The sequence below is a fragment of the Scomber japonicus genome, chromosome 23 (genome assembly GCF_027409825.1).
Source record: "Scomber japonicus isolate fScoJap1 chromosome 23, fScoJap1.pri, whole genome shotgun sequence".
Classification (NCBI taxonomy): Eukaryota; Metazoa; Chordata; class Actinopteri; order Scombriformes; family Scombridae; genus Scomber; species Scomber japonicus.
In genome coordinates this window covers 18,844,202-18,988,380 of record NC_070600.1, presented here as the reverse complement: position 1 = coordinate 18,988,380, position 144,179 = coordinate 18,844,202, and the positions used below count along the sequence as shown (strand labels likewise).

At 40.2% G+C, this 144,179-nt stretch overlaps 3 protein-coding genes across 6 annotated transcripts in view; 1 reads left to right on the top strand and 2 right to left on the bottom strand.

The window, feature by feature from the left end:
- Positions 1–54,103, bottom strand: part of pawr (PRKC, apoptosis, WT1, regulator) — a 66,891-nt gene extending 12,788 nt beyond the window's left edge. Inside the window, exons 1-4 of one of the 2 annotated variants that reach the window (XM_053313871.1) lie at positions 54,032–54,103; positions 53,060–53,758; positions 6,868–6,993; positions 286–320 (exon numbers count right to left, since the gene is read on the bottom strand). In XM_053313871.1, coding sequence (XP_053169846.1) covers positions 286–320; positions 6,868–6,993; positions 53,060–53,593 — 695 coding nt within the window. In that variant the 5' untranslated portion in view covers positions 53,594–53,758; positions 54,032–54,103. The remainder of the gene's footprint in view (positions 1–285; positions 321–6,867; positions 6,994–53,059; positions 53,759–54,031) is intronic. The other variant, XM_053313870.1, reaches the window with a different exon arrangement.
- Positions 54,104–67,691: 13,588 nt separating this feature from the next.
- ppp1r12a (protein phosphatase 1, regulatory subunit 12A) lies at positions 67,692–120,601 on the bottom strand. Of its 3 annotated transcripts, none has more exons than XM_053313758.1 (26): positions 120,281–120,601; positions 96,038–96,168; positions 92,438–92,556; positions 88,271–88,430; positions 87,314–87,458; positions 87,157–87,231; positions 86,899–86,990; positions 86,521–86,678; positions 86,063–86,184; positions 83,722–83,946; positions 83,231–83,322; positions 82,813–82,929; positions 81,875–82,027; positions 80,564–80,728; positions 80,060–80,221; positions 78,624–78,714; positions 77,879–78,058; positions 77,428–77,602; positions 76,146–76,267; positions 75,917–75,982; positions 74,381–74,397; positions 74,156–74,276; positions 73,275–73,379; positions 73,107–73,154; positions 71,910–71,960; positions 67,692–67,813 (listed from the first exon to the last, which is right to left on the bottom strand). In XM_053313758.1, exons 1-26 carry the CDS (start codon positions 120,515–120,517, stop codon positions 67,727–67,729), a joined length of 3,216 nt encoding a protein of 1,071 aa, XP_053169733.1. In that variant the 5' UTR covers positions 120,518–120,601; the 3' UTR covers positions 67,692–67,726. The 3 variants fall into 3 exon arrangements, with proteins under 3 accessions (XP_053169733.1, XP_053169734.1, XP_053169735.1); XM_053313760.1 differs by lacking the exon at positions 67,692–67,813 and adding an exon at positions 69,702–70,030; XM_053313759.1 differs by lacking the exon at positions 81,875–82,027.
- Positions 120,602–141,355: 20,754 nt separating this feature from the next.
- On the top strand, positions 141,356–143,978 carry rps16 (ribosomal protein S16). The gene is made up of 6 exons (XM_053344193.1): positions 141,356–141,409; positions 141,501–141,552; positions 142,071–142,172; positions 142,913–143,009; positions 143,127–143,174; positions 143,787–143,978. The coding sequence occupies exons 2-6, from the start codon at positions 141,505–141,507 to the stop codon at positions 143,930–143,932; spliced, it is 441 nt and encodes a 146-aa protein (XP_053200168.1). The 5' UTR covers positions 141,356–141,409; positions 141,501–141,504; the 3' UTR covers positions 143,933–143,978.
- The last annotated feature ends 201 nt before the right edge of the window (positions 143,979–144,179 follow it).

Genomic DNA, 144,179 nt, shown 5'->3' with positions numbered 1-144,179 from the left:
GGTCCAGATGGTGTCACGTCAACAACTGTTCGAAAACAGTCGTTCTTCTTGAACCAGAAAAGCATTTTTTAAAAAGCAAGCACCGAGGAAAAAATAAACGGTGACAAACCAGGAAAAGGCCCTCGGACCATTTCAGCAGCGCTCTGTAACTAATTACTCAAACTGCTGTTTCTCATCCCAGCCGCTGCTCCTTCTCTTGATACATCACTAGTGATGCTGAGGCTGATAAACTCCACTCGCAGTGTCATAAAATAAAATGTAATATAATAAAAAAAAAAGTCTCACCTCTTGTGGCGGCCGCTCCCAGATCTTGGGGTTTCCTGAAATTAAAAGAAAAAGAGAAAAGAATCACACATGAGTAAAGGAATGCCTCTTCTCCACAATCAATAGTTCAAGGGTCCAAAATACATCACATATGCTTTGGGGGACTTTTAATTTTCATTCAAATAGAAGCAGTGTTAATTCTCTAATTTCCAGTCGCCATTTAGATAAAAACGATGTATCAGAAAGCCTTTTTGGATATCATCAGTTGTGTTCATCGGCCTTGGGTCGTGTTGGTTCACTAAAGAGGAACAACACAAAATTCCATCTACAGGATAAGAGAAATTTATCAGGAGCAGCATTTATAGAAAGCCTTTAGGTTGTGTGTCAACGTTGCTGAGCTGATATATAGATGAGCTTTGGTGCATTTAATAGTTCAGCAGGAGCCCGATAGCCCCGAGTTGTGGAAGGCAATCTTGTTTCGTAACATAGAGGTGCATGTTTATCTTCTTTTCCCATTATACTATGATCTAAAGGTTGTTTAGATCTATATAGCAGTGACGCTCCAATAAAATCGCCTTCAGTAAAACGGCTCTTCCCTCGAAAAATGAGGTGTGTGCCGGAGACGCTGTGAGATGAATACGCATCTCCGCTTTCCTAAGGTCTTGTGCAGTGAAGGGTCTCAGGTTTGATTGAGGAGCTTTAGGTCTGCTACAATCTATCAGTCAGAGCTTGGCTTTGGCAGGTGAAGGGAAACGTTGTGCCCAACTCTTAGCATGCACCAGCCTCTCTGTCTCAGTGACATATCATCCATTACCTGTGGATGAAACCCCAAAACGCTTATCTTCTCCCCAGCTCAAGCCTGGATAGATTTACTAAGATGGAGGACAGTAAGAGGGCAGTGTGCAGCAGCAGCAGCAGCAGCAGGTCACACACTTAATAATATCTGATATGTGCATCAGGCTTGGTTCAAACAACACCTGGATTTAAAAGTGATTTGATGAATACTGTTTTGGAAACTGACATTTTCTAGGATTTTGTGTAATCCAACATCTGCCAAGGCCGCACTTGAGAAGCCAGATCTACAGACGCTGTTTGATCGTTGTCCATAACCTGTCTTATCAAGAATGTAATCTACGGCAGGCAGTGGTTGCTACCCTAAAAGTATAAGATATCAAACTGGGATTGAACACATCAAGATGAATATAGACAAAGACTTTAACTGTGGAGCTGGTTCAAAAAGTCTGATAAATCACATGTGAGACTGGAGCTGAAAGTTATTTATATTATGGATTCATATGGATTCCATTTTTCCAAGTAACTGACTGTTTAGTCAATAAAATGTCAGAATAAAGTAAAAAATACGAAGAGCCCGAGGCATGTCGTGTTTAAATTGTCAGATTTGAGAAGCTGGAAAAAGTGAATATTTACCATTTGTGTTTGATAATGACTTAAATAATTATATGCACTAAAAAACATTGATAAATTCTCTGCTGCACACATTTCGGTCTTAAAGTAAACAGTTATTTTGAATAGTAATATCGAAAGAAGCCCAAGAATGTGACATATCATAAAAAAAAGGTTTCAGTTTAGAAATGATGTGTTTAGTTTTCAAAGCTTTCTTCTTCAGCTGTGAACTCAGAGATCTTCCTAACAGCAGCTGCTCACTACACATCACACTATAGACATAACAACACTGTCTAAATGTAAATGTGTGTTTACTGAGCATAACTTGCATAAACCAACAGGTTCATACAACCTGGAACCCCTGTCTGCTGGTTCCCAACATTAAAGTCACTTTGTAGAATACGATTATTTGGCTTTGGAGTTTTCACTAGATATATTTTGTGATATGTGTACGAGCATCATGTCTCATATGCCAAGTGCGTTGGCCTATTGAGAAGGTTCAGTGGACCGGATTGATTATTTCCCGAGGTGAAAAAGGGTTGAAATATGAGCCAAAACAACAATCTGAGGGAGGGTCACGGCGGTCAACAGACAGTGTGAGGTTATGCCAGTCCTCTTATACACACTGTGATATGTGTAGTCAAAACAATATTACAAGAATGATTCTTATATGATACTGAGTATAGACTGAGAAGCTAAAGCTGAAGGGCTGTATTTAGTGGACAGTGTGATGACAAGCTTAATGGACTGATTAGTAGTGGTGAAACTAGTGCAATGCTCTCCTTAAATAGCCACAGACTGACCAAATCAGTTATGCATGAGGAAGACTCCATGTTTGTTTATTGTAGATCAAGAGATGCTTACGATGACTTCAGTTCATCAAGTTCAGTAATCACTCTCAGTCTGTTATGCTAGTTCATTTTCTTTTATATTATATAGTTGAATTTTAGCACAATAGTCTGAGTAGTGCAGATGATGGCAGCATGTCCACCCTTGACAAGTGTTTAGATGCTTTTCTTAAATGTTGCCATCAGCACTGAAGCAATAATACAATAGTAACATAGCCATAGCTCTTCTTCTTCTTCTTCTTCTAATTATTGTGATTATTACATAACAGATAATTGGAGTACATGTTGAAATTAAAGGAATAACTACTGAGGAACAACACTTCACATGAGGTGACAGTACAGTAATTTTTTATTGTGTTAAGTGTCTTTTTAATAAGCTCATTTTAATACTGCAGCACTAATAATACTTCCATCTACATATAGTGCAGTATGAGCCAGGTTTTAATACATACAGTGGCTTGTAGGCTCTTATTCCTTCTATTACTAAGGGACTCTGGGGATGAACTGATCAGCCACGTCCCTCTGTGTCTGATACGCAGCCTAAATTCTGAAAATAAAATCTTATGATGTTTACAGTGTGTAGTGCAGCTCCTGTCTGGGATATGAATCTGTTAGACAAGGTCAGTGTAATTCATGTAGGACTACTTCACTGCACACAATACAAGCCTGTGCAACTTTATTTATCATGCTTGAGCTGTGCTGACAGCTCCCATAAGCTCGGCTGTAGACCTCAGAGCTACTATGAATACACATAGACAAATGTCAACAATAAAACAAGTGTACTTTACCACTGAACTCCAGCACATCGCTTCTTAATGTGTGTTTCTGTGTGTTTGTGGACCTGTCAGGGATTTCTACAACACTGTGTGACATTTAAATACCCGAGAAAACACTTACGGCTCTTTTTAATCTTTAATTTATGCTGACAGGTTAATACGGTTAAAAATCTCTAAAAGAATGCCATCTAAGTCCATCATAAAGTCTCTGGCATCCCATCCACCCACAAGACAGCTCTGCACTCTGACCGTTCCTCCTTACAAAGCTGATAAAGATCACGATTTTTCTGGAGGCTTTCAATAAATTCAACAGAGATGTTCTCTTCAAATAAGCATGCCTGATTGGCATTTTTTTAAAAAGCAGAGAAGCCAAAGATATCAACCAGCGAAACTACGCTATTTGAAAATCCCAGGGTCCAGGGAAAGATCTGTGGCATCAAGTGTTGTATATCTTTACATGAAAGCATCTAAAGCCTTTTCCCAGCAGCGTCTAATACTGTGATTTATTTATGACATACTGTGTGATGTTTATGACATGTTTGTAATGATAATTATAGGCTAACATTATACTTATTGTACCTTACAGCTGTGTTGTTATTGATGTGATGCTTTGGAGTTTTCTCACACAACATTTAATTAATGCTAACCTCACCTCAGCTGTCTGAGGCTTTGATGCCGGCGGAAGAAACAGATCTCAAAATGCTAACCTGGGACATGAATTGAAGGCTAAAGATGAAAATAAGACTAACATGTGACGAAGCTGTAAACAGAAAGTCATGCTAACATCTTTCCTTCTCTGTGCACACATGTTCGTCAAAGGTATTTTCCTCTGTGGTCTTTATAGGAAGACTTTAAGGAACCATTTAATTCCAGTGCCTTGCATGAATGCTTGAAAAAGGAAAATAAAAAATTGCACCATCACTCTCTTTTTCATTGTTGCAAAGCCTCTTTTTAAACAACTAGTTGAAGTATTTTTTCTAGCAGCAGTCCTGTCAAAGATAAATATTGGTGTGGGTTAGCTGGCTTATATAACAGCAATCCTTAAACTCTTGAATCAACAGAGGTGTGAATGTGATCAAATATTGTTTTAGGCAGCAACATGAATTCTCTGAGCTGTTAGCACAGATGCTGCTGCTCCTTGCTGGAAATGCCATGTGATTGGTAGTAAGCGTGTCCCTGCTGTTCAGGCAAGATGCTCTGCATCAGCACCATTTTTGTGAACTGAAAGGTGCTAATTAAAAACGCAAATGAAGCTTGTTAAAAAGTGCTGGTTGGAAAATGTCAGCAGTGTGTATTTTCCATGTGAGAGAGACAGCGAGAGACCTGAACATCTCTGCTGTTGACCTGGCGCCACATTAAAAGCAGATGATCCCGAGGAATGTTCCATATGCTTCTAGCTGCTGGATCACTGAAACAGGTTTCCTTGTAGGACTCGCATACCAGAGGGAGGTAAGGCCTAATAACCAGGACCACATGCCTGTAGAGGGCCTCTCTGACCGGTCCATCAGATACATGCATCCAGCTACACGGAGAGGAGATACTGTATGTGTGTGTATGTATGTGTGTGTGTGTGTGTGTGTGTATCCATGCATGACACCCAGAGAGCACACATCATCATCATTTTTAATGTATCCCAGGTTCCCAGAGAGAGATGGAAAAAGGGCATCGTTACAGAAACATCTGATGCAATATTTTATATTCAAAAATCCTTGATTGAGTTTCCCTCATGTCTTCACCAGCAAAGACTTACAGCTTGTTTTGGTTGGGAGCTGCTCTGAAACCCAGGGAGATGCAGGCTTAAGTGAGTTTCTTCTTAAAAAACTTTCTGTCCAGATTTCTTAATACCAGCTAAGAGGCCCGTCTGGATGTTGTATATCATAGCGGGCCTGACATGGCAATTGCTTGTCTCCCCATGATAAATGGGGCCCGAGAGGAATGGCACATTTTTGGGATGCTCCGTCTTCACAGATGCCTCACTGACAGCTCTGTAGTAAATTCACTGACCAAACTCTCCGCGGCTCTTTATTTCTCTCGCTCTGCCTCCTTATAAGCACGCTGACACAGGACACCCAGCAGAATATGAATGTCAGTTTAACAGGACATCTAATAGTTAGTTTCTGCATACCCACATCTGGTCTGTATTAGTCCTCATGTTGACATGGTAAGAATAGATTCAGAACAAATTAACCAACATATTCTGTTTGAAGTGATGGACTCAGTATCCATCCCTCTAACTGGACAGATATGTGGCCGTGCAGCAGAGAACACATTCTACTGAACTGCTTTTCTGTTAATGCACACACTACTTCACTTAAATAGTCATATCCTTTTCTTTTTATTTCTCAGCTGAGCCACATCTCAGCAGGTGCTGCCACAATCTTCCTGTTAGTGTGGCGTTTGTGTACATATTTCATACACAAGCCCTCGCTTCGCGTAAACAGCCTCCGACGATTCCAGGGCCCAAAACAAAATAAGCCTGCTGATGCATAACAGCCGATCCATCTGGAACGCGACTCTTAGCTACATCCACGAGGGTTGTCACTCAGCGGCGGTGCCATTTATTTTTTTATTTCTCCCAAATGGAATTTTTTCTTGTCAGTCTGATGATTTTTTTTTTCCAGAAATGCAAACAGAGCGCGAGTTTCAGCCATTGTTGCACAGCTGGATTCTTTTCATATCCTCTGCACGCTCCATTTCTTATTAATAATCACGCCGTGTGTATTTTTGAAGCGACTTTGAAATTAAACACACTGCACTGCTGAACATAAACTACTGGCGCTGTCAAAAAAATACGACTCATATTACAAGCGTGTCATCTCCGATTTGGTTTCATTTCCACTAATTCATTTGCGTCTTCACTCTGCAGACACGTCCCAGACTTATTTGAAAGAAGAGCAGGCTGTCTCTTGCATGGGTTCACCTTTATTAAATAAACCCAGGATTACTTACAAAGATTAAAAGACTTACTTTGAAGACATTTATCATGTCTAATTCACACTGTTAAGAACTAGACACCTTATAAACAAAGCAGATCTTAACTGTGGTTTCAAATGAAGTGTGATTATTATGTCTCTTCACAGTGCTATGTTAGACTACGTGGTGGATGACACTGCTTTGTTTTTTCCTAATCTCATATTCTCAACACTATATCACACTGTGCATGTTCGACTGACTTTAAGAATAAGCAAAAATTGTACAACCAGAAACCAAAAGACTTCTGAGGTGCTCTCTCAACTAGTAGCTTTAACAGCATTTTAGGGTGTTTCGTTATGCTTTTAACCGATTTCACAGTGATGATGAAATGCCAAGACACCTTTGGGTTTTGCATCACTGCAGCTTTCCTCACAAAAATCAGCTCTAACCTCACTGGGTGACTCCCTGAGCAACAGTGCCTCTGTTTGGCAGCACCCATGTATCAATCTGTACAATATTCTGCTCAAGAAAGGAGTAGACATGAGATCCTGAGACAGACAATACAGGCAGGAAACAAACTAGATAAAACATCATGTCATTTCTTGGATGTTGTTAGTGCACTTGTTTTCTCTCTCCCTTCCTTCCGTCATGTGGCCTCTTACCATTAAGTGGCCAGTGGCGGGGTCAGATATCATGGCCTCGTTCTGGACAGTGTTGGCCTGGACCAGCTCCTCTTCCTCCCTCCTGTTTTTCTCCCCTGCGTCGTCATCATCCAGCTCATCCAGGCTCTGAGCAGAAGAGAAGGGGAGACAACACAAAATGTCACATCAGTGTTGGGCAGTGTGAAGACAGTCACTCAGATTATTTAAATGCAAGCAAGACATGGATTTCGGAGAGAAATCAGGTGATGGCAAATAATTGTTAAACCTTCATGACCATATTTTTATAAAGATGCACTTTATTTTTCCCCACACTGCTGCCTCAGCCATTCACTCTCACAGTTGTAAAAGCCCTGCTAGAAACCTGTTAGTTACCCTTTCACACAACCAAGAAATCCGATTTCTCAGACAGTAACAGTAACTCGGTCACTCCAGTACATGTAAACACACTGACAGATGTGCGGTGACAGGCGAGGTCGTTCCCACCATAACAGCAATGTTAACCCCTAGCTCAACACAGCCAGGGTCTCTTCTTAATCCTCTTAAGACATGATCACATTCACTTCCAGGAATGTACGAGGAGTCGCAGCTCTAACACTACGCAAAAACTGGATGCGATGTGGTGAGCCAACAGGAAGACGGCCTGTTTGGGGGCCTTTCACCTCCTGGGGACAGTCAGAGGGGGATTTCTGACTGGTGGAATGTCCCTTGAAAACACAATAAATGACACACACAGAGCAAACATCCCTGTAACAGTACAAAGGAATAAGGAGTTAACTTTCATTATTTAAGTAGAGATCTTGCACATTGCTGCAGAAAACCTCCAATTTGACTCCCTTGCAATCTGGATTCGTAGCTTCCTGGTGAAATATGTGCTTCCTATTTGCATTACTTAATCTCGCTCAGTTAACGGGTTCATGTGTCGGGAGCCGTGACGAAGCATTGCATAAAAAGAACTCGACATTAGGATGGATGGTTGGATCATGACGAGAGACAGAGATCGAGGGCCAAACTCCCAGAGGGGGCACAATGCAAACCAGTCTTTCCTGTTTCGCGCTGCGGGGCGAACAAAAGGTGCCCGCTCGACAGGACCTTCAGTGGTAAAAATAGCTTTACAAGGTTTACAAGGAATGCAGTCATTTGCAAAGCCTTTCCTGCCAAACGGTTTATCAGTTGTCCTCGGGGAAAACGTCAGCTCCTTTTCTATTTGACTCTCGCTCTCAGGCTGATGTTTGCACTCTCTTTCCTCCTCTTGCATGCATGTACAAGCAGGGCGGACACAATGACAGGAACGAGCCCTGTAATAAATCCTCCTAATTTGATTTCAATTCTGTAGTCATTGCCATAGTTTGTGGTATTCTTGCACGATTTTAAAACTTTAATTTGCATCCAAGTCTACACATGAAACATTTTCTGAATTAATTCATAGCTGCCAACTTAAAAGGGGCACTATTTCAGGATTTGGAGCAGACAATATGTGGGAAATAAGGGGTGGAAGTTTTTGAGTTAAAAAAAAATGAAATTAAACAGAAGTCTGTCTGTGTCAACAGTAAAATGTGCAGTGACTAACCATTCAGCTATGCACAAATGTGCCTGAAATGTGGAATCGGGAATCTCAAAGTTTATTTTGGATGGGGAAGGAGCCCGTTTTGCCCTCCAGTATTCCAAATTGCTGTGCATTTCTTCTATTCCAAATAAAGGGAAAGAGGGATTCGTGTGTAACCATATAAGGGATGTTTTTGCTTCTGACATCATCAAAATGAGTGTGGATTTTTCTGGCCAATTTCTTACCTTTGGACGATAGAAACGAGAAGAGAAGGTGTGGAAGGATGAATGAGCGGTACTATGACTGATGTTTTGACTTTTGGGAACAATGTGTTCATATTTTACCATTATGAGATGTTCTACATTGGAAGTTCTTAAAAGGTTAGATAAGATTTTATGAAAAACAGTGTCAAAGATACAAATCACAGCTCTTAAATTTCACCTCTTGCTCTTCTGCTAGTGGTTGAAGATGCGGCACATTTCATAGATCACTCTCCAGTTCGCAAATGAAAAAAAAGTGACTGTACAAAGTAGCTAATGCCAGCCAACACATTATTTACACATACTGACAGGATGTTTCATGTTGTTTCATTGAGACTAATGATCTTGTCGAGTGTATATTTAATATTTTGCGGGATGACTTTGCACAAGTTTGACCGAGCTAACAATAGCTCATTTGAATCACGCTTTTAGCTAAAACAAACAACATAGAAGAAGACTGCTGACACATGTGGCTTTTTCCCCACAAAAAAAAAAAAAAGCAAAGTCTTAATCTGAATTTCTGTTTTGGCCAGCTGGTTTCTGCTCAGCTGTGACAAATTACGTCTGATGGAAGCATTTTTTAGGCCAAACCAGGACTTTTAGATTAATTGAAAGTACACCAAACATTTCAATATTGCGGTTTTACATGCATGATTAATCCTGGAAACAAAGTCTTGATATATGTTCACGTATGATTAACTGCTCCCTAATAAGCCATATTACACCAACATCAACACAATTAAAAACATGAGTGTGAGCGAAGAGAAGCAGCCAGATTTCCAGAAACGTCTGTGCTTCCTGTTTATGACGGGACACTGTCAGGGCCTCACAAGAGTGTTTACTTAAGTGAAACAAGTAAAGGACGTATCCTGGTTTGCTCCAGCCTCAATACGCGTGTCTGTCACTCTGCACATGAAGAATTAAAGAAGCTACATCTGGAGAAAAGCGTCACGCTCTATTGGAATGTCTGTTGTGGTTGGAAACTCTGTCTTTGGGGAGAAAAATGATCAGTCGTGTATTCTGAAACTCGGTACTCGGCTGCAAGAATTTGATTGCATATGATCCTTTGTCTGCACAACCGCTGTGGCATTTGTCTTTTAAGTCGCTGTCAGAGTGATGCTGTTTGATGCTTAATTAGAGCGAGTGGGGTGCATTGTGGGGTAGCAGCAGGCATTGACATCAGTCAAAAAAAATACAGAAGAGGTAAGAAAGGCTTAACCGCCAAAGACTGTCACCAATTGTTCAGCAGCAGGTACACACAAGCAGAAGAAGGAAGTTCTTGTTCACATAAATCCTTCTTATGTAAGCAGGAACATTTGAAAAAGTTATATGAAATAATAACTAAAGTCTAAAAGAAGTATGAAAGTATAATGTGCTATAAACTCTAAACAACTCTAACAAGGTAGATAAAGTATAAAGTATTCCAGTGCAGGGATTAATTTTGCAATAATCCTCCAAAACAGCGTCAGTATTCAGTATTATGTGAAGACCTTACATAATCTACATACTGTTTATCTTTCACATATTTTTATTTAGGCAGAGGTTTAGCTAGAGGTCCTTTTTCTTCTCCCTGCATATTGTTTTCCATGTTTTTCCATCTGTTTGTTATTTGAGGTGCAAAAAGAAACTCAACCCTCAATGTGAAACTTGCTGTACATTACCCTCACTGACATAATACTGTAGAGGCACTTACAGCTACAGTGACATGCAGTGATCAAAAGATTCATGATCTGTGAGCTATATCTAAAAAAACAATAATAATGATTTTTGGGCGCGGTCTTTTACCCATTTAATTAGATTTTACATTATTGACCCCAGTCTGATTATATGTGAAAGTGTGTTACTCAAAAGGAAAAGAAAATGTATTGTCATTGATAAAAACAAGTAAAAAACAAAGATGAGGGTAATATCATAATCTTTTTTATCAATATACATCACAATGTCTGCAAAATTACCTAAAATAATCACATTTAATGTTTGATGCATTGCAACTGTCCGTCAGACACAACTCTCAGGAGTTTGTAAAACGATACCACCAACGATCACACTGCTTATTGGACGTATATGTTCAACATTAAATCCTACCTCCCTAAAAATGTGTTTTTTTCCATAGACCTCAATCAGATCCAACATGCTCATGCTGCTATGTCACCCTGCCAGTGCCCAGTCCACTTAAACCTCAGATTTATCTCTAAACAAGCAGAGGTCACCTCCGCCGGAGGCAGCACACTCTTATACAGCGGGCTTAATGACTTGCGTGTATTAATCACCTGCCACTCGCCGCAGCACAGAGACTTCATTAAGATGATCTATTAGAGAAGAGGGACGCTGGCACACTGATGCCCACTGTCTTTTAATCAGGACTGTCGGTCAGCTCAGACAAGAGTAGAGACGTGCACAGCGCTGCGCTCAGGTATGGCAGAGATCAAAGTGAGGACATTCACCCTGGAGCTGCTGACTGACTAATGTGACACTACAGGCTGCCAAGGTCAGTGTTAGGTCCAGGAGAGGTAAGCCAGCTCTGAGCAGGAGTGAGACATCACTTGACAGCCGTAGAAATGTGTAACAGGATTTACACTGATCTCTGGCAAAATGTTACATCTACTCCTGTAAACTAAATTCAAACACATTTTCTCTCACCCGACATATTTTCAAAAATGAAAATCAAAGTATCACAGAGAGTTACTGGAAGGTCTGAGGGAAATGTGTTGAAGGATTACCAAATGTTTGCTCACATTTAATTGAACATGCAAACACCTAATTTCTGCTTTTCTCACCAAACTTTAAATCTTTTTTGGCCTTTTTTTTTGCCTGCAGACTTTTCAGATTGAAATCTCTCCTTTTCAAGTAGTGGCCAAAATGTCAGCACTTAAAAACAGCATGCAGAGAAAGGAAAGGAGTGACGAAAATAAAGAAAAAGTCATTAAAACATCGTTTCACAGCAACAACTAAGGTTGTACATTTTCATGATTTACCACCATACTAATTTATGACTTATCACCGCCATCATCCCTCATCTGGTTCCAATCACTAAAATCTGATGCCTTTTCATTTGAATTAAGTTCCCAGACTTGCACAAGAGAGGGTTGTTTGGGGACAGAGTCAAGTCAAACAGCGTACAAGACATTCTTAAGAATCAAAGCTTGTATTGGCCACAAAACCCCCCCGCGAGTTCCTTTCTTCACAATCGGTCGATTATCAAATGAAAGTCTTTCACTTTTTGAACTTGAAATCTGTTTGACCCCTTGTTTTCACCCTGAGTGAGACTATAATATTTTAATCAGCACCCAGCCAGACCTCAAAATGAGTTTCGCTTTACATAGGGGGATACAAAAAAGAAAAAGCTTTCAGCAAACAAACAGCAGGGGTCCACTGTGATTGTTGACCCAGAGATAGCAGCATCAGCATTCCTCTGGATGTGTCAGATGGAGCTGAGGCGTGAGGGCGGGCCAGTCAGGCTCAGCAGAAATCTTTGACTGTCTATAAGAGCTTTCATCCATCTGTGGGAAACAGCCCTTTGGCACACTGCAAGTTTGCTAAACTTGTTCTTTGGTCTATAACCTCCACAGTAGGTTGGAACAGAGCAGCAGTTTTGACCGGGGCTTGTAAAGAGTCTGGCTGTGGATGTGTTTTGGTTGTTTTTGTGTGTGTGAGTGTGTGCAGAGTTGGGAGGATAGAGGAGTATTTGGAACTTTTTTTTTTCCTCCCTCGATTTATTTTCAATTGACTGATATCAGTTCCAGTTGTAGTATTTTTTTCTTTCAGTTATTTTGATGCAGGACAGATGGACTACGGCACTTTAGATAAGATATACTTTATTAGCCTTGGAGGAATTTGTCTTGGAGACTTGAAGTGTTACACATACTGTAGCTGCATACAGAAAAATACAAGGTACACACAATATTATCTCCATATGTACGAGACACAGGGCAGACACAAACTATACTACTGTACATAAAGTTTATACTATTCCTAAAATAATAGATCACAGTGTTCTGTGGTCAGTAAACTGTCAGATCATATTTAAAAGAATTCAAATAATACTAAAGTTAAAAACCAGATGTGCGAAGGAGGCAGTGTCCATGAATTCGACATGGTATTAGACATGATACGCGCTCGCTAGCTGTCAGGTTTTACACATGAAAACATATTTTAGATCCCGGTACATAAAAATAAAAACTGTGCGATAGATTAAACTCACACAGGTTCTTTGTTCGGCGGGTCTCGTGGAGGTGGGGACAAAGGAGAGCTTGAGACAGTTGTTTTTGCATTTAGTGGCTCTGTATTGTCTACCACAGAGTAACAGCTCATACTCTTAAAATATTGATGGGTTCTTGGGTATTCTGTGTGCTTGTCTGTTTACAGTTTCCTCATGGGTAAAAAGGAGCGATGGGTTTATTTGTTCGCTGTCACTTTCAAATCAATTTTCACCGTGTTGTTGACCATGGTGTCTTGAGGAGGGTATACATCAGTTACAATACCTTAAGACAAGCTTATATTTGACTAAGAGAGCTCTACATAATGCATTTGAAGGACAGGGGCGAACAGCATGTTCTCGCCACTGAAGAGGGCAGTTTAGTGTGTTTTTGCTAACCAGGAGGGCACCTTAGCACGCGTTTTGGCTCCCAAGAGAGCACCTTAGCACGCGTTTTGGCTCCCAAGAGGGCACCTTAGCACGCGTTCTGGCTCTCAAGAGGGCACCTTAGCACGCGTTTTGGCTCCCAAGAGAGCAGTTTAGTGTGTTTTGCCAACCAGGAGGGCACCTTAGCATGCGTTTCGGCTCCCAAAAAGGGCACTTTAGCGCGCGTTTTTCAACAGTTGGGCCACGAGAGGGGCCGTCTGCCCCCCCTGCTCCCCCCTTGTGCACACCACTGCATTACAACACAGGGATGTTTGCAAGAAGACCTTAAATAACCCTCTTCACTGCTTTAAAGAGGCTTACTGCGGCCCCATGCTGTGCGTCTGACCCTCAGCGGACCGTAATAGACTTGTGGCCGTGACCCCTCTGCAAGCACAAACTGACTCTGAAGTATCTGTAGTTTACTAAGCTTTTCATCAACGCCATTGGCACTGTGTGAACCCTGCAGCTGAATATTAATCCAATGAATTAATTTAAACAACAGCAGTATTTTTGGCTGTCAAGCATAGATGTAAAACATTCATTATCAATTCAAAAACAGGATCCAGCTGTGGATGAGTTCCTTAAGTGCTTCTTGGGGGGAAAATTAAAAGCAGGAGGAAGATGAAATTAAGAGTTACAGGTTCCGTAAACTGCACTTAATGAGTCAAAGCAACAGTGCAGCATAACATGTCAGGCAGTGTAAAACTGTAAAACATTGTTAACGGATGACATTAACTGATTATGTTTAATGCCATGAAATTATTCAACATCATGAAAATTGTGTAATTACATGACTTCCTGATAAATATTTAGCTGCTGGTTGAAATTATGCGTAACAGATTGGCTTTACATAACCGGAGAGAAAATACCACATGTGTTGTGCTTTTTCAAAAAATGATTTCAGATGCTATTTTTTGCCTTCTAAGATAAAACCCTTCTTATCCATTCCTGCCAGAAACAGGGATTTCACAACATGTAGTCGAGTGCTGCTACATGTACCTTAATCTTATTACTGCATCCACGGTACCTGAGGTGGGAATAAACACCTAAACAAGGTCAGAAGCCCTGTGTGTGTGAGTGCCTGTGCAATAAAAGTTAAACACATTTCCTTTTGAATCATAAAACTGGACCACTGCTTGTTTTTGTGTTTTGCATTCTGTTTCCTCCAGGTGTAAACATTGTCATCCCAGGAAATGGAGAGCAGGCCGTTTTTATCTTTCTTGTGTGTTTGCTTAAGTTTCCTCCACATAAACGTCACTGACCTGCTTCTGAATGGAGTGGACACAGTCTGTAGTCGCGGACCCATTTTGCAAGTCTGCTGTTTGCTTTCTTTAGTGTTTGACCGTGCAGAGGACTGTACACAAACTGACATTGATTGGTCCGTGTCACTGAACCAACAAGGGAGGGAGAGACTTGGCTTTTTTTAATCTCGCTTTTCTAGCTTTTTATAAACTCTGCTAAACAAATTCTTCCACTTTTCCCTCACAATTCTCATCCTATCAAATTAGATTCTTGGGGTATAAAATGATGCATCCAAAAAAAATGAATCACTGATAATGATATGACGTGTATCATATTACCATACCAAGTTGTGCATGTGCATATTTGAAGCTCATTACCTCACACAAACACTTCACACAGCTGCCTTGCAAACTGTTTTTTTCCAACTATTTCATTCCCTCCATGCAGTATGAAGATCTACGAGCTTACTTGCTTGAGCTTGCATTTCATATTCCATCATAGAGGATCATCAAGTCTGCCTTCATTTTTGACAGAAGTAGTCTACATTAGCATTATGGAGGTAACTCAGTGCAGTCTTGTCTAAAATGATATGCACTTCATCTGCATTAAAACTCAAAGACAAAAAATAATGTTTACTTTTACTGTGTTGGATTTGTCACTGGAGCATGTGTAAAGATTTGAATGATTTCGATACTGATCAGAGGCTGCAGGGAATATCAGTGTGAAGTAAGCGTGTAGTAACTATGATTAAATGAGAAAATTTAAGAGCAAAATCAGAGGCTTGAGAAGTTAAAATAATACAACGCTTAGTGAATTTAAATCAGCACCTACATGAAGTGAAACTTTACGATTTTTGTCTGCTGGGCAACACAAATGTTCAGTTATCCTAACATGCCAGTACTGACACTCATCCTCTTAACACATGACATTGAGTAATAACAGCGTTCTCCCTGAGTTAGGGCAGGAGCTCTGGGCCGTCTTGTGAGAGGTAAGATAGTTTTAACATCTGTGTGTCCCGACCACAGACTGGGATGGTTGCAACTCAAGCCAGAATCGGACGGTGGGGGCAGGCTGGTGGTGACGGCTGCTAGAGCGTTTAGCCCCGGCAGTCTCTCCTGAGTCCTGCTTCCCCCGGCATTGAGTCCTGTTCCTGCATAACCGGCAGTAATAACGGGGTGCCTGCTGTGTGCTGCACGGAGGCCGCGGGGGGAAGTGATCCTGTGTTTTGTCTAACCCCTAATCATGTTTTTGCCCCGGTGCTGGCATGCGCACTTCTTCTTCCTTCCTGCTCTGATGTTTTTTTGCACAGCACGGCATAAGAAAAAAAGAAAAAAAAAAAGAAGCACAAACCCACCCAGTCCTACCGAGCTGCAGCATGACAGTGGCGTTCCAACACATTTTTTTTTAATTGTACATATGTTTCTAGCAGCTCTCGTGGAAGCACAAAACCACTGAGTAACCTAGTTGTTTTCTATCTCTCAGCCCATCATCAGGAAGGGTTTAGAAAACCACACAAGCAGCTAAAAAATCATAAAAAGAAAAGAACAGATGATGAAGAGCCAGGAGACAAAAGGGCACAGAGGCAACAGCCAACATCCTGCTGCCTCTCCATGTCCTGCTTCATCCTCCGTTTCTCTTCCACAGTCTGTTCATTTAGGCTTTTATCTTAACATCTAAAAATTAGAAAACAACTTTTAAAAGGTCTTACTGGCTTTTTTCCAAAACTTTAAAGCACATCTTACCGCCTTTGTCAGCAGATAGGGTCGGTTCAAGTTTGCTTAGAAAATTCCATTCACAGCTGAAGACACATTTTTATTGTCAAACAACTATTCACTGCTGCTATTTTCAGGCTCAAATAAAAGTGAATTAGGGATCTGCATGAACATCAGATCTCACAAATACCATTTGTTTTGTTATATAAAAGGGATTCTGGTGCATAAATCAGCAATTAACTTTGTGTTAAGTTTCCTGAGTTGTGTTCATCATAATTTACTGAGCCCATGTTAATAGTTTAGAGTGGCCACACAGCACCAGTGAGTGGCACAGCATCTAGAGATCTGGCGTCTTGCCTATTTTTTTTCCCCATGTGACACACCATTCTCTGTAAAATAGACATACTGACATTGTACCAGTAATATTACACCCGTCACTATAGTTTCAATGTTCATATTTGTGAAATATGTCAACTTAATGACATATGGAGCTTCTTTTTTCGACTCCTCCTCCGCTTTCTGTCATATTAGTTCAAACTGGGACTCCTGCCTTTTCTTCTACCTGCTACCAGGCAGATATTTGGTATTGTTACTTCCCTTACTTGTTGTCAGTTTTCCTTCTGACATTTAGTTTGAAGGCTTGTTTGTCAGAATGTGTTTGGCTTGTTTGGGGGAACTTGGTGCGGTCACAGTGGGGGTTTCACTAGTGGAATAATCAATAAAAAAGTCATGTCCTATGTGAGGAGTGAAGCTTTGTGGTTGACACAGAAGTAGGCAGAACCAGACCCAGAAAGAACAAGCTCAGAAAGAAATGTATTTACTTTTTATAATTGAGCACATACTTCTTAACCTTTTTCTAAACTAAATATAAATGAAATGTATAAAGAGAGTCCAACGCTATGAAAGATTGGACTGGCAGTAGCAGCATATTAAACTCAACTGAATCTGTTCCTATCAAGAATGTTTGGATAAATGGAAAATCAGTGTTACGGATAGAGGTGAGATATCCTATTAAATGCAAAAAAAACAGCCACTGAGAGATAAACTGAGTGCATGTGCTGTATATCTGAATGTATGCATATTTACACTTGTGACAGAGATGGATAGGAAGGATAACGTGTACCTAACTCAGACTTAATAACATCTTATCTCCTGGCCAGTGTTATCAGCAGACTATAATATGGCCCCTGACCCCAAGCTGTGGCTCTCCACAAATTTCCTCCTTGGAATGTCTGGTATCTCGTCACGTGTATGTCTGATCCTCACTTTGGCCCACAGCATGATGCCAAATGGCTTGTTTAACATCTGGTATCCCAGTCCATTCTTCAATTTTACCATCGAAGCCTCTTGAGAGGGTTGGACTCGGTCTACTTTGCAGCCTGGCATTGACTGAACTCGTCCACTTGGCAGAGGAGAAACAACCCCAGCGTGAAAACAGAGAGGTATTGTGTCAGCAGACCCCTTTCACAATGGATACTGAGCAAGAAGAAGAGACTTCTTGGGCCTTTGTGATGCTGACATTTGAGGAGCAGAAATCTGTCCTGCCTCTCTGTTGATTGGGTTTATCTAATGAGAACGAGGTGGTCAGAGGGCCAAGTGCCATTCAGCCCTCGCTGCCTTTCTGTTAGGCCATCGTGTTTTTTTGGCGGCTGACGCTGGGTTTTCTTGGCTTCGGGTTTGGGCTCATTCAGAGCTCCAACAACTCAGGGACTATTCAGGTTTCATAGACCTATCAAAAGAACCACAGACATGCTGGGTAGGAGTAAAGCCAGGTCCAAAGCATCCAGGAAGCTACAGAAATGGCAGCAGCGACCACAGTGCAAATGGTTTTCTCACATTCTCGGATTGCTTGATGATACTGCTGCCAAAAGTCCTCCAAAATGTAGAATGTGAACTGGTTATAAGGAAAAACAACCTATCCTATGAACGTTTTAGTACAGGTTACTAAGCTGGCATCAAAGCATCAGGCTTTGGTTTTTAATGTGCAACAATAATTGGTCTCTGCAATTACGCTCGATATTTCAGTGCTCAAAACATTTGGGTTTTTTTGCTTCACACAGTCTCTTTTATGCTATTTCAAAAGGTTTGCTTTCTCCCCTTTTCAGGTGTATATAAAATTGATTTAATCATTTAATTACTATGGATTCTAAGCAAGTGAGTCATTTTCACAAACAAAACAAAATTAACGATGTTAGGTAATGTCTTAATATAGAGTGAATTATAACATGCAGGTGTTGTGGTGTAGAGCTCCCTGCCTCTGATTTGTTTAGATGCATGTTCTTGTTTATCAGCCCTGATTCATCAAGTTTTTGGATTTTGATTTTACAGCGTTATTGGCTAGGGCAGTATAGAGGCAGACAGGTTTGGTTTTGTCTTATAAGTATTGGTGGATTATTGGGTTATTCTATGATGTTTAGTTCTTATTCAACACCAAAGTTGTTTCTGACAGAAGAGACAGTCTCATTCACAAAGGAAGATATTATTATTTCAAGCACTGATGATTTCACTTCTAGAAGTCTATCGTGTTATTGTATTATTGAGGTATTGTGATTCATTCTGAATTCGAGCTAGTTCCATATTTATTAGAAAGAAAACCAGAAATAGTTAAGAAATACATCTTTCATTACCAATCCTGGACTTATGCATTTGTCTTCCTTCCCTGTTAGGCATCTACACATTGTTTATAATACTGTAGGTTGCTCTGATCCCATGTGTCCAATTAAAACTGGTGCTGATACTGACCTTATTAGGCAGATTGGGTTATCAGCAATGACGTGACTTTACATTGTTTGAATGTCCAACCCAAGAAAAAATACAAATATGAAAAAGACAAAATATCTCATCATTCATGACATTTGCTGTCAATATATTCTTCTTTCTTTTCTTTTCTTATAATGACAAGAATATGAACCTGGGATCAATGAGAACCAGAATCAATACTGAGAAGTTGAAAATGTATCGTGAAATGCGTTACCTACTGAAATACTCCGCCAAAAGATGCCAAATGAACATGTCTATGCAGAATAATGAGGATCCTTCTGCACAGCGCAAAAGACTATAACTGAGATGGCCCGAACCTGCTGAGTGACTGATTATGAAGATTATGAAGACAGCTCTTGAAAGAACAAGAACTGGTGAGTCAGCCTCGCCCTCTGTGTGTGTGTGTGTGTGTGTGTGTGTGTGTGTGTGTGTGTCTGTCTTTGTGTGTGTGTTTGTTGAAGTAAGTGCCGGGCAGCTGGAGAGCAGTAGCAGCCTGAGGGCACCTGATGGCACTGCTTAACCATCCTGCTACCCGACCAGCACCTGAACAACACACCTGGCAATCAAAGGTTTGAGGTTGTGTCACATCTCCTGGTAAACACAGCAGCTGCCATCATGGAGGCTAAAACAGGACAAGGATCAAAAGCTGTCCTGAAAAACACTGGTGTGACTGAATAGGTAGCAGGCATCATATTTAGTTTTTGTACTGGAATTATCTCAGTAGCTTTTTACTTTTTAAAATGTCTTTCTCTTTTATTTAATAGGACTCTTGGTGAGACTCTAAAGTGCTTCCCTTCTTTAATTAACATGACAAAAAAACTTTAGCTGTAGATTCTTTGAGCTAACATGAGCAAACAGCTTGATTTTCACTGTTTTAGCTAGCTAATAGTCAAATGTACAACAAGATCATGATGGTTGAGCATGATTAGAGGATATTCACAGTTATTATAACACAAAATCAATCACCTTTGCGTAATATAATGGCTTGTTTCTAGTGGAACTCAATTTCTATGTTCCTCCGGTAAGGCTGCCAAAAGGTCTTTTACATTTAATTGTTAGACAGTTTAAGGGACACTAAGATCCATCAAACCAGCAATTTATGTCTGTGAATGTGAACTTTACTATTATTTTGAGTTAATTGTCATATCCATCATGTCCAAGTTTGATATTAAACTAAAACGCTCGATTCAGGAAACGTCTGCTACCAAAATTTGCCAGCTAAAACATTTCTACAGAGGTAAGGATGTAAGTCATTGGGGGGTGGGGGGTTGGATATTGTCTCTTTCAAAACAGCAGCCTGGCAAATTTGGCATTCAATCTCATACAGCACAAAAACAGTGTGGATGCTCAGGATGCCAGGGCACTTGGGCATTGTAGTTTGCTCACAGTCTTGATCCAGTCATTAGTGAAGAATGGCTTAGAAAGCAAAGATTTCCTCCTGAGATTGTTTCCTCTCCTTCTTTTTTAGAAAGGGTCCGGCTTGTTGGAGAGGAATTTCTAAGCCTAAATCACGGCCTAATTAAGGAGATAATGTCTTGTAGACACAAAACAAATACCTCCGCCAACCAGCGTACTCTGTGGTTTCAGAGCAGGTCACAATTCAATTATTTTAGACGGAGTGCCTTGTGAGGCAAAGGGCCATCTCTTAAAATTGAATTTACCAATGGGAGTACGATGCTGTATGGGAAATAAATTGTCTTTTTTGTCTTGTTAGCTCTGGCTCCTTTTATATTTTCCACAACATGTGCTTCCCTGGAAAACAACAAAGAGCTCACATTTTTCCTTGCAGTCAGAGAGCGAACATTAGCATACCACTAATATCTTTGACAGAGAAACGCCACAAACATACGCTGCCTCCTCTAGTTTATAAAGATTACATAAGTCTACACATGAGGGGAATAAATAAATAACCCCATTGCAAAATCTTTATAATTGATACCATCTGCAAACCGCTCCATAGTGAGACCCCCCCCCTCCACCCCCCTTCCCAACTGAATCCATCTGTTCTAATTCTTATCGTACCCCTCGTTGTTTTTTTTATAGACCCTTTTATGGTGGAAAGAAAATCTCAGTTGAGATGAAACCCAATCAATCTTTGGATTATTGGAGGAATTTGCTGTTTGGATGCTGCAACAAGAATGTGCTCGTTTCACTTACTCCTTCCATTTTCTCATTTTTCAAAGATGAAGTTAAACATCAGCAGGTGTAACAGGTGACTGATGCTGGCAGGTTTGATCCTGATACTGAAAAGTGTCATTAGCCTTGGTTTTGGTTTTGATAGCCAGTTCTGCTTCTTACCTGATTTATGAGCAATATACCTGGATTAGCTCAACTTTCTTTTATCTCTTCTCAATCCTTTTTTTATTGTGCGAATCATTAAAGTAGTTGGATTGTTAGTTTCACTTCCTCTTTCACCTGTCAAAATGTTAACAACAACAGATGGCAGGTGTGATCATCTGTAGCTCATTAACATTGATTTCATGAGTGCTTGCCCAAAGTCAATATTCTCTCTACATACAGGTGTCATTTAGATTGCTCGACAATCACCAGTGGACTTTAAATGATTTTGCATCTCATAGCAATATAATAAATTCATACACAAAATCTAACTGAATTGAGACCTCCAGCAATCAGAGCAGGTAGCTGTGAAAAAAGCTGCATCGTGTAAGAGTTTCAGGTTGTGTCATGACATGAACATTATTTAGGCTATACTTCAAAACTACTAACAAATGGTTTTAATTATTAATCACATAATTTGCAAATGTTCAAAGTTAAACAGACTGAATAAATGGATTTGAAACGGTTCAGATCTGACAAGTAAATTCAATGCTGCCTCAGATTTGATAAAATACTTTGGAAGCCCAACCTTAACAAACCATCTAAGCTGCTTTCTGATGTTACTTCCAAGAAGAGCATTAAACCCATACCAAACCCCAAACCTTGCTTGATATTAAAAAGCATGACAAATGTGGAATGATAAATCATGCCAAATTTTAAGTGCCTCTTAATAACATATCCTCAGCCCTTTTACTTTTGCCTGATATTGCATGACAACTTATGTGGTTGAACCCATATGTGGAATTCACAGTTGAGCCCAGTAATAGCCCATGGGAGCAGCTCCTCCAAATAAACAGCAGACTGAGCACTATCTACCTACCGCACAACACAGCAGGAGAGGGGCCTCTGGGACTACTGTAGCTATGAGTGACATGGCTTACAAAAGGAAAAACAATGAGTGAAAAACACAGGGAACACTTCTATTTAAAGCCCACGTCTGCCAGCCTACTCTCTCTTTGCAATACCATTCTCCCCTTTTCATTTCTATTCAAGAGGACTCCTGTTGAGAGAGCAACCATTCCAGATGGGAGAAAGCTGGGTGGCGGATAGACCAAAAATGATTTACAATCTAAATCAAAAAGGCGGCTGACATCCTCTCCCCTATTCATGAATGACAGAAGTGGCAGAATAAGATGTTAGGGAGAGGGGGAGAGAGAGAGAGAGAGAGAGAGAGAGAGAGAGAGAGAGAGAGAGAGAGAGAGAGCGAGAGAGCGAGAGAGCGAGAGAGAGAGAGAGAGAGATGGCTCTTTAAACCACCATGTTTAAAAGCTGTGCACAAGACGAGCACAAACACCACTTCATCAACACATTCCCAAACCATTCGGTACCATTAAAAGAAAAGCCTCCAAAACCAAAAACATGTTCTGTTTACTCTTGTGCGTTTCTGCCTTCCCTTTGTAAACCAAGCAATTACACAAAGTTCACAAACATGTGACTAATTTGTTCTGGTTGCTAGTCAGATATCAACATGGGCGAGTGACAGGTGTGTGCCATGTGGATGAAGTTTAACGTGAGAAAATCCAAGAAATTGGCACCGCGGCTCGACCTGCTGGAACCCATGTGATGCAATGAGATGAAATGTTAATAATCCCTGCACAAGAACTGCTGCAACAACAAAAAAACAACAAACCATGAAGGTAAGGTAACTAATGAAAGTGCTGATAGGGAATGTGTGATGATTGTGTGTTGAGCAAAGTGTAAAGTTTCAAAGTAAATGTGTATCTTTGTGGACATAAGACTACAGTCATATAAAAAAAAGAAGTCATGCAAACAGGTCGCAATGTGCAAACATCCTTAAAATGCAAATACTTCTGGAAGTTATGTACCAACTGGTTCAGCAGCTGAAGTTTCCCTGCACATCACTGTGTGTCTGCATCATTACTGCAGAAATAAGACACTTTTCAAGCTGTGGAAACCATCTTTTAATGACTTTCACTATTTCAGCATCTGTTTCTGTGTGACTTCTGATTAATTTATCTCAATTTAAGTACAGCTACATGTGTAGTAATGGTTTTTCCTCATTTCCTGTTGTACTGCTGCCACGGTGACACTCCCCTCTCAGCTTAACAAACTACACACACCACATTTAATACAGTGCTACTATAATACGTGGAGTATTTTTATTTCATGTTCAAGTTAAGGTCATATTATACTCACAGCTGAAGTTACTAGATTACCAAGATTTACATTCTACGTACTAACCTTTATCATCTTTAAATGTAGTATTATAGTATAATATATGCTTTCTTATATACTGTACCTGATAGTATTAGTATTAGTATTTAAATGAGCATTTCCTACAACATTAAAATACTGCTAACACATTCATAAATCAGTAATAACAGCAATAATATTTGTATAATAACATTTAACAGTTTTATAATGAGCGCTTTTACTTGCGATACCTAAATACACATTGTTGGAGACACTTTTACTACTTTTGACCACCACTGTTTTCCCTGTAATGGGTTTTCAGCATGCTTTTATGTTGTTATAAAAAACCCTGTTATAAACCCACTTCAGCCTCTACAGGGCTAAGAAAAGAGTGAAGCAGTAGAATAAGCTTTCATAGCTCAATCAACAACGCTTAGGGTCACTGGACTGTTTTTTTTTTCTCTGAGAGAGTGATCATGTGCAGGAGGTGGAGGAGCTAAGGAGTAATATACGAATTAACATGAGGCACAATAGCAATGGTGCATATGAACGCTAGTCTCTGGTTGTGGAGGAAAGAGTAATCAGTCTGAAAACAGGCCCAGCAGTGAGCAGCAAGCCAGGTTCCAATATCAGAGGAATTTCAATGAACTGCGAGTGGATCCCCAGAGCCACGGCAGTGGGACACTCATCAAGTTTCTGTGGGTTTGCTTTGGCAGGTAACACCACATTCTCTCCAGAGTCGGCTCTTCTCGTCAGCAGAGATGAGTAGCAGACACTTAGGAAAATAACCATTTTCCCCCCCTGTGCAGCTGCCGAACATGAAAATTACATCTGGAGGAGTGATTAAACCTGTGTGGCCACTGACCACTCCAGCCAAACCACACTTGCTATCCCATTGCAAATGTTCCTGTACGTAGAGCAGAGTAAGATGTAGAGGAGAGTGAACAATATAAAAAGGAGCGCTTCCAGACAAAGACATACAAACCTAGAAGTCAGTGTTGTCGAGAGGATTAAAATGACAGGACAAGCCGCCAGTCCCTGAATGGAACCAGTGTTCAATAAGGAGGAGATATTATCTGAAGCCTCACAATAAACTGACTTAGACATCACTCTCATTTCATTGGCAGGTACAGTCTTATCTTCCTTCAACAGACACATATCAAAACATGAGACAACAAAGATATAGCAGAGAAGATGAGAGTCAGTTACTTTTTATGTGCAGCGGTGTGCTCGTACCCTCAGGCTGAGACAAACACAAGATCTTTGGCCAAGATTGTCATTTAATCAACTCCAGATATAAGAACAAAAACAAACATGTTTGCTCCTCCTCTTCACTTTTTGTCTGCTCACTGTGTGATATGATGCCCTCTTGTTAGTTAGAGTTGATAAAACAGCCCCTATACTACACACTGCTATAGTTTAAGATCTCCTCCAAATACGAGCGGTTGTTATTGCGTGATCAAAGTTTCAAACATAAGCCACATGATGATACCTGAGCTCCATTCACTGAAAACACTTTGACATGCAGTTGAAATGTCCTAACTGTTAGTAAGTGGACCTTTGGGCTTATTTTGTTACACTTCATAGCTGTTTTTGTAGTTAGGAGTAGTACTGCCAGTAGTTGGATTACATAAATTCACGTTGGTGAAATATCTAGATTGATCAAGCTCTACTCACTTTTCTTTGGAAATATTTTAACATAGTCTCTCTTTTTTAAAGATTAATGCACAAATGTATCAAATATATCTGGAAAAAGAGCTTGTTAAATGTCAATCTTTGATTTTCAGGTATGAAATATTAAATTATTTGTAACTTTTTTTACTTGAAATTGTTGAAACTGAATGGAAATGTATTATGAGATAGTTAGGTATAATGTCTTTTGATATTGATTCATTGTTTTCTGGCTATTTAAACACTGTTTTCACTTTTTATCATCATCTATTCTAACTTCAAGACCAAAATAAATAAAATCTGATTTTTAAAAACCCATGTTGTTAGTCAGAAATGAATGTATTCACTAACAGTCAGAAATGAATGTATTCACTAACAGTCAGAAATGAATGTATTCACTAACAGACAATCAAATTACAACTCTGGAAAGTTGCCACCAAAAAGTGTTGTTATATTTTGAGTGTGTTCCTGGAGCTGTCTCACCACTGTCTACAGTTTGTTTTAAATTTGTCCACCTCATTTTTGTCATGCAATGCATGAAAAATCAAGTGAATTGAATTCATTTTGTCGTACACACACTGGCATCTTTGAGTAAATGTAATTTTGTGGAATCCAAACCTGTTTAGAATTCTTATGAAGTCTGAAATTGGGATGCAGCGAAAGCTTCCTGCCTAAAATAAACATGTTGCTGGAAGCTCTTCAACAATGAGTGGGGGGAGATTTGATAAAGGCAGAAGAAGCTGGATGGGGAAGTCTACAGTACTGTGTGTGTGTGTGTGTGTGTGTGTGTGTGTGTGTGTGTGTGTGTGTGTGTGTGTGTGTGTGTGTGTGTGTGTGTGTGGCTGCAGTCTATGATTATGTTATATAATTTCCACTAGAGGTAACAATGGTTAGCCTTCTACTGCTGCATGCTGGCCTCCTCTCTCTCTCTCTCTCTCTCTCTCTCTCTCTCTCTCTCTCTCTTTCTCCCTCCTTCCCTCCACAACGATTACATCCTTCCTGGCATTAATGGGGTCAAAGCGGACTCTTATCTTTTTGGGGCAGGGAACTGTTTTTCAACGCAGGGTGACTTTGCACATGCCCTCCTTCCTCATTCCTTAAGGCCGAGAGCACTCTTAGGAAACTACAAGGTGCCATCTGCTCTCCCCATGGCAAACTCTGCGGTGCAATCAACACTGCAATTTCAACCATAAAACAGTGGTTAAATGGATTTCCCCTGCGGACTGAACGGGATTTGCACTGTAGAGGACTGAAAAAAGTCTTGAGTTTGAGTTGAGTACGTATCAAAGCTTTACAGCATTGCTTTTGGCACAAAAACAACCACATGTGGACATAATAGCTTGCTACAGTGGCACAAATTAAAGTAAAAACAACAACTACTACTACTACTACTCTCTAATGAAGTCACCAACTGATCCAGTTACGCAGGCTCCAAATAAAGCCATCTGATAAAGTGTGTTCACATGCACCAGAGCACGTAATCAGAATAAACATTAACAGGACTTTCTCACAATCACATTGACGTCACTTACTTACTTACTTACTGTATGTGGAGGAGCATGAGCAGAAATAAGCGGTCTGACTTCATGCTCACATTGCTTATTGCGGTTCTCTTAAAGGTTTTGATGTCCGTGTCAAACAATTAGCCACATTTTATTAGAATTATTAGTAATGTTATAAGAATTAGTCACAGATGTAATTTGAGATGATAATGAAACTAAAAGTAGAAGCTATTATTAGAATGACAGTTGGCGGTGTTATATAAAATCATGTTTCTCTTTGTCTTTGCTTTTTATGGTTTTTTATGGTCCTTTGAATGCCAGCACCTACTGTACGGCACTTTAGCCAAACCCATGAGAAGGATCTCCTCTCTGGAATCTGGCTTATTGTGCACTGGTTGTCTCATTGTGTGGTTGCTGGGTAAATTAGCGAGGTTTCCTAGGTTACATGGGATTATGCAATTAATCATCTTGTCCTTTGTTTCCTTTTATTTTATGATGGACAATTCTGTATTGGTCAAGTTTCTTTTTTAAATGTATATAGCCCAAAATCACAAATTTCCACAGCATACTACACTCTCTAACTGGGTTCAGATAAGGTAAAACTCCCAAAACTACCCTTAAAAGGGGAAAAAGGGATAAAAAATGGCTTTGCTAACAACATTTCTTTTCAGAGCTAATTTAAAAGTTGTGAAATCTGGTAAGAAACATGCAGCCACCCCACAGAGAAATGCTTGTTGGACATCTACCTCCTGTTCAGTTGGTAATTCCTCTTAATTTGATACCATGATTATGTCTGTGGTGCACTAGTACCACCAACCACTTAACTCACATTAATCCCAAATTACAATAAATGCTTTGATTTGGCGCTTAAAATGAAGCTGTGGGCTAAACCCAGTCAGTGATAAGCAATTTTAAACAGGGGGGGGGGGATATAAATCCTTTAAACAAAGACGTAAAGTAAATTCATCACAGTATCATCAAAAAGTTATTTGATATTTCTAAATGGTGTTTATCTTGAGTAACCGGAGATCTTTGTTTCAGACACAAGAAAGACAGCATAAGATGGTTTAGATCTCTTGTAAACACACACACGCACATCCTGTCAGGACATGCTGAACCACATAAAGCCAGCACACCATTGGATAAGAGTCATTCACACCAGGTTTAATAAAATATGAGATACATGAGTGTTTTCTTTCTTTTACCCAGTTGGTCACTAAGGGGCATTTCTTGTTTTTTTAAAATGGAGATTCTTGGTTTTAGCTGTCCTTCACATGAATTCCCTCCTCCTATCAACATACTGAAAAGTTGTTGAGCTGCCTGATGCAAGAAATTACTATTTACAATACATGCGGTCAAATTGGGACAAGGTCAGACCAGAAAATGCTTCCACCACAATAGAAAATGAGGAGGTAAAATGAGAGAAATGAGCTGATTACACACCAGAGTAACTGAGGTAAATAGCTAAACTACAGTGTTTATGCTTCCAGTCAAAAAATATGTTTTCACCATGAATTGATTGTGTTAAGGTTCATAACTGCTCCTCATATTTATTGATATTATATTGCATTATAATAATAATAAAAATAACTAGCTGCCTTAGCAGAACAACAGGTTTAAATCCTAACTTTTCATCACCTTCATGTATTCAATCAACACCAAATCGAGAGTGAATTCTCAGAAACCCGACACTGTCCCGGCTGTAATCTGATACATCTTACAATCTGTTGAAAGGAGGACAGGGGAACTGGACCCAGTGCAGCATGTGACACGCGGAGCTTTGATCATCATCCGAGGAGGCGCAGAGGTTGTCAGTTTGCTTTGACATCTGGAACAATCTGCGGCCTTTTGTGTTTTGACTGGTGTTTCTTTTCTTTTTATCCAGTTGACACGCCGACTATATTTTCTTCATGGTCGAGGGTTGTTTGGTTGATATGATCCATGACAGGAGGGACATGAGGATGAACCACTGAAAAAGGGTGATTGATGACAGCAATTATAGGTTTTATGACCCATATGAGTTGTTGGCTCATAAAGAAACACTTCATATATATATATATTTAGGATAGAAAGGGTAAGTCGCCATTCAGATATCCACAGGGGGTTTAGTTTAGTGTTAGTTTTAGTAGTGTTTAGTGAGCAGATCTTCGTCTCCTAGTGAGCAACAAAACAAGAAAAAAACACCAATCATACCCAAATCTCATCAGGTGAGAGAATGAAAGTTGCTGTTGTATGTTTCAATAGAAATAAATGCAGTCATTTTCATGTGTTGCTTTAATTCCATTTCATATTTGACCCAACTAAAAAAAATGTCAATCTGAACCCTTTTAATAGCAGAAATTTAAGGCTGCAACCAACAATTATTTCCATTATCAATGAATCTCTCAATGAATCATTTTTTTGAAATGTCAGAAAAAATGTGAAAATTGCCCCTTAATAATTTTATGGTGACATCTTCAAATGTCTTGTTTTGTCTGAAAAAGACACATAAAAGCTTAAAAATAATTAGTTTGGCATTTTACCTTTAAAAAAAGAGACAAAAACGATTATTTGTTCATCAAAATAGTTCCTGATTAATTTTCTGTCTCTCTGCTGATGGAGTCGTGGACAAATCATTGCATCTCTATATGACACATCCATCTTTATAATGTGGGATCTCTGCCAGTGTTTTTAATAGTGGAGCTGCCGTGCCTCACATTAAGTTAAGCGAGCTGCCGATCACACCTGAAGAAATTACTACAGTTTTCAAAAAACAACAACATAATATCAGGCTTGTTACAGCTCAGAGAAAATGAGCAGTGGCGCTACACCAGTGCTCGTTAGATATGTCGGCATCTGTCTGACAGCTCAGTAGATAATTGATCGATTGGACTGTGCATTTGTTTAACTGTAATTAATCAGATTTGCATGTCATAACGTCTGGAAAAAATAAAAACGGTTACAGTTTTTTCAAGTTGGGACAAGCAGAGACAAACAGCTCAGTCAATTACAATCACATGCTAACGTGTGTATTAGACTCAATGTCATTGTGACCTGTATTTTAGTCTGGGAGTGTCAGCAGTTCTCAATGCTGTGCTGGGATATTTGGCAGTAGGGCTGTCCTCAGTGTCTGTAACCCAATAAACATGCATTATCAAAGCATGTTAGTACAGCCCATTATTTAAGGTTTATCAATGTAGTACACAAGGTTGTTTTTAGATGTAAAGACAGTTTTGTATCCGAGTTAGAAGCACATAAAAATAGGTATGGTGCACATTTGGACACTGTACAGGCACAAACATGAGTAATTTCCTCCTAGCAACCATGCCAGATATTTTATTACATGACTATTTGGGTAAAGACATTGCGGTGGATCGTCTCACCAATCGGAAAATCTAGCCCCATTTGGCTCTTGTCAGCTTTCACATGGAAGATGAATTATGTCCAATTTTAGCGAACCCCCTACAAAACCCCTTCATACTTTCAAAAACAGGAAGGGAAATAATAAAAGGGAGGCAAATACGCACAATTTAGTTAATAATCGTTTTTAAAGGGATAATGAATATGTAGAATTCATCAGTGGTAGAGAAAAATATGCAAAACAGAGTAAATATAATTAACTTGTGGCTAAAAAAAAAAAAAGCAAAAAAAAGTCAATTTGATGTATGCGCCTTGAGCAAGAAATTCAGCAACTTGACACGACTTCAAAATTCCGCTTTCCACTGTCAATCAGTCATTTCCAAATGAAAAATAATCAGAAAAATATAATGGAGGGAAATAACCTAAATCTAATGAAAAATGTACCTCGCTCCGAGCCAAACCGTCAAACTATGCCGAGTTCAAGATTTATTTTTGTAAAAACGCGACTGGTTACAACATTACATCAGACAAACCAGAGCTGCAGTATAGTTTTACAGCAGGAAAGCAGAGCACAGCATGCTCCAGGAAACAATAAGTTTTATGCTTGAGCTCAGAATAAATCTCTCCGCTATGTAAAGCACGCAGCTCCTGTGCAGACCCTTTTTTTTTGGCTACGTTAAACTGTGGAGTTTACTGTCTCATAAAATACTACTTCTTACTTTTACTTGAGTAAACTCCAAGGACTTACTAAACCCTAAGCTTCTGTTAGTATACTCTCAAAAAAGCAAAGCTGCTCTATATGTCATAAGGAAGAAAAGGGTGCTGATATCTTGAAGATGCTTTTCGGGACAGGTGATGAGTTTTGAAGGCTGAGAGAGTAAGAGTGGAAACAAGATAGAGTGAATATGACCTATGGTTCTGGATTACTGATTGTGTCACAACCTTCCCGTCACAGCTAGAGAAGAAGAATTGGGAAGTTAATGGTGGAGGAGGGGAGGGAAGAAGGGGGGGAAGGATTCTGCTCTTCCTGGAAAACCAAACAATAACATTTCCTTCTCTGAGAACAGCTTTCACTCTCTATGTTTCTGCACGTAATCTATACAGAAACATAAAGAGACACAAATGTTTGAAACCTTCATGCTTTTTTTTTTTTTTTTTCTTTTTCTTTTTGGTTGTTGTTGTGGTTTCCAAGTGCAGACAAAAGGCAGGGCGGGTTGGCGAGGGCAGGGTAGCTCAGTTGCGCGATTAGTGCATTCCACCAGCGCTCCACCCAACCCCTGGTGCAACGGCACAGACGCAGTCGGTTGTCAGGCTCAGAGACCAACAATAAAAAAATTTCCCATCTCTATTCCCTTCTAGCAAAATGGCTAAAGGGCTGATTCAACGCATTGCTGCATTCCTATATTTACATACAAATAAGAGAGAGGATGTGGGTAGTTATCAGTGCATGGCGCCCCCCCCCCATCCCCACCCCTCCACCCCCACGCCTCCTCTGTGTGCCTGCCTGTTTGGGCTTATTTGCAAGTTTTATTCTTTTTCCTTCAGAAAAACCTGTGTGAATGTCAAGATTAGAAAAGCCTCTCGTTTTGCTGAGGGCTATTTGAACTCTGGAGCCTTCCTGAACCTGGATAAGGAATACACAAAGAGGATATATATATGTAAGACAAATATGGCTTCTGATAGCAGCCACCAGCAACACCTTGCTACATACAGGTGTGTGATGACAGCAGCAGGGGGATAATAGTCATTTAAATAAAGGTTTGTGCTCATCAGGTTGCCGACTTCCTCCGGCGAGGACCATAAATCACAGCTCATCCACACTACCCCTTAAGGGAAAAATCTCCCATCTCTGTTTGTGATTGTTGCTCTATTGCAGCGTTGCAGCGTGTAGATTGCTGCTACCTCTGCTTAAGTCCAGCCCACAGAGAGGATCACCCCAGAAATTTGCAATAAACTCTGTGGGGCTTTCAGAAGCAGCCTGGAGGTCTAAAGGTGAGAAAGCAGAGAGGGAGAGAGAGGCAGTGTGAACTCCCTCCCCTGAGCGAGGCTCTGTTTGTTATTCATGAGAACGCTGGCTCTCCTCGTGAGAATCTGGGAAAATTATACTGCGGGTCTGGACAAACGAACTGCTTCTCTCCAGCGCTGGACAGAAATGTCTGCCATCAATCCACAGTCTTCCACGACCCTGCGCCCTGCTGCGGCTTATCTTGCCCCGCAGAAAGAAAAAAAACAGACGGAGGGTTGGATTTGGAGAGTATGTGCGAGGAGAAGGAGGAGGAGGAGGAGGAGGGAGACAGAAAAGAGGGGAAAGCAAGAGATTGAGTGGAGGAATTAGTTCAGTATTTTGATAATGGATATCCTTGGAAGAAGCCCAACAGCTCATCGGGGCATGGGGGGGAAAAATATGCAGGGAGGAAGAGAAAGGGATGAAGACAAAGAGTACAAAGCAAAAGAATGTGCATTCAGGCATGTCCTGAGGCCAAACCCAAGCTTGTTGAGCCTACATTTAATTGGAAAAACAGATTTGATAAATACATTTCTCTTTATCCATATTAACCCTTGGCTATGATGTATTACAGGTTCTGCATTATTATGTCAGCACACGAAACAAAGTGTCTTCTTAGTGCAACAACTGAGATATTCAATTACATCTCCTGCCACATGACATACAAGCACAGATAGCTGATTGCACCCTCTTAATTTTTCAAGGCCAAAGCTTTTCATGTGTTCTTTGAAGCGTCACTTGAGAAGAGAAGAGCTTGGTCTAGCAGAGAGATAGATAGATAGAGAGAGAGACAGAGAGAGACAGAGAGAGAAAGAGAGAGCGGTAGAGCTTTGCATGCAAATGAGGAAGCCAGCTGGAAAACATGGCTAGATTAATGGAAAGCACCTCTATCCAGCAGCTCACAGCAGGACCTGAACCAATACTCAGACACCTAGACATGTCCATCATCATCTCTGCTGGACACCTGCTGGAAAAAATAATCCAGACGTTAAATAACACAGATAGTCTCGCCCCTGAAATCCAAAATCATTTCTCTGATGGAGGACTGGCAGAGGTGCATCATGATGGCTCCTGTGCAAAGATGCAGTTGCGTAACAGCACATGCACTGTAACATTATGTAACTGATCTTGAGGGCAACTCGATCTCCCCCATCATAAATCATTCTCTACCGAGGCGGCCGTGATTCACTGAGGAGTTTCATGGCGGCCGATCAGAAATGGTAGCTTCACAGACGCACAACTGGGACTCATGCCGCTGCTTAACCTCCTTCACAATTTCATCCTCCGCCCTCCTGCATGCGAGGACATGCTGAATCCCCAGGGGCATGACTCTCTGGGAGGGAGGAAGGCCATCAAAGTGGTGGAGGGTGGATGCTTTCTCTGCAATGACAGGCCTCCCATTAACCTCGAGTGAGTGGAAGGAGGGCAGACAACTGATAAAGAGGGCCGGAAACCTGACTGCCATGTGACAACCCAACGTCGAGTCAGTACCTCTCTGTGGTATTTCAGAGGAGCTCGTTACCCGTAACACAGAGAAAAGTTTCCTATTTTTCTCTGAGAGAAGAAGGAAAGACAAGAAAGCGGCGAGCAGACGAGATTAAGCCTGACCGTCCGCATGTGATTGGCTGTTTCTTGAGGCTACACCGCCACAACAATCACGCTAATCTCTGTGAATGTGCCACAAGTCCCAGAGGGGCTCGACTTCCAGGCACTGACATCATAAGTCTGCTTCATGTTAACACTTCCTGTTTAAAAAAAGAACTTTTCCTTTCAGCTCAAAAGTAATAAAAAGTGATATGTTAGAAAGAGAGAAGGTTTTGAGTGGCATTCCTGTTCCTGGTGCTAATTGCTTTGACCTTTCTGCACTTGTTTTTTTGTCTTTTTCTTTGTATTCTTTCTAACGGGTGGCAGTCTTTTCTTTCCATGTTCAGCTGTGGACTATAACTACTCACGCTAATCACCAAGCTCTGCTTAATCCCATTTATTTCAGACTTGAACAGGAAGTAAATGTAAAAACGTTAATGAGCTGGCTATAAGGTGAATTAATGTGCAATGACATGGCTTTTTTTTTTTATACGTCACCGTCCATCAATAGTTTGACTTCATTAATGGTTATTATATCATGTATACATTATTATGTCATTTATTTAATATTAAGGCTGAAACTAACTATAGTTTTCATCACTGATTACTTGTAGCAACCTAAAATGTCTCGTTTTGTCCCGACCAACAGTCCACAAACTAAAGATATTCAAGTTTACTGTCAAAGAGGACAAACAAAACCACAAAATAGCAACATTTACAAGTTGGAACAATATAATTTAACATTTTATTCATTAAAAAACTGATTGAAAACAATTCATCGATCATCAAAATGATTGAAGATTCATTTTTTGTAGATCAAGTGATGAACTAATGGTTGCAGCTCAACTTTACTTAAATTTGATTCTGTGCCACCACACTTAGTACCTCTAGTGGGTAACCGTGTATTTTGTAAGTCAGATGTGCGTTTGTTGTGGAGTGCACCTTGCCTACTTGCAAAGTAACACAATACTCAGATATACAGTATCGGAAACCGTTAGAGCATGTTTTGCATTCCAGCAACAGAGAGTCAAGCCTATTGTGTACAGAGGCCATTGTGTTTGTCCGCTGGCAGACACCAAACCAGACCATGAGTCATGCTAAGCACAGTCTGAACTCCCCACCAGCAGCTAATAGCATGGACTGGGAAAGGTTACAGCTTGTTCACTGCACAGTCTTTGAATCAGCTCCGTTGTAAATTCTTTTTTTTCCACCTGACTACCGTGACAGAAGACGAGCACAAGATATGACACAAGTATACGAGCTTGAAAATGAAAAACTGGTTTACAGTACAAAAGCATGCAGTATGTAAACAGTCTTTGCTGCCAAGATCATGCCACGCAGGGAGAAAAAGCACTGCAAACATGAAATTCAATTTCATGTGTCAGACAGCCTACATCAGATGGTTTCTCTCGCTTATACTTGGTGGAAATTGATTCACTGAGTTTTGAGGGTAGTTATTTCTTACAGTATAAACACGTTCTGTCCTAGTGGTGCCATACATAAGGATTTAACATATTAGCTACATTACAGTTACCCTCAGAAAGTCAATTATTTAATGCATCAAATGGTAGAATGAGGCGGTTCAAAGTTCTTACCTTCAGCAGGTAAAAATGCACACAGCACTCTGGGGTTTAACTATGATGCCATGAAAAAAATGAACTAGAAGAAGACAGCACTAAGTGTATTATTTGTTCACTGCTGTTTAGGAGACAGTCTTAAGTCAGTATTAAATCAGAATTTGCGATCTCAAAAATGTCAGTTTATATCCGAAATACAATACTGTTTTCCTAAAATTCCACCCAATTTTTCAGCAAAACATAGTTAATTGCATGTTAATAATCCAATCCTGGAACAAAATTAAATGTTTTTTTATCAAGTCTCAATCTCCACAAGAAAAAAAAAGAAGAGAAACAGAAGTACAATAAAGTTCATGCCTTGCAGCAAATTCCCACAAGCAGAGCATTGACCTGACTGGAATCTAATATATTCTTTATGAGGAAGTGCTTCATACAAATGGGCCACAATAATCACAAGAAACTGCAAGATCCTGAAGTGACTGAATAGGTCCTATTTCAATGCCTCCAGTAGGTCACGTTCCCTTCTTCAGCGCCACTTTGTGACACAGCGTCTGTGAATGAAACACGTCTCATGCAACTTAAAATTCAAATAGTACCAGACTGCCCTGCTTATTTACAATTGTGACAATCATTAAGTTGTTAACAGGCCTGCAGAAGCATCCTGTTTACATCTGGTAACATCTCAAAAGAATCCCAGTGGGGATGTGAAACACTCACTCGCTGTCCTCTAGATAATGGTGGACCAACGACTGTTTTCACTTGATTGTGTGACCTTTCGGGCTGACATGAGGAAGATAAATCCAGCCCAGTGGACAGATAGAGCTGCTCACACAGGCCCATTCATCCTGCCCTGGACAGCTCCACATGTGGCTACTGGACCGACGGTGAAAAAAGGGGAAGAAAGAAGGAAAAAATAGAGGTGAGGAGAAAGAGAGAGAAGAGAGGGCAAAAGGGCCACACACGCAGCTATACCTCATGTTTACTTATGAGCTTGCAGCCTGAAATCTTTGGACACAAACAAATGACTATGGATGCTTGCAGGCTCAAGGACTGATTTACAAATGAGCTGTTTGAGGAGATAGCTGAGGATGGCACTATTTTTTTTTTTTATTAGAAAAGGGATACAGAGAGAGCAAATGGAAAAATGAAAATAAACAATATGCATTCACGAACCAAAAGCAATAAGACAGCTGAAATTCAGAAAGACAAGGAGCTGGTGGAAAAGGGCGATTCATGACATATACAGTAGTAAGAAAACCATAAAATCAACCAGGGTGACTCGTGATGAAAATCCAATCTGTCACACTGAGCTGAGAAGTTTCACTGGCTATGAATCTTTTAGGAGGCTGTCAGCGCCGAAGGCAAAAAGGTTAATACCCTCAGAGGACAGAAGGCAAGACACAGGTACACTAAAAATTACCGCTCGGCTTCTCTTTCCCTAAACATGAATGCATGACTGAAATGCCTCCACATCTGTCTGTTCAACCTTCACATGCTGCTTTGGACTAAGTTTTGTGGCCTGACAGCAACAAGGTAAAAACAAATTAGAGGCAGCATCAATAATTCAACTTTTTTTTTTTTTTTTTCAATTGAGTGATTTAGAAAATGAGAAAAATGGTCCAGACAGAAATATTCAGAGGGACTGGGAGTCTGGAATATTGTACAGCTGTAATCAGCTCATTGGACGGTTCACAGCGCAGGGCGTGGACGATGCAAAATTAAAGGGGTGAGTGGAGAGACCCCTGAGGGAACAAACACTGAAGCAAAGCACATGCTCCATCTGCACTTCAATGAAAGTCTTGTAACAAGTTGTTCTCTTCTGTTACGCTGCAGATCGGAGAGCTGTGTCACCTCTTTTCAATTACTGGGAACGTATCGAAAAGCGAAAGCAGATTTGCTGTTTGGGTTTTTTTTTTTTTTACTGCTGTTAAAAATAGAGCAGGTTAAGCTTGAAAATATTAATGCGAGTCTTTAAACCATCAAGATTACTAATCAATATGATAAGAGTAAAGCTGGGTGCTACATGGGTCAATATGTGAAGGTCAGAGATCAGCCAAAACACAAATCAGAGTGTCTAGTTCCCTGCTCATGACAGGTATCTTTAATTTATTGCAGGCAGAAGCCATCAAGCATGAAGAGAGAGAGATAACGAAGATATAGTGGAAATGAATAGTTAGCTGCAAAAGAAACATGTTTCCATTTGCAACAAAAACAGACAAATACATTATTTATTATCAGTCTGTCTGTCTGTCCTGAGCCCTGTCTGCATTCCTAAATCCCATTGTTCATCTGGAAATAGGTTGCCAGGCGCTACAGCTGACGCACAGCAACTTGTCAAGGTGAACTTAACACCTACATCACGGGAAAGTCATTCAAATAACAACAACATCTGAAGTAATATGAAAAGAAAATAGAGCAAAAGGTTACATTGAGTCAGGCATCTAGCATTCAGAGCCTCCGATGATCCATGCTGGTGCCATTATTTAAAGAAGGTGAAAATGTGAAAAGGCGTGACGCGGATCTTTGCTTGTTTGTCGTCGGACAGGTCTGACGTGAGCTGATCTGTGACTATGAAGCGAGGATGAAGTGTTACAATATCAGAGAGCAAGATTTAGAAACGCTTCCAACAGAAAAGTTAACCCTTATGAAAAGAACTCAGTCATTGAAAGACATTATTCCACAGGTAATAGTTAAATATCTGGTTCCACAGAGATACTGCATGATTCTGATGTAATGAGCATGAGCTAGAACACAACCGCACCTTTTTGTTTTGAGTCCCATTGTACTCCAAGCATGCTGTATTGAAAGTAAAACAATGAGTATGAGGTTATAATACTGACTTCTGCTATATTTAGAAGCTTTATAAAGCCACGTCAGATGAAGAGGGCAGGAACTGGAGCACTTTTTGTACATCTCTCTCTCTCTCTCTCTCTCTCTCTCTCTCTCTCTCTCTCTCTCTCTCTCTCTCTCTCTCTCTCTCTCTCTCTCTCTCTCTCTCTCTCTCTCTCTCTCTCTCTCTCTCTCTCTCTCTCTCTCTCCCTCTCTCTCCCTCTCTCTCCCTCTCCCTCTCTCTCCCTCTCTCTCTCTCTCTCTCCCTCTCTCTCCCTCTCTCTCCCTCTCCCTCTCTCTCCCTCTCTCTCCCTCTCTCTCTCTCTCACAGTATTTGGGGACAGAAAGTATTTGGACTAATATAAGTGTGTGAAAGTCTATAAGTGGCTAACGTTTATGACACACAGGCATCAATAGACACTTGGCATCTTTCCAGGTGGTGTTTTAGCAGGTCTTACTGGTGCTACTTTTGGCCTGGTCAGGTCTTCATCAAAGTGAAAAACATGATCAGTTGGATTGGTTAGGTCTTGGTTGTCTCATCTGTGTTTCAGGTCATTTCTTTGCTGCACTCTCCTGGGCGACTATGTATGAAAACAGTCCTACACACTTCATCCACTAGAGATGTGAACATAAGGGCACGACTGAAACGTCCTCATTGTTTCATACGTAATAAAAAGTGTGCTGCAATCGAAAGCCATGGTAATAAAAAAAACAAACACGTATGACTTTCCTGCTTCTGTTTACACAGTACCATGTAAGTGTCCACTAAAAAGGGTGTTCCTGCCAACAATGTCAAGATTGATAGTTATTGTTACACCGTGTTTACCCTACACATTCATATCATGAGGTTGAGGTCACCAGATGTCAGCTTCATGGCGTCATAATGTAACTGTGGCAATAGTTCACTGATAAGCTATGACTTCAGTCACTCATACAATTAACCCCTTTAATAAACACTCACATTGTACTGTAACAGGAGGTGTGATGAATTTTACCTAATGCACTTCACATTCTAGGAAACTTCTTTTCATTCCAGTGTGAGAAATTATGGAGGTAACTGCTGTATAGTGTGCATATTATTTTATATTTCGCAATTCAGAAACTCAGATGTGATGACCTCGACTTACTTACTCCACAATAGCGCTGCAGTGTATGTAAAAGATTTCACTTTTTTAAACCACTATTGTACAGACTATCCTACATATAGTATTGAAATTGCTATTAAAGCAATTATGTGTGAGCTAGATCTGGAAAAAGAGATTCCCACTTTTACAATTGAATTTTTCAAACTTTTTAATAAACTATGTATTTAATCTAATTACAATGTGAAGAATCATGAACTGCTAAATCAAGCCTGGCTCAGATTAAGGCCCTGTTTACACCTGGCAATAACATACGTCTCAGGTGATCCGACCACCCAGACGCATTGTGATCCAATTACTCAAACCACTTACCCAGATGGTCTGGGATGGATTTGACCATATATCTTTTGTAGTGTGAACACTAAGTCATTCCCAGCAATAAAGTAACAGTAAAATATGTTATCAGTGCAGGATGTGGCGGTTGTTTTGATATTAGTGTGACAACTACTGATGTACATGATTGAGTTATCTGAATAGTTGGAGTAACTTGTTCATGTATATTAGTTCTTGAGACATTTATTTCTTTGCTCTTGGCTCTTAAGTACGCAGTAAAAACTAATCTAGTGCTTGTGAGCGGGGGGGCCCTTTGACCCTCTTGCAGAAGCGATGTAGGCACCAACATCTCGAGACTGCTTGAGACCCATAATAGAGACAGGTGTGAACAGTAATTTGTCTCTTCTATCCACTTATTGGATTGGATCACCCAAGACGTATGACAATGCCAGGTATACACAGGGTCTAAGTATAAACAGGACTTCCACATCCATCCTATGAAACAATTTAATCTATTACAGACTCAACTACATTCATATCGGTTAACTTAACTTCATCCATCAGAACATCTCCAAGCCCAACACTTTTTCCTTTTCACTGCACCGATTTTTCCAAATACATGCAACTGAGGAAGTTTGCAAGTCATGAGCATGATAAGAACTGGAAGGACCAGCTTCTGAAATCAGGTGTTTCATACCACATGCTGCTCCGATGACAGATGATCAGTGGAAATGTGTTGACAGAATACATTACACACCGACTACTCAGTGAATCTAACAGTTGTCAGGTTTCCTCCCTATAAAATGATGTAATACTGTCAAATGCAGATGAAAAGGCAGCCGGTGTTTCCTTATTTCAGTATTTAATGATACAATCTCAAAGTAAATGTTGTTCTATGTCCACTATCCATCCACTATCTGTCCATTCAGTGGTTTCATAGCTGTTATGTTACTCTTTTTAATGCTTAAGTGTTTAGTGAAGGTGGTAAATTAAGTCAAGATAACTTCCCTCCTCTCAACATGATAATGTATTGCTTTAAGTAATTACCACAAACCTTTTTCACACCAGATATTCTGTCATGATAGGAGAAGTACACATGATACTAATAACATTAACGATGATTCACTCGCATTCAAGTGTCCGACGAAGCCATATTTCATACACACTATACTGGGGTCGTGAATTTGGAAAAACTAAATAGAATTCATCTATCATTAATGTTATTAATTGCTATGATCTGTCAAAATGCCCGCTGTAAAAGATTAAGTGTATTATTGTTTCCTAGCCTAAAGTGTATCTTATGTACATTTTTTCACATTTCATGACAGGGATAAATGTAATATATGTAAATGTAAAAATGAATGTACACAGTCTTAATGTTACTCCTGATGATGCCGATGACGCTTCTTAACAGTTGGAAAGAGAGTCCCCCCCCCCCCCCCCGCCATACACTTTATTTATTTATTTATTTTCTTCTCTTCTTCTTTATCCTTCTATATTTTACTTTTTTTTTTGTCTTAACTGTACTTCGATTATTTACTTATGTTGTTATATGTTGTGTAATAATTTAGCTGTTTGCTGTGACTATATCTGATATGGGTTGTCGGAAGGGATAGTGGGATTCATGTTGGGGTTCTCTTTTTGTCAGACGCTCAGAAGTATTTTTCTGTACTGTCTGCAAAAATTCAATAAAGAAATTGGGGAAAAAAATGAAAAAAAAACAAAAAAATGAATGTACTTGCACTGTACACTTGTATTACACAACGGACCCTCCAAAAGGTAATTTCCAGACCAGCAGGATAAAGTTAGAATGAGGGGATTTTGCAGGTGGCACAGTACAAGATCACTCCCTCTACTGTTGTACTCGGTGTCTAAACGGAGCACTGCCTCGGTAAATACAACACAACATTTACAACAGAACATGTACAAACACAAAGACACTCAAGCTTCAAGGCATATGCTTGATAACAGGTAGGGAGGTAGGGCCCCGCTCTCTGCTGAAGCCTGTTTCAGACTCCTTTGTTGGTAAGAAAAGGCTTAAAGATCAAGGCTCTGTGCATTTGGCAGTTTTGAGCCACATATTTATTCGATTTCAAGGGTTCAGCTGCATTCCTGGGCTGTTTCACTAAACTGCGTTTTCAATACCCTGTCGGCGTGACCTTTTGATGTGTGACTTTCTGTGGCCTATGTGCGAGTTTTCAAACAGCCATGGGGGGATAATCCTCTCTATCTATCTAATATTCCGGGCAAGTCTGTCTCAAGTGGAAAAATGAAATCAATCCGCTGGTGTTTCAAATATTTTTTCAACAATCCACTTCTGCCTAAATTACTACATAAATCCTCATATGCCTTGTTCTAATAAATCTTATTTGTTTTCATTTAAGGAATAGCGCATGTGCCAAGAGCACCACTGAAGTTCAGGATTGAAACGGTTTCTCGCACAGCTCGGTTTGTGTTTGTGAAAATGAAGTTTGTCCTCTCCATGGTAAGAAATGAGAAGCAAAAACCGCCAAACAAAACACTGTCGAGACTCAAGAACATCATCCTGTGAGGGCCAACATTCCTGCGTCTGGCTCCTTCACGTTTCCCCTCTTAAAAAAGACATAACATGTTTTTTTCCGTATTAAAATGTGTAAAGAGGACTAGACTTATGTTGTATATTTTGTTGAGTTGTGTGTTTATATTATCCAAAACGTTTCCTGCAATGTTCAAACCGAGAGAAATCCGTAATTTTAATCGATGTAACGGTTCATTTGGTCGTCTGTCAATAGCGTCATATCCTCTTCACCCCTCTACTCGCTATGACTTCTGGGAAAACACGAGAAAGATCAGATGATGCGTCAGAGAGTGAGAAAGGAGCGTTGCTGTCCCACGTTAAGCTAATGTAAGCTAACGTTACTTGTGGTTATTTCCTTAGAATGAAATGACGTAACGGAAATGTAACTATGATACATTACCTCATCCGTGAACATGATTTCACCTCTCCTCTGTTCTTCCTCTGTCTGAGTCACGTCTGATCTAATTTTTCAGCGGCAATCATGGTCGTTCAACAATGAAGACAACTCCCATAATCCCCTGCTACTTCACCACATCATCAAACTTCATGTTTTATGGTTGTTTTGATGGAGAGAGACCTCTAGGGTGATGAAGAAACATGAAGAAAATGTGTTTGATCATCATTCCTAGAGTTCAGGTTGGGTTGTATGTAAAAACCAGCTTGTGTGATAACGGTGATGCTTACCAGGAAACAGTTTGAGTGAGATCCGTGGTGACATAACACACAGAGAGGCAGTGCATGAAACCTATTGCAATGCGGACTGAATCAGCCTATTGGTGTGCATTCACTCATACAAATATAACTGAGGCTTTTTGTCCATCGTGCAATAAAGCGGCAGAGTGAGCAGGGGAATGCAGGGGGGGGGCTGCGTCAAACGTGAAAAATGTCAGGCCGTATCTCACACAGCACAGCACTCATCTACTTTAGAGCAAACATCACAATGGTATAATGTTTTAAACTGGGAAGATTTCACTAAACCTGCTGGGGTGATACAGTCTGGCATTCGAAAACATTAAAATGGGTGAATTGATGGAGATGCTACATGTAAAGGTCAACATATGGAACGTGGTTACCTTTAGAAGACATGTAATGCACATTTCAAGGTCTATATTTATATTCTGGGGCTCAACTTGAATATCTTTGCATGATTTACAGTTCAAAAAACTGTAATCATCTTATAACGCCTCAACATGCAGCTCCTCAGTTTGGCATAATCAAACAGTATTGGGAGAACTTCTATTGTCTTGTACTTTACTCTCAATGGAAACTTCTCAAATAGACCTGAGCATAATATTCACCAATCTGAAATGTGTGAATAGACAGTCTTAGCTGCAGGAGGTACATTCAGCATCACAACGGCATTAAAAAAACATATGTCCCCTTTGAAGACATCTTCGTGTTCATGTAGACAAGAGCCATGAAGTCTCAGAACATCTTAAGTTTGCCAACTTTAGCTCACATTAACAACTGGAAGCTACTGGTCATATCAGACCAAATGAGCCTGTAATGTAGCTGCAACACCCCTGAGTATATTAAATTGAGCGAAGGTGTGTTTTGTTGATTATAGAGTTTAACTTTTTTATTTGTTATAAGATTGTGCTATTTTTATCTCAAAAGTTACGTAGTCTAACTTTAAAAAAAGATCCTTCCTCAAAGATATGAATTCCCTCAACACTGCGGAGTGCTCGGAAGAGTGAGAAGCAGACATACCACATGTGTACCACAATTTAAAATAGACAAGAGTGGGAAAAGGGAGAGAGTGGGGTCTCTAAGCAATTCTACTTTAATGAATACAAACAGACAGGGCTCCCAAATGCCTAATCATGCAGACTGGCCTGATTAGGGCTGACTCACAAATTCCCAACAGTCGTCAGCAAACACACAGGAATGTCCAACAAATAGGTTACACATCACAGACACGTATCACAGCATACAATCGTACCCACTCCTCTAATCCAATACTTTCTTAGTCAACGCCCCCCTGTCGTGTGTGTTTGCGCTGTCAGAGTAGCGAGGCGCCTGGCAGCTAAGCACAGAAAGTTCCTTAACAACCACACAACAGGGGGAGACTTTATTTCCCCTAAAAAACGGAAGCATGAAAGCGATTATTGCTTATCTCCGCATGCCCCCATAAACTATTAGGATTAAAAATCTCAAATGGTAAATGGAAGCTGCGTTTCAGTTACCACAACACAAACCAGTTGGTGTTAATGTGCTCAGCGTGAATGCTGGTGAGAAGGAATGAAAGGCGGTTACTCTTAAAATGTGCCGATAAACTTAAATAATAGGTGTTGAATTGTGGAGGGAGGATGGTTCGACGTGGACAGAACGAGAGCCTGAATTCAGGGTCAGACGGGGACGCGGCTACTCACTCTCACATTGTTCTGTGCCTGCAGTGAAAACAGTCAAAGTGGATTTGGTTAAATATTTACATGGGTTATGTTGCACATGGATTTAACCAGTTTATTCAGGGAGGCCTCACAATGTCTGACACATGCAAATTTCACTGGATCAATCATGTCTTCTCTATTTAGGGGCTTATTTGGGAATTTGATGCTGACACCAATACAACAATAGTTAATTGATGCCTCGCTTGTATGTCCTGCTATATGTACACACTCTGGACTTAAAGATTAACCAGAAAGACGGCAATCGTGCCATTCAAGCAGAAGCAAAGAGGTGAGTAATGTCTCATGCAAACAGAGTCCAGAGGCCTTTAACCGGCAGCTGAGCTTCAGCGATCGTCCATGCTGGAGCTGACCACATTACCCTCAGCTGACCAGACTTTGGGGATAAAAAAGATCACTTTCCACTGAGATCCCAGAGCCGCATTAAGGGGAGGAAAGCGGAGAGAGAGCAGATCAAGCCTGTGGGCAAACGTGCGGTCTCGCTCTCACTTGTTCACGAGATGTGTGCCTGCGACGGCAGCGCTCGCAGGTTTTGCATGACTCTGCATTCTTGCTGTGCATGCCGTAAAGGGGAGGGGGGGTTTGTTCTTCAGTGATAATCTGCAGTTTCAGAAAGTCCCTTAACTGGCATAACTAGAGAGCAGTGACCCAGATTAAAAAGACTTTGAACTTTGTGTGCAAATAACAGCTAAACTCTAAAAGAAAAGGTAGATGTCAAACAGTAAGGCCCAGTGGTGCCACAAGACAGAAACTCCCACTGTAAATATGTAAATACTCTAAACAACTATGAAACCAAAGAAGAAGAAAATCAAAGGAGTTGTTGTGTCTGGCTTCGTCTGATCTGAATTCCTACTCCATGTTTTGCTCCCGAAATAAAGAAATATGTCGACACTGATTCAGTTCAAGTTGCTCACACTTTTCTTTTTTGGGGGGGGGGGGTTGAATCCACGCAGAAACTCACAACAAACAAACTACAACTACATCTGTTTCAAACTTTCCTGTTTTAACTTTATCATTTCATGTGTTCAATGAAGGTTATACTGAAGTTCATTTTAGCTGAAACCTCGTACTAAATGCTAATGCTAATGTACTAAATGCTAATGCTTTTGAGGGAAGGTAAAATGACCTAACTTAAGCGACTGTGTGTGACTGTGTGTAAATCAGCTTTTTCTTCACATACAGTCACAGTTACAATGACAAGAAGCCATTCTTCCAGCTTGGTGACAATAATGACCCAATATTATGATGACGTGATGTGAAAATCACCAAGGTTAGATGTAATATTTTAACCTGACAACAATATATTTTTAAACATTTCAGTAGCAATACTAAAAACTGCTTTTTAATACCTTACTTCAAGATAGGAGGGAGGATGTAGTGTATTATTTTTCCTGAATATCAAATAACAAACAGGAACATCTATTTAATTAAATCCTTTACAAATCAAGGCACTGGTTATTTCATCACATGGGTGCAAGAATCATTCACATCGATCCATTATATCCATAAACCAGACCTTGATCTACAACATTGCCCACAATGACATTATGTAACCAGAGGGATTAAAGTGATAGCTATCTTTGGATAGTTATCAGCAGACATATTTATCATTTTAATCATCAGACGGTGTATATATATATTCATATTGCTTTACCACACTTAAAAGAACAAAAACATATTCTCTATTTCATAAAATAAGCCAAACTCATGAAATGTAAAACGTTGCCTAAACACAACAATTAGCGTGCAACAACTTGGCCGAAATACTAAAGTCTAAAATGTAGATTGAAATCAGGAACTATCAGATTAAAGAAAAAATAAACAAAGACAACTTTTGGTACTTGAAAGCTGTCTTGGCTCGATGTTAAAGACACATTTAAAACAGACCCTAAAGTGACCCCTATTGTGGTTCAACCTAACTAGCTGCTAACTGTCTGGTGGTTAGACTCATGTTAACTTCTCACAGCTTCTTTAACTCTGATCCACTGATCCGATGCCATCTGACAGCATAATGGACCCTCACCTCATCGGGGGTCACTTTAATGGGAACTAGCTTTTTTACGTAACATTCCTAAGACGTAACACAAAACCACGTGCCACGGTCCATTACGAGGGTACAGCGTGTTTTATGAGGTGCTAAGACACAACGGGGTACAAAGTATGGAAAGAGCCTGAGCTGGTAACAACTTCATCACAGAAGCAGACAAGCAACACTTCCTCCTTGCTTTGCCTCATTCCTCCTCCTTTGGAATTCCCTCAACTTTCACAGTACCGCTCCAGTGGGATTTTTTTTTTTTTCCCCTGTTAGTCACCGCTTTGAAACATTTCCAGTGACAGTGGCTCTTGAAAACAATCCAGAGTTCATTCCAATAAATCTACCGAACAAAATGTTCTTCTTCTTCTTCTTCTTGGGAACTTGTGCCTCCGGCTTGGGAAACTTCACTTTGACAAACACGTGTTTTAATTAAAGAGTTTAGCATTCCTGTTGTTCAATCAACAAAAGAAAAGTAAGAAACAAAACACCCTGCCTAAAAGCTCATTGCTTACCTAAGCCCATGATAAAATCTCTGTGGTATTTACTGTGATGATGTGACCTTGTTTGGAGAAGGTTTTACCAGCGAGTGAAACACGCAACCCATGCAAATTAACATTCTTGCATTCTTCTGCGCAGCTGTGAACCCAGAGCCTAATTGTATTTGATAACCAAACTACTCTCAGTATTCCTCAGTGATGATTCAAAAATTCAGGTACCACAGGTGTTTTGATAGATTTTTAGTGAGAGAGAGAGAGAGAGAGAGAGAGAGAGAGAGAGAGAGAGAGAGAGAGAGAGAGAGAGAGAGAGAGAGAGAGAGAGAGAGAACTAGACTGTGAATTCCACTTTAAGTTAATCCAACAATGAACTTTATCCAACTTTTTTCATTTATTCATGCATAGTTGATTTTTTTTAACGTTTGACCTACAGGAAGTGAAATAAACCATGGAAAACTGCAACAGCATGCAACTTTTGAACAATTTAAAGTGTTTAAAAGAGCAAATGAAGCTTCCACTTTACCACTATTGACATAAGAAAAAAACAACCTAGCCAAACTCTTGCTGCTAGTCTACATGTATGTTGATCTACTGCGTTAATTTCCCACCAATCTGCAGCTATTTTAGCTTTGAGAGGCAACAGAAACACACACATTAGTGTCAGTTTCACTAAACAAGTGTTAACCCGCGTGCGTTGCGTAAGGCCGCTTCAGGTCAAACCTGGATCTAATGTTATCTGGACTCTGCACTCTCAGCATGGCCCCTCTCAAAACATACAACTTCACCCTTGACTAAACTTCAGCTTCACCACAGAAGAAAATGAAGCAGAAACACATTTTAGCACAAACAAGGCTGAGCTGTTTGAATTCAAGGCATTTACTTATTAATGGCAGAAAGAACAGGTGGAAAGAGCCAAACTTCAACAATGTTCAGAGTATTGTTTGATATGAATCTGAGTTTATTTAGACTGACTGAGAGCAACATGGATGTTAAACCTCTAAAATCAAGATTGAGCTTTGACTTGGCAAAAAAAAGGAAATCAGGAGAAAAGGTGATTTTCAAGCATTTAGCCTCGTGTTTATTAGGTTTGGAACATTTTACGTAAAAATAAATGGTCTGAAAGTTGCTGAATGCTCTGAGCACACACAAGTTGCCATTTAACAATCCCTTCGCATCCATTTTTGCTCACTTTTATTAACCCCTCAAGTAGTTTTAAGGTTGGAAAATTCCAAATATACTAAACTGTGACAACATGTCACATTAGAAAAATTGTGAAAACTGCCACTCAAAGTTTCCTACAGCCCAAGGCGCCATCTCATAATAGCTTGTTTGGTCCAACCAAGAGTCCCAACTCTAAAGATATCAGTATGTGGTTCAATTAAACAAAGAAAAGCAGCAAATCTTCACATTTGAGAGGCTGAAACCACCAAATATTTGCCATTTATCAACATAGTTTTCTTAAATATAAACATATTTGGTATCTATGTAAAGTTTGGTATCTCCAGTAATTCAGGATAAAGTTCTGTGAGTTTGAATAAAGTTTGCCTGCCCAATTCGAGGTTACAGAGGTGAACATATATTAGCATAACAACACAAAACCTATTAAAAGGTCCCTGGATTCATAAAGGATGGGGTCAAACAAGGACTCCTCTTGTTCTCTCGTCTGTCATGTTATCATATCACCAGAGTGTTAACTGCCTGAGCGCTCGGCACAGTATCGCATGTTAAACCTGTTGACCTCTTCGGGTGACGCTGCAGTCAAATAGCTGCGAGGGGCCAGCAAACACCCCGGCGGCAGTAGCCACCGCGGGGGCCGCTCCAGCCGGTTCCACGTGAAACTAAATTTCACACTTCTCGGTTGGAGCCGTCTCACAACTCACTGAGGTCACAAAAACGCAGACGTGAATCAACGCTTACGTCACAAATCCGAAACGTTTTTCAGATGAACGAACCCAATCCTCACAAAAGATGCTCAACCTCTCCCCACGTACACGCTCGCCGGTTTCCACATTCCTCTGTTGCATAAGCACGTCGTGAGCCGGGTCAGAGGTCGGCTTTCGACAACAATGCTCTACAGTCTGAGGCGGCGAGCAGGGGTGAGAGAAAGGAGACACCTTCATGGAGCGCGGGAGGTGGTATTGATTGATGCTGTGCAGAAGTGTCTTTTATCGGGGCCATAATAGCCTCAACAGGCAGAAGATTGGGTTCCTCCAGATTCTCTAAAATCCCGCTCAACAGCTATTATGCTGCACAGAGCGAACGGGGGGAGATAATCCCATGCATCTCTATTCACACCTGTTCACTCATATTCACATTACAAAGAGAGCTTGTATGAGGGAGGCTTCATTTGCATAGTCTTTTTCCAGGAGGAGAAAGGAAAACATTTGACAAAAGGAAGATTTATATATACACACACACACACACACACACACACACACCTGCTGTGCTGTTAATTTGGGTATTTTATGTTTCTCTCCAATTTAAAAAAAAACTCACAGGATCTGAGTTCATGAGACCTGAGAGATAAAGCTCCTGGTATTAAAGTGGGATTAGAAAACTTGAGCTGTTATTTAGAGCGAGTGGCTAAAGTTGGCTAAACATGAGTATCTCAGAGTTGAATGTGTTATCAGTTACAGAGCAAATGTGTCAAAAACAGGAGAAAGAATAAACATTACAGACATTTCATAAAAGTTTTTTCCAACTCAAGTTTGTATCAAGCTAAATGTGAGGATCTTCTGCTTATTTCTATTTTTTCTAGTTTGCAAACTGTATATCTTTATGTGTTACTGAACAGCTCAACTGGGAACAGGACCAGGGGCCAAACAGTGCTTCTAAAAACATCCTCACATTTAAAGATGTCACAACAAGAAGACACCAGCATGAGTTGTGTGTAGTAGAGCTCAGTGGCTCTTTGGAGGCATGTGTGTTAAACAACCGGTTGTCTAATAACTCACGTGGTCCTGACGTTCAGACTAAACGATTAAACATAATGATGATTGTTGGCTGCAGCTCTGAGCTTTACATTGATTTAACATCTGTTTTTCTTTGCTGCGAATTTCCATTCTTGAAAAAAAAAGGGGGGAAAGAAAAAAAAAAGAACAGAGAAGTATCTCAAGTCATTACAGACGACTGCCAAAAAAACATTTCCAACACAAGTTCAGGTCTGTGATATTGAAAAACTTGAAAACTGCAGCTTTTAGTGATGAGACCCCAGAGATCACATTAGCTGTTAACTGCATGACCTCAGTGACCTTCAGCATGATTGACAAAAGGACCATCAAAGCTTTAAAGATTATTGAAATTCAAAGTTATGAATATATAAATCACAGTTTACACCACAAGCTTTGAGTTTTATGTCTGGTCTATATGAATGAGACACAATGAAAGCTGGTTATTCATATCTTTTTATATATATATTATAATCATAATACTCCTCCACATCCAGCAAACATCTGACATTTCTGTGCCACTAATGGAAAAACAAGAGTGACGCAATCAATGCTCTACATTACCAGCGTCAGGCTTTCACTTTCATCTTATTGTCTTATTCGAACTTTTACAGTCTGTTACATAACATGAGCTGATAAGGCGTCTGCACACGTGGCAGAGAATGAAATATCACCTCAACATGTACAGGGATAGGATATGATACTAAAAAACCTGATCTTAAAGGTGATGCTTGTGGCTGAATAAACAGTACTCAAACTATTTGGATAATTAATAGATCATTTTCTTTTTTTTTTAATTTCCAAGTATCTGCAGGTCATTTGTGAGGATTTGCTGGTTTTGAATATGTTTGGGAGTTTTTTTTTTGGAGTGATGGTCAGTGAAATCAGGCAATGTGAAGATGTCACCTCAGTGTTTTCAGATGTTTTATAGACCAAACCATTAATTAAGAATCATTACTCATTAGTTGCCGCTCTAATAAAATGAGCTGAGTGAACATTTCTGTAAACTGTATCCTGACTACAGCGCTCATATTAGTATCAGAGACTTCCAGTTCTCACTCAAAAAAAAAAAAAAAAAAGAAGAAAGAAATCAGCTCACCACTTCATCAGATTGCCTCCCACCTCCCCAAATAATAGTCTGCTCACCCACTTTACTACATAATCAGCTGCCTATGTGCACGGTCTAACATATCTGGCACAGCTCGGAGGGTTGAAGCCCAGCATTACAGCCTGGCTTGTGACCAGTTTTCAAACGGCTTTGTTCGGCACTGCTGAGCACCTAATAACAGGATGTGGAGCGCCAACTGACAAACTGGTCAAACTCCAAGCTGTGCTGCCCCGAGGGGAGGCGAGAGAACTGGGTGGCTGCGAGGAAGGAGAGTAATCATACACACACCGGCCGCCATCACCTCGATGAAAAAAACATGGGATTTCAGACGCGGGTAATGTATGTGAGGGCTCATAATCGCAGCACGAGCTCGGGTCTGGCTGTGTCGGCCCGGCTGGCTTCATATCAGAGTTCCTGCATGTGTCTGAACCACAGGAATTAGGCAAGAGTGTGACATGGTTTAAATTGAATAACAATGAACGCCCCAATACACACACACACACACACACACACCTCCACCAGCCGAAACAACACCCCCCCCCTCTCTCTCTCTCTCCCCCCACCCCTCCCAAACATCTGAGGGCTGCTTTCATTTCTCTCTCTACAGAGGGGATATTACACCAGACACATGTATGGGAGGAATTTTTGGAAAACAAGTGCTATTCTTTGATTTGAATTATTTATGGATCTCCTGCGTTTGAGTAAGAACACAGTAGATCCTTTAATGTGTTCAAGTAAGAACCCAAGATGTTAAAAAAAAAAAAAAAGACAGATAGCAGAGAAACATGAAACATATTTTCACAAAAAAGGGGGAAAAAAACCTCTAAAATGAACTCACATCAGTCCAAACTAACCCTGCAATGAACATCTGAATCACATGGAACACTAAAATACAACAATAACACACTAAGAGGAAGCTTTTAGTAATAATGTGTCATCTCACTCCAAAGATAACCTCTGACCTGACCTCTTAAGAGTCTGTTTGGATTTGGACAATTTGACAATGGATGTATAAAAAAAGCAGCTTTTGGAACTTGACATTGGCTCTGTTGTTCTAACCATGCTGAGTATATGAATCATAGTTTAACTGTGACCACAACTATTCAACAGCGTGCCCGTTGGCAAAGCGCATGTAATCTGCTGAGTTTATGTTGTTAGTCGTATATAGTGATTAATAGATGAGTTGATTGGTCAATCTGCAGCTGTTTTTAATGATAGAAAGTCATTTATTAAGCAAAAAAAGCCAAAAATGTACTAATTACAGCTTCTATAGGATAAAGATTTGATGCTTTTCTTTGTTGGATATTATTGGAAAGTTTAGATTTTAAACTGTTGATTGGTGAAAAAAACAATATATAGACTTATCAGCTTATTATCAAGTTAGTTGCAACCCCCAAATTCCTTTTTATAGAGTAAAATATTCTGCTCAGTACATATCTTGGTCTTGACTCTATTTATAAACTGATTTTTTTGCGTAAAAAGTTTGATAATATTATTATTATTTTTCTCAATTAATCATTTAGACTATGAAATGTTACAAGAAACATGTAAGGAATGGCCACAGTGAGGTTTGCCAGTTGTTTGTTTTGTCTGATGAACAGTCCAAATGAGAAAAAGAAAAGAAAAACAGCAACGTTTGAGAAGCTGGAAGCATCAAATATGGGGTATTTCACCTTGAAAAAGATAATTATTAGATTTTTGGAATAGCTGCAGATGAATTTTCTGCCACTCGACTGATTGTTGCACCTCTACTGGTCAGTCTTTTGTCTGGTTTTACTCTTAATGACATTACTGAGGTGTTGTAGCTTTTACACACACACACACACACACACACACACACACACACACACACACACACACACACACACACACACACACACAAACACTTGTCAGGTGGTCTTTATGGAGGGTTTGACACCAGCCTCCATCACAACATGGGCCTCCAGGTATCATCATCATCCCCAAAATCCTACTATCCTAAACTCCAGCACACTAAACAACTATCCCAGTCTACTCCAGAGGAAAAGAGAGCACTGGTTCCCTGCTGTGCTTTCATTTTTTTTTTTAAAGGGTCAAAAATAAGTGACTCACCTCATTAGATGGCATGCTGACAACACCTGTCGACCTCCTCTTTTCCCTCAACTTCCTCTTCTCAATCTGTCCTTTCCCCTTTCTGGCACTAGGACCAGCGCTCTTCTTCTCTTTCCCCTTACTGGGTGATGGACTCTCCTTGTCACTGTCATTGCAAGCCATGGGACTGCTGGAGTCCGGCGTCGTGCACTGAGCCTTTTCCATCTGAGGCGGGGCCTTCTTCAGGTTGCCCCCCGGGGTGACAGCGGCTGTGGGTGCAACAGGATGGTGCGTTTCCTCCTCGGGTCTCTTCAGAGCAGTGCCGGAGGCGGACCGAACCACCGCGTAGGAGGAGGGGAGGCAGTTCCCAGTGGAGGCACTCCGGTCCGGGTTGCCATTGTTGTTGAGCTCGGTGCGGCTGCTGTTTGCGTTGCCAGTAGCACCGGTAGCTGCAGCAATGTCCCCGAGCATTTTGGCTCTCATTTTCTCTCGTTTGGCTTTCCATTCCTCCAAAAAGTCCGTCGTGGCGTTTGACTTAAATCCGCCTGTGGCCATGATTCCCTTTTTTTTTGTTTTTTTTTTTTTTGTTTGTTTTGTTTTGGATAAAGTTCCTCCTTGTGTGTCAAGTTGTTGAAAATTAACTCAAGTTGAAGTTGATATGAACTTTCAGCTCTCCGTCCTAATGGCACCGCATTCCTCAAGTGATTAACCCGGGTGCTGCTGACAGGTAGGAGGAAAATAAAAAGTGAGCCTCATGACAAACAAAACTTTCAAACTGTCCTCACTTTCTATTTTCTTTCCATATCGAGGACGCGGCTAATACGTTAGGCTACGTACTTTTTTTTTTTTTTTTTTTTTTAAAGTAGCACCAAACACTCAAAGTTTGTTGCAAAAAAGTTGCAAAGCTGCGAGTCTCTGGTGAAAAAGAAGAGAAAATAGTGCCAAAAAGTTGTCGAAGGGATAATAGAAGTAGAAAATGAGGTAGAAACTCACCTGTGTGAAGGTGTTTGTGTATTTGAGGTGCTCTCCTTTCCTCGGTCTGACCAGGTGTGCCCTCGCGCGCCGTCCTCTCGGATGAATGGCTCTGGTCTCGAGCGCAGAGAGCCGCTGCGCTCGCTCTGCCCTCTGGCTCATTGCCCACTGAGCCCGACAACACACGAGCACTTCCGACTAAAGCCGAGTGGAAAGACGAAGCCAAGTCTGAGTATACAGTTACTGTAATAGTCCTTTAATGTTCCCACAGAGGTTTATAGTTTATCTGAGCTAATGTAAAGGCTTTATGTGATATTCCCAAAGTTATATTCCCAAGTACATGATCTTATATTATACGATAATATGTAATAGTGTATATGACTTTATTATTTTACAGTTTATTGTTGTTTTAAAAGCCATTATTGCCTTATTTTCTTAGTTTTTCATCTTATTTCACCATATCACCATTTCATTCCTCTAGTAGTCTGATAGGAAACTACAGTGTTATAGGATAGAATCACAATAAAGTTTGGTGCAGTACTGAAATGATTAGTTGATTCCTATTTAATAGACTGAATTAAGAAAAAATAATGGATTATAGTTCAAAGAATATATTAATTATGAGTCATTTATCAAGCAAAAATACAAAAATAGGAACATGAACACATCATTTTGGTCCCTTAAAAGTTCAGATTTGTCATTATTTGTGATTTTATACTTAACTGATGGATTAATCAAGTAATAAAAAGATCATTTTATTATCACAATAAGGGTTAGTTGAAGCTCAAAGGGGTGTTTTGTTCCTTATCACAAAGACAGATGTCACCTTTGATTCCGGGGAACTGTAAAAGTCATTTTTCATTATTTTCTGACATTTTATAGATCAAATAATTAATCAGTTAAATCGACAAAAGAAGCATCATGATTAAATTAACTTTTAGTTGTAGCTCTGCATGGAAATACATCATCATATTTAGTGAATCCTTATAAAATAAAAGTCCTGAATAAGAGTGGCATGAAATACTTCCACCTGCAGAGTGACACTTAACTTTCAATCAGCTAACAGAGTGGTGTCGTATCAGTTTAAGAGCTGAGGACTTTCAAAGCTACATTTCAGTAGTCTAGTATTAGATTTAATTCATCAGCCACAGGAGTGTGACACTGTGTACGCCTCCGAAACCTTGACTTTTACTGACAGCACAATGTCTGTGATTTTCAGTCTTCAATAGGCCTTTGATAATTGCACAGTTGGTGTGCAACATTTCTGCAGAAGAGTGTTTGTCCATGATTGAGCTCTCCCACGCAGATCCCACAGACCGACTCCCTCGGGCGCTGGATGACTCACCCAACCAGCTCTGATCAGAGGAGAACCTCCTTGTTAAACCCTTCACAGCAACATACTGACGTGCACGCTCCATTCCAGCTAATGGGCAGGTTGAGGACAATATAAGAAGATTGACAAGATCATTTTCTTCTCTCCCCATGATGCTGTGATTGTAGAGAAATGATAATATATGAAATGTTGAAATCCTGCACAGCTAAAGACGTCACTGTGTCGTTACTCACTACAATACACATGACAGACAGCTGTGTTTTGCCTTTATCTCCATATGCAGTCGCCAAAATGTGACATGAATGACACTCACCAGTGTTATAAGTATTTTTTAAAAGCAAAATCAGGATCCTAATTTGCTTCATAAAAGATAAAATAACAAACAGAGGGAAATAGAAAATGACACAGACATCAAACTGACTAGCAGAGCAGAGGAAGAGAGTCTGCTCCTCATAGTAAATGTCTGATTTTACTCAGTTTTCTTGACCCAAATTATTTTTAATTTCTTTTTATTACAGACTCTTTTACTCGAATTTAAACAAAGTTACGTAATGTCTAATTGAGTTATTTGATGATATCTGAAGTCATACTACAAAGTTCCTCAAACAAAAACTGCTCCATTTAACCCTCCTGTTGTCCTCAGGTCAAGGAAGGACAGAAGGAAGGAAGGAAAGGAGTAGGTAGGTAGGAAGGAAGGAAGGGAGTAGGAAGGAAGGAAGGAGTAAGGAGAGTAGGAGGAAAGAAGAAAGGAGTAAGGAGAGAGGGAGGAAAGGAGTAAGGAAGTAAGGAAGGATGGAAGAAGGAGGGAGCAAAGAAAGAGGGGAGAAGGGGAAGAAGGAAGGAAAAATTTAAAGAAAGAGGGAAGAAGGAAGGAAAGAAGGAACAGTCAAAAGAGATGGGGTCAATTTGACCCGGGAGGACGACATGAGGGTTAAGGTGGATCAGAAGAGCTGTTTATGCAGATATGAGGAACTCTGGGTCATAGCTTGATGAAATAGTTTTAAAGGCCAAGAATGAACTTTAAATCTAAACACAAGTCACAAACACACAGCAGAATAAAATAAAGTATCTCCTTTCAACTTTATTATTCTTCCTATAAAAACAGCTGCACAGTCAGCATCACCATTTCAACCCCTTCTGGAGCTCCTCTGTGTAATCATCACAGTTTATAGAGGAAATATAATTAATCTAGCATACCGTAACTCATAGCTACGTGTTGATGCAAATCTCTATTATAATAACTCTGTGTAGCATTCCAATGATATTCAATCCTTATGAATTCTGCCATTACATAACTATACGGGCCCAGGTTTCTCCCCTCGTGGTGATTTAAACCAGCCATAGGTGCTTACTGTCAAAAATCTAATTTCATGCTAGGATAATAGCATTATAAGTTAACTGTGCTGAAGGGTATGAGCCTTATGGTATGAGATTTGTATGCATCTAGCTCACTCCCAAGGGTGCACTGACTTTCAGGCAAGTAAATAACAGATATGTTAATTTTGGGAAATATATATATATGTGTGTGAAAGATGCTGTTTACATGTTAATATCCTCATGTTATCTGCCATAAAGAGCTAAAAAAAAAATGATGTGACCAGGCATCCAGACATTATCTCTGTATGTGCAGATAATGAGAAAACTTTAGGTGGAGCAAGGGAGTGAGGCGCCTCTCCTGAAAATAAACCTTTATCTACCAACTCAGGTCACACTGCTGCATATTTAGCATATTTCTGTCTGCTCTTGAGGAGGAAAAAAAAGGAATGAGGGGTCAATAAGGTTGTCACTGAGTGCTTCCTTCTATACCAACATGAATGCTGCTCAATGTATTCCCAAATGGTAACAGTAAGAGTGCTCAGATGCTGGGTTTATGAATAATATGATGTTTGGATTTATTCTAAATATCCTTTCTGGAATCTTTTTTTTTTTAAGGAATGTTTATATTATACATTAACATGTTTGCAGTAAAGAGGATAAATGCATTACTAGCCAGGAAGTAAAATTATCATTGCAAGTATACCTGAAATTTATATCACTGTGTAAAAGCCACTGTTGCATTCACACGTTTCCATTTATTTGACAGTAATGTTTCAGTCAAGAGCTATTAGGTGGGTCATTTTGTAGCTAGGGAGCCTACACCAAGCTCACTCCCCCATGAAATTGTTTATCCAAGAGTAAGTAAGTATTCCAGAAATGTTTCTCCCAAGCCTCCCAGATGTTTGGTTTTTGCACTCAGACATCAAGGAAGCGAACCGTTCTACTGCCGTCACACAATGAGAGACACAAGTTATGCAATGAATGAGAAGAGATGTTTTTATTAAGTTAGTGTGAAACAATGCAGTGACTACAACCATGATGATGTGTCTTTACATGGGAAGAGCAGAGCCACAAATCAGGTGTCAAGAGCTGGCGTCATACCTCATAACATTTTTAAAGCCACGTCAATGCTGGAATGTTAAAGCTCTTCTTCTCGAACCATTTATGAAGAAACAAGACTCGGAATAACACAATAGATCTTTAAAACCCACAAGTGTGTTTGCTAGTTTCATTTTGTTTAGCTTTAATTATTTCTATGTTCTGTAAATGATGCTGTAGTATCTCTGATGATTCAACCTTCCTGTCGTCCTCCCAGGTCAAATTGACCCCGTCTGTTTTGACTGTTCCTTCCATCCTTCTTTCCTCTGTCCTTCTTTCCTTCCTTCCTCCCGTCCTTTCCTCCCTTCCTTCTTCCCTGCTACCTTCCTTCCTTCCTTCCCTCCTTCATTCCTCTTTTCCTTCTTTCTTCCTCCCTTCCATCCGTCCTTCCTCCTTTCCTTCCTTCTTCATCCCTTCCATCCTTCCTTCCAGCTTTCCTTCCTTCCTCCTTTCTTCTTCCCTTTCATCCTTCTTTCCTCTGTCCTTCTTTCCTTCCTTCCTTCCTTCCCTCCTTCATTCCTCCTTTCCTTCTTTCTTCTTCCCTTCTTCCTCCCTTCCATCCTTCCTTCCTTCCTTCCTTCATTCTTCCTCCCTTCCATCTTTCCTTCCTTCTTCATCCCTTCCATCCTTCCAGCATTCCTTCCTTCCTTCCTTCCTTCTTCCTCCCTTCCATCCAACCTTCCTCCTTTCCTTCCTTCTTCCTCCCTTCCATCCTTCCAGCTTTCCGTCCTTCCTCCTTTCCTTCCTTCTTCCTCCCTTCCATCCTTCCAGCTTTCCGTCCTTCCTCCTTCCCTTCCTTCTTCCTCCCTTCCATCCTTCCATCCTTCCTTGACTCGAGGACAACAGGAGGGTTAAAGACAACTTATCTAGGATGGTTTTTCCACACTAAAAAAATCAGTGATCTCGTTAAAATCTTAAAAACGAGATCTCCTCCTCCAGAATCTATGAAAATTCAAATATTTTTCATTTCTAAAGTTGAATTGCTGGATACAAAATGTTTCCTACTTCAGTCTGTTCTCAGTGTTTGTGCACTGGAGGCTTCAAGTTTCCACATCACACTTGTGTGAGTTGAATTGTGACCGATGATTGGCTCCGAACTAGTTGAAATGTCACAAATCCTGCTTGTTAGTACATGGCTTCAAATCGCTTTCCTGTAAACACAGAGAAACTTTCCACTTGCTGCAGATTAATGTGAAAACTGCTTTCTGGTGTCAAACTCTGCTCATTTATCATTCTGCACGGTGAAGCTCAAACTTGGACTTTAATAAATTCCACTCTAAACCTGCTTGAGTTGTGAAATGCATCTTTTTTTTTCTCCCGTAACTGTTTATGGTATCAAATTGATTAAAGTTGATTTTTAAAGATCAACATGATGGTAAATATAATCTAATATATAATATTTACCAACATCTTAGTTTGCCAATTAGCACTAAAAATTAAATAAATGAACCCTTACATATTCTTCATATTCTGACTCATTACACCAAATTTCTGAACCACAAATCTATTTTACATTCCTAAACACCTCATTAGTCCTAAATAATAATGCATGTGTGATTAATCCTTAATGAAGCTGTCAGAGAGGAGACAGAGTGTATTATTATTTGTTTTTGGAGAATAATAAAATCCCAATCTCATTATATTATATCCAGGAAACATTTCATAGAAGGTAAAAAGGTTTAAGTGGTCATTTTTGGATAAATATGGGCACAAGACTCTCCATTTTTTTTATATCCTGGGTCACTTCAGGCTAAAAGAAGTGCTTTTATAGAGTTTTACTGCTCTTAAATGTAAAAATGGGTTAAACTTGACCCCTAAATGTTTAGATATTTCAGTCTGGATCAAAGAGTTGGACTGTGCACAAGTCTGTGAGTCAGTGGAGCTCTGCAGTGAACTACACGGTCAACAGCAGGAAGGAAGTTGAGTAGAAGGACAACAGAGAGCTTGCAGTGACACTTTTCCTATAAAACACCGAGAGGGAGAGTCAGTGTGAGGTCAGCAGAGGACTGTTACACTTTTATGGAGTGAAAATCCAAAATGACTGGGACACTGGAGCCATGAAACATTGTGCAGACCTGACAGATGTAGTTTCCTTTCTCTCTCTCTCTCTCTTCCTTTTGTATCACTGTATTTTTTGAATGAGCTGACATATTTCTCTCCTGTACTGTATAATGGATCGGGGTTGCACCTCTTTTATGTTCCCGTAGGGTTTTTTTGACGGCTCCTCTTTGTACCACTGATCTGAAATTTCACATCCAGCTCTCAGGTTTGTCCGTTATCACCTCTGGGCCCCCCCCCCTGAGTACTGTCCCAGTGCCATCTGCAGGGTGCCATCTGTTGATGATGATGGTTTGGTGGAGGGTGAATAGGCAGGTCAATGTGCCAACACGCCCCCCCCCCCTCTCTCTCTCTCTCTTTCCCCCTGTGCTTTGAGTTGCTGAGTCGGCTGCTCACGCTGCAAAATCCACCAGTTGTGTCCTGCTGCATAACTCAGTTAACCCTCCTGTCGTCCTCCCGGGTTAAATTGACCCCATCTCTTTTGACTGTTCCTTCTTTCCTTCCTTCTTCCCTCTTTCCTTAAATTGTTCCTTCCTTCTTCCCCTTCTCCCCTCTTTCTTTGCTCCCTCCTCCTTCCATCCTTCCTTCCTTCCTTCCTTACTCCTTTCCTCCCTCTCTCCTTACTCCTTTCCTTCCTTCCTTCCTTACTCCTTTCCTCCCTCTCTCCTTACTCCTTTCCACCCTCTCTCCTTACTCCTTTCCTTCCTTCCTTCCTTACTCCTTTCCTCCCTCTCTCCTTACTCTTTTCCTTCCTTCCTTCCTTACTCCTTTCCACCCTCTCTCCTTACTCCTTTCCTTCCTTCCTTCCTTACTCCTTTCCTCCCTCTCTCCTTACTCTTTTCCTTCCTTCCTTCCTTACTCCTTTCCACCCTCTCTCCTTACTCCTTTCCTTCCTTCCTTCCTTACTCCTTTCCTCCCTCTCTCCTTACTCTTTTCCTTCCTTCCTTCCTTACTCCTTTCCTCCCTCTCTCATTACTCCTTTCTTCTTTCCTCCCTCTATCCTTACTCCTTCTTTCCTCCCTCTCTCTTTACTCCTTCCTTCCTTCCTTCCTTCCTACTCCTTTCCTTCCTTCCTTCCTTCTGTCCTTCCTTGACCTGAGGACAACAGGAGGGTTAAAGAATGACTGTCTTGAATCAAGCGGCCAAAGTCAAATGTCTAAATTTGTCATTTAAATTTGAGCTAAATTGAAAGATATAACTTCAGAATAGGAAATGTGCCTTAAAACGATGCACTTTTTTTGCTTCCTACTATGTTATCATTAAAAGAGGCTATAGACATGTTTCATTCCTAACTACTCATAACATCAGACAACGTTAAAAATGTATATTTAGATGTTTTATAGTAAATTGAGTTGTTTGATTTGTTACTTTTGGCAGTGATGTCTATATATTTGCTTATATTTGGATCACAAGTTGAACCATATGACTTATGAAGATGGAGGAGTTTGTTTTTGCTGTCCTCTGTGTGTACAGATGAGCTCACTTCAATAATTACCATAAAACTTTTGAATATTTACCACAGACTGAATGATGTTCACATGAGAACGTCAACACTCGCACAGAAGCATGAGATGGAGTGAAATTTGGTGTTTGAGGTTTATATTCATGCTGTTTTCCAGCTCAAGCTCTGAATTTAAGACAGATGTTTTATTGAGTTTTAGAATAAAAACACAAGAATATTTTATACATAGACACCACTTTGTTCAAATGAGTTAGGTTACTGCTAGTTTGTCCCACCTTCTGCTAAAAATGTATCAAACCTTTATTTATAGCTTTCATTTTCATTAATTAATTGATCATTTAATTTGTAAAAGATGGAAAAAATGTGAAAAATGCCCATTATAAGTTCCAGAAACCCAAAATAACCCCTTCAAAATGATTTGTATTGTTCAACTAATAGTCCAAAACTCAAATATATTTAGTTTTTAAAAAGAAGAAAACACAGAAAAGCAGCAAATCATCACATCTATGAAGCTGGAATTAGTTTCAACTTCATAAATTTAACCAAAAGTAGTAGTTGATTGATTCTCCTTCTCTTCACTAATTGAACTTTTAACTTATCATTCGGCACAGTAAGTAAGTAGGCCTATCTGTGCTCTTCCCTCAAAGTTACATCAGCTACAATATGCAGTCAAAGAGTGAGAGACGTCTTTATATTCTCCTTTCCAGATGCATCCTGGGTAAATCACGTCTGCTTTGAATCATTCTCCTCTAATCGAGTGTGTTTGTCTTTGTTTCAGTGACTGTCACTTCATCAGGACGCCTCGATTTGTCATTGTTTGTCATCGGAGAGAAACCCTGTCTGTCCTCATCGCTGAGGGGTTTTTGCTCATCCAGTGTGTCTAAGTCTAGTGTGTGATGTAGAGGGGGGGGTGGTAGGGGAGTTTAAAATTGCACTTGTGGAGGAGGTTTTGTTTGGGTTGCTGCACTTTACGGAAGAGGAGAGGAGAGAGGGAGATTAGGCCACGGCGGAAATAAAAATGAGTGGGGAGGATGAGTGTGAGTGTCTCTGTGTGTGACAGCACTTGCCAAGATATAATTCCTTCTTTATGGATGATTTCCAACCTAGAAAAGCGCAGCACGTCATCTCATGCTGCAACTGCTGTCGGAAATCGAAGGAACCAGACAGAAATCATGAACAAAAATAAGTTTCTCTAAACTTGAGTCTTGAGACTTATTTCTGGTCATACAAGTTCCTTACATCATAATTAAAGGGCTATACTCATGTTTCCCCCCCATTTGAGCACAATATTGTCAAACCATGAAGATTCTTGGCTATATAGTGTATGTTGGTGTGTATGTATGGTGGCCTTGAGGTACAAAACATGATAATATTTCAGGAACAATAAAACAGAAACACAACAATATATGAATAATTATGTTTCCTGTTAGGTTGTTGTGTTTCTGAGATGTGTGTATTGTGATATGTTAAGTTCTAATGTTGCCGTCACCTTGTAATTTGTATTTGACTTTATCACACTACAATAATAAAACAGATCTGATTGTGATGACTGAGATCCATTAACCCTCCTGTTGTCCTCGGGTCAAGGAAGGACTGAAGGAAGGAAGGAAGGAAGGAAGGAAGGAAAGGAGTAGGAAGGAAGGAAGGGAGGAAGGAAAGGAGGGAGGAAGGAAGGAAGGAAAGGAGTAGGAAGGAAGGAAGGAAGGAAAGAGTACGGAGAGAGGTAGGAAAGAAGAAAGGAGTAAGGAGAGAGGGAGGAAGGGAGGAAAGGAGTAAGGAGAGAGGGAGGAAGGGAGGAAAGGAGTAAGGAGAGAGGGAGGAAAGGAGTAAGGAGAGAGGGAGGAAAGGAGTAAGGAAGGAAGGAAGGATGGAAGGAGGAGGGAGCAAAGAAAGAGGGGAGAAGGGGAAGAAGGAAGGAAAAATTTAAAGAAAGAGGGAAAAGGGAAGGAAAGAAGGAACAGTCAAAAGAGATGGGGTCAATTTGACCCGGGAGGACGACACAGGTTTTCAACTCACTGCAGAGGTGCCATGAGACTGAAAGATTCAAAACACTCGCAAATGTATGATTTGAAAACTGTCAGCAGTAAGGTAAAGATTATATTTGTGCTACAAGACGTAAAAAATGAGTAGGGTCCATCAAAAGGTGACTGGAAACAAGTTTGGGTACTATATAAGTAGTGATGGAGTTTCAAATTTGTGGTAAAGATTGACAGAAACTACCGTAACAATCCGATGTCTGCTTTACACCGAGAGAACATCATGAGAAAGCTGCAATAATTCAAACCATTTGACTTTCCAGAGCCAAGAATCTGTCTAAAAACAGCCCCCCCCCTCCCCACCCCCTATTATCTTCTGTCGAGGTCCTGATGAAGACAATCTGCTGGAGACAGCTGAGGAAACCATGTCCATGTCACAAGCGAAGACACAAACCAGACTCCTTTTAACCACGTGCTGAGGCAATGGAAAAATAGACTGACTGTAGGCAATTACAGCAGATACACTTTATCCTTAAAAAGCTTTATCTAAAGATTTGAGCTCTTCATTACAGACCTAGAGACAGCAAGTCACACCCATCATCCAGCTATTATTCACAATACATGCAAAGACAAGAGCTTATGGTTAAGTCGGTCCCACAATAACAGCCATATAAATCACATAAAGAGGAATCTGTCTCTTCAGTGATGGAAATTGATGTTTTTTTCCCCTTTATTTTTATCATCTAACACAGGGCTGCACTTTATTTGTTCTAAATCCACTGCCATCAGGGATTACACTGAAGACCGGTGAAGCAGGAGTGTGAATACATCTGTAGGGATTTTAAACTCAGGGAGAAAAAAGGGGAGGAGGACAGGGGCGCATGGGGAGTATTTTTGTTATTGATGCAGATTTTTAAACTTGTGCCATGAGACTATGAGTTATTTCTAGTCAAGCGGAATGACCTGAGAAAGCTCCGCTGGTTCAAGAGATAGAGACAGAGGGCACAACATTCAATACTGTCACGTGACTCTACGTGCCTCGTTTATATGAGCAGCTTGTTCTATTGTTCCATTATCAGCTTTACATTTGTATTAAAGTGTGTGGATTTGTTAAATAAACATGGGTGATGTAGCTCTGGTCTGAATCTAATACTCAGTGGCAATAAAAGCCCTTTTTTCCTAACAGTAGAATGATGTGAAGTGCACCTGATGGACACAGTGTGCAAAGTGGTGCACCATCTAGTGGTAGGATGGGGCATAGCAACAGTAAAATGCTTCATCTAATTCAACTTCCACTGAGTGCATTTAAGGAATACTTCCTTAAAAACAGAAATAATGAGTTTAGAAATACTTTTTTAAAGGGCAAGACCACCCAATTTACAACAATATTTCTCTTTTCTCACCCAGGTGTATAGACATGTAGATTTGGTTTATTTTGTCAGGTTAACTGCCCCTATAACACCTCCATGGCCTCAACACTATGGAAGTGGATGAGCTTCTGTTTTTGATGCTGACAGCAATGAAACATGGAAACATTGTGTGTGTAGATGTTATTCAGATCTCACTGGAACTACTTTCTACCAAAGAAAGTAAGAAAGCTAAGGCTCCGACCATGAATCACAGCATTCCTAGTTTATATCCCGCTGGGGACTTTTTAATACGAGTCATTCTTCCCTCTTTTCCTGTCATCTCCCTGCAGTACATTGTCTAATAAAGGCACACAGGCACACACACACACACACACACACACAAAAGACTCCCCTAGGATTAAAAGGAAAAAATAGTCTTTGAAATCTGTTAACAGTGTTCTGGGGATTATTCACAGTAACAGGGAGTCATGTTCTTGTTTCTAAAAAGAGAGTGTTATGTAATATAAAGTCACATTACACTCAAAAAAACTAAAAAGGTGTTTGAGCCTCACTGGGCACAGTTGTACAGTAGACGGCTGAAGTTTCTATCATTTCCACCTTAAATCCAAGTTTAAGAAGAGCACCTCTGAGCCTGATTTGAGATGTCACAACTAGTTCAGAGACACTTGTGGTCCAGTATGCAACAAGCGTGATGTAGAAAACCTGCAGTGGGAATACACAGAGACATTACTTTAGTGGAGATATGTTGTATGCAATGGTTTAAACTTTTAAAATGAAAAATATTTTGTTTATTTGGAGAAATCTTTTTAAGAGTTTCATATGAGGTAATTTAATTTTTCATGCACAAAACTTATTGGTCACAAATGGTCATTTAAAGCATGTATTTAAAATAGTCCCACTGTATCCAGGCTGTGGTAGAAATCCCCATCTTGTTTCATGTAACCTTTATTTAACCACAGAAGCTCTTTTTTCCCCTCCCGATAGTATCAAAACCACAAAAAAGAAAATAATGAGACATGGGAACTTTACAATGTACAAGTTTATTTTTAATGAACTCTTCAGTGGTTGGTAGTCACAGCACAGCTTGCATGTATTAAGCCACACACCTATTTTACAAGATGACGGGGAAAAAAATAAAATAAAGAAAAAAAACAAAAAAACAACAAAAACAAAAAAACAAAAAAAACAAAACAAAGTCTAAACCAGAGTAGATGGTCATCAGTCTATCTGCAGTGACTTTTTATTTTTTCTTCTTTTACTAAAATATCCTTAAAAAGGCCACTGAAATGCATGAAATGTTTTCAGATGCATGGAACTTTTTGATGGTGGCGATTTTTGCTTTTTAAACCTGACATCAAGACTCCTCACATGGCATTGACAGTGCATGTAGACATTGTAAAAAGGACTGGGTTAGCGATACCTAAGATATTTTTTTATTTTTTTTAGTGACAACACCTTGGCTATAATACTACAGCTTTAAAAAAAATTGGAAACAAAATTAACAGCACTCTTCCAAGATACTGAATACAATGAAAGTGAAATGTAGTGAAGCGATTATTTTTTTTTCTTTTAATCTCACAATTATGTGAACACTTATTTTAAACTGGAAGAAAAAAAAAAAAAAAAAAAAAAAAAGCACTGAACACTGTCAGCCGTCCCGTTTTTAAGAGAGGCTCTACTGTATTGTATCCAATGGTTTTTTTTTAGACTATAAAAAGAAAAAATAATTAAAAACACACCTTTTTGTCCTCTGGAATTTATATACTTTTAATAGTAACAGACGGGAACCATAAATGCATGCCATGTGCTGGTCTCAAACAAAATACATACAGGTATATACAGCATCACTCAGTACCTGCTAAAACAAAGTGAGGAATACAGAGTATAAACTGACTACACTACAAACTTAAAAAAAAAAAAAAAAGAAACAAAAGAGGGGAGGAAGGTGAGCGATGGAAGCGGTGGAAGAGTGAAAAAATCCTACTTGTGATGGACTCATCATTAAAGCATTAAAAAAAATGCATATTGCACATACAGTGAAAGCTTAAATTCCACCAGGTCCGCCTCGGTTTTTTCGCAAAAGCGAGAATTCAAATTTTTTTCCCTCTTGGAGGAAGACACACAGAGGTACAAAAAAAAAAAAAAAAAAAAAGGGGGGGGGGGGAGTTGAGCGGGTGAGTGTTTGTGTGTGTGTGCACTGGTGATCTGTGTGTGTTTAAAAAAAAAAAAAAAAGAGGGGGGAAGGTGGTGAGGTTAAAGGAGGAGAGGCGAGGGCCACAAGAAGCTGATATGGGGGGGCAGAAGTGGCACTTTTGGGGAGGTGGGGTGGGGGTGGGGGTGGGGGGTTCAGGGAGGGATGAAGAAACTGCACAGCACACAACACTTACACAGGAGGAAAGAAAAGAAAAAAAAGAAAAATTACATCAAATAAGAGATTGTGGCACAAATAAAATCAGGTGTTGGATAATATCTGTTCTTCAGTGATAGCTAAGAGAGAGAGAGAAGAGAGAGAAGAGAGAGAAGAGAGAGAAGAGAAGAGATCGATGCAAGTGTTTTCTTTTTCTCTTTATGTACAACTAAGGCTTATTGGTTAAATAGTTTTCAGGCTTCCCCGCCCACGATGCTTTTACATGCTGATCACACAACCCTTTTTCCTTTTTTGCTCTGTAAACTCAGTGGTTCTATCAGGACAGCAGCCACAGAATCGAGTGGATTATAGTTGAAGAGGAGGAGGAGGTGAAGGAGGTGGAGGAGGAGGAGGTGGTGGTAGTGGTGGTGGTGGCGCGCAGGGGAAGATGGATGGATGGATGGATGGATGGGTTGATGCTGCAAGTGGTGGTGGAGGAGCAAAAAAAAAGAGAGGAGATAAAGAGTTGAGGAGGAGTAAAAGAAAACAAAAAAAAAAAGAAAAAGAAAAAAAAGGAGTCTTGTCTCTGATGTCTGTTGCAATTAATATCTAAATGTGCAATTCCATTAGTCACTGCCATGGGGGACTAGAGAGGAGGAAGGGGGGTTTTGGGGGTGCAGAAGACGGGGCGGGGGGTTTGGTGGGTGGAGAAGGGGAAGAGGAGGAGGGGAGGGGATTGGGGGGGGGGTTATGTTCTACTTGGAAAGCTTGCTAATGACTCGAATGAGTGCTCCGTTCTCGTCCTTTAGTCTCTGGTTGTCTGCTTTCAAGTCTGGGAGCATCTGAAAGAATAAAAAGGAAAGAGGGAAGAGGGGGAGAGACACAGAAGGAGAGAGAGAGAGAGAGAAAGAAAGAGAGAGAGAAAGAGAGAGAGAGAGACGGCTTAGACAAGTCATGACAGATACACTCTGTACTTGTTAAACCAGTCAGGTCGGTTTTTAAATGTATTGCTTTTTCTTTTTTTTTTAAAAACAAACTGTTAATTGCAGCCTGTGTAAAGCAATCTTGGAGTCACACAGCATTTCCAGTTTTACTTGCTCCTTTAAAAAATAAATAAATAAAAATAATAATAATAATAATAAGAAAAAATAAATTAAAATCACATCCTTGTTCCAGAGTCCAAAGACAGGAAACTATTAAAAAGAAGCGGGCACACCACAGGCCAAAAAGATCCTGAGTAAAGCCATGCACAACCTGAACGGCTGCTCACTGGCAGCCAGAAAAATACACAGCAGAGACAAAAACAGTGGTGGTTTTATATTTGCTCCATCGCAAACAAAAGTCTAATTCTTGATCACTGTAATAGTATCTGACAGAGCCTGGCAAATGTCGGGGGGGTTGTTTCTTTTTATTTGATTTAAATGTGCTTCTGTTTTTCAGCAGGAGTTGAAGTCACATGTTGATGTAGCTACTCCAGCTGGTATTCACTTTCCTAGAAATACTCAATTCATTCCATTAAACATACAGTATCAAAAAGTATTAAGACACTTTCTCACTCAGGTGAATGGGAAGGTCCAAACTTAATTCTTAGTTTGGCTCTTACTCCTCAAGTGTGTGAATATATGACATGTTGAATTAATTTGTGCTCACCAATAATGAATTAAAGTAACATCCAAATAATAAAATCCTTTTAATGGCTGAAAGACTGCGCTCTGTTTCCTGATGTTTTTAGTTAAACATGATGGATGAACTCTTGTGGAGACTGTCTGACTGCCGACATGTTGGGGCAAACATCCTTTCTGTTGTGGGTCTGAATAGAAGTTCAACATTTGCCAGACAGTCCTGAACAAAAGTCATAAGACATTAAATAAAGTCCAATAAAAACCACAACGCCAAACCAACATTCACTTATTGAAGGTAAGTAGGATGCTTGGAGATGATCACAGATATTATAAAACGTAGAGAGGATGTCGAGGACCTGACGTAGAAATCATGTTCTACAGTTTTCAGAGGTTCTCGACCGACATACAACACTGAGAAACTGAGAAAAGACAATCCAGTCCTTAAAAAAAACAAACAAAAAAAACACTTTCAATTTATTACAGATGACAATCAACTGATGTAGGAGTGACATAATTCGCTCCACTTCAGACCAACTTTGTACTGATGAAGCAAAAATGCTAAACAAGTGACCAAATGAACCTGCATGTGACGGGCTGGAGGGTTTGTTGATGTCATCTGTCAAATTAAATTTTTTGATCGAGGGGAAACAGAGGGGGAAGAAAAGGAAAAAAGGGGTCAAGTCTCTGATTTGGGCCAAAAAAGTTGATGCCAAAAAAGGGGGGAAGCCACTTCATGCAAAGAAGCCAAGAACAAGCCAAACTGAACAACTGAGCTCCCTGATGGAAGCGTCACAACTAGAAACTACAAAAGAGGACACTTTCCTTTACAGTACTTGAATGAATTATCACATTTTGGAGTAAATTTAGACACCTGTCAGCTTCAAATGATACTCACCTGAGAATTTCCCCCCCCACCCAGTATAAAGCTGTTTGGCATATTTCAGATGTTTTCACACACTGAGAGGTGTGGAAAGCACCTGATAGTTGTGTACTGTAAAAAGGAGAGTGTCCTGTAGTGAAACAAAAACAAAAAAAAAGACACCCTCCCCAATCTGAAAACCAAAAGCTCTGGGGAGGCAGAGGGGAGAGGGGTAAGGGGGGGCAGAAAGGGGGAGTTTACAAAACCAGTGATGGTTGGGCGGCTGGGCACCTGCCTGTCTATGTGTGCGGGGCAGAGCGCGAATGGAGCATGAGAAGAATGGGGGGTTGGGAAAGGAGGGGGGAGAGGAGGTGAAGAAGAAGTAGAGGAGGAGGAGGAGGAGGTGAAGGTGGAGATGGTGGTGGACAGACGGACGTGGCTTAGAGGTCGACGCTGGGCAGCTGGCTGCAGGCGGACTGCGAGAGCTTTGCCACCACGCGGGCCAGGGCCCGGTTCTCAGCCTGCAGCCGCTCCTTAACCTGCCGCAGGGCCTGAACCTGCTTTACCTGGGGGAGGTTCTGCAGGGGGGGAAAAACAACAACCACAGAGGAGAACAAAGAAAGAGAGAAGGAAGGGGAGGGGGGGGAGGGGGTAAGAAAAGACAGCAGGAGAGTGACAGTGACAGAAAGTATATCAAGAAACAAATTAGGGAGAGAAAGGATTAATGAAAGACAGGACAATATAAATTAATAGAGAATAAGAAGAGGGGCCGAGAGAAGGAAAAAAAAAAAAAAAAAAAAAAAGGGAAAACAGAAAAAGGAAGATTGTTAGAAAATGGGGACAGATTTTGGAAACCGAAGGAATGATTAAAGAGCTTTTCCCGGTTCGGCATGATGCTTGTAGGTAGACTGGAAAAGTGACACTGATAAGATCGGCCAGCTGCTCTACGACCTAAAAATAAACACACTTAGTTATCACATCGATGGGAAGAACACTTGCTCATGGAGATTTTAATGGATTGTTTTCCCTTCTACCACCTCGTCAATCGGTTCTCCAGGAAAAAAAAAAAAAAGAGGAACCGTTTAATTGGCTGTCTCAATAGAAGAGCTTAAATGTTATGTCAACGTAGATTACACCCGCTGAGCTGAGATCTGGCCTGAGCTGAATAAGAGATGCACATGAATATTTAGCAGGTATACAAGGAGAGGCTAAAATGGGAGCAGAGGTGAGGCGCCGTATTCTCTCTGGAAATTTACATTTGAAAAATTGAAGGACATTTGGTGTATCCATAATTTTTGAATGGGCTCCTACAAAGACTGTTGCATTCTGGGTTGCTTGTAGCCTGACTGTTGCTAGGCTAGTGAGTTTCTGTCAATAAAGAGTATTTCAGAGTTAAGTTAAACACATTTTCTGACTGCTCATGTGACGTGTTTTTCCCGCTACAGAAGAAATAAATTCCTGATTAATATAAATGAATTAGAGGTGTGTCATCTTAGAGAAAATTACACTGATCAATTCAAAAGCCTTAATAAAGACTGCGTGGTAATGACTCTGATAATTAAGATACACATACATTAAGTTTATATCCTGTTCAAGTTGAGACAATTTGTTTTTAACTGTGCTTTTATTTTACAAGAGAAAATGCTTTTCCAAATATAGGTGCTACAATAAGAGGGTGGTGTCTTATATTAGGGTCATTACGGTATTTTTGATACAAACTGTGTCTGCTGTAGCTGTCTGGTAACACCCAATGACTTATTTGCGACTGTGGTGTCTGTATTTAATTAAACAGTCTTGTTCATTTATATAATATCTGTCATGTTTTATTGGCTGATGATATACATACAGCTTTCTCTGAAGTGAAATTACATTTTTATACAACCCATGGCGTATGTTCGCAGCTCTCTCATGCACTAAAGATATAAACAGTTTGATTTTACTTCCAAATAAAGTAGGTTAGATCATCGGATAACTTGTTTAACTGCCTGGCTGCTCTCATTTTTTGCCCCATTGGACTTTGTTAAAGGAATATTTAAAGTCATTTCTGTTATGTCTCTTATTATTATTCTAGTGAGTACAGTTTATTATAATGTAACCCATAGAAATGAAGGCTCAAACTACAAATATAATAATAAGAACCCAAATTATAATTAACCAAAATGTTCCTTCAAGCATCATAGCATTTTGAGATACTTGACCACTCTTATGACCCCGTTTTACAAACATTAAAGCTTCATTAGATTATTTTAGGATCATAAAGTGACAAATGTTATGCGCTATGTTGTAATTATTAACTCACAAGTAGATCCTGCACAGTAGTCCTGAGTTTATTAGTGGAAACCTTCAAAAGCTTAATGAACATGATCGGAAATTAAAATGTGGTGTGTGTGTGTGTGTGTGTGTGTGTGTGTGTGTGTGTGTGTGTGTGTGAGAGATGTGAGATATGTGTGGCGGTACCTTAAGTTCCTCCTCCATCTCAGATATCTTCCTTTCTAGAGCTCTTCTTTCCTGCAGGGATGGAGAACAGCGCGTTAACCCCACACACACACCCACACATAGGTCATGGAAACATTTAGCATTACAAAAAACACACACACACTAAAGTGAATGCTCAACACACACAATGGCATAAAATAAAAAGGTGATGGAAGATGGTGGAGGGTGATAGCACACACTTGAACACACGCGTATCTTGTGAGGCGTCTGCAAGCAACAGCCACTTTCTACCTAAAACATGTTCAGTGATGTCATGTCGATGTCCAGAGGCGGGAATGAGTTGAGAAATGATGATGATGATGATGGGGGGGGGGGGGGGGGGGGGGTCGGGTAGATGTTTAGAGGTAGTGTTGGATGGCAAGTTAATGGAATGACTCATGGAGAGACATCAGAATGTCTTTTTGAACAAGAAAAATGACATTCTTGTGTTTTGTAAAGGTCGTGAGGACGAATGATGTAAAAATGTGGCTTAGATTATCAGCATGGAATTTCAAAATAAAAGGGATGAAGTTGACAAATCATTGGTTATGATGTCATGGCTACACAGCTGCAGCTATAGACGCCAGCATGATTATTGAATGAGTGACGGAAAAAAAAAAAAAGCATGAAAACACACATGCACAGGTACTTTAAATAAATCTATAGTTCTACTTTTTGTTCAAATGAGATACAAACACATTCAAAACACACACACACACACAAATAAGGTCTTGAGAAGTAGTGATCACACGCTGGCTCTGAGGTTCAAAAACAGGTGAAAGAGAAGGTGGCGGTGTTCTGGGTGGCGAGGAGGAGGAGGAGGAGGAGGAAGAGGGAGGAAGTCCCTTTGACCCCAGACTACAAGGGCATGTGTGTGACATGACAGCCAGCAGCAGAGAGTAGACTGATACAAAAATAAAATAAATAAAAAACTCAAGGCTAAATTCATACCACCACCCAGATGATATTGGGGCCTGCTTGTTACCTTCAGACATAAATCCATTTGGTAGTGTTAACCGGGATGTTTTCAAAAGCAGGTCGAATTTTAAAAAATCAACTTTTATATGTAGTTAGAGACAAATTTGAGAAAAAACAGAATAAACAGAACTGTGTAGAAAGTTATTAAAATAAGGAAGAACATTTGTAACAGAGGTGGGTTAAACTAATTTGTGTCATTACCCTTTTCTCCATCTCAAGCTGTGACCGGTCAGCATAGCGTTCCTGCCTCTGTATGAGAGAAAGCAAGAGAGAGAGAATAGAGAGAGAGAAAGAAACACACATCAGTAAATCCTGATTATCTGATCAACTTTTATTGTGACAAGCGGAGGCAGTGGGAGCTCAGCATACCTGTGTGGCCTTCTCTAGTTGTAGCTTCAAGTCTGCCAGCTCCAGGTCTGTGTCACGTAACTGGGCCTTCAACTTCTCATTCTCAGCTAGGATCTGCTCGTAGAGCTGGAGAGAGCAGCAAAAATATTCAACATTTAACAAATGTAACAGTCAAACCTCATCATTGTGAAGGAATTTAAAAATATGTGGCATAATGAAATGCTCCTTAGACAAGCAGACAGTGAGGGACAGACAGCTGTCTTCCTCCCGGTCAAGTCGACCTGGCTTCATTATTGTTTACATAGCGACCGTGCTAACGATCTTAAAAAAGGATGTTGTGACTAGGGACAAGGTCAACTTAATAACAGAGTGGTTCAAGTCTATTCCTTAAAATGTACTGTGGCATTTCACTGTGACTACACCAACACTTTGAATTATAACTGCTGTCTTCTTAGTCAGTCAAGTTTGTATTAGTCAATAAATCTTTTTGCATAAAACGTCCAATATCTGCTGGAGTTTCTGAAATGACAAGCTCAAGATTTCTATAACAATCATCTAAATAAAAATAAAGTGGCACAACAACTTTTAGTGCAACTTCACAAGTTTCTCTCATTTATTAACTTGTTTACATGAAAATAAAATAGTTCTGGGGGTAAAATTGAACTTTTTCTTGGTATCATCATCATCTCTTTTTTTTTCCATTGAGCTTTTCAGTTTACATGTACAAGAGTCAAATTGCTTCAGACAGTCAGACTTCAAAATAAAAATCAGGATCCTTCAAAGTCTGCAGCCAAGTCAGCTGACTTAACCTTAACATTATTAAAGGTATTTTATCCCATGTCATGAGGTATGCATGTTTCTACTTCTAGGTTGAGGGACACTTTAATATATGTATACAGTACCTTCTTATAGTCAGTGGTATCATCTCTATCCAGTCTGCTCGAGTATGGCCTCCGACTCTCACCATAGCTACGGCTAAAAAGAGTGTCGTTGCGATCTATGGATGAAGTGCTGCTCTCGTTCCTACAACAGTAACAACAGATATTTGTTAGACATTAAATTGTTCAGTGACACAGAAAGATCAAAGATATTAAGAAAGAGCAAAAGATGAAGGGGGTGAAACATACCTGGACAATCTGTCACTCTGTAAGAAAGCAAAAATACAAAGTGAGGTTAATGTGCATAGACATTTGTGCATTATCAGGAAACCTTTACATAAAACTCAAGTTCATTAGTATAAAGCTTGTGTGTCCAAAAGCAAATAAAAAACAATGAAATCAGTTTCAGACTTAATCTCTACTTCCAGATTCTCCCTCAAGCTACAGCCGTATGTTTGATCAGCTGACCTTCACTCTCTCGCTATCAGCCTCCTACACACACTGCACTTCATACAAATACATCCACACTAATTCCTCAACAGCTGCCATGCCAGCCAGCGCCTCCAGGCCTGCTGCGACTCCATGCCCCGCCATGTTCATGCTGCCACAGCGACCCAGAGGGAACGGGGGCCAAACATCAGATAGTGAGGTCAGGTTGGAGGGTTGAGCTTCCAGCTATTTTTAAAAAGAAATGGAGTGGGCTTCCTGAGGCGGGACGGAGGGGCGGCAACACACAACAATGCTACAATCTGACTGAAACACTCCTGAGAGCCTTCCAGGGAAATGACAACCATAAGAGTTCAAGTGATCAGATAAACGGTGAGCTTTACACAACTCAACGCACGACTGCAGATTCATTACTCCACACATGCACATCTGTAGCAAGGTTACATATTTTGAAGAATCAGTAAAAAAAAACCCCAAAAAAACCACAACACCATTCTCAATCAAACCTGCTTCAAAGAAAATATTTCAGCATTTTTCTCCTTTTTAATTGAGAGTTGCAGACTTGAAAGGAAGAGACTCTAAAGCTTTTCCTGTAAGCTTTTCTATCTCCATGCACAGATAATTGCCTGTTTCCTATTCAGCTCTCTGTAACCGCTCCACCCTTTTACACCGTCCTAAAGCGAGCGATGGTTGGCAGCTGTGCTCTGTGGAGCTCTTCCTGGACGGCCCGCTGATTGTACTCAAGTAAAACTTCTACTTTCTGCTCTCTGTGTTGTGCGGCATTCAAACAGGAAGTCTCTCAGGATCCGGCCGAGTCTTCGATCTCATCACCAAAACTTTCAACTTTGGAAAAACTCACCTCACCGTCAAATTCATGCGTTTGCCCCTGACCCTTTTTTCCTCTGCGAGCCTGTGTGTTTTTAAAATCTTCTGATCTATGCCAGCAGGATACTTTTGGTTTCGCCATGTCACTGTGGCAACCAGACAATCGCAGGAAGATGGAAAACGGAGGAAAATAATAAAAATTCAAAGGCTGAGTGAGAGGTGAAGATTAAGAGGAAGGGCAGGAAATCATAGTGGAGGAAATCATAGTGGTAGAGGGCAGGCGAGTGGATATCAAAGGCAAGTTGACTTACTTGAGACACGAGGAAGGACCAGAATAGAGAATAAATGCAGGGGGGCAAAAAAAATCAAACCAAAGTCTCGCAGAGGGTCAAGGAAAAGAAGACTAGCTTGATTTGGATGTCAAGCTTGGAGGGCTCTTACTTGAAAGTCAGTTTTATCTGCTTTCTATCCTCTGTGTGTGTGTGTGTGTGTGTGTGTGTGTGTGTGTTTTACCTGTGGCTCTCCCTTGGTGCTTCCCTCCTCTGAGTCAGACTGCTGATCAGGGTCATTTTCATCACCCTACAAAATAAAACGCAGACAGGAAAGTTACATTGTGCCTCCAGCCCTCGCTTACCCAAATGATGAAAGAGGAACGTTCGGGGGTCGGAGTGCTGCACCTCATGAAAGAGTACTGTGGAAACTTGTTACTTTTTTTTTTTTTTTTTTGGGGAGAAACTCTTACATCTTGGGTCCAGAAGGAAACCCCGGTGGAGCGTCTCTTCTCGCGGGGCCGCCTGCGATCCCGTATGGAGCGGGGCTGGGATTTGTCCTCTCCCTCCTTCTCCTCCTCCCTTTTGTCAGTTTCTGTTTATCGGGAAGAACGGATACAGGTGATGATGTCATAATGATAATGAAAAGATAAACAACAAAAAAAGAAGAAGACAAGAAAACCTGTCATGTTCAATCTCCAGCGTTAACTCTGAGGTAAACCTTGTGCACCTCTATATTACATCTACATTAGATCATCTAGATTTTGTCAAGACTTATATAAGTGATGATGGCCAGCAGTCTTTAGCATTGTGTAATAACTTATCTTCCTTTTGTCATCTGCTTTTGACTTCTGCCTTCTATTTAAAAACACAATTTGACCCTTTTTATGCTAACAGTGTGAGACTGCCGATGAAGCAATCCTACTGAAAATGGGAAAAGTTCAGATTGAAAAAAAAAGGCAAGAATTTGACTGCAGGAGGCACAGTCAGGACAAAAACTGGACTAGAGTTCAGAGGACAAAAAAAAAAAAAGGCTTTAGTTGTGGGAGAACAAAGCTGTCAGTGTTTCCTGAACAGACTAAAGCTGCCTCCAATTTTTCCAGTGATGCTTCATGGATTTATTCGTTAGGAGAGGAGCTACTTAATTTAAGAAGGGAACCCAATCCCTTTCTGTCTCAGTGCCCTTAATCAGGCTGTGGCAGTGTGCCCATGTGAGTGTGGACCTGAGGAGACAGACACCGGCATCAGGAGGTCATCCATCCAAATGCTTTCTGCGTATATGGATTTAATAATATTTTCAGTTCAGTTCTTTCAGTTTATTAAACTGACTCCAGACAAACCAACCCAAAGAGACGACGTTAAGACTTCAGGCTAGACTGAGGTTTTAACACAAACATAATCATCACTATTAGATTATAATGAAGATTTTGGACAGTTTAATTTAGTGTCTGGCCAATATATTGTTGTGCTGTCTGATATGTGCAGATATTTTTATTTTTTGGAAGTTATATAGGCAGCATTTTATGTATATTTGACCCTTTTTGGATGAACACAGAGGTTCAGGCAACTGTTAAGTGTAAGTTTTTTTTATGAATTTAAAGTCATAAATGATGCACATCAATTCAAACCATAATAAAAGTTGTGTTTGGATGGTTTGGCTTTTTAGAGAAACTGCACTTTCTTTATGTATATTTGATGTGGGGACAAAAACAAAAAAACAAAACAAAAAAATCACTGTTTTCATATTTGACCGACCTTTTTCTGTATCTCTGGAGGAACGGCTATAGGAGGAGGTGATCCCCGACAGACTGTTGGGCCTGTTGAGGGAGCTGGAACTGGAGGACAATGCGGCGCTAGTGTAGCACGGGTTGGAGGCAGTGCTAACTGAGGAAATGGTGGAGGTGGAGGAGGAAGATGACGGCCGGTAACGCTGGTAGAAAGAAAGAGGGGAGTGAACATTTATAGCTGACACAAAGCTGATGCTGCTTAAAATGGCAATTTAATTTAATGACTGTGTCACTGCCACTGTAATTGTGATGAAGCTCTTCGGAGAATATTTCTTTATGACGTTTTGAACTATTTGATCCACTCTAAGTGTTTAAAAATACAATTTAACATTAACATTTTAAAAAGGCCCATTTACTCATTGTTATCCACACCAGTTTAAATATGAAGACGTGTGTTCAGCTCAGAGGAGGAAACGTACCTCTTCAAAGCTGCGATACTTCGATCGGTAGTCGTCCTCCTTGGTCTCAGTCTCCTTCCTCTCTTCTTGCTTCTCCTTGTCCTGCTTCTCTTTTTCCTCCTTCTCCTCCTCCCGGGTCTTTATGGGACGAGTCCTGCCGATTGTCTTCTCGGCCTCTTGTAGGTCAGTCAGAGTCACGCCCTGGAAGAGGAGAGGGAAACATTAAATTCTGTGGGCTATTATCTACATTAAAAAACCAAAATTAAAAGTAGATTCGAAAAAAGCTCAAATCTATCAGCGTCTAAAAGCTCAAATGTTCTGCTATTTTTACAGGACATTAGTGCTGCCTGTGTACGCAAATAACACTCCATCAACCAGGATAACGTCATTTATTATAGTTTAAACCCTCTTTGGGGATAAAACCATAATTCCAAACCAGGGGCAACTACAGGTCACAATATTTTTAAACATTTTCTTTTAATGAGTGACTCCGGTGTCATTTTGCTGCTGGTTCATCGTGAAAATATTTTCTTTTTGGTGGAAAATAACATACCAATAACAATTAATAATACCAATTTTATGTTGTATGTCTCACAATAGGAGGGCCACCTGACGAGGGGTTATGGGTTTATATTGGCTGCTCCAGCACATTCCTCTTTTATTAGTTATTGTTCTCTCCTAATCCCAATGTTCTGCATGTATTATGTATAATGTTTGTATTATGCATTAAATAAAACATATAAAAAGGTGATTAAAGTTATCTAACCTGGGTGGACCTTCTCGACTGTCGGGCCTGTCTGGAGCGAGCTTTCCTCTGGGACTCTGACTCCTCGTCTCGCACAGGTGTCAGATAAGACCTGAGAAACAAAGACACACACAAACACACCCCAGGTTAAAAACTCATTTTACAGTAAGAACAACAATACTGACCTTTGGCATTAAGTGATTATTCGGATGGGGAAATCATCAAGGTTAATTTTTCAAGTAACCTCTCTTCCAAAATCATCACTGTGAATGCCAGGATGGTATCATAAGGTTTTATAAAGGTGCTTATAACTAAAAGTATGCCTATTGTAATTAATAGACTGACAGAAAAAAACTGTGAAAATAAAGTGAAGCAGGTAACTATGTCAAAAATGTTGATAGAAGAGGATTTCCTGATATGAGGATGAATGTGAAACGGGATATTCCTGGAAAAGATCACTGTAGCGTTTCTCTAGAAAAAGCTTTCAAAACAATCTTCATACTAGTTTTGAGTTAATGCGCCAAAACAGGATGTAGATCTGAATGTTTAACTTTTTGCTATTTAAGTATCCTAGCCTAACAGGAAACACAATTTAGGGAAATACAACAGTGAGGCTATTCCAGCACTTTCTCTGAGACTGGAGCATGCCGCTGTTGGCCACACAGAAGCATGAACTCATTCACTGGAGATCGGAGTCTTGGCCTTGAGGAAAATGTGCAGCTTCTGCCCTCCTTCCATATAAGGAGAAGTCGCTGGAGCAGTCTGAGCTTTGAAAACAGCCCTGCCCCTCTCCCACCACGGACAGGTGGCTTATTTCAGCCCTGCAACAGGAAGACACGCACTCGACCCCACTCAAACACACACGCTGTGACACTCTCACACGTGCTCCCTCTCTCACAGATAGACAAAAGACAATCTCTCCCTCCCTGCTGTGTGTGTGTGTGTACAGAGCTGGAGATCACACACACCCCATTCTCAAACAGAGGAAATATATCCGGATTATTGTTTGACTGATGGAGGCTTTTAAAAGGTTAATGATAATATTTCTGGATAGGTGTTTACAGTAAATGTTTTCAACCAACTTCTGAGCTATCTGCATTTAAGTTTTTAATTAAAACATAAATAATTACAGTAAATAAAGCTAAATAACATAGTGAGTACTCATCCTTTCACCTTATGACTCATGTCAGTATAAAAAAAACACGCAACATGGGATCTGAACATCTTAACTAAACCCAAAATAGATTGAGCAATAAACACTGAAGTAAACAAGCCTGAAATACAAAATGCATCTATTCATCATTTCTAATACCAAGTCCACATATTTACAAACAGGCCAGAATTAGCACATAAAAACACTGATTCACGTCAGTTTTTGTACTTTGTCACACATCATAAGGCTGTGCATGTATGAGTTAAAAGGTGCGTCTGTGTGTGTGTGTGTGTGTGTATCTTACCTGCGTCTTTCAGAGCCGATGCCTGTGCCGGTGGTAGATATGCCGGTGGTGGTAGTGGTAGATGTGGTGGTCGTAGTAGAGCCAGTGTTTATAGTGGGGATGACTGCAGCAGACTCCCTTTCCTTCTCCTTTTCCCTCTCTGCACTCTCCTCTGACCAGTACCTGTCAGCACACGCACATTTTACTAAACACGCACAACCTCACTTGGCCTGACAGCATTCATTTCAACTGGCTTTATAAAACTATAAAAGACATCTGTGGGAGTATATGGCTTTCAAGTGGTCAGATACTGCTCCAATGCCTAATATAAGGATCATTTTTATGTATCCTCTTAGCTGCTGTGCTAATACGTCCAAAATCAAGCTTAAAAAAAAATACAACTTTTCCCCCCAAAAAAAGGCTAAATAAACCATTTTCTGAGAGAAAGTCACAGATGAACAAACTGTGGGATATCTACATATTATTCTGCATATCATAGCTGTAAGTCATTTTATGCCCGTGTACCTGCTGGTGAGACTGGTGGAGCCAGTGCGTGTGGAGGAGGAGCCCAGGCTGGAGAGCAGTCCGCGATGGCCCGTGGGTGAGGTAACAGATGAGGAGGTGGTGGTGGTCGTGGAGGAGGAGGTGGTCGAGGAGCTCAAGTCCTCGTGTCTTCTGCCAAAAGAGCCACTATGGGACAAAATGTCAGACATTAAAAAAAAAAAAAAGATGCAGCAAAGTCACGGTAGGAAAAAGTGAGGTTGTGTGAATAGCTAAAATGTTGATTGCATGGTGTTAGATGTGGGGAATATTAACTGTGATAATTAGTAGTGATGATTTGAACAAAGATACATCATATCAACACTGTGTATTTATGTTTACAATTTTCCTTTCTTCATAAACTGATTCTATAATTATTAACAATGGCATATAATTGTTATTTACACTTACAATTGAGTACTTGTTAAGTCCTGCATGAAATGATAGGTGAAGGAAATTAGAAGTAGTGGATAACCAAAGCTAAACTAAAGTGGTGATTTAATTTATTTGTATTAAAAAATAGAGGAATCTAATGTATACAACACTCTCCCCTCTTGTGTATTCTCTTTGAGGCAATTCTTAGCCATGTACAGTACCAGAGCACATATTGCATTATTGACTGCAGTGGTTTGAAACATCACTGGTTCAAAAACTGAATGCTGCATCTGGGTTTTACCTGCTGCTGTCAGTAGAGATGACTTTGCATGTATTACAAACAAAAAAGGTCATTTAAGATTCATCAATACTGAAGCCTGCAAGAAGAGACTGCAATGATACCACTGTGTCAGTCTGCATTGGTGAATATTCATTTCAACTCCGTTTGAAAGACAAGACAAAAATCCATTCACTTATCTGACAAAAAAGGGGGGAAAATGGACTGCTGATTCAGTGAAAATTAAGCTGAATGGACTTTTGCTGATAGTACAGCGGTTTCATATTACTAGATGATCTTTGTTCAGATTTTTTGAGTTATCAAGTCTGTAAAACATGAAATGCTCTTTCCAAGATTACTGAAACATGATGGGTTTTAGCATTTATGAGATTTATGAGAAAACATTTTAATTTAAATTTCACTGGAAGATTTTGGACAAAGTGATAACACTAATGTTCAACACATACTTCACCCAGAGTCAAGCTCTGAATTTTAAAAACATCTCTTCCAGTATTCATTTTGACATTAAATGTAACCAGGTGGGACACAAAACAAAATGGTAGCTTCTCCATCGGAGCGGAGACACACAGTCAGAGAGGACAGGTGGGTGTGGAGACGGCGGTGCCCCGGTGAGGCTGGTGTACCTGCGGTAAATGCTGTAAGACTGGTAGTGGGAGGAGGGTGGCTGCCAGGGTTTAGTATTACAGGTGTTAGGGTCCAAGCTGGAGGTGGACGAAGACTTGGCTGGCACGTCCCGCGTGCTGCCGCTCCGCCCTAGCGCTAGCGTATGGGACGTGCTGGCGTGTGGGCAGGCGGGTGGGCGAAAGAAGCATGTTAGCGGTGGAGGCGCACACACACACACACACATACAGATATAATATAAGAAACATACATATTTGAGACTATTAAGCTTTGACACACTACTAGTGCATTCATGTCATATGGGAATAGCTGTTGGTGGGTTCATTGATCATAATCAGATTGATTGAACTACCTTGAATAGCTGAATTCAATATTTTTTGGTCAGAATTCAGACTTCAACAATTTCCCAAGCAGCATTTACAACTTGAAAACTGGAGTAATTGAATAAAGAGGCTTGTTTCCAGCATTTTTCCCACATGACATAAATGCAACATTCGTCCATGTCTAGGTGCTGTGCCATGAAAAACTCTGAGAACTAAATTTATTTGAATTCATCAGACAGATAGCTAGGACTCATTAAAATGTCTGAGTAAACTTAGCGGCACAGCGACCTGACAGGACAGGTACAGTCATGCAACAGACTCTGTAGCAGTGATAGAGAAAAGCGTTGGGCTGATTGGCATGGCTTTCTCAGTGCTGCTGCTGTGCATGGAAGCATGTACATACATATCTCTGGTGATATCATCCAAGTGAAATGTACAGTTGATGATTGATAAACAACTATCAATGCTATCTTAAAAAAAAAAAGAGGTTTTAGTACCCAAGCTATGCAAGTCAACCTCATTATGCATAAACGCATCAGATCTAAATGGAGCAGAGATCTGATAACTGAATGAGGGATGGAGGTTTGATAGAGATTTTTTTTTTTTTATAGGCTAACCTTCGCTGGTAGCTGGGGGTTCGGTTGGTGGAGGCGCTTCCTTCACTGTTCTTCAGGTCGTCATCCCAGCGTCGCCGGGTGTAGGAACCACTACGTATCAGAGTGGCAGAGGAATCCCTGGGGGAACCACAAGCTACAATTGTTCCCCTGGCTTCCACAAACAGATACTGGCATATTTACAATGGTCTTTCCCCATGACACCTAATTATACCCTCTACGAAATCTGGCTTTTCTTATTAAATTTAAGAAGTCTACTAAATCCATTGCTGCACAACATAAATACCTAAGGCAGTTGTGTTTGGCGGCACACACCATGCAGGATATTAACACCTTTTGCCTGCAACACACAGCAGTGGGCAGCAGGAGCTGCTCATGCCAATGTATGTTTGCACAGAGCCAACTGGCTCTGGGGATTCACCTGTTTTCCTTCTCGTCAATGTCTGAAGTACTGGCCAGTCTCCTGGGGATAGTAGGGGCCACGTAGGCAAGCCGGGTTCCTTTGTCCTTTTCCTGTCGCAGGGGAACAAACGAGACCTCAGATTAGAGAGTGTTTATGGTTGAGATGTCAAACGCCACAAGATTTTTCAACTTTATATACTATTTTAAAAAAAGGATATAAGATGATATGTCAGCCTTAATTGGGCTCTTACAAAAGCAAAACTATTCATAACAGCATCAATTGTAAGCTTAAATGATTTCTCCCTTTTCAAAACACATGCATATTTTAGGCAGCTGGTAAATAACTAATAAAAGAAGAGCTCATATGGCTGAACATATGACTGAATTTTAACAGCTAATTATTCAGGTATCCCATCTGGAAATCCTGATGGCCTTGAGGTTGAAGTGACATGCTACAAAACAGGAAAAAGTTTAAAAAATAAAAAAGGATGTGACTTCTTAACAGCAGACCTTTTCTTTGTCTTTGTTGTCCAGGGAAGAGGAGAGGCGCGGGCTCGAGGCTGAGCGCATCACCCCTGTCGTGTCCTTCTCCCTCTGAGCCTCCTTGGTGGCCGTGATCTCAGCCAGCGCCCCATAGCTGCCCGTCTTCCTCAAACCTAGACGCCACGACGCAGGAGACTCGTCCTTCCTCTCCTCCTCCGTTTTAGCGGAGACCTTTGCAACAGGCTGAGTGACCTGAGAGGGAGGACGGGACAGCAGTTTAGTACATCTAGATAACCGTTTAAAAAGATATGAAGTTTAGATTTTTAGTCATCTTGGTGAGTAACACAAACGCCAATCAGGTCAAAAAACAGCTTAGATTAATCTTCTGGAGCTGCAATAATTAGGTTTAAAGGATGAGACCAGGAGCACATTTTTAAAAAGGTAGGACATGCCTGTTAATAGGAACAATCACATCAAGGTTCAGAGGATTAAAAACACCTTTACCTGAGTCTACTATGGGACATTGAATTCATTTTGGTCACTTTGTCAAAGGAACAGAAAAAGGCCATTCAACCTGTTGTGGTTTTAAAGTCTGATCTGATCTGTCCACATAAATATTCAAAACAAACTATCAAAAAGATGACAAGCAACTAGACAAAACACAGAAGCCACACAGACACAAAGTGAAAGCACAGATAGGACAGTGTTTGTTGATTACAAAGTGAAAACAACACCATGTAGGGTTGATGAGTGAGAGTCAGCGATAGGGAAGTTTCAATCAGCATCACCTGGATCGGGCCAGGGCGGTTAAGGAGGGAGTGTTAAGTACTTAGTCAGTGCACAGGTGCATGTAGGATGAGAGAACAACTCTGGTGCACACCAAATGCCTCACCATAGGTTTTTTGGGCACAAGAGAAATGCCAGTTTTGCGCAAGCCTTGACGCCACAATGCAGGACAGCCTGGCTCCGCCACAGGCATGAGGGGAGTAATACAATCAAACTAAAGCCAACCAAGACAAGAGCCCGGGATGAGAAAGACGCAGAGAGAGACAGAGAAGGGGAGGGCAGGGAGGTTGAGACAGAGAAAAAGCCAGAATAAGACAGAAGCAGCAGCAAAAGAAAAAAAACACACTTTATGGCAAGGACAGCTTTTTTTTTTAAAGGCCTAGTCACACCACACAATGCTTACTGCCAAACCAAAAGGGAGGGAGGGGGGGTCTACCATAACTGTTTTCAGTTGGAATAAAAATGACAGATCCAACAAACATTTGGTAGTATCAAAACTGGACACTGTTAATGTTTTGTTCACTCTTGTTAGACAGGAGACATTGTGATGTGTGAGCGCTAGGCGTCAAAGAAGGATCGGAACAAGAAGATCATTTTGCAAGAGAAGAAGCAGGAAATAAGAAAAAACATTTAGAAAAGTCTTCGATTGGTGGCCGCTGGTTGCATGGCATCAACTAAAGGTGCTCAGTTTCAGAAAGAGGTAGAAGTACTCCTCTCTTTAAGCCACATTCAGGAGTCTGTCCATACAGTCTACAGTATTATAATGCTGGTGTTGCTTGACAGACTTAGAGGAATTAGTATGAGGGCTTTTATTAGATAATATTTAATTTTAAGTCCTCAGTTTTTCCAAAACACTTGAAGACGCCTCTCGAACAGTTACACAGGATGTCATCATTTCAGCCAGTGGACTGAATGAAGGAGGCTGAGGAATTTATCCGTCTCACTCAGTTCATTGTGCTTGGCCTTGTTTTGCCAGCAGAGGGCAGCAGATTCAAAAGAGGGGAAAACCAGCACCAGTTCACTGCTCTGTACAGTCACTCTAGCCTGCTGGTGTCCTAATTGTGAGTCAGTCCTACAGTAAACTGTTAACATCATCCAAAACTGGGCCGCCAATCATTTCCCTCTTGTGCGGCTCGTTGCCATGTTTGTTAAACAGCGGCAACAATTAGTCGTAATTCTCTTTCTCAAGACCTCTGTGACATTTGTTAGCTTTGTAGTTTTGTTGGCTCATTGTGCTGCAACATGAATAGCAAAACACAACGATGACCTAGAGTATGAACTCCAAATTAATTTATCTAACTGTGACCAAATAGATGGAGCATTTTATTGATTTGTATACATAATGAGGCACCGACATGTCTCAGTAGAACAAAGTTGTAGAAGGGTGTAGTTACTACTTGAAGTAGTTTGAGAGTAGAATAGTCACAAGTTTACATCATGGTTGTGTTGCAGCTTTTAATTTCCTCTCATCCCTTTTTTTTTTTTTAAATCAGTAAAACATTGCTTTTTCATTTAAGTGAGATCTGTATGTTGCAGGTTTTTAATGCCAGTAATGAGGCATCTGTCTGATACCAGGTTGTACCTTCTTTGTTGGTGAGGTGGGAGTCGTCAGCTGGTTGGTTGGGCTAGTTGGAGATGAGACGGTGATGCTGGCTTGGGTGGGTGTTGTGCTGTTGCTCACTGACGCCGAAGGCTTGCTCTTATCTGGAGGGATTAGAAAGAAAAAAGGTGAGTTATTAAAAGGCAGGAAGCAATAAATATACTATATCAGCTGCTCCTTTTATCATTTTACCTGCTCAGTGGAGAACACATGCACTATATAGATTATTTTATGTATAGCATGGTGATTTTTGACCACTTAAAAAAAAAAAAGAAAAGAGGAATCAAATGCCTGTTGGTTAAATACTGACAGGCTGACACAAATTTGCCTCGTTCTGACCCCGCTGCAGTAAAAAAGAGACGACACTGACTGAATCAAACTTTAAGTGGATAATTGAAGTGGCAAATAGAAAAGACATTGACTTCAGACAAACACACTACCTGCTTCAGTCTCTGACTCTGAATCTTCCTCCTCCTCTTCCTCGCTGGAGCAACTCGATTCGTCCTTCTTTCCCTCCTCTTCTTCATCCACCTTCTCCGGTTCTAAGGTCTCGATGCGTGGAGCGCTCTTTTCTGGCTCCAGAAGCAGTGTTTCTTTACTGCAGCACACAGATTTAAACAGAAATACAACATCAGTATAGTTGGACAGTATTATGTGTATGAAATATTTTCAACTACAAGAGAGAAGACAAGTTAAAGACACTAAATATGTCAACCAAAGAGAAGTTGAATCAGTTATGCCTGTGCTAACGGCAGCTTTATGACATCCAAACACATTTTGTTTTTCCGTTGATTATTTTTCACCATCAAGCTATTTACCTCTTGAGTGGTTTTAGTGATTGGTTGTTGTCTCCTGTGGTTGTCGTTTCAATCAAAGGAGACTTCTTAACATCTTTCTTCTCGCTCATCAGCTGGAATAAAGAAAATGAAAATCAGCAATACTAAACGGAGCAAAAACAGTGAGACTCCCTTCATCTAGCCCGCACACACACACACACACACAAAATTTAATATTGTTAAAATTAGATTCACAAATTTACATTGTGGATTCTGCAATCAGCAGCCACACTGACTTACAAGATTTTGTTTCTTTTGTAGTTCTTCTAAGTATCCCAGAACATCTTCATCTGCTACATCAAAAGCTGTCTGGCCCTGAGGAAAAAGGCATAAAAGTTCTCAAAAATGTCACAATGAAAGTTAATTACACAATAGTAAAAGGGTTACAGATGCTCACCATTTTATTAATGAGGTCCATGTCACATAGGTGCTCCACCAGTATCCTACATGCCTCCTCTTTGCCCCAGTGTGATGCTGCATGTAGAGGAGTCCAGCCGTCATAGTCCTTAATATTTACATCATACCCTGCTTGGATTAAAAGCCTACACAATAATAGAGTAGGGGAGTGTGAGAGTAGGAGAAGGTGGGGGGGGGGGGGGGGGGGGAGGGAGGGGCAGGGCATAAAAATAGTTTTTGTTAGAATAAGCAAATCTGGTTTTCTCGGATTTGCTTCTGTAAACTAATCTTTAAAAAAGGTGCTGCCAGCGCCCAGGCTTTTCAGAAGTGCGTCAGTATTGTAACCCTAGGTCAGATTCGTGAGATACACAGTCCAACACCCCCCCTTCCTAAACACATGGTCGCATAATCTGAAAAATTAAAAAAAAAAAAAATCATCTCTAAGCATGAGCGGGAAGAGGTGGATGAATTTTAAAACCTTAATATTTTATTTCAGCCAGTAAATCTGCCAGGACAGGAAAAACATTTAGATCCCCGTCTTGTGTATGGGTAGTCGCACTAAACATTAGATCTCAGAGCTATCTATGGCAGTCGAGTGTGCTGGCTGCTTTCCCAGAACAGATGGACAGGCGGTTTGCGGTTCCTATCCTCGAGCAGTGTAGCTGTATTAACAGCCCGCAGATACAATGTTGGGACAATGCATTGACAAGACGCAGAGACCAAGATATGTTTGGCAATAGCAAAGAAAAAAAGACCTTGCTGACATGACTATTAACAGAAATCACATAATGTAACTTACTGGGAAAGCTTTGTTTAAAAACAAGCTACCGAAAACGTGTTTGCGATGACATTTGGTCCCAGTGGAAAAAAAAAAAAAAAAAAAAAAAAAAAAAGTGACGGATGCCAAAACAATCTTGACACTGAGGTTAATACCTGTGAAATCAAAACCACTGCTTACTTTAAAACCTCGACGTATCCCTTCGCGGCAGCTACGTGGAGAGCCGTTCCTCCAGACTTGGCGTGCCGGGTGTCTTGGATCTGGCCGCTGTTGAGCCACTGCCGGGCGTCCCTCAGCATGACCCGCTCCTCCTCTTTCCGGGCCGCCTCGATATCCACCCCTGGGGAGACGAGAAGAAGAAGAAGAGGACTGTTACTGTCAAAGTGGCGTCCGAGGATTACCTGCTACTTAGGAACAAGGCTGCCAGCTGTAACACTGAACTCGAGGGAACCGAGCAAAGAGAGTGAAGCACATTAAATCCAGATATCTATAATAAGTTACATTACATCCACTGTAAGGTATGTGAATGTTTGGAAAGCATTACATTAGTGTGCGACTATGGATTACAGTAAAATAATTCACACACATTGCTATAATAACGCTACAGTAATGACATCCATACACATCATTTTTATTCTGGCAACTCGTCTAAACACTGGAGGGTGTTGTCAAGCCCTCGTTCTGCTTGGATAAACACTTTTGTGCCAATATTCTGTCAATTTGACAAAGAAATCATGGCTGCAAACACACAGGCCTCAGCTGGTTAAGTGGGTCAATATGTCTGTCTGAGCTATACGCCGCGTGCAGAGGGCCTGTATTGTCTCGTTGACGCCTGGACGGAACACGAGACGCGCCGAAAACACGCTGTTGAATGAGTCGTCGACTTGTCAGCTGAGCGTTAACTGTGTTGAACGACATAAACAGTAATCCAAGGAGTGCTCTGGGGCGGGAGCCAAACATTCAGCTGATCTTATAGGTTTTTGTTTCTACTGCTCGAGGATACAGCATCACTCTTTTCCTGACACCCAAGAAAGCTTATGATTGCCTCCAGCTTTTAAACCCAATATAAAAAGATGACAAATGTTTGTTTTTTTTTGTGTAAGTTTGGCTTGAGAAAAGTCACACTTCACCCGGAGGTTTAGCCTCTGCTAGAGAGAAGAGGAACATTAAAGAACCTGAAGAACAAACCAAGTCATTTAGAAACCTGCTCATCTTCTTTCTGCTCTTATACATATTACATTTTTAGAAAATTACATACACAATCTACATGTCTTATTCATCAAAGTGAGAATCCATCTACTTTGTGACAAAACAGTCCCCTTGGTTCCCTTTTCCTCTAATTATCATTCGAGAGACTCCACACAGCTCTTCTTTTTCTGTGTTCCTACAGTCCCTAAATCTACTGCTAAGAAAGCCCAAGTTTAAAACTTTCTCTGACTGGAATAAAACATTTTCTCTAGAATAGATTTCATCCTTCCACCGGGTCAGAAATGCTATGTCTTCTCATTAAGTCTATAATAACACCTCTGCAATAATAATATTCATAATGATGTCTTATAACTTCATTATTCACATTAATAATCTATGTCTTTTATCTGACCCCCTCGAAAACAAGATAGTACATCTTTGGGTAGGGGGTTGCTCCTAATAAAGAAACTCAAATACGACACAGACGTAGACAAGTGTTTTTGTGAACAGGAATATTCTGGCTTGTATAAGGACTGGTCATGATGCTTATTAAGAGGATGAGTGAGCCGAGTGTGAGAGAGTGAAACTAAATGAGAAGAAGATGACTCAGCATCCGAGTTTAGCCTTGATTGGATTTCAAGTTTCATTTTTAACATTTTTAAATAGATTTGTTTAAAGAAGGCGACTGTGAAGATTTCTCACCAACCAGCAGCTAGTCAGTGAAGCAGTAAGTTTGCAATGCCCTGACCAAAGATTCTTACATTATATATTAAAGTTACAAAAAAAGAAATTGCAACACAAGTTTAATAATAACATACCGAGTCAAATGTAGATTAAAGACTAGTCAAATTATACTACAAATGTGTTAAACTCATTTTAAACCTGCTTAACATAGACATAGACATAGAGGGAATATTCATCACAGGAAATGTACTTCATCTAATTAGATCAAGGCACCACAGAGCTGACAGAGTCCCAAGTTGAGCTATTGAGATGTAAAAGCCCCACAATATGAGATATAAGAGAAAGTGCAACACATACTACATACATGTGCTAGGGTAGAAAATGGAGATAAACTTCATTAGGATGGTTAAGTTAATGTAGGGAATGGGAGCTGGCCAGGTAGGGCAGAGTCCCGTGATCTCTTGGGAAGTAGCCTACACTGTGTCTATAAAAAGCAGGCAGCCTAATGGTCTCTAAGTAGGACTACAGAGAGAGCCGAGCGGAGGAGCTGGCAGCATTTCAAAGTGGAGTTTTTAAAAAGAGAATGGTATCTTCTACCTGAACATGGAGAAGATAAAGAAAATCCAATACAGTTCTTGATGTTTTAGAAAAATCAAGAGAACCTGCAACATAAATAGTTTATTCTCCTGTCCCTTCAGCACCCAAACTAACAGGGACAGAGTGTGAGTTAGAGGCACTGGTGTGGTTGTCACCCTTCAGTCCATTACAAGGGACAGACACCAGTATTCATGAAGCAGCTGATGGAGGATGGAGGGACGGAGGGTGGGGTAGTGCGGGGGCTGCCTTGGTCACTTGACCTAGTCAGGGTCAAGGAGAGGATCTAGAGGTTGTCACTGCCAATGGGTTGAGGGGGGGGGAAACCACGGCAACTGGCGAACCAGTTTAACCCCATGACTGACTCTTTGAGAGGAGAAAATCACATTACAAACATACAGAAGTGTTACACAACAGCTCGTTGCATAATGCTGCCTGCTACCTCTAGCACAGAGAGCCGAGCTGTGGATTGTGTGCAGCAGCAGCTTTCCTGAGGCCAGACTCACTGCACAGCACAGCGAGTTATACTGTTTCTCAAAAGCACCTTCTTTTTTGGAAAGTCTACATTAATGAACATATACATAAATGAATAATCAAACTTAAACACATAAAGTTCTACATAATAAAGAGGAATTCTGTGAAGTCCACGATAAGCATGATAAATGCAGAAGCACATTTGACTTGGATTCTGTTAGTGATGGATGTTAGCGGCGCTAGCATGCAGGTGTTCCAACCCAAGCAGCACATCTGTCAGGCATTTGGCAAATCAAAGCTGACAGCAGCCGCTGGCCAAAATGCTTGAAAAGAAGAAAAAAAAAATCAGGTGGGTGCAACTCTCGCCATCATTACATAATACGTTCAAGGAGTGTAACATGTAAACAGCACTCTGGGTGTAGATACCACGTGCTTTCAAACTCTCAGACTGTCAAGTGTGACAGCTTACAGTCACCCGTCTTCTCAAAGTTTCTGAAGACATTTAAAGTATTTAAAAAGGTCTTTTTATATTGCTGTGAGTAGCTTTTATATCCTGTCTTGTTGCATTTTATGTTTTATGTAAAGCACTTTGAATTTCCTTGTTGTTGAAATATGCTACACCAACACATTAGTCTTCCTTTATCACACAATACGAACACTGTATATAAATGCAGTTCAAAGACATTACATGGAGACTACACATCCTCTGACACCATGGACAAGCTCATTATATATTTCTATTAGTGGTTTCTTTATAAAATAAGGTTTAAATGAGAAGAACATTTTTACTTTTAAAGTGTGAGGGTGTTAAGTTTACTTAAAGAAAGACAAAAAGGTGCCTCAGACACAACTCATCTGCCAGTGGCCTCTCACCATTAAGGGGGAGAGGGGCCTTTTCATCATCTCAAGAGAGCTCTGGCCAAAAATAGAAAGACCCGACTTTTTTCGGTTTCGAATCATCACATGAGAGCTCACAACGCAGCTGGATCGCTTTTCTATATTATGTAAGTTTTCCTCAAGCAAGCGAATGAGTGGAAAAAAAAAAAAAGAAAGAAAGCAGGTGACTGACACTCAGTAAGAACTCAGATCCTATTTGACAACAAACTCATACATGCATGGCATACACACAGGGCCCCTAATCCTTCTATTTTTATTAACACGGTTACCACATTGAGACATGATCTGATTAAACTGGATTGCACGCTAACAGTTGAGACATCTTCACACAACCCTCCCAAATATTATACACACAAATACATAATGCATCTGCTCCGGCTATCTCAGCTGTATTATCAGTGATTAAACTCACTCCAGACACATATACACTGTAGTAAATGACCATATAAAGGCATGTGTGACTGTGAGTGGTGGTAATGGCCATATATATTACAGTTTGTAGTACTTTACCTTGTCGGTTGATTTCATTTTGCAATAGCTCTTCCATCGCCTCTTCCTCAGCGATGTCAAGAGGCGTCTCACCCTCACTGTTCACAACTCCTACACTGGCACCCTGGCTAATAAGATACCTGCAACAACAAAAACAACACAAACATTTTAGGTTTGGAGCCAACAGGACATTTGTAGAATAACACAGTTGATTTTTTTTTAATTGAAGAGCCTGCAGTCAAATGTTAAAAATAGGATGTAAAGTCAACTGTAACTTCCTTTAACTGATGAAGAAACAATTGAAGGACAGGAGATGTGTAATGTTGCTTTTGGTTCGGTGCCAACGTTAGTTTCAGACAACACCACAGGCTGCATCTCCTGTTTTGCCAGTCGCATCTTCTGACACCTGAGGCCATATTACACGTCTTAAAATTGTTTCCGTCTTGAACTCGTATCAAATACTACGTGACTGGAGAAGAGGGCATGTTTATATACTTCATGTCAAAAAGGTAAACAACCATGATACATATTCAAATAAGCAAGATAGTCATGGCACCAGTGTAGAAACTCGAGGCACGCAAGTCACACAAAGTATTTAAATGGCCGAGGGTCCTACACAGGCTGAGCAAACACAGTGAACACGCCACACCTAAGAAATAAAGAAGAAAATGAGGCGTCTGTCTGAAGAGTGGTACGAATCCAGACAGGTGTGTGTTCCATAGATGTGTAGCAGGGTTTTACACTCAAGTACCGTCCAGCTCGTCTTGCATAACTGAAATTACAGCATTCATTGTTATCAATTGCCAAATATTTTGGTAGTAAAGGTCAGAGGAGCTGTACCATGCAGATTGTGTGCACACAAGATATGAAATGCTATGTGCACATTACATGAAAACACAGAGGACGCTTCAGGAAACTTGTCCAACTTGTCACTGTAACTTAAACTACTACTAAGGCTTTTAGCGTCTGACTATTATAATATAATAATTAATAATAATAATAAATAATATCTAAAATCTTAACTGTGAGAATGATTCATTATTTAACTTCTAACACTACAGTACATTAATAATGCTATTTTCTTCATCTAAATAATAGATTATGAGAATATGTTTCAAGCTAATAAAAACTACTAATACTAAGCATTTTTGGAGGGATTTTTTTTATACAACACATTCTGACATAATGCATTTTTAATTGATACCATTTGCTGTAGAATTTCTAATGTGCCTTGTCTGTCAGATTAGGGATTTAACTGTAATATTGTTTAGGCCTGCTGCACACAGAGCCAGTATCCAGTGGGGGAAACTCTCCTTCATAGTAGTGAGTGGTAGAAGTAGTAGATGAAGGAGAGGAAAGAAAACAGGAGATCTTTGTTTTTACAGATGATTTAGTCTAAATTAAATGAATAGTACAGCTCAGTCTTGCATGTACATCCCATCTGAAAGCAGGAGGGATCTGGAGCTAACCCATAAATCCCTCTAGAACCAAAACTTGACTAAAATAAGCATTAACACTGTATTCATGACTACCTAGTTGACTTTGTCGTGTCCTTCTTCTCCAAGTGTTTCCCCCCCAGCAGTGATTCAAGACCTTTTTTTAAACCATTCAACATCTTGACTTCAGCTGCTTCCAATTAAATCTGCGGTGAGACTCAGACCCTTCTCATTAGGCCGACAAACCACTTGAAACGCTTCTCGGTGCTCATGACTTCCCCCCCCTAAATGGCAGCTGACTTGTCTACAGTTACATTTCAAAGTTTTATATCCTCCTGATTGGACTTTCTATTCTGCCTATTTTGGGTCAGCTTTACTAGGTTTGATGGCTTTGTGGTCTGGAGCCCCGCAGTGGGACTCTTAACCGACCCTATCATTAGCTGGCTGTGGTGACATCGGGGGGCTTTAGAGATACCGGCCCCGATCCGCACTTCCCGTTACTGTGATGGCGGGATTAAAATGGGTCCGCTGAGAGCTCGCCACCCACATCAGGTTGCTGGGTTTCTCTTCATTACATGATGTCTCCATTAGTCATCCGTATCAGGCGAGCCACTTGACCTCTTCACTCATTATGTGACAACAAGAAACTTCTTGTTTTCTGCAATAGTAGCCGAGCACTGATGCTGCATTCATGAGACATACTGAACACAGACTGGCAGTGTCTGACGAGCTATCAACACTTTATCTTTGCATATATATATTTTAATACAGCAATTCAATAATATTCAATAGCAATTTTCCTGGCCGGTAGTTGTTGTTGTGTTTCGGGAAAACATCAATAGTGAGGACTAATGTGTAGCCAGGTTCCTGTAATGTAACACAGAAGTAAAAGCAGGTCACAGCACACTTCCAATATGCTGAACAATGAGTACAACTGAGCTCCTTCAACCCTCTTCAACCTGTTTAAATATCCTGTGATAACATCTCCCTGTGTTGTGTTTTGTGCACCTACGAACAGTCTTCTTTTCTGAAAAGGTACTCCAGATACAGAGGGAGAAGGAAAGGGAGAGGGTAACCCCTATCTCGTCATGTTATGGCTCGGACACGCAACATGTAAGCTGCTGCTGCTGCTCCTGTTGATATGTGACAAGAACTGTGCTCTACTTGAAATGATGAGTCCTGACATATTGACTCTGGCATGGAAGCTGAAACATCAACATGCATTTGTAGACAGATATAGAAAAGGATGAACAAAAGGTTGGGCTGGAATAATATGATTTGGTACACCGTGTCTGTTTTGTTCTTGTTTCTTTATTTTCTTGTGTTGCTTTGAATATTTTTGGCTTTGTTTTGATTATTAGAGTTTAAAAAAAAAAAAGGGGTAAGACAAGCAAAGTTCCTTATTTCATCCTAATGGTCATTTTGTTGTTCATCTACAGTTTGTTCTGGTTTCTATTTTATTTAGCTAAATTAATAAGGTAGAAATAAACTAAAACTAGAGTAAACATGCTGCAGTTAGTAGTTATTGTGGATGAGTTCATGGATTCACAGGAGATTGACCAGAATAACATGACAAAGAATAACAGATTATGTATTTGCAGTCATAGGAAGGGTGCTGCTTTGTGAAATATGTTATTGTTATTTTACTGTTTCATGATATGATGTTTTATAATCTTAACTGCTCTTTTTATGTTTTACTTCATGCTATGGAAAACACTTTATAATGTTGTTTTGATCAGTTATTATTGTTATACAACCATAAACTTGTCATAGAGGCCAAAATCCTCTTTTTACTGAGCTAAAAATATGATTGGAGCACTGCTGCGGGTCACACTGAGATGACATCAATCCGGTGGCAGCATTATAAAAAGACAGATAAGGTCCTCAGAAGGGTGACAGGACAGTACAGCACAGTCCTCAAATGGAAACCCTCTTAGTCATGATGTCACTTTGTACTTGACAATCCAAATTAAAATGTATATTACCCACATGAGTCATTAGAAGACCTCATCCTGACCCTGCTGCTCAGATGCTGCTTTACACAAACTTGAAACTGAAATGATCTGATGAGTTTCTTAGAAAACAGGATGTAAGAAATCAAACCTGATTAAAAAAACAGATATGACCGCTTCTTAAGAAACGGAATAAACCTGCTTTGTTAAAACATGGAAACACATATACTCACTCTGCTATGTCTAGGTATCCGCAGGAGGACGCGGCGTGGAGGGGGATCCAGCCCTCATTGTCAGGTTGGTTGATGCTGGCTCCGTGCTCCACCAGGAAAGTCACCATGTCAACATTGTCATCTATGCACGCCTGGGAGATGAAAGAGGGAGAGAAAGAGAGAGAGAGAGAGAAAGAGAGGGAACGGGTAAGGCCACTGAAAGGAGCAAAGGGGCACCAGCTGCCCAATGTGTGTGTCAATGTGTTTCTCTGTGTGCTTATTATGTCAGTGGGATGGCCTGCGCTATAGTTACAAACAGCTTGCATGGAAAGAGCATTACGCTGCCTCTGATAGATTGCCACGTGCTTTCTGAATTGTTGGGGAATTTTGGCAGCCGGAGGGGTTGCCGAAATGCCAGCACATAGCAGGGGTGCTTCAAATACCACGTAGCGGAGTACTGCTGATGGAGGCAGTGAGGTTGCTGTGCCTATATGCTGATACTTGATGCAAAAAAAAACCTTACAGACGTCATTTCAAAAAGATTATTTTTATTATCTTTCTTTTAAAAATAAAATTTGAAAACAAGCCAAATATTTTCTTCTAGACTTCAGCTGATAAATTGCTCGACTAACAGAAAGTGAATCGGCTGGCACATTTTGTACCCCTGTGTTTTGTCCTCATCAGTTAAATCGATCCTAATCATTAGAAAGTGTCGTTCTCTGGCGCTGCACATCAAAAACTAATCTTTCAAGTAGGCAAATGTTTAATGAGGGGGTAAGCTGGAGTTCCCTGAGAAGGATCTGAAGACAAAATAGGCCATATAAACACATGAGAAGACCTTAGATTCAAATTTAAAACTAGGCTTATAAGGGCGAGGGGGGTACTGTCAGTGGCATATGGTGCACAAGCCGATGAATAACGGTTCACTAGACAATCCTAAATGTAATTTGTATCTGGGTATCAGTCAGGGGGAAGTAAAGACACCTGAGGTCAGATAAGCAGATGCCCAACAAACACATCTATATATGCATGTCTGATGATGATAAAATGGGGGGAAAAAATAGACGTGTGTATGCAAAGCCCCCACACTGATCCTATCGCCGTTTAACAGACCTAAACATTTATGACTGATGACACAGTGAAAACAAAAGTGACACCCACAAAAAATAGGCTGCTGCTGCAAGTGATGAACATCTAGTTTAAGATCTTCTGACTCATAAAGTGAGGGAGTGTGTTGTGGTTTCACGGTGCAGAATTTGGCTGCTCGAAGATGCTGAACTGTGTACCAAGGGTGGGTTTCGGAAAGTCAGCTTCCCTGTACAGTCGAAAAAAAATGTTATTTAAACACTAGCTATTTTTAAAAATGTATCCTGTAAAGCAATCTAAATGTTGCTCCATCTGTTGAGAAACACTGCTAAACCACTAAGCCCCTGGAGGCAAACATGATCCTTGTATACTTCGAGGTAGTGGCATACATATTTATGCCATATGTCAAAGTGTGCAGAATATACTAGTAAGATATTTAAGATGGATAACTTGTTGGCTAAATAATGCTAAAAAAAAAAATGTGTGTACAAGTGACTCATGGCCTGGGGGGGAACGACAGCTTTGTTTGGCCGCAAGCCCCGAGAGGCTGAAAGCGGTCACCAAGGTCAAATTTCTCTGCGACGTTCAAAGCAGGGAGACGGATGAAAAGCAGCAGCGGAGAACCTGTAGTGCACTTCTTATTCAGGACACACGGAGGCTTTAGGATGAAGAAGTGACCTCACACACAAAAAAAACCCAACATATCTCCAGTATATCTGCAGCTATCCTACATGCACAGCAGATATAAATAGAGCTGCTGATTGATAGTCAATGTAGTAACAGATCAGCAGAGATCTTAAATGTCACAATATTAAAAACAAAACTTTTTAACCCAGCCAGTTAACCCCCCCCCCCCCATCCCTGAACATTGTGCCTGCACTGTCTGCCCTCTCTCTTTCTCCTGGGGTTGCTATGACAACCAGAGCGTTGACAAGGGAAACAGATACACACGCGCACACACACACACAGACACGAACACAGAGCGGCCTCACGTTCAGGGCACACGACTATCTGGCTGGAATCCTTGTCCAAATTTGGGCCGTTTACAACGCCGTACATGGACCGGGGCTGAAGAGCTCCTGAAAAGGCCTCATTGAGCTTATCTGACGGTGTGTGTGTGTGTGTGTGTGTTTGTATATGATGTGGTTTGGTTGTGTGTGTGTGTGTGGGTGCTTAGATGGAGTTTCTCCAGGTGCAGGTGGACCTTTTTTTTTTTAACAAGCTAGATCCAAATTTTGTTACGGGGCAGATGGAAAAGTGCTGACGTCTGCAGCTATTATCACTATCAGTGTCACTGGGTTTGCTAGCTGGAAGTCACCATCAAATGTAGATGATGAGGCTTCAATGTCTCAAAAACACGGCTTAAACTCTGCTCCTTAATTCAAGGAAACGCTTAATTTTTAATTTAATGTCAACAAAAGACAGAGCTGTGGTTCATGCTATTAAAATAAAGTATTAAAAGACTCAAGACTCTGACACCAAGACTATTTATTCACACTGTTAGAAAAAGCTTTAACTCTACTATCATGTCAGTATCACCTCCATGTTTTTTGTTATGAGGATACAGATGTATGGATACTTTTTTAATGCAATCACGCTCTTGTTTGTTACATTCGTGTGCCGCCATGTAGCCGTACCAGCTCAGAGCTTAAGACAACAAATGAAGCAACCAATGCAAAGCAAAGAAACCTTTTACACTTTCAAGCTGTGACCTTTTAAATCAAACAGAAAACAGAAAATAAAAAAATCTTCATACAGCTGCTACTTTTGTTTTAGGGGCATGAAAACGACAAGACGACGACAACAACTAGCAATTTCCTCTTATGCAGATGCAGATTTTATGTGTAGTTTTTAAATTTCCTGTTCAAATACAACTTTTAAACAAAGGATGCAAAGTGATGAACAAGTCAGCCTTGGCTTGGTGTATAAAAAGCACCTTCTTTAAATTATGAAAGCTTTAGAAAAATGACTGGAAAAAGAAAAAGAAAAAAAAAAAATCTAAAAACTGTCCTCCATACCCTCATCTAAATCCTCCCCCTCAGTCAGCCTCCACACACTTATTATCTTTTCAAAGTCCTCGCTCTCTCTCTCTTCTCTAAGAATGGAAACAAGCCCCTTAAGGCGAACACAGTAGTGCCGGTTGTGACCTCCCCTCCCCTCTGCTCCCCTCTGCTCCCCTCCCCTCCCCTCCCCTCCCCTGGTGCGTCACAGAGCCTTTCCTCCTTCGCTGGCTCCTCCCTGCAAGCTCTTACAACCCCAAAGGTAATCCCTTAATGGCTGTAATTGTCTGTGGCTGACAGGTGCCAGAGTTACGGCCTCTGCATCATCAAGAGTACGCTCAGTGTAGTGTGTGTGGCCAGAGGGAGACGAGAGAAAGCACAGTGGCATCCTCTAGCACTTTTTTTTTTCACTCTCAAGTATGGAGCCTCTATTACACCTCTGCTAGGGGGGGAAAGTACTCCTCCTAAACCATGTGGCACAAACATACTGGACGAAGCAGTAACTCATAAAAATCTATTAAGTCACAATGTTTGACATGTGACAGCCGGCAGAGTGAGTGAGTCAGACAGTGTAGAGTAGGAGGAGAGTCTGACTATTAATTAAAGTTATAATAAGCAACATTGTGGGCTTTAATCCTGTCTCACACACTATAAGATCAACCCACCACCACCCCCACCCAAAATTATGTATAGGAGCTGTGCTATGCTGAGGCTCACAGTGAAGCATTCAGACATGTAGTGAGTAAGTCAGTCACTCTAAAGTAGAGAAGCTGCCATTAAACCTGTTTAGCCAGTGTGTCTCAGAGAGAGAGAGAGAGAGAGAGAGAGAGAGAGAGAGAGAGAGAGAGAGAGAGAGAGAGAGAGAGAGAGAGAGAGAGAGGAGAGAGAGAGAGAGAGAGAGAGAGAGAGAGAGAGAGAGAGAGAGAGAGAGAGAGAGAGAGAGAGAGAGAGAGAGAGAGAGAGAGAGAGAGAGAGAGAGAGAGAGAGAGAGAGAGAGAGAGAGAGAGAGAGAGAGACTTCAGGCCCTGTCAAGCACAAAGGCAGTAAGATGGATGGCTCTACATAATAAAACAGAAGAGGTGAACAAAAGATGAAACAAACCGAGCGATGGTTTAACCACGAGATACATAAAACCCTAATCGTCAACTAAGCTCAAATTTAATGTCATACAAGTAGACATAATAGACTTGATGATGTACCAAAATGCACTACTTTTTAAAAACAATTCAGGCTGATTCTTTATCTTTATAATGATGATGATACATTTAGAGCGTTACAGGATTAGTATTTGGTCCAGACTGTATTAAGACCGCTAAAAGACGAGAGCTTTAAAAAGCAGAGGGACTCATTCAATGTTTCCAGGAAGGACTTCAGGGTGAATCCTTGCTGCCATTAAAAGGTCTCCTCTAATGGAAACCAATGCTTCTGGGAAGTTGACATAACAGCAGGAAAATAAATAAATAAATAAATAAAAAATCAAGTGCTAACCTAATCAATGGACACAGGATGCTCTATTTGATGGGTCGATAGAGTTTAATGTACATTGTGTAGCCGGCTTCTGAAAATAGCCGTTTATCCATTAGGATTTGAGGAGTGTGAGCAGGAAAAAAAAAAAAAAAAAAAACTCCACTAATCTTTAATAAGAAATTAATTCATGATGAAAAGTGTGAGCTGTGGTCAATGGGAGTCAAAAGTCCAATCTGATGTAATTCTATAATCCACAGAAAGCATCATTAAAACATTTGCAGGGGCCAGTAAGAGTTCATGGAGGATAAATTGATTGGCCAAACAGAGTCATAGGTTAGACCCTTTAAACACTGGTTTTCATCCATCATAAATCACATATATTAGCAGTAATTGGGGAAAAAAAAGTCCCCAAAAAAAAGCCAAAACAGGATGAAACACACTTATTTTATTTATTTATTTTTCTCAAGTCGATTTCAACTGCTCACTGTTTTAATTACAGCTAAATGTGGCAGTAAGGGAGACGCTACGAGCAGCTATTAAGGGAGCTTGTTGTGCTAATATAGTGAGCATCTATGAGCTAACTCAAAATGAACATTCACTGTATGTAATAATTGAGTTTATTTAGCTATGTATCTCAAAATAAGTAGATTAGTTGAAGATTTAAGGCTCGAGGGATGAACGATGCCACCAGTTTACTTTCATTGAGTTCATTATCGAGGTCATCCATATTCATTCTGCTCTCTTCTCCCTCTGTACTCACAAAATATGGAGAAAACCCCTCATGTGTCTTTCATATTTTGCCTATTTGTGTGCTATAACAACATTACGTATCCATAACTAAAGAAAAACAAATCTAAAAGGGAGCTTGACTGTTTTACATACTGTGAATACAATGAATGTTTCAGTGAATTAATAAATCACTCATATTATGGGAACATCTTATTTTTTTGGGGTTGCCACGCCAGTAAAAATATACAAGGGGTGCAAGAGAGGGTTTAAGAAATGTTGGCCGTGTTCCACTAATATCCAATATCATCTAATGGGGACCCAAATTCAATTTTTACAGCAGGTGAATCATGTCACGTTTAACAGAGCTATGGAGCAGAGACATAACACCACAGGCGATATAATACTTATATTGTAGAACTCCTCTAATGGTTCATGATGTTATGACAGAGCCCATTTCATCCATGTAGGACCTCCGCCCACTTCTATTAAAATTCATGGGACCTTGCAAAACCCTATAGCTCTAATCTACTAGTAGAGTTATAGGATTTTGGCTAAACTGCTTAATGATGAAATTAATTATGACTACACTCTCTTATGTATTAATTGTAGGTATGTTGTAAACCATTCTGCAATAATCCTCCCAAACATGTTTCAGGTGGGAGTTGATTTGTTTTCTAAAGCTACCAGTTGATGATGTTAGATATTAGATCAGAAAAACATAAAGTATTTTGAGCTAACGAACAATGATCCACATTTTATCCAGACACAGGAAACATCATCTACTATGCAACAAACTTAAATACGTATGAAATAAAAACCACTGAATATAATATTACAACCAGCGAAAAGTACCAAAAAAAAGCTGATGATTAAATGATAAAGGAGTGATGTAACATTGATAATATATCTGCAATGAATATAATAATGTTAATAAAATAGTTTCGAGGAAATTAAATCAACCTTTCTTGAGAAAATATACAGTCAAGATATGTAAATTAAAAAGTGGAGTGAGTTTTCAGCTCTGTGGCACTCACTTTTTATGTAGGAGCAAATAACTATCTATCTATAATAATACACAAAATCTAAATTTGGTTGCAAGAAAGTAAAGCTAGTGAAGATTTTACATTTATTAGATTTTTTTGTTGTAAATGATCCTTCAGGTTTCTTTGATGTTCAGTATAAATTTCAGCCCAATACAGTGAAAAATAAGCAATTGCTGAGGCTGAGAACATGCAAATGATTACGTTTAGGGCCAAACTAAAAAAGGATTTGGAGTAGAGCTTCAGCATTTTGCAAGGTCCTTTGAGTTTTTACATGATTTTGTTTTCAATAAAATCCACGACATGCACTGGGAGAAGTTCCTAAATCTGGGCGAGTTGACATAAACATCAGCTCTAACTCACTAAATGTGTTAGTATTCATGAGCTGCTGCGCTCTGATTGGAGCAAATTAAAAAGAAAGATCAGACATAAATCAAACTGGAAGATCAAACAGCCACAAATGTCACTTTATGTAATAGGAGGAAGAAAGAGGCTCAGTCCCCTTTAGTCAGTCAAAGAAACATGACACACACAAACACACACACACACACACACACACAACAAACAAAACATAACAATGACAACACGCCATTAAAACTGGCCTTACTGGATAAATACCAGTTTTATGAGCTGGACATATGCAAACACTTTTTCAGTACTGACATGTCAGTTTTGAGACAAGCTTTCAGAAGAGGAGAGCTACAACTAACTCCTGACATAGAAAAGTAAGAGAATCACGCAATTAAATCCACCTGCATGTGGCTGATTACAGGTAATATCAACAGATTAACTCTTTAAACCCTTTCCAAAAACCAGTAGGGACAAATATGGAGAAGATTAAGATAGAACAAAGCAGTGTCTATCAATATAGATCTCTCTAATCCTGAAATAATATAGAGGAATTCAAAGCCCTGCTCCCTACTAGTCTAGCACCACACACAAGACGGACTTAACTATTCTCGACAAAAAAAAAAAATGCACCCGTGACGTGCTCCTAAGAAAGGAGGCCGGTCTGTTGCCACGACAACAAAGCCAAAAAGAGAACATGGGTTCAGGCCTTGTCAAGCTTTTGTAAGAAACATAAATAAATAGAGAAAAGACTTCATTTTAAAGCACACGGGGGTTGCTCGGATAGCCCCCGAAGGCAACGTTTTAAAAGCAAAACCACTGTGAGACAACATCGCCAAAAAAAAAAAAGAAGAAAAAACCCTCACGTTGAAAGGAGCATCTTGAGGTGCCATCTTTCTTTCTTTTTTTTAACCTCTCACAGGCCATGACTGTTATTGGAAAGGTTCTCATGACCTTTTATGGCCAAAAAAACATAGATGTCTAATAGACTCAACTATTTGGGCGCCACGTCTACTTATTATAGTCTCTAATTTGTAATAGGGTCAATGACAGTGTCAATTGGTGTAACCAGTATTATCTGATTATATACAGGTGAATAAATGTGAACTAAAATGTGGAATATGTTTATGACTGAATAATGAAGTAATTATTTGTATAAAGCACACTTAAATACACTGTAGGTGGATAAAATACTTATTTATCATTATTTTGTGGTTACACCATTTGACATTTTCAGGAGCATTCAGTTTTACTTTACAAATGGTGCAAATGTCATTTCAAATTATATGAAACCAACAAAAATACAAAATGTACATTTGACCAAACCTGAAGCTGCTTTTAAACCATTTCTGAATTGCTCATTTTGCCAACTCTTATTTGTCACTGACCTAATAACGTTCAGAATAGATCGGAGTTAACATGAAGACATACAAGATCTAGTCACGTGATTCACTTTTCAACTAGCATGACAAGACTTTAAGAAACAATATTTAATTAAATAAGCAAAATAGAGGGACGCCTACAAGATGATACAGCTACCAGACTTCAAAACCACTATACAGGTGTAGTTCAGGTGATGTAAATGATCATCACGATTAATTCTCCTCAGATAACAATTAGTTAAAGGTGCTGTCTCCTGCTACAGTAAAGCGCTATAGCTAGCTACTGTATGTGTACAAAAAGCCTAAAGTTTACTATCTAGTGGGCCATCGTACAGAGAGCCCCAAGCTTAATTTAGCAGCACTCCACATGAAGCGGACCCTTGAAGAAGACCCCTCCCCTCCTTGACTTGCTTCAGTAGCACCCCTCGGATGGCCGGCTTAAAGCTGCTCTTGTGGCTGCTGCACATTTTACTGCTGAGAGCAGCGGGGTGGGGGTGAGGCGGGGGTGACGGGTGGGTGGACGGGACTCAGAGGCACAAGCAGCCAGCTAAGCCCATTGTGCTGTGCTGCTATTCTACATTCAATGACGGTGTAAATGGTGCATGCCCACGACAACACCCATCAGTGACAGCAGTGTGTCTGGGTGGGAAGGGATGTCATAAGACCCGTCAGTCTGTACCTCCAAACTGTCAATTAAATACAACAATAGCTCATTATTTGCTCAAGTTACTCAATTTAGCTGCTGCAAAGTATCTTTATGAACAATTAATTGAGTCATACCTTTATTTATATGCGGGGGAAACTCACCACTGTTGCCATAAAGAGCTTAAAAATGCATCATACAAACAATAAATAGCAAATAAAATGCTTTTTAACAAATGTAGCGACCTACTTACACCTATTACACCCTTCTCTGTGTTTAAAATGTATCTTCAAAGAAACATATTTCCAGTTTAAGCCTCCGAGCCAATATTTTAATAATGTGGAGTTATCGTCTGCCAAATGTTGATGCAATGAGAGCATATTTTGACTACATAATCAATGTGCTGTATTTCAGACGGCAGCCACATTAAAAAAGAGGATCTAACACAGAAAACACATCACATTTAAAAGTGTCAGAAATCAGTGAATTTAGCTGCTGCAAAGTAGTTTTATGAATATTAATTGTGGGGGAACTTACCACAGCTGCCATAAACGGACTTAGACATCCAAATAAAATGTTTTAACAAATGCTGGAACCTACTGTTACCTGTTTCACCTTTATCTGTGTTAATATTTATCTTCAAATCAGCATATTTCCAGGTTTAGCCTCCAAGCCAATATTGTAACAATGTTGATGCAATGAGAGCATATTTTGACTACATAATCAATGTGCTGTATTTCAGATGGCGGCCACATTAATAGAGGATCTAACACAAAAACACATCACAGTTAAAAATGTCAGGAGACGAGCCTGTCCAAAACTGCTAAATCAAAAGGTGATGTTATTAAATTGCTCAGCACACATTAGTCATCAGACGTCTGACAAACAGTCAAAACAACTAAAAATATTCAGCTTGTTATCATGTGTAACAAAAGAAACGCAGCAAATCCTCGTTGTTCAGAAGGAAAGAACCAAAAGATGTTGCCAGAAAAATGACTTAAAAAGATTAAACTATAAAAACTTCTTCATTAGTTATATATCCATCAATTTATTGACTAATCATTAATAAAACTTCATCAGTATCATCGTCATATTTATCCACTCATTAATCAAGCTGCTCACTACTTGACCAACTGTGACCATACAGTTTATTTACATATTTAAAAACAGGTTGTGTATTATACTTGTGCTGAGGAACACGTGTCTGGCACTATTAAGTGTTGGCACACACAATAAAACCTTGGCAGCATCACTGTAAGCGACAGTACAACATCAACAAACTGACCTTCACCATCAGATGAATGAGTGATTCTACATTACTGCACACTGTGTTGCCCTGAGCTTCATTTTCACTTTATTATTCATTATAGTTCTCCGAAGTATATATTTTCACCTTTTTCCCCCATTGTAGTATCCTGCCATGCAAGTAGTTTCAGTCTCTATGTCATTTTCAACTCAAGAAACTATCAATTGTTTTTATAAAAGGGTCTATTTTGGCTGCAGAAACAGTCAGAATGAAAGTAAAGGTCTATTTTCTACTGAAGAAACAGTCCCAATGAAAAGTCTCCACAGTACTGTTGCTGGTATTACATTACGTTCACTAAAAATATAAAGCTACCACAACAAACCAACAGGTGATCACAGTAACTGGGGAAGATGTTTGACTCTGAATCAGCTGTTTAACCCCTCCCCCCAAAAAACGCAGAAGGTTTGAATCACTCTCACTGTGATCAGCATACGGCTCGGATTAAAAAAAAAAAAAAACACCTCAAAAACACAACCGAGACAACTCAACGCCTTTTAAAAATCATGGCAAAAACCACTTGCTAATTTCTGCTTTCTCATACAATCATCTGATGCTTTCTGTGTATGAGGAGAGGGGGGTGAAATCTGCTGTAATGGTTGTGGTTAGATGGAAGATGGCCAAAACTCTCTACTACAGGTATTTATGCTAAAGTTAGGTTTATGTGCAGAAGAAAGAACAACAAAAAAAAAAGGTAGTGTTGTTTGCTTTTGGAATGTGTGCATTACATTACATATTAACTGGAGTCAGGAGGTCCACAGTAAAGCTTTTTAACCAGAGACTTGCTTTCTGTTTTGTTTTGCAGGGAAATTACCTGTTTTCTCCCATATAAAGCAACAGTATGGACAACAAAAAAAGCAGCTTCTTCTGGATATCAGAAGTGGCCTCTCTCTGTTTCTCTCTCTCTTTACTTTACTTCTCTCCCTCCCCCCTCTAGCAGCAGTACAACTGCTCTCTGCAACCATCTAACCAGGCAGCAGCGAGGCCCTGGACTAGCATACCAGTGGAGAAATTCCCAGATAAGTAATACTCCTAGCCTTGGGGCTTCAGGCATCAGCGCCCTGGCCACTCCTCACGGGCCTACGTCATCGGCTCAGAGGCGCGCAGCCACTTCCACAAAAGGAATTCCTTCTTACCGCCTGCATGTAAGTATGAGTGCGTTATGTGTCTGCATTTTCATGTGTGTTAAGAGAGATGAAGCTAGACGTGGAGGTGGAAAAAAAAAGTGGGATTGAATTAGGAAGTGGAATAAACTAGAGGTGAATAAATAATAAAAGGATTACATGAACTATACTTGTGAGAGAGAGAGAGACTGTGGAGTGAATGTTCAGTCTGTTATGTGGTGTACATCTGTGTGTGTTTGTGTATGTGTGTGTTTATGCCTGAGACAAAGAGCTCACAGCTCCTGTGCAATTGGCAGGGTTCAGGAGGCCAGAGGGTACGAGGGGGAGGGTTAGAGCGCTGCAGGGCGACCAGCTGGGTCCCTCCACTAGATGAGCTCTGTTGGGAGCTGTAACCAGACTACACACACGCACACACACATATACACACGCACACACACACACCCTCTGCCTTCAGTGCTCTAGCTGCTGCTGCTGCTGCTGCTGTTGCTGTTGCTGCTGCAGCTACCGAGGACGACCATATATGGCCCTGGGATTCCCATGGAAAAAGAAGAGCAGGATTGGGGAAGAGGGGGAAAAATGCCGGCGAGATTGTAACTGTATGTTTCACTTGGGGCTTTTTGCTCAGCAGCCAAAACAATAGCTCCACTTGAGAGCCAAGTTTGTTTCCATGTGAGGGGTCCAAAAAGGCAAGAGGGGGGCACCAGGAGGGGGAGAGTGAGAGGGGGGCATATGGCCGTGGAGAGATGGCAGAATACGACCTCTGTTGATATTTCCATATAATAGAAGCCTTATGTGGAGGCTACTATACAGAGGACAGTAGAAAGCTCAGTCAGCAGTCACTGACAGTCAATCTACTAAAGAGGCATTGAGCATGAGCCACACTGCACCCCCCCTCCCCTCCTCCCTCAGCGTACTGGCACTGTGTCATCGCTCACACCAACAAGCTGCGGACTCAAGAGGTTAAATGGACACTGTGGACGCCGGGGTTTTGCCCTGCAGCCATTCTATCAATTTATAACCATTAAAAGCACACATATGGATCAGCACCATCATCATCATCATCATCATCATCATCATCATGCAAAGAGTGAGGCTGCTTTTACAGTGTAGAGTGGATCAAAACAAGCTGAGTACAGTGAAATCTGCTCCTATAGTATAATATGACGCCCCGCTCACATGTAAAAACAAGCACAACAAATCCACACACACACACACACACACACACACACACACACACACACACACACACACACACACACACACACACACACACACACACACACACACACACACACACACACACACACACACACACACACACACACACACACACAAGATTAGATGAGATTCGTTTGCTATTTGCTAATGTGTTTTCCAGCCCAACACAGAAGATCAAATTGCAGTCAACACAGCCATGCTTTGAATTAGATTGACACTTAACTACCAAAGTAATGATGTACGTCACTAATAGCATGCAGAGCTCGGTCGTAGCTATGATTTCTATGTGAGAAAATGCTGCAAAAATGTAAAGATATGCTTAGTTTAGAAAGACAGCTGTATGCATGCATGCTTGTGTGTGTGTGTTTTCGTGTGTCTATGTTGGGTAAGCAGCAATGATAAAAGCAGAGGGAGTGGAAGAAGCAGGCTCAACTAGTGGAGCCTCAAAGAGGAAATGAGAAGAATAAACAGCCACTTCCTGTTCCTCTTTGGCCTGAAATCTCCCAACACCCTGATCCCTCCTACCACCACCACCTCGGTAAGGAAAGAAGAGCGATAACCCCCCGCCTCTCACCATCCTGCCATCCGACACAAGCTCTGTATTATCAATAGAAGACTTTCTCTAGTCGTTGAATAATAAACACACATATGGAGGTATGGAGGCAAATTTTAAGTGACAAATGCACATTTTAAGTGTGTTCGTTCACTAATCATCAGCCAATAATCACCTGAAAAAAGCCCAGCAGCTCAAAAGCAAACAAATTAGCTTTCAACAGCATTATTCCTAATCTTATTAACTGTGATCATCGCTAAACTAAAACTGTAAAATGCATCACAATTCATCAATGAATCACTGAAAAACATCCCAATAACCATCCACATGACGGTCATGAATTTCATTGTTATTATTAAACTTTGTCTATAAAGAGTCCTGGTCTTAAGGATCAAAACTGATCAGGGTCTTAGTTAGAGACACACTGATCAATCAGTCACTTATTGAAAACAGACAATCAGCTGATCAGCCTCGACCAGTGACCCCGTCCCCGACCAGTCTCAAAAATCCAATGTTATGCTGATTAAATTTACTCGCTGGTCATTTTGTGCACACAGGACAACACAGACAGTGACATCACAGCCATACACTGTTATCACGACCACCAGCAGGCCTGAACACGAGCTACACCCGAGCTACACCTGGACCATCCAGGTCTGCTTAAAATGGGACAGACGGTGAGTCAGTTCAGCCCAAAACAGCCTATATAACACAGAGTTTACACAATGGGACGTGCTTGGCTGTTTACACACAGTTTACTTGACACCAGGTCATTTGACCTTTTAAGGTAAAGTCTGATAATAATATTTCATTGAAAATTAACGGAGCTGGGGCTCTGCTGTAGTTTTGTCTGTTTAACCTCTTTCTGATTATCTGACAGGCTTACATGAAATTTTCTATAAAATATGTTTGGTTTTTTGGTTACACTACTAAAGACAATATTTAAGAAATGACAACATATGAAAGGTGAAAAAGAGGATGGGAAAGTGCTTTGTGGTACCCACAGGGGTTTTATCTGCACCACTGACAAATATTGAATCAGTATTTTGCTTTGGGTTGACTTCAATGAAATTAACATTTTATCGTGTAGTCATGTAGAAAACCAAATACTAGGTTCATTTCTTATTATGAACATACAACTGAATTTTCCATCAAAGCAAAGCTACAAAAATGGCGGGTCAGACTTAAAAAAAAAAGAGAGAGAAGGAAATCAGACTAAAAATTGCAATCACTGCATCTCTAGTTTTATTGTTGTATTGTAATGAATTGTTAGTTGTGTATAAGGCGGCCCGAGTGGCTGCGGTTCATTTATTATTCATGTAACAGTCAATTAACAACTCAGCTTGATTGGACTCAGTGACCTGACATTTATGCTCTATAAAACATGAAGATAAAATGCTGTTAGAGGTCACTGTAAGGACTTCATTTCATCTCGCCTTATGTTGCGGCTTGTCTTGTTATTGAAATTATATCGACATCGACTTCTCATTTCAACATTTGATATTTAGCACGGAGCTAGCATGCAATGCTAATGTCAGGTTGTCAATTACTGTAATAAAAAAAAAAAGCTTAAAAAAAACTTCAGTCCATTTCAGTCACAAACCAAACATATTTTTTACCAATTAATTTGTATCACATTCGTTTCACATCAGCACAGCCTCAGTATCATACTGTAGTCGGCCTCTAGAAACTCATTTATCTCCAAACCTCCATTTCTCACAAAACTTTGCTTTTTATAAAAGTGCTTTGTCCTAATTTTTGTCAGTTTTCATCTTAAAAGGTTGGCTCACTTCTTGTAAATGAATGGCAGCTAGCAGCAGACCAACGGGAAAGTGAGAGGTTTTTTTTTAGCGGAGAGCTGCAATGTCCAGTGTAAAAAAAAAATATCTGAAAACCTAAATGGCAAATTTCCGGCTTCTAGTTGTTAGACAGGTTTGAGATGTTCAGCTCTGTGACAGGTGGAAGAAGCAATGAGCAAACATACCATGATCTTTGTGTCTTAATGTATATCGTGTGAGGTAATGAGTCAACCACCATCTTTTCACCTTTAACCCTCACACGTCATCGAGCGAAGACGCAGCCATTTTGAGACTAAATGGAAAGAATGTAACCTCGCCCCCGTCCGCACACAACAAATGGACATGTGCTCTTATGTCTTAATTGTACTCGCTTGCTCTGTAAAGACAATGAGGAATTCACAGCCTCTGGGTCCAGGTGTTTTCAGTTCAAAAAACAGCTCATAAAAAACACTCAGCGTGAGGCATGTGACTGCCGCCAAGCAAACAACAGCGGGACGGCTTCAAGAAGACCTGGCTTAAGTAGAAGACAGACACACTATGTGCCACGGGGTGGGAAAAGAAAGAAGAAGAAAAAAAGAAAAAAGGAGCTGAAGTCATCACACAAACATTTCACAGCAGCTCAATACTATGCGTGGCTTGGAAACATGGGGGCAGACAGAAAAGAGAGGGGAGAGCATTCATTTTTTAATCCTAATTTTTAAAAAAGGCACCTGGCTGGATCTTCTTTTTTTTTATTATTAATCCACCTCACACAAAAGTTTAAATAGATAAAAAAGGTGCATTCATGCTGCTTTCAAAGCTGCTCCATGTAATAAAAGAGCTACAACTTCATGTACAGGTGATCATTAATAATGTGAAAACTGATAAAACTGGAAAAATGGAGTCCTCTAAATTGAAATGAGTTTTATGGATTCTATGTTTTTCATGTAATTTCTGTCTATTTTTACACCACTATGGATAATAAAGTGTATTCTATTCTATATATAAAGCAGCACTACCATAATTTAATCAATCTACTATTCTAATTTATTGTAATATTAAATAGTCCGCCCACATGAAACTTTTAGGCTAAAAGGTCAAGTCTGTGTCCATAGCCCTCGCTGTCTGGTCAGCACAGCTCACATACATACATATATATTTAAAATATATACGTGGCAGCAGGTTTTGCTCGACTGAGGAATTCATCTTACGACCCCAGGTGAACCAGTTCCAACCTGCAGAAAAACCCTCGCTGCTCCACATCCTCTGGCATTTCACCCTCGCTGTGCATTACCTCAGCAGTGTGTCAGAAAAAAATGAGAGTAGCGATCAATAAAGATCTATGCAGACTGGAATAAAACAGTACCATGAATGATTTTTAGCTTTTAAAAAAAACAGCATGTACGGACCTTTCTATACAATTATGCACACATTTATTTACTTTTAAGTTATCAGCATGTTTAAACTTGGTCATTTAAATGGTTGTTTTATTTGTGTGGGGTTTTTTTTTTGTTCATTTCACCCCACCTCACATTTCTGTTTTTACCCACTTTTTATTATTTATTCATTATATTTGATTAATTTTTAATCATAATTTGGCTATTCTGATTTTTTTTTTTTTTGCTCTGGTGTTTCCTCATTACAGATTCATGACAGTTAGATGATAGTGTTTCCTCAGTTCCTGTTTTATGACTCATTGTTTCTTTTCTTTCTTTGTTTTGTTTTTTTACTATGTGAAGCACTTTGAGTTGCATTACTATGTATGAAAAGTGCTATACTAATAAACTATGATAGATTAAATTGATTGATTAACAAGATAGAAACAACTACTATTCAAACAGACTACAGGCACTACAGAACAAACCTTCACATACTGAGTGAGCGGGGACAGTGATGACAACAACATTGACGTGTCACAATCAGCAGACGACCCGGCATGTTGCAAAGCGCCGGCAAACACAAACGCAACAAAGACTTCCTGCTTTTTGATTATAGGGTTTTGGTTTGAGAGGCTGAATGAAAAAACAGCGAGGGAGGCCAGCTCGATGAGGAGAGACCTGCCAATTACACGCAGGTAATTTTGTGAGCTGTGTGTGTGCTAAAATTAACAGTGTCAGTCATCAAACACACGGATGTTACAATGCTGCTGCAGTGATTCATTACTAACCTATACTAAAAGATAAGAGAGGGTGAATTTAGCTCATGTAAGTGCCTCTACAGTACAGATGACACCTTTAAATCTACTGTGTGAAGTTCAACACACACACACACACACACACACAAGCTGCACTCTCCATCCACTATTTGTTTCTTCTATTGAGTCTAATTCATTTGGCTTTAATCCATACTGAAGCAAGCATGGTGTGATTTTCACGCCTGTTTTATTGTGTTTGTAATGTTGACAATCTGTTTGAATTAAATAGATAGTTCACTGTTTACTTGGTGGTTAAAAGCTTCTAACTGCTGCGTCACCAAAAGATGTGATGATGCTTGAGAAGCTGAAGAGTGACTTTATGAAGGATGGCACCGAGATACAAAAAACAGGCATCAAAATCAAATGATTACAAATCATAACTATCAATCTGTTGTTTACATTTCCAGAACTAGATCTACTACAAGCTTTTAATTGAACTGTTACGTGAGTCAGTGTATGCTTTGGCTTCTACAAAAAAAAAAAAAAAAAAAAACACCAAACAAAGGTGTGTCACCAGCAATCATTACTCATCACATGGGAAGCAGGTAATTAGCTTTTAACATTAAAATACCAAAACATGACAACCACAATTAAAAGAAAAGGGAGGACTGGTAGCCGTCTGTTTGGGCTAGACAAAAGAACAACAACATGTAGACCGTCTAGATTCCAGTCTATGAATTATTGAGTTGCATCTTAATGTATTCTGCAAAGATGTAAGAAATGCATGAGTGACTGATGCCTACTGTAAGCCGGGCCTTAAATCATAACAAAGACAAAGACGCTGGAAGCCTGGTGTAACCTTTTGTTAGGGGAAAAAAAAAAGTGATGTGAAAGTAGACTTCTTCCAAAAATGAAAATACCTCTAGACAGTACGGGCAGAGGGTAGTAACTTCTGGGCTCTGAGATCCTGCTTTTTTTTTATATAAAGTAACATTTTAATGCTTTTTACCATAGAAACCAAACAACACATTTCCATTTCATTAAGCACAACATTTTAAAATGCTGTTTACCATTATTATCCTGACTTTTAAACGCATAAACCTGGGCAGTAATTCCTCCACAGGGAAGGTAACAGGAGCGCTGGCTAAGACGCTACGTAAGGACAACAAAAGAAACGGGCATGATAACACTACACAAGGCAAGCAGTCCTCTCTTTTGTGTGCACACACAAAAAGCACATTGGCATGTACTGTATTACAATCCATGCAATTGTTGTGTTCATTATATCCACTAAAATATCAAATGAAATGCAGCACTACAAAGTTAAGATGAGTGAAATGAATACCTTAATATAAATGACCAAATCTTTCTAATCTCTACAACATATGTGCAATTGTTGTGTTCATTATATCCTACAGAGCCATGTCTAAAGAATAAGTCATTTAAAGGGCACAACTATTTAATTACACTACCAAAAAAAAGCACTACAAAGCTAAGTGATAAATAACTTAATATAAATGACTCAATCTTTCTAAGCTCTGCAGCATGAGTGCAATCAGAAAGCTTTCCTGTCCTTAAACTAGTAGAAGGGGGGGGGGGGGATTTAAGTAGTGATTTTGATAAATGTTGTGACAATGGTTTGCATTCATGTAGTTCATTTTGGTGGGCTTCCTAATTAAAAAAGAAAAAGAAAAGACCTTTTCCTTTTGTCATCTGGGCTCACTTACCTAAAGCGCTCAGGCCATGCCTACAAGCTGCTGAAATACAGTAAAGACAGAAACGCTATGTGTGTTATATTTCATCCTCAAAATATGCAATTCTGGAGAGTCTTTATCTAGCAGTCATCAGATCTTGGGGTTATTATATGCAGGCAAGCCCATCAAGCTAGAAACCTGACAGGTAACTGAGGATTGTGGTCATATTCAAATCACTTCTCAACACTCACCTTTTCAAATCTGCTTTTAATCTTTGTTTGTTTTGATGTTTTCTTCTTCTTCTTTCCTTCTCTACTTCGCTTTTATTGTTTTTAATTGTCTATGATTCTGTAAAGCATCTTTCAGTATTAAAAATGCTCTATAAAATGTATTATCAGCTTTATCTCTGTTGTGTAGTCTAGGAAAAACAAGTGTAATGAAATGTGATGCACACGTGTTGTCTCGGTCAGGGGGTGGGGGGGGTCTCTCCGACATGAGATGGCGGGATTTTCTAACCCTCGGGCACACAGACAAGAGACTCAGGGGTCTATAAGGGGGATGCCGTGATGCCTTTTTATCAGGAGGACAGGGACATGTCAAAGGCATTTTGTTGTTTTTGGCCAACTGCGAGAGCGTGAGCACAGCTGAGAATCTCAAGGTTGGGGGGGGCGGGAGGGGGCTTGTGAGCGAGATCCGCTGCAATTATGTAATGCGATAAATGACAGATGACAGAAACACGGCTACCTCGCCATCCTCCCATCACACGTTTAATAAAAATTGAAGAAAAACACGTTGATTCTCTTACTTTTTTTTTTTTTCAAAACTGCTGCTGCCAGAGACACTCTTTTTCTTTTTTCTCTCTCTCTCTGCTCGGGTCTGTTATGCAACTCCCACTCTGTACATGCAAATCCGCCGACACAAGTGACTAGCAACCTTCCTGAGTCGTTGTCATGGAGACGGCGCAAGATAATGTTCATAGACTTCAGGGCCGTAATGAGGGTGTGTAATGTCAACAAGAGCAGAGAGGCATTGTAAAACGCCGACGCTGTGACACGTTAAGCTCTGAGCTCAGTCCCCGTCACCTCGTCGGTCCTGGTGGAGGGGGGGGGGGGGGGGGGGGGCGGGGGGGTAAGCGCAAAGGCCGTGAACGCTCTAGAGGAAGAGTTCAGGTGTAGGTCAGCGTGGAGATTTTCTTGTGTGTGTGTGTGTGTGAAGCGACAAGCCACCGGTTAGCTCAACACTAATTGCCTTGATGGAGCTCAGTGGGCGACAGTCAGTCAGTCAGTCAGCTGGGCCCTGGTGGCGTGGTGGTGGTATTGGGGGAGAGGGGGGGGGGGGGGGTTAGGGTGAAGCAGGGAGGAGAAGGACCTTCGAGGGGAGGGGTTTAGGTGACAGCTGAGGAATGTCTGCTCTTGCTCTCTCTCTCTTTCTTTGCCATGGTTTCCAGAGACTGTCATGTGAGGAATGCGTGGACTAGGACGACGGGGACTTGGAATGCTACCCTCCGAGACGAGTTTAGCTGACAGGATCTGGAAATCTCGCCACCCCCCCCTCCCCTCTTTTTGGAGCCTTCATTCATTTGTACATCCTTCTCTGCTGTGCACCTGAATCTACACAGTCTGGGTGATTTTGAAATGTCAAAAAGTGGCACATGGAGTTCCAGCATATGTGCATTTATCAAAAAAATATCTTAAAGCTCTGCAAAACAGCAACGATCCTCATCAACCACTGACGAGAGCTAGTTCCTAAAGTGACAGAAGGTCCGTGACTCACACACACACACACACACAAAGATGCCACCTCTTATCCTAAAATGTGAGATCATGCCCGGGCCCAGCACTACAAAGCAGCAGAGCTACAGACTCTGAGTCATACCCAAACTTAGTATCATCTCCTGAAACCCAGTTAGGAGAACTTGTGGCACAGTGGTATTTATAACCCCTTGCAAAAAAAAAAAGCATTGGGGGGGGGGGGGGGGTGGTTGACAATATTGTGATATTTTATAGACATTGTTTTAAATTTTGAATATTGTAATATGGTGATATGGAATAAATGTTGTCTTTTCCTGCTTTTCGAGGCTGCATTACAGTAAAAATGTAATTTTCTGAGCTTAACAGACCTTAACAGTTTTATGACCCACTTACTCATTATATCCACATTACTGATGATTTATCAAAAATCTTATTGTGTAAACATTTTGTGAAACCACCAATAGTCATCCCTACAATATTGTCAAAATATCGATATCGAGGTGTTTGGTCAAAACTATAGTGATATTTGATTCTGCCACTATCGCCCAGCCCTATTGTTTATGATTATCCTCAATTATGGTGACTCCTGCTCCCGGTACAGATGAAAAACTATGTGAAAAAGCCAGAACCTGATTGTTAAAAATGTGGGAAACCTCTAAAAAGAGACCTAATAAAACGGTAAAAGTGAAACAGCCAACCACAGCAGCAAGACCGCAATGCACGAGCATCCCAAAAGAAAAACATCCCGGGGCTCGTGGACCACAAAACGATGAGACAACAGTGAGTTCTGTATGATTGTTGGACAGTAGCCAGTGCCTGAAAGTCATCGCTGTGGCTTTTATCTGTTGTGTTTCAGACAAGATCTCAGTTAAGACTCCCTTAGAGCACACTAACAGGTAGTATAGCAATGCTGCATTTGCAGGTTGTTTATGTGGACATAGACCTACAAATCTAAACTAAGCAAATGTCTGTTAAAATTATTGCTGTAAGTCAGTGTAAGCAAACTTTTGCTGGTAAGTAATTCAAGACATTAGCCATTGAAGTAAATCATACCCAATGCCATCTACAGTAATTAATAGCAGAATATAGTGAACATCTTTCCTAATTAGACCCACACTGCTTAAATCTAACTTTTGTGATAAATAGTGTCATTAGGTAAAAGCTTAAACTTGAAATGGTTCCTTCATTCATTGATTTGATGTTAAAATATGTCACTGATTTTATTTTGTGTGACTTTTTGTGTCTCAGAAAGAGGTAATTATGGTTATTATTTATTGGTAAGTTAACTGATGGATTAATCAATTTATCAGAAGATAATCAATAGAAGAACTGGAAAAAATAATTAAGATTAACTGATAAACTAATCATTATTTGCAACCTTAGAAATCATGCTAAGTTACACTGTGAGGTCTATTATGGTCTATTATCTTAAATCAATAAGAAAGACATCATGTGACTGACTGTCCATCTCCTCCTCTCCTCACTTCATCTAAGGAAACTAACACGAGCTTGACCTCACAGCAATTCTGGGATTAGCACGTCAAACACGAAATCCCTGTATCGCCTTCAACTCCTTTATAAGACCCCAAAAACCCAGGGATCACATGCTGGCCTACAACACACACACACACACACACACACACATACAGAGAGAGAGAGAGAGAGCAGCCTCTCGTCTCCAGAGATGGTTAGGTCTGGAGAGCAGCACTGCAAATTCTTTCCTCACTCTAGCTCATCCCTGGACATCAGCCCAAAAAAAGGCAACATTTCCACCCAATGAGTTTGCACTGGGGGGGTGGGGTGGGGGCCATGGCTAATTCCAGATTTAATTATAGCAGACTCTTGAGCTCAAAAGGACGAGGCGATACGATTTAACAACACGACTAATATGTGCACGGAGCAAAAAATACTCAATGCAAAATAAGATCAATCCATCATCTGAAGATCAAGCTAATGACCTCTTGCAGGATAATTCCAAACAAATTTTAGTAGGTGTAAAAAGTTCTTGGACAACAAATGTACCATGAAAGCGAGGAGGTGCACATAGCAGTACTCAGGCTTACTAAGACTGGACATGTGGGCCTGAGTAATGAGGTGACATCACTAGAAACCTATGCTAGCATTAAGCATTTAATATTAAACTTCTTGTGTTAATCCTTTGATCATTATAGCACCTGCTATCCAAATAAATAGGGAGGAGAAAGTGCCCTTATACAGAATGTCAGCATTGTGGACAGGCTTATTTCCACAAGCTATAATTGAGACTTTGATTTCTTCAGATTAAAAAAGTACCTGAGAGTGTCATGTTGCATCAGTGGTTTTTAAAAAGGGCACATGCATGTACATTATTCCTGGGTACAAATCCAGCTACGGATCTTTATCAAATGTTACTATTATTTATGAGTATTAACAACTGTGGATGAGTCTGTTATTGATGTGCTGCAGATGACTAAACTACTATAATCTTGTTCTATTTATAAGAAATGTCACTGCATGTAATAAAATCAAAGTGTCTCTCTCCCATCGATAAATCTTATCTACTTATAAAATGTTAAACAGTAAAAAAGGTGGGGGGGGGGCACATCTGGAGCATTGCACAAAATTAACCTAAATTAATAAAACTACAGTGACACAACTCACACTTAACTCAACAAAAATGCAGCAATTATACCTACCACACTAAACAGGTTTGTTTTAATGTTATACATCTCTTAAATCCAACCTGGTTACATATACATATACAGATATACATATGGCGTCTCATTTAACTGCATTTATTAAATGGTCAATGCACTTTTACACAACTAGATACCACAATCATTGGACTTGTGTTGTATTGAACCTGGATAATCAGACATTTTTGCCATGTTTGGTTACAAAACACCTCAAACACCGTTCATCACCTGGTGATACTGTGTCCAAAAAAACGAGCTGCCATTTGCATTATTTGGCTAAAGAGGCTAGTCAAACGTAGCTATTACTATTACCCGTCGTTAGCGGGCAAAATCTACCATGCAAAACTCTACCATTAATACCAAATGGCTGAAAACAACAAATACTACAACCCACAGTCGCCAAATGTCACTTTTGGAGACCTGCTGTCATCATTTTCTGAAGCTAGCCAAAGAATGAATTAACCTTAGCTTGTGACGACAGCTTAGCTTAGCATGCTATCGTAGCGTTAGCATCCAACTTAGCTTCGGCTAACACTGCACTGCAACAATTCACCCCAGTGTTTATCATGTTTTTTGACACATTTCAGCGACATTATGGGAAACAATATGGTAAACACGTATTTTACAAGGTGACCACGGGGTTGATAATATTAGCATGTAGCTGAATGACGTTGTAACAAACTAAAAAAAAACGCTAACTAAAGCTAGCTTCCTCTCCAGAGAGTAGCCACAGCCACAGTTGAAGAGGTTTTATATATCAACAAAACGACTTTTTACTGCTACATCCAGGTTATAGCCACTGCTGTCGTTTGCATTTTTGGTTGCTGTGTATGTTTATCTCAATCTCAATCAATGACAACATTTTTCGCGTTTGAACTCATACAGCATCACCATAAAACACCAGATGAGAGTTGAGCTTTTTTTAAATGTAATTTCAAGCAGTTACAGCAATTAGACTGCACCCCTAGTTTAAATGAAGAAGTTGTGCCTTTTATAGTAGCTGATAACATGGCAGCTTTTATTGTGATATGCACACTTCTTTTTTAGATTTAGGTTTAAAATACCACTACCTCAACCAACACACTTAAAAAAAACGCAGAGAGAGGCTGTTCATCTGTTCATCACTACTCTGCGTCGAGAGAAAGAGAGAGGAAAAACTAGGTAGGTAAACAACAGGATGAGAATGGCTTCCACTTGACAGGTGCTCCAGGGGAAAGCAGCAGACCTACCCCCCCTCTCTCCCCGACATTAGTATCACACGGCCCGGCTTGCAGTGTCTCACACACACCGGTATGTTAACATGTATACATATATAAACAAACACAGCTTGGACACAAACCTGGTGAAGGGCAGTGAGACCGTCCACATTGGCGTAGTTGATGTCTGCTCCCCGGTCAAGCATTCGCAGCACCTCCTCGGTGTCGCCGCTGGAGCAGGCGGCCAGAAACACGGCGCCATCATCGAACTTCACCTTCGTCTTCTTCTTCTTCAATACGGGAGGCTCCAGGTCCGTCTCCGAGCCCAGCCATCGCTTCAACTGCTCGTTCCTCTTCTGCTTGGCGTCCGCCATCTTCATCCCCCTCCTGGTCTCGGGCTTCTTATCTTTTCTCCGAGAGAGAGGATATACTTTATAGTGCCCACTATCCCACAGCGCACTGGGGCGTGGGAAGGGAGGGCTGTCGGTGGTGGTGGTGGAGGTGGAGAGGAGGAGGGAGGGAGATGAGGGGAGGGAGGAGAGAGAGAGAGAGAGAGAGAGAGAGCGAGCGAGCGAGCGAGAGAGAGAGAGAGGAGGAGGGAGCTGGAGAGGGCGTCTGGATTGTTTTTTCCTTAACATCGCGAGATCTGGGGGCTCAGGAGCTGCAGCATAACGTCATCATCAGCAGATTATGAGAGGAGAGAGAGAGAGAGATGGGTTAAACATGAAATATTCAAATAGCAGGGTTTGGAAAGGTTATTTAGGAAATGTAATAGGTAACAGATTACTAGTTATAGATATAGATTAGATAGATTTCAAATGCTTAATCAGTTTTGATTGCAAAAACTGCTCTAAATGCTCAAAAAACCTGATCCTCCTAATAACAACTTTGAGTTTAATATTAAGGGGAATTGTGTAATATTGATGGCAGCGAGTGAAATGTTGTGTGTGTATTATGTGTTTTAGTTAGTTTAATACTATAGTTTAAGTACTAATTACTAACTTATTTTATTCTTTCATAAGCACCTTGTTTCTTTTTTTTACCATAAGGATTGCTTTCAGTTTCATTTTACATGTACAATGTCAATAAAGACTATTCTATTCTAAAGTAATGTAACTTATTACATTGGAGCTGCAGTATAACGTCACCATCAGCAGATTACGAGAGGAGAGAGAGAGAGATGGATTAAACATAAAATGTACAAATAGCAGGGTTTGGGAATGATATTTAGGAAATGCAATGGATTTCTCTCAGTTTCATTGTAGACTTTTCTATTCTAAAGTAATGTAATCTATGACATTTGATTACTTTTTGATTACTTTTCTAATTTTCTTACAAATGTTTTTAACTGTTAGGGTAAGTACCTATTAAAGCCAACAAAATCTAAGTCCAGGTGTTTTTCATGATGTATAAGGGAGATTGTTTCTTATAAAGCAAGGTGTATCTCTTATTTATAATAATAATAATAATGATAATGATAATAAACTTTATTTCTGTAGCACCTTTCAAAACTGAAGTTGGTGATGATGACTCTTCATCAGCAGGTTATGAGGGGGAGAGTGAGCTGGGTTAACATTAAATGTACAAAATCATTAGGATCAGGAAAGCGCTTCAGAACTATAATAACATTTCTACCTTTTTTGAAATTCACAATTAGATAATATAAACTGGCACAAAGCATGGTTGAGCCCCTTACAATTCTGTATTTTGAACAAGATCCTTCTGTGGTGCTGATCCAGAAACAGTTACTGCCCCTCCTCATCTGTGTTATGGAGAGATATAGACAGAGATGTTTGTTTATAATGATTATACCTAAATGCAGTATTACTAAATTCAAATGACATGATTATTGTAGTTGGTAAATTTCAGATACATAAGGAAAGATTCTCTAAAAGTCCTTCCCAATCCTTAGTTCAATAGATACATTAACCTTTATGATGAACAAAGAAAGTTGCATTTTAAAGAAAATATTTTCTGTAGCCTGTAATTCAGGTATACTGACTTCTATTGATGTTATTGTTTATTAATTATGGTTAGATACTTTATTTTTTATATTTATCTTAATCTGTGTATTTTTTCACACATTGGAAGACTGAATTTTACAAGAATGTCCATATCATGTCCTCCAGCTGAATATCTGTATGTACTTAATATTCAATAAGGAGAAAAAAATGAGCTCCCAACAAATTGAGAGAAGTATATTAAAACATTGTACATAACATATATTGCACCGACAAATGTTATCATGTATAATAAATGTGAATTTTATAAGAAAAGAAAAAGTTTAAAAAAGTACAACTACACATCTGTTTCATGGAGTCAGTATACGTCATTATTATGGAAAAAACTCAGACACTCAGACCAACAATTCAATTACACTGGAAGCCAGAGATATAACTCAACAGACTGTCAATTTATTAATTTTACTGAGAAAATTTCATATCCATAAATCCAAGTTCTCGAGGTCTCGCCCATCGTTTGAACTTTTCATGACTGAATTAAAGAAGTATTTTCTTGTCTATCCAACTTATAAACAATAAGACATTTGCACACAGTTATTATGATCCAATCATTTTTTTGGATGATTTTATTGCCCACCTTTTCTGTTAAGTCATTCTTCTATCTATTTATTTATTAATCTATTACTTTTACCCTTTGTCCTGTTACCACGTTCACTGTAAAAACAAACTGAAAGTGAAGTTATGTCCTTTATGCTGTCTTTGTTTCAGTATGATACCTAATTGGTTGTTCTGCTTTTGTATTATAGTCACACATGTTGTAAGTGACACTTTTTTATAAATAAAGCAATGGAAAAAGAGTGAGCTATGTAATGAACATATTACATAATGTCTAGCTGGCTCACAAGCATTTTCAGAAACAGGCATCATTACAGACATAACATACTTTTCCAATGGCCATACAATATTACTAATAGTTAATATTTTTGTACCAGATAATTACTGGGTACATGAAAAAGGGTCTTAGTTCAATTTAGTTCAACAGTGGCATTTTCAACTACAACACTGAAATAATTAAAGCAACAACTAAATCAGTTTCTTTTAAAAATAGTATTGAATGTTAAGTAAAAAGTTTTAATACTTTTTTTGAGTGTATAATGTAGGAATTGTTCATTTATTTTACATATTAACACAGTAGAGTGAGTACTTACCCATACAGTACAGGAAGCCATGGATATTTTCTTTGCTGTTGTTGCATGTTTTGTTATTATCGTGGAATACCAGTTTTAAATTCTTAGTTCTCGCAATTTTTTTATCTTTATACATGATTTACATTTTGTCCAAAATGTTTTAACTTATCTGCAATGCCATATGTTCAGTACAGTGTCTTCAATAGAAAACCACAAAGCCAGACAAAAAAAAAGACAAAAAGGAAGGAACTTGATATAGATAAAATAATGAATCCTAAAATAGTTTGATGATGTCCATTTCAATTTGTCCACCTGGTAACCCGGTACCTCAAAGCCTTCCAATTAATAGGACTATATTTAGTTTTCAGACTTTTTTGATCATTACTAGTGCTTAAAATGAACTTTTATTGACTCCTGACCATGATGCAGCACTTGTTTGTAGTTGGGTGTGTGTTAGTGTTTTCATACCAAGTTGACTTGTCTTTTTTTCTTTGGTCTTCATTTCAGGAAATGACATTTAACCATGCTAACTAAGCAAACTTTCACTTCTAGAGGTATTTTCCCTCTCTTCCACGCATTGATGCATCCAATTGAATGGCCATTCCAACTATGCCACATGTAACTTTTTCAGTTTCCATCTAATAAAAACACATTGCTCGCCGAAGGAAAATAAAAGCTGTCTTCCCATAAAGTACCTGTAATGATTTGATGGGTAACACTTGAAGTGCTAGGAATGTCTAGTGGACTCAAGCATCGGGGTGGTCCGGCTCAACCTGGAGTAAAAACAAGGTGGCCAGGCATGAAGTGTTTTTTATTTTGGCACCGCCATGTGTTATTGTTGGCAGACACCCATGTGTACTCAGTAGGGGGTGCGGTATTACCTCCTCATACGCAAGTTGTGGGTATGAAGCATGCAGCCACTTTTTAAATCTTTTTTACATTGAGTCATCATTACAGATGATAGTGATATTATTTCTGGGCTAAAAAACAGGTCAAAATCTATGAAAATTATGCTGCCTATGCTTGATTAGATACCACCCACCTACTGAACTTGAAGCTGACATCCTGAATAACAATCTGTTCAAGCCGAATCATGATCCCAAACATTTATACAACTGTGACCGTGAGCCATTATATAAAGTCCTGCTACCTTAGTTTTCTCATTTCAGAACCATTTTTCATGTCACTGGCACTGAATGTAGGTAGATTTACAGTCATTTATTGTCTGCCAATGCAGCAAATGAGACTGGGAGCTCAGCTGATGCTGATACTTACTGTTACAAAACTGTCATGGGAAATTATGGTGGTTGTACTGAGTCATAGGGATGGTGGAACACCAACAGCGTCAGTGTCAGGAAGTTGTTGGCCAGAGGCTTCGTTGTGCTGATGTTAGGAGTGTTGGAGGGAAAGTGATGTGCAAGATGCTGCCTGGGAGGGAGGGCCAACTTTATGGTGACTGTACAAAGGAAGCCATGTGGGCCACATCCAACTGGGAACATAGAGAGAGCATATTATGTCTTTGTGCATCTGCATGATCCACAAGTGGTGTTTTATAGCCGTAGACTGTGTTAATATTTGCAGCACAAACAAGAAGAGGCTGTGCTTATCTGAATGTTTTGGTTCAGTGGTTTCAAGAGGTTATTGAGAATGATTAAATTACATTTACATAACATTTGAATATCACCATGTGGATATGTGATAGCACTGAAATTTCAATATCCTTTCATTATATAAATAAAAAACAACATGTAACTGGTATGTCCTTAGATTTCAGTGAAGGTTAGGGTTATATAGCTCACAAGGCAGGCTTCTGCAGTGTAATAAAGATGCCACAACTATCAGGATCCAATATTCAGTCAAATGAGTTGGTTTTAAAGGTGAATTTATATGTTATGAATTCTCTTGCCAGCACCCACCTTGAAATATAAAGGTGTTATCACAAGCAAATGGATGGCTGCCAGTCTGCATCAAATAACAATCTAAAAAGAAAATGAAAGCTTGGATCAGTTGCTCATCAAAATGCTCATCATGACATTTGAATGCATCCCAAAGGTGAAGTGCATTTTTCAACTTAAAGATCTCCTCTAAAGTTTGCTTAAAATCCCTAACCCCCTAACCCTAACCCTAACCCTTACTTAACATCTCCATAAGAGTAAGAGGGGGTAACCTGTTGCACTGAGGGCATGGAAACACTTGTGTATATGCACATTCCACTTAACACCATAACAAACATGTTGAATGTACAGAAACGCATCCTGTTTATGTATCCTGCTCTACAGCTGTATTTATGTCAGTGATGTCAACATATACTATACTTTTTAGTCCTATCTTTAATGACATACAGTAAATTATAGCTTGTTTGAGTCAAAACAGAAAAAGAAAAGAGGATTCACCATCATTTCAATGTTTGTGATAATTATTGGCATGTTGAGTGATTCAACAGGAAATACATTCTACAACACCAGATAAAAATCATTTGTCAGCATCACCACTGACAAGCAGTTGTGACTATACAGCCGTCCTGCAGTACACAGCATGTGTCATGAGACTTTTGTCTTTCATTACCCTTCACTTTGATCTGAGATGACTGTTTGCTGTTGTTCCTGTTTCTTGAGAGGATAAAAGGCGGATAAGAGTGACTCAAGTGTATCAGTACCACAAAATTACCCTGGCGCACTCTCACTGTTTGTCTTCAGCTGCCTAGACGTGCGTGAGTGAGTTGATTAAAACCCAACGACAGATCTAAAAGTCATGTCATTGTAGGCGTGTTCCCGGCGGCCTGACATCACTGTCAGAGCCCTCAGTACCTTTGACTGATTCCTAAGAGGAAGCCTGTGTTTACTGCTTTAATTGAGTGTTTCCGAAGAGCCTGTTCTCTGGTGTGGTTTGTGAAACCAGATGAGGTGCGCAAGTCAAGTGTTGTGGAAAGACAGCTGGCAAGAAGGAGGAGGGCTGTTTGGCTGACTGTGTGTTTTGTAGGGACAGCAGACTTTTTTTTTCTTGGGTATCAGTGGTACAACATAGTGACACTTAAAGGTACACTATATACAGTATAATTGCATGCTAATAGGCTAATACTGAGTGATATTAGCCACAGCAACATAGCAACAGTGTGTACAGCATGCACATAATTTTACACAGTTAGTTTCAGTCAATTTTTTTGAGTTTTTTTTGGCAATTAATATTTGAATTAAATAGTTTGACATCTTATTTGTTTTCTGGAGTTTGACAACACTCATCTCTGTTCGATAATTAGCCAGCAGCTTGTTAGCTTAGCTTAACATAAAGGCAATGAAAAAGGGGGAAACCGCTAACAGTATGCAACTTTTTATTTTACAGGTGTTGAATATAAAACACAGTAATCAGTTACCAGCATAATTCAGTCTAGTCTGATATTGATATCAGCCTCCAAAAACCTAGGCTGCACCACTGAGATCAGACTGGGAATATACCCACTATTTAGTCCATATTCCAGTCTACGAGCATGGAAGTTCAAGCGACCCAGACAAGCAGCACTCACAGATGGGTGACTGGTGAAGCGAGGACAACTGAGCCCCATCTGAGAGAAGCCAGATGCCCAGCTCTCATGCTCCCATGTCACCCAATGCCTGTTGTTGGCGCCTCTGACACTGACACACTCATCTCTTCCCCCCGACTTGCAGTTCCAGACAACAGTGCTATCAACCAGATAGAAATAGTCATGCTTTGATGTTATCAGAGGACGTCTAAAAAGTGATGTTGAGAAATACCCTGATAGTGCCGGCTCAACCCTGCAGACCCTTTCAATTAGTCACCGGTGGACTGAAAAGCTTGTCCCGGCCAGCGTAATCAGGTGAGAGTCAGCAAGTGTACAGTGAGTGATTCCTATGAAAACCAAAACATGGTCTTCCGAGAAGGGCTCATCCATGAAGCAAAAGCCCCAAAGGTGACATTGCGTGCCGGATATAAGTTCAAACCCACTTTCATCACTGATGAGCGGACCACTATTTCTTTGCACTATGTGTGGGACTTCACCTCCCCGTCCAAAGTCACAAGGGGCTTCAACTGTCAAAGTATTTAGTGGCAGGACGGAATGAGAAAGCAGACTATGTCCAAGGCCAATCATGCGTCAGGCAGTGAAGTGGAGGAACAGAAACCAATTGGCAGAGAAACAGGGAGAGAGGAGAGGCAGTTGAGAGAATGGCAGGTGGGGCAAAGAAGGGGGAGGGAACGGGTGGCAGATTGTTTCAGACCTTTCTCATCATCAACTTGAATAATAATAGAAACCTGATCCGGCCAGTGTGCACACGCTGTGGCCTTCTTCTCTACTGTGGATGCTGCTTTGTGCACTTGTATCTGGGTTCCTCTATATGTGTTTATGCAGTGTGTATTCTACTTTATGTCCAATAATCACTTGAATCAGAATAGTATAGTGTTATTGCAAAACTGAGGGATTAATGCACAAAGTCTGCACATGCATAGGCTTGGAGCTTTTGAAGGCTCCCCATAGCATCTTAAAGGACAGATGTCACATTATTCATTTCACATATGCACCACTGCATGCACATATGCTCAGGAACATTATGGATGCCTCTTTTGATGTGATAATTTGTGTCACCTGGCAGTCTGAAAGGCCTGTGTTAACATGAGAAGATATCTCAGCAAGAGAACCGTACTCCGCAGTTTTGGGTGCATGGCAGGGAGGATAGCGGCGGGTTGGGGAGTGTTCATGAGGTGATCTACTCCCAGACGACAGCTGAGCCTTAACCCTGGACAGAAATAGGGCAGTTGCTTTCACTTAGCAGGGGCCGTACAGCTGGAGCATCACTTGATTCTGCTTTTTCAATCCCAGGCCATTATGCTGGCATGATAACAATGGATGTTTGATTGTGCTAACTCAATTCAAATGTATGGTGACGATGTTATGCCAGGTATGTGTAAATGAACAATGGACTTAGTGTATGATGCAGACACGTTTAATTCTGGGATGTGTGTTTCTTTAAGGCCAAATGAGTAGTGACAGCCTAATAAGACAAGGCTATTTGAGTGACCTTGTTTCCTAGAGAAAAGAGGCTAATAATAGGCCAAATCTGGAGCTGCAGCGAAGCCTGTAATGGGTTAGTGCTAAAAGCTACGATGAATCATTTCAGCCAAGCAAGCCATGGAAAAAAAGATCATCAATTTTTGCTGTCAAATTTAAAGATTGTTTTCCAGCCAGATGAAGATGAGCATGTTTTGTATGTGTATCCAGATGACTGTGGAGGAGCTTGTAAGGAGACAGTTCAAATGATTATAAATGACCAAACAGGAACTGTATTAAACATGGGTCACTTTTTATGAGTCCGTATAAAAACAATCCTTGTGTGCCCCTATGTCCTTCGAGATGATTTATGGTCACTGCAGCTACAACTCAAAAGTTGTGAACCTATTCTTTAAACATGCATGAATGGATATTTTGGCCTTTAGGTGTCAGTTCAGTAAGCTGGAGGTACAACAATGACATATATCACATTATAACTCTAAAAGCAAACAGTAGGACATCCAGCAGATACGGTGCAACATTAGCATTAATTCAAAGTCTGATTTAGTCCAACATTCACTCTTCTTTCACCTCTGCTTTGCTCTTCACTAACTCTTCAGGGAAACTCTTTTGCAGGGTCGACTATGTTCACCAGCTGGTCACTCATATTGTCCGCCTGTTTGGTGCTGGGCATGTAGCCTTCAGTGCATTTATCAAAGCTTTTTTTACTGAAAAAAGTTGCCTGCTGCAGCTGGAAATGATGTTGATGTGAGACTGAACCAAAAACAGCAAAGTTTTGTGCCAGAAAACCACAATATCACTTCTAAGATGCTAAAACCCTCAGAAAAGTGGAGGGAAACCGCACAGATGCATGCTAATTCATCAGTATGAATGACTATTTCACAAATGCAAAAATCACATTTTGACACAAGCAGCACCTCTCCCAGCAGGTTAATGTTATTAAGTATTTTTATGAAAATGACTTTTCATTAAATTTATGCATGCAGCAGTAGCCAAATTATTATGGTCATGGTTGGTCAATTAACTGAATAATCAAATTAAATCAGAGGTTCTTCGAAATTATTTCCACGAAAGCTGAAAAAGATTCTCCTCCAGTGACACCATATATCTCTTAGATAATTTTGAGGCTTTGGTTTTCCTGTTTTAGACTTCTTGATTTAGCTATTGAAACCCTCTGCCCTCATTATTTCCATTCACCTTGATGAAAAGAAGCATGAGTGGAAAAACAGAGCCGTGTTCAGTCTTTAAACCCTCTGGCCTATCAGGTTTAAATACCACTTACACATTGTGAACTGAACTCAACCCCGCCAATGATCACGGGGTGCAAGCCCAGTGGGCGCATTCTCTGAGGTCAAAGGTCACAGACCATCTCGTTTGTCATGGGCAGTACTTCAAGGTACTTCACTTCACATGTGGACAGGTTCACATTTCAATTAACAGGTGTCATATATCTTGTTTCCTAACCGTGCTCATCTCCCACGACCTTGGTAATCCTCAAATCTACTACAAGTTACAAAGCATATCTGCTGGCTACAATGTTTCCCATCACTGGCATCCATCATATTCAATTCATTTCAGTCAAGGGTTAAGGCCCCGATCTAGGGATGTCTTTGAGTACATGGATTACATGGAAAAACTCGTAAATAATCATTTTTGCCATCTTTAAATTAAAAAAGTCCATCTCAGGCCTTAATTACATAAACACAAATTTTGTCCACTCCTAAACACTTTAACTCTCGGCTTTTAACTCTCCCCTATACCGAAATTACATTCACATAAGCTCCATCCACACGTTTCACAAAGGAAGCCCTCAAGCACCAGCTTAAAAATAGATAAGTGTTACTTGTGCTACTCAGCTCTCCCTCTTGCAGCAAAGCCACCCACATATGATTATTAGCCTTTATGCAGCCATCTGACAGTATTATCAGTGCTAACTTCTGTAGCTAGAATAAAGCTTGCAGGCACAAACATATCAAGAATTTACTGTTTTCACTTCACATGTTGTCAATTTTCTGCTTGGAAATGGAAAAAACACCAGTGAATACAGATTTAGAGTAGCACTGTTTGTTTGACTGGATTTCAGCTGGATGTTATATGATGACCAGTAATGCACCATCAAAGCACTGGGTGTTTTCACAAGCTGACTACTTGGCCACAGTTTCTTGGTGGGTGTGAAACAGCAGAAAACTAAAAAAAGATACAAAAAAAATCAGTCACACTCTGATATAATCTCATTTACACTATAAATTCTCATTTGTGTCCACTGATCTCTTATAATTTTGGCACTATTTGCTGCTAATGCAAATAAATAGACTTTTAGTTGCAGAGATGGGAGACTGGTTTGCAAGCTGCTCTCTGATGTAGTTTAAAATTAGAGAGCACAACAAATTGGGTCAAGGCAGTTTTAGTGCCAATATTCACAATCCTCATCTCCCATGTCCCAAGTGGAGCCAGAGGAATGTAAATGAAGTGCATTTTGAACGCTGTGGACGAGGTCAGCTGCTTGCATTGTACAACATGACACACTGGCACTGGCCTACTGTCATGTTAGTTATCTGCTAGGCATGGGTCAAGCAGCAAGGTGTGGCTGTGTCCCAGCTGACAAGGTGACGACTGATGTTGTTCATCACATGTGGAACCTGTCAACAACAGCCTCTTACCTGTACAGGACAGGAGGATACTAAAGCAGGTAGAAGCGATGGGAGGGCAGAAGAGGATGGGGAGTGGTGTTTGCAGAGTTTCTTTTACCCCTAAAAACACTTTGACGGTGACTACCTGTTTCCCATGTCAGAGCCTCCAAATGCAAACAGAGCAGAACACAATTCCCCCGTCACATGGGATCAGCATACTCCTCTGGTTTTGTCTCCAGCGTAGTGGAAACGTACCAAAATGTTCAAGTTCAAGGCTTTTTATGTCCTAAAGGTGAACTGATTTTTCAGCCTCATATCCTGGCTCCTGACGTAACCTTCTTCCCAACTATAATGACAGCCTAAACTTAAAGCAGTAGTTGGACATTTTGGAAAATGTGATTATTTGTTTTCTTGTCAAGAGTTAGAGAGTTCAATACCAATCTCTGTCTCACAGCTAACTCCAGCAGGTGGTTAGCTTAGCGTAGCATAAACACTGGAAAAATGTGGAAACAGTTAGTCTGGTTCTGCCTAAAGGTAATCTTTAAAGCCTTTAATCTGCATTTAGTTTTAATATCAATTATTTCTTGACTAATTGATTATGTCAGAGCATTGTGAAAGATGTCAATCACTGTTTCCAAAAGCCCACAGTGACAACCTCAAATGTCTTAGAAAGTGTTTGTGTTTGTTTAAACCATACAAAAAATACATTGTTCTGGCTGCTGGCTCCAGCTGCATGCTTACTATACCAACAGGTGGTTTCTAAATGTCAAGTTATTCCTTTAAATATCATCATTTTTAAAGTCTAGACTGTTTGTGTTTTTGTTTTTTTACACCAAAGCCACAATTAACATGATCAACAGTTTAAAGCTCTAGTTTAAAAGAGAACAATGCTTTGTGAATACTACACAATAGAGCTGAGGGTGTTCATGTAAGTCAGGCAAAACAAGTCCTTACACTAAAACAACCCTCATAAAAAAAATCCTGTTTGACATATGAGTAAACACAAACAAACATGACATGAAAAGCGGGCAGGAAGTGCAACCCAAGACAAACAATCAGATTTATTTTGAAAGGCTGCGTGACATCATTATAATAACCTCCAGTGGCGGACCGCCGTTAAAAATAGAAAAGACGTCAAAGCACTGGTACATATATGTCCATGAAGTGTGTGGAGAACATTCCCCAGATAACAGCAGATGGCTCGGAGATTGGAGCCTCGGGAGCAAAAGGGTGAAGCTTTTTCGCCCACACGCTCCTGATGCAGCCTCACTCCAGGCACAGGAGCTCACCTGTGCAGAACCAATGCAAAGGTCCAAAAAGGATTGTTTGTTGGAGTTGAAGGGGGCATAGCCATCTGTTTTGGCCTTGCACGCTTTGTGTACATGAAGTGGTTCTTGACCCCTGTCGCGCAGGCTGTCATGGAAAAAATTAGTCGGGCTGACTGAAACAGAAAGGCCAGCAGTTGTGTGTAAAGACATCCGCTATTTAATGAGTTTGGGGCATTCTGATAGTCAAAACTACCAGGATATAGCACATGTATGCCAAAGGTGTCATCATAACAAGGTCTCACTATTAGTCAAGTGCGACTTACAAAAGACAACTTCTGCATCTCCTGTTGTTGTCGTGATACTGCATGCTCTGCTCATTTCTGCTTTTGTTTTGCAGATATGGGGAAGTGTGCTGCAGTTCCCCTATTACCTCCGCTGCACAAGTTTAGAAACACTTTGAAATTCAAAAAGTACCCAGTATATGAGCAGTGAGTACAGTAAGCCATAATAAGTCCCAGTCCGGGAAATCCTATCTTTCATAATAAGCCTTTCCAGCTTCTGATGGATGGAGGCCCTATTTCAACTCAATGAAGTCATCAGTGTCGTGTGTTTCTCTGATGTGCTGATGGCCAAATCCTGGCTCTACTCCTGCAGCCGGGCTTCTCCATTGCTGTAGGAGGGAAGAAAAAAACATAAAGAGAGAGAGAGAGAGAGAGGAGGGGGGAGAGAGGGGGGGGGGGGGGTCTACGACATCATCTCTCCAGGCCTTTTAAGGAGCTCTCCAGCGGAGGGCTGAGAGCGCTGGCCCACTTTCCCATCAGAGCTTCCCAGCCCCGTCTCCTCTCCCCCTGGGAGCCTGGAACACACAGTGATTGAGAACAGAATTACACCAATAGTATAGACAACATGAAACACAATATGGATATAATACACTCTAATAACACACCAAAAGTACAAAATGACTGAATATACTCCAAGACAGTGAAGAAAAACGACACAAAACACAAGCAGCATGACACAGCGCTCATTTGTTACGAGCAATTATGAGGGGACTAGACCACAAGTTGTAACATGTACTTATCATGTTGTCAAGGTCACACTTCATCATCTTTTGGACATTTTAATATGTGTGCAGGCACAACCAGAAAGAGAGAGAGGGAGAGGGAGAGAGAGAGAGAGAGAGAGGGAGAGAAATGAGGGGATGCTAGTTGCTGGCAGTGATCATATTCATCATTGTATTCCCAGATGTTGTCAAGGGCCAAAGCGAGGCTGGAGCTCAGTGTTCCACAGCCCATCAGATACTGGAGAGGAGAAGGGAGGAAAAAAAAAAGAGAAGAAATAAAACTGAGGAATAAAGAGGGCTTTGGTGTAGTGGTGACACTCTCTGGCTTTATCGCAGCCGGTGTCAGCCAGACCCCACATGGCCCCGTCCTCACCCCACTGCCACTGCCTCGTACATGAACCCTGACCAGAGTCGACCCACACACACACACACACATACACACACACACTCACACACACACACACACACACACATGCACACTCACACGCACACTTGCACAGGCACACACTTGCAGAAAGGGTGAGATGGAGAGAAATAAGTAGGGGGAGATGGAACAAGAAAAGAAGGAGGGTGATGTTGCAGATTGTGTGGGTGAGCTGAGCGTGTGTGTGTGCATGTGTGTGTGTGTGCGCGTGTGTGTAAGTGAGTGAGATTGATCGAGGGGAAGTACCGGTGCATGTGTGACAGCGCAGATAAATGGCGAGTGAAAGGCTGTTATGTTGGCAAGTTTGGCTCTGCCCTCCTGCCAGATCAGCTGCATGAATTCAGTGTGTCAAGTGCAGCTTTGAGCTCCTCAACCTGCTCTATAAACAATGAGCCTCGCTGAAACAAGTAATGAGGCGTTTTAAGTGAGCGGGTTGGAATCATTTTGTTTTCTTGAACCAAAATATGATGGGGATTTTATGTGCAGAGTCAAAACAGATGAAGAATGGGTTTCTTTTTAAAAATCTTTTGACATGAATTCAAAAATAAGAATATCCTGAATGCAAGTTTTACATGAAGCCCACAAACAGTAATTGAGTCTTTTTTCTCTGAGTATTGAATTCATATATTTTTCTCTCAATAAATAAATAATATATAAAAATCTCACAGTAAGGTGAATTACACCTGTTTCAAGAAACCTGTCCCCAATTATAAATTACGATTATTCTAATGAACCCTGTGCCTTGATGGGGCATTCATGGACATGCCTAACCCAGTATGTTTGTTAAAAAAGTATAAACCTGTTGAACTTTCGTCTGGCACAGTTCATCGACTGAGACACTTCATCAGCCAATGATCTTGTTGTGGTTGCGTCCCCATGACAACGCAACCCATAGCTTCAACACATCTCTGAATCTGGCAGATGCTGAAAGCGAATTGTGCTTCAAAGATTACACTAGACTAAATAAATAGATTTAACGCATATTTTTGCTTCGTTTCTTTTCCCATATGATTACCGAAATAGGTACAATGAGGTACAAAAATAGAGGCAAGCAGGCCTTCGCGGTGGCTGCCTCTAATCTCTGGAGCGGCTTACTTATTCATATAAGGATGTAGAAACTTTTAAGGTGCTCCTGAAGACCCTCCTCTTCTCGTTGGCTTTCAATTCGAGTTGAGCTTGACACTTTGACTCGCTCTTGTTTTGTGCAACACTTCTTTCATTACCGTTATGACTATTGTTTTCTTTTAACTTATTTATTTTGGTATTTTAAGCTTGTTAATTACCATGGTCAGCTTTGTTTAAAAAAATGTACAGTACAAATAAAGTTTGACTGTCTTTTGTTTATCTAACCTCAAATCTCAAATTTGCCTGACAGGCCTTGTACGGCATACATCGCCCTGTATCCTTAGACCCTTGATTCAGATAAGGATAGCTCCCAAAATAACCCTTTAATGAGACATTAAGGAAGAGATTTCAGAAAGATCATGACAGGGATACCTCCTCCAAGACACATGCAATAAATGTACACATGTGTGATATGCAAGATCCACATCTGTGTATAAAAGGCATGTCAAATTGTCTAAAATGACTGCAAACCTTCATATTTCTCTCCACTCTACTGCAAATAAAGGGTAGCTCCATCATTTTTCCAAATAATCAAATGAAGAAGAAAATCAGTCAAAGTCTTGCAGCAAAGAAAACTTGCTGGGAAATGACAAAGGACATAAAATTTGGCTATATGGATCCAGCGCTGTTACCCACAGAGCATTGCATCGTGGGAGGAAAGACAATATGCCCACTGCACGTCTGAGCCTGCTTCACTTCAGCATTATCCTGTGGCCCCAACTCTGAAGGCCAGATGGAAGTTGACAGAGCGTGGGACAGCTGCAAGGCCCATCGCTATGTGGTAAATGTGTGCTGAAATAGCCAAATTAATGGAAGGGGCTCAAGTCCAAACCAGGGTTCAATACCGGGCTACATTTTAGTGCTATGAGCTGTCATCCAGTTAGGCAGACAGACATCAATATTTACTGCTGCCATGGCACAGCGACAGGCAAAAAAGAAAGGGGCGGTGGCAACCATCTTGGTACCTCTCACTTTCAAGGGTTACTTTAAGCCAGTTTCAGGGAAATCCCCCTTTCTGTGACACTTTGGTGCACCACCTTGGGATTTTTGTTTCTTAGAAAGAGAAGGAGGCCTGAATGTGATGTAGGCTTGCATATGCACCACTCAACAGCTGTCAGATTTTATCATCTACAGTAGCAAACATATGTCGATTTCAAAATAAGAAAAAAATATAGATATGCAGTATACATTTATGTGTAAGTGAATACATTATTTTCTGCTTTATTTGGTTATTTAAGGCATGAATCTGAACAGCTTGAATTGTGCGTGTGTAATAAAATTGAGAATGTTACACTTAAATGTTTCACAGATGAACGGTAAGATATAGAGAGCTATTTATGGATCCTTGCACAAGGATATAAAAGGTAAGACCTGTTGCCTTGAATCATATTTCTCTTGACTTGCAGATTCATGGGCCTCACAGCTGCTTTTCAGGGAAGACACTTTTCTGCCTCATGAGCCCAAAAGAGTTTTCCCTGGTTGCCATGGCGACTCCGCTTCTGTATACCTCACAAAACCTTTTGCGCCCCTCTCGGCCTCTCCGCCTACTGGGTTTAGCAGATCTTCTCCTTCTGCTCAGGGAAACTTCAATTACCGGCAACACTTTTTCTACCACCGCCAGGCCTATTATGGTCAAATGAGACGCAATAGCAGGCAGGGAACAGCATCTCCTCCCCTGTAAATCTGAGAGCGTTGTCTCATGCTCAGGGTGCTGTGACAAGACAAGGTCGAGGGGTCGCACCTCCAGGTGATGTGTTTCCATAAGGCCATGCAGAGGAAATGCACATATATGGTGTGGTCTTTATTTATTGCCAGCTATTTTACTGGATGACTGCAGACTCCCCTCCTTCTGCAAGCTCTAAAGCAGTGTGTGCCTCTTTATGTCAAAAAAAAAAAAAAAAAAAAAAAAAAAGTTGGATTAAAGAGCCTTGGATCTTTTAAGAACGTTATGATTTTATCTACCATCTGTAAACAGAAAACAGTTAAAATGTGATTGTGTGGGGTTTTGAGTATACTCAGTGACAGTTCTGCTGAAAATACTACTGCCACTACCCAAAGCAGTAATCTGAGAACGTTTAACTTCAAATGGTTGAGAGGTCTGGATTTTGTAAGATGAGCTTGACAGTTAGTAACACAAAAGGATTGTATGTTTTAGTGGGCTGCAGAACAGAACAGGAAATCAGGGATGATTCTGCAGCCTTAAACATGTTTCCTATGCAGACAGTGACGGGGGTGGGGGTTTTGGGGCATAACACCAATACAAACAGAGGTTTATCTAGAAGCTTGACATCCAATCTGGGGTCCCCACACTGTGTCTCTACAGCTACAGCCCTTGCATGTAACTGTTTCTTTTAATGAACTCACACGCATTAACTAAAATGGAATGAGAGAGTGTTTAATAGAAGAGACCAGACTGGGCTCTGCACTTGGTCCTTCATAGCCTAATATGATTCTTTAATGGGGAAAGCTTCATTTGTCACCACGGGAGCATTAGGGAAAAGGTCCAAACACCTTCTGCTTGTCTTCATTCATTTAAACACAGGCGTTTGAGATGTTAAAAAAAGCCTTGTGAACTTAGAGACTACTTTAAAGGTACACTATGTAGGATTCGTCATTCAAAATTGAAACCTCCTCCTCCTAGAGAGAGCAGTGGTGGTCGAGCGAGAAGAAGAAAACAACCCTGGAAGAGAGCAAACAACCCTGATGAGAACAATTAACCAGATAAATATGTTATTTTATGGTTGTTTCTAAAGCACAAATATCTATAGCACACCTCTACACACCTCCTCATAACCCTATAGGAAGGTGCAGAGCTTCATCCTGTCTGCTGTGGCCTCTCTGCTCTTTGTGTGTGAAGTTCAGCCCTGTCCTCAGTCAAGCAGACACTCAAACCATGACATAGACACTGAGAACAGAGCAGAGCAGAGGAGGAAAACTGAGACAGTGATGTATGCTGGTGGCTAAACTACCAGTCCTGACCTCAAACACTGGCTTGGAGCACAAAGGTTGACACCCAGAGATGACTCGAACACAGCAGAGTCTCTGCAGACAAATGCATTACTTTTTAGGCTGTACGTTGTTTTTTTGTACAATTCCTGCAAAGTATACCTTTAAAGCTGCAATAATCAATATTTTTACATTAACAATGGACAAATGTAATGTGAAAGGGTTTACCTATAGAGATAAACTCTGCATTTAATGTCTTTTTGGAGCTATCAGTTATTTCCCTCCAGTCTCTGTCCTTTTTCCGTTCGTCTGCGGGAAAAGCACCAGGATACATATGGATTTTTGGCTAATGTTGAAATATTTTAACTTCTCAATTCTTGCTGCCGCGGCCAAATATGCGTCTACTAGCATCTTTGCATTGACTTTTATATTATCGTGATAAATCTACTTTTCCCTTTGTATTCTGTCTAGTAACATAACTCCAAATGTGTACTAATGCTCCTCTCTGTCTACTTGATGTAGGCTTTAATTAGGCAATTGTTCACGTTCACAATAACAACTTTATTTATGTGTTTACAGCTTGTTCCGCTACCCTCAAGTGGCCAAAAACAGAATTAATGCACATGAACCTGTTGTCTATACCCAGAAACATAAATGGCTCTGTGTACACCATCCTACCACGAATTTTAGAGTCTGAGCAGTGCTGAAGTAGAGACTGAGAGAAGTAAAAACTATTATCCATCCAGACTTGCCCATCAGCAGGCAGCTCCGAGGGGAGTATGCATTCTCCCTGACAATAAAAGAAGCCAGGTGCCTGTTCACTCGTGGCTGACACTATAAACACCATTCTCGCTGCAGTAAATGTCAGGCATAGGTAGGCACTGCACACCGCACACATGACTCACACTATTGTATACAGACTCCCAAGACGCTATCTATCTTCTTCAGACCTTCTTTGACCCAGGAATGGCCCTGCTGCTTCCCTCCTTTAAGGGTAAGCCTTGATGCTGACACTTTCCACTCATCTCCAGTGTCAGGCTGCAGGATTTGTGTGCTTGAGATTCTTGACAAGTGTCCCCCTCAAGGCTCTGTCCTAGTAGTTTTTCACATTAAGTCAATTACCACAGAGTGCATTTGTTTTTGTAAACTGCACTGCTATGATGAATCATGAGAAAGCAGAGTGAGGAACGTTTGAAGCCAGCTTCCTCCCACAAACTGCAGGGTCTAGTTTGCTCAGATGAACATCGTCCAACATTGTGGTCAGATCAAACACTGTCTCTTGTGTAGGACTAAAGTTTAACATTGGGTGTCCAAAAAGATCCCCATTTCCTTTTTCCCATGTCACGTCCTAGTCCCATACACTGACCCTCAGCTACTCAGCGCCAAGTAGTACTGAACCACATGATCTCTGTGGTTGGACTCACAAGCTTAAAAATGAGCTTTGATGAAACCAAGCTGCTGTTTGTGTAGTTTGATGCGAACTGTCAGGCATTAATGCGTGCAAAATTAATGTTCTGCAGTGATCTCTGCCAGACAGCTTCTGGCTGATAATACAACTTTGCCCTCATCTGAAGTGGTGATGATGTCACACTTGAAATTGTGTTATTAATTTCACCAACACCAGAGGGCAGTGTTGTTGAGGGCTTCAGAAAAAAATGAATGAGGAAGATTAGTATTGTCTCATCTACATTAACCAGGTGACTAGGATTTCTATTAACACATCACAGATTATGGGGGTTTAATGTGATGTGATTTCTGATTTTCTGGATTACATAATTCAGGAATAAAAGGCAATATTTTAAATCTATATCTTAATATATACTGTATGTATGTAAATGTGACTTGGTTCCACCAGATCCCCCTGAATAGGAAATTCTTATTATTATCATTACTATCAAGATAGTTTATAAGCTGGGTGCAATTTATCAAAATGTCTTGGATACATCCAACTAAAGAAACTAAATCCAAATATTCTTTTTTTGTTTGTTTTGCTGCTGGATCATGACCTGTTCCTTTTATTTGGCAGTGGAACATGGTTGCTGCTGCTGCTTCTGTTTTTGTTGTTTAGACAGATGCTTACTTGTCTGAAAATACAATCTATCATTCCAAGGTAGTGGAGAAAATCTGTTCACTTCTGTGTTTCCAAATGGTTGCGTTTGACCACATATTTGGTCAATTATTCTAAGTTTGAATGGTAGAGAGCAAAATACTTATGTGTCATCTTTCTGAAATATTAAACACTCTTGGAACTGCTATGATTTATTATATGATAAGATTTTAAAGTAACAACAGAACCTGATGTGAGTTAATAGACCTTTTTACAGCAGATATTTTGACTTGTCATAGCAGGAAAAGCACGGGTGGGTTAATAATATTATCACAACAGTGCTTTCCCAATTGTTTCATCCTCATACCAAACTGCAATCCACAATGCAGTTTTGTTTACAACATTTAATTTAGCAGGTTTAGCCGGTTAGAAGGTCAAAATGTGTTTGAAACAGTAAACACTTTTTTCCACAGCATACTTTTTTATCTAGTCACAGTAAAGATGAATACTATTCATGATGGCTCCAGTAGGGTATGACAGTGTTACAGTGATCATAATGCACACAACTAGTAAACTGAAGCAGATAAATGGAGGATGACCCCATATTGGTTTATTTATGTGCACTGGTTAAAATCAACCGAATACATACAAACAACAACAACAAAAATCAATGTGCAAGGAGAGGAAAGAAACCAATTAGGCTTATTGATTTCCTCTGCTTAAGACCTACATAGACAACAAGAAAAATAGATAATAAAAGCAAGTTGAAACAGAAAAGTCATAAATAGCCTATGGACCTCTGTCTGATTGAAAATGTATCTCTGGTTGTCAGATTTGAATAAGGATTAAATGATTGTGAGATGATTAGAATTACTTTTAATATATGACCTGAAATGATCTGGATTATTTCCCTCCTTGAATTATATCTTATAGCTATAAAAGTAGACTAAATATGTGGAAAATCTATCTATCTATCTATCTATCTATCTATCTATCTATCTATCTATCTATCTATCTATCTATCTATCTATCTATCTATCTATCTATCTATATTCACTTTCATCTGTGCAATAACAATCAAACTCTCAAAGGTATATTATCACCCAACATTAATATTACTCATGCACATAATATTAACTACTATTTTACTGTATTATTTAGGTTACTAATATTGTTTTTATTGCTTTTGTACTTATTATTCATTGACCCATTGTGGGACTAATGAAGGGATATATTATCTCATCTTATCTTATCTCAAGTAAGGTGTTCACAAAAGTCCATGTATAAAAAAAGTGTGATCTCAGCTTGGAAAAGATGCCCTGTATCTCCTGTTAAATCATTTCCAACACTTATGATGCTCATTATGTTAAAATCCATGGTCCATTTTAAGCCATTTAATCCCCAAATCTTCTCAACACACATGATTACACCTTTTAGAGCAGATTCACAGTCTAGAGACACTTCTATAAAATGGAGGTAGAGCAAGAGCAGCTGTCGTAAAACTCCTGCCACAAAGCGATGTGACGTGTCGTGCAGCAGCCCCTGATGTTCGGCTTGTGAAACCCCGTCGGTCTCTCCGTACGGCACCCTAGCTGAAGACGGTATGTTCTTCAGCCCGATCCGCTAAAAACGAACAGAAATACACATATTAATCTGTTTTTCTAACATAATATTGTACCCTGTGTGTTTCAGAAACATGCCAGCTAAAGGTCCTCTGCAGTCTGTCCAGGTTTTTGGACGTAAAGTAAGTAAAATAGTAGGATTTATTCCACATGTGGCGCTGTGGCCACCATGTATGTGTAGCAAACGCACGCTAAGCTAACGTAGCTAACATGAAGCGGCAGCGTGTCGTCTTTTTACACTCTTATATATACCGATAAATACACTTTAGTGTGGGTATTTATAGCTCCAAGGTATTTTGTAACTGCTGTGAATGGCTATTTCTGGTCTATATGATTGTAAATCACTTGTTAGACGCTGTGTATTGGCTCTATGCTAATGTAGCTAACTAGCCTGGTTGATGGTGTACAGGCAGTGGATGACAAATTAGGTATTGAACTTAAATACAGATTACTTTCTTAAATTATGTGATTCATGATGTTCATATAGTCCAATAGATGAGTTGGCATCAGCTAGAAGGTTGTGATAAAGCCGGGATTTAAGGCTCATTCATTTCCACGTGATGTATCTGTTGTAACTCACTTGACTCCATATTTCAGCCACTTAACATTTATTTCTGTTTCTTTTTTTGTTTGTCAATAGAAAACCGCCACAGCAGTTGCCCACTGCAAGAGGGGGAATGGCCTGATCAAAGTGAACGGCAGACCCCTGGAGATGGTGGAGCCTGCCACCCTCCAGTACAAGGTGAGAGAGGGTGTTCACATCAGGGGTGCACATGTCTGATTGACTGAAGGCAGGGGCTTGGACATTTCTTATTTAATGGGTCAGTTCAGAGTAAGGATGGTCATGGTGTGGGTGTCAGTGTTGTACATCTCAAGACAACGAGGAGTGGAGGCCTACTGTTCCTGAAAGTATAATACAAGATGGATTATTTTAAATGAATATTGTGGATGGTAGCATATGTCTGAATATGTCTGTCCATCTGAAGCTAGTTGGGATTCAGCACTTTGCTCCAGCATACAACAGTATAAATAGTAATATCTCTATGTATAGCAGCTTTCAGACAAATGTAACTCAAATTGCTTTACAGCAAAGTGCTTCACATTAAAAGGAGGAGCATAGAGCAATGTTAAAATAGGAAAAGAGGAAATTACAACAGTAATGAAATATTATAATAATAATAATAATAGTAATAAAAAAACTATAAAATATAATGCATAAAAATGAAACGTTTCAATATAGAAGTGCAGTAGTGACTGATAGAAAAGCTAATTGAATGCTGAAGTGAAGAGATTAGTTTTAAGCTTTCTCTTAAAAATATTTAGTGAACTGGCTTCTCTGATATCTATTGGTAGTTTAATAGTTTTTGGGCTGTAATTGACAAAGGCTGCATCCATGATTTTCTTGCTGGAAATGGTCAGTCCTTCTGTCTTGATGTTTTTGAAGATGTATGTTTGACGTTATTATATGCTCTCTCTTTTCAGCTTCTGGAGCCCGTGCTGCTGCTGGGCAAGGAGCGTTTTGCTGGAGTTGACATCAGAGTCAGAGTGAAGGGTGGTGGACATGTCGCGCAGATCTATGGTAAGCAGAAGAGTTGGTTGTCTCTTTTCAGTCATGAATTTATGCTTCATATCTACCTATCAGCAGTCGTTTTTTGATTTCACGTTTCGTTAATTGTATGTTTTTCCCCTCTTCCAGCCATCCGTCAGTCCATCTCCAAAGCCCTCGTTGCATACTACCAGAAGTGTAAGTATTACAATCAGACTCAGTGTATAAACATCACACTCTTTACATTGTGGAAAATGCTTGCTGTAAATGTTTCAACTACATGAAAATGTGAGAAGTAGATAATCTTCGTTTCAGGGCAACAGATGTACATATTTCTCAACTGAGATTTTTTCTTGGTTAGAAAGAAAGATAAACATAAAGAATGAGAATATGACACAACCTTAAAAGCTATGCTCCACATACATTGGGATGGTGGTCAAATGTGTAAATTTTGGTACATCAGATCCTTGTGACTGACTTACCCTTAAAGAAACTCCCTGCTTGGGACTATTTCTAAACAATACAACTGATCACAATTTGGAAAAAGTAGGCCACTTATTTTGGATTTTTTACCTGGGTTATATAATAATTACTTTGTAAGCCCATTACATATTTTTATTAGAGCTCAATGAAGAAGGAATCATGTTTTTGTGGTGTCATAAGCCACCTCAGCTTGGATGTGACAATCTAATACATGGGACTCGATGCAGGCTGCATTTTGTAGAGACACAAGTATAGAAAATGTATTAACACTTTGGACAGAACGGTGGGCTTGTAGAATAACCTGAAGTGTTGTTTTGTTCCCTGTAGATGTGGATGAAGCCTCCAAGAAGGAGATCAAGGACATCCTGATCCAGTACGACAGGACCCTGCTGGTTGCCGACCCTCGTCGCTGCGAGTCCAAGAAGTTCGGTGGACCTGGAGCCCGTGCCCGCTACCAGAAGTCCTACCGTTAATTGCCCTGTACATTTTCATAATAAATTGGAGGAACACAGAACTTCACTTTGTCAAGTTTTTATTCATAAATTGAAAAAATGGATAGTAGTTCAGCAAGCATGAATGGCTTGAGTTGGAATTGCTGTATTCATGAAGTACAATACACTTTGTCATCTTAAGTCTCGATTATAGTTCAGACATGCATTTGATAGTAAACTACATATTTCCCTTTGGCTTAGTGTATTGAAAATATAACATTGGATAACT

Excerpts from the sequence above, each read along its gene's own strand:
- ppp1r12a (XM_053313760.1), bottom strand. The coding sequence starts at position 120,517 with ATGAAGATGGCGGACGCCAAGCAGAAGAGGAACGAGCAGTTGAAGCGA. Across the intron at positions 86,991-87,156 it reads TACAAAAGAAACAAAATCTT|CTGATGAGCGAGAAGAAAGA; the intron begins GTAAGTCAGTGT and ends TCTTTATTCCAG. Across the intron at positions 83,323-83,721 it reads ACAACAAAGACAAAGAAAAG|GAAAAGGACAAAGGAACCCG; the intron begins GTCTGCTGTTAA and ends CCCCTGCGACAG.
- rps16 (XM_053344193.1), top strand. The coding sequence starts at position 141,505 with ATGCCAGCTAAAGGTCCTCTGCAGTCTGTCCAGGTTTTTGGACGTAAA. Across the intron at positions 142,173-142,912 it reads CTGCCACCCTCCAGTACAAG|CTTCTGGAGCCCGTGCTGCT; the intron begins GTGAGAGAGGGT and ends CTCTCTTTTCAG. Across the intron at positions 143,175-143,786 it reads CGTTGCATACTACCAGAAGT|ATGTGGATGAAGCCTCCAAG; the intron begins GTAAGTATTACA and ends TGTTCCCTGTAG.